At 43.1% G+C, this 144,179-nt stretch overlaps 1 long non-coding RNA gene across 5 annotated transcripts; it reads right to left on the bottom strand.

Moving 5' to 3' along the window:
* Positions 1 to 12,561: 12,561 nt before the first annotated feature.
* Positions 12,562 to 72,280, bottom strand: LOC109280329 (uncharacterized). 5 transcript variants are annotated; one of them, XR_009459025.1, is made up of 5 exons: positions 72,179 to 72,280; positions 58,682 to 58,809; positions 56,142 to 56,215; positions 14,435 to 14,516; positions 12,562 to 12,916 (listed from the first exon to the last, which is right to left on the bottom strand). It is a non-coding gene; the product is annotated as an uncharacterized LOC109280329 (long non-coding RNA). The 5 variants fall into 5 exon arrangements; XR_009459022.1 differs by lacking the exon at positions 12,562 to 12,916 and adding an exon at positions 14,141 to 14,286; XR_009459023.1 differs by lacking the exon at positions 12,562 to 12,916 and adding an exon at positions 14,141 to 14,286 and having other exon boundaries at positions 58,682 to 58,829.
* Between the last annotated feature and the right edge of the window lie 71,899 nt (positions 72,281 to 144,179).

A 144,179-nucleotide genomic window follows, 5' to 3' on the forward strand; every position in this document is an offset into this window, starting at 1 on the left:
AAAAGAATATAGAGAGTGAGAAAAACACCTACCAAGAATACAAAGAGACTAGGATCAGCAATGAAAGGCACATGTTGGGGTACTGCTATTCTGTAAAGACACTGTGCTCTGGCTGGAACACTCCTGAGACCACCATACCCTTGTTGTATCTTGTGGCTCCACAGTGGTAGGGAGATTAGATTAGGAGAGAATACCACACAGTTTACATGGCTGTTAACTTTATTGTTCTGAACAGAAACCAAAACTGAAAGTAAAACATGATACCTAAAGAGGCGCACAGCCTAATCGCTTTTAAAGAAACAGTACCATATGAAATGGCTAATGCACAATATGTCACATTCGTCCACTCCACCTTAACAACACTGAATTTTTAAATAACAACACACACAAAATAAGAGCAGCAACAACAACAAAAGGAAATATTCAGCTACTTCTTGCTACACACCAATTAGACAATTTAGAGGTTCCAGCACACCATAGATTTTTATACCATCTTAGGATAACATGGCAAGAATAAAGTAGTGTTGCCCTATGCCACAGGATCAGCTGGTGGTAAAGAATTAGTGTCTGGAACTTCAATCTCCTCCAATACATCAGTATAATCAAAACTCTAGGAGGTTTAAGTTCAGAATTGGACAACTAAATGGGGCTTCCTCATACTTCTATATATATCATGCTTGTAGTTCTCTATGTCTTTTCCAAAAAGTACCATCAGAGAGTTGCACCATAAATGAAACAGGTCCCATACATTTAGTGAGTTCCCCAGGTACCATTTTTCTCTACCAAAGTAATTACAAGCCCAGGTAAAGTCCCCTGGTTAGAATGAGCAATTGTGGGAAACGTGCCCTTGATCAATTTGTTTACCTTGGTATCTGTGTGCCTGAGAGGCAACATCAGGACGTAAAAGGTCAAAACAAGTACGCAATGGTCTTTTCAATAAAAGAGTAGCAAGTGACTCCTGTGTCGTAACATGGGATGTATTGCAATAAATGAGTAAGAAATTGTCCATTTTATGTTGAAGACTTATGAAAGACTGATTGGCTCATAACATGCTTGAGAGCTTGTACAAAACATTCAGTTAGTCCATCTGTAGCAGGATGATAAGGAGCTGAACATATATGTTGAACTCCATTGAAAACAAGAAACTTCCGAATTCCTCCAAACAGAACTGAGGTCCTTTATCATTTGCCAATTGCAATGATAGTCCAAAGTGACTAATCAAGGCACAAAGGTGCTCAATAATCTGAGTAGCTTTAAAAGATGACATTTTGGACATTTTTACACATGCTCTGGGGGGGGCGCTTTATTTAGAAAGACTCTGAGAACTACTCTAATTAAAGCACCTACAGTGTGTCATGTATCAGTGTCTCCACACTTCAAAATGGCAGCTGGGGTTCTTTCACTGAAGCTTGTTGAACATCAGCACAACAGAGCATCCACCTGGCACATGTACAGGCACTCTTTGAAAACTTAGAGCCACTTAGAGTGTGCATCAACCACTACTAAAACTTCCAATGGGCCAGCATAATCCACATGAATATGTACCTATGGAGTCGGAAGCCGTGACCAAGGATTCAAATAAACTGTGACAGGATTTTGTTGAATGTGTTGATAGGCAGTAAAGCATCTTGCTGTCCTCTCAATATCCTGATCAATGCCTGGCCACCACACAACTCCAGGCTAAGGCTTTCATCCTCACAACACCAAAATCTCCTTCATGAAGAGATGACAAACCAATTATTTAGAATGATCTTAGTATGATTGTGGCAAAGTGAGGCTCCCCAACTAGCCACAGTGCTAGTTTCCCCACCTGCCTTTGGGCATGCCACCCACCTGTCTCACCTGCCATGCCTTGTTGTTAATTAATTAAGCTGTTAATTAAGGCGGGAGGCTGCCCATTTTTGCCCCAATGCCAGGGGGCGCTATCTGCGGCTCTGTTCCTCCCCTACACTGCAACCCAAGCCTCACAGATGGCATCCAGGTGACAATGCTCCTGGCCTACAGCCGGACCAAGTCTAGCCCTCATTGCCAGGCCACAGACACACACACATTCATACCGTCCTCCTCTCACTAGGGCATCACACACTCCACCCCTCGCACAGGGTCTTTGTCATGCATTGACAACCTGTACTGCCTTGCTCCCTCTTGGAGTGGGCCCCTTTGGCCCATAGGCTTTAACTAGCTCATACCTTGGGTGGCAGATGTACCATCTTTTGGACCTCTCCCATGACCTTTACCAGGGTAATGGCCAGCCAATTACCCGACCGGGTCTAAACTTGCCCTGGCCCCTTCCAGGGCAACTCTAAACACTAATACATACTGGGCTTCCAGGCCTCTGGTTTTCCCCCCTTGCTGGGGCTCCTCATCTCCACACCCTCACTGGGGCTCCACATCTCCCCCTTGCTGGAGCCACCTCCTCACTGGGGCCACGAGGCTTCCCTCCCTGGTGGGCTCAGATGGCTGCAGCCATGCCTGACCCCACTACCTCCAAAGGTGAGGGCTAGGGTTAAGGCGCCCCTACCCACCTTTCACCAGGGTGATAACTGGCCTGGCATTTCCTGGGGGCTCCCACGTCACTGAGAGCCCCACCAGGCCACCCACTCCCGGCAGGTTCCAGTTTTAGGTCATGCCCAGGACAAGGAGCCTCCAATCCATGCCCTACAGCTCCTGTCCTTACCTCTGGGATGTTGCATGCAGCCTTGTAGACAGGTGATGTTACTGCCTGGCCTGCCTGCCAACAGTGAACTGCTCTAGTTATATAGGCAGCCAGAGATCTAAAATGGCCACCGCAATCAATCACCTCCTGGCTGCCTGGCTCAGCTCTTAAAGTGGCAGGAACCAACAGTGCCCTGCCACAATGATCACTCACATTTCCCACAAGAGACAACCTTGGTATATACCAATGATTCTGACTGACATGACATGAAAGGTATCAGCTGAGAGTTGTTGTAGCTTAATATTGTACATTGTAGAACTATACCTTTCACAAGAAAACGCACAGTATCCTTAGCAGTTTCCTTCTTGATGTTTGTGGATAACTGGTAAATGGTCCATCAAATTCAAATAGAATATATTGTGGTATCTTCCTTTTGGTGGCTACTTGGACAAGGAAGCAAAAGTAATTGGCATCTCTGTGCCATCAGGAAACATATGGGAAAGCATTGCCCCTACTCCATATGGTGAAGCATCACATGTTTCATTTCATTGGAAGTGAAGCACCCAAGTGTATAAGAACATCAGTCATTGTCAACATTTTTTTTCTTTAAAAGAATATTCACATTCTCTAGTCCACTTCCATTTCTTTTGTGCATGCAGCTGTTTATGTAGCACTACCAATACTGTTGCCAGATTATGCAAAAATGTACCATAGTAGTTAAGTAATCCCAAGAAGGAATGTAACAGTGAAACATACCCTGCTGGTGGGTCTTGAAGGATTGCCTTCTCTTTCACTAGTAATTCCTTTAAACCTGTGACATAAATGACACACACAAGGTATTCAGCAGAGGGTTTGAAAAACTTCATATTTGTTGCAAATATTGCACACTTGCAATCCATAGTCTTTCAGATGTTGCAGGACACTATTAAGCTTCTGACAATGATCTTCCTTATCTTTTTTTGTAACCAGTAAGTTATCCAAATAGCACTATACTCCTTGCAGGCCTTTTAAGATGTCATCCACGGCTTTCTTGAAGATAACAGGAGCAGACATAATTCCAAAAGGCAATTGATTATAGCAATATAATCCCTTTTTAGTGTTTATTATGAAGTATTTGTGAGATGCATGGTCCACTTCTAGTTGGAAGTAGGCATTATTCGAATTCAATTTACTAAAACATTGTCCTCCACTAAGAGCAGCAAACAAATCTTCAGTAAGGCAAAGCACACTGGACAATGATGACTAGAAAATGGTAATTAGAGGTTTGCTTTTGGGAACTGGCTTGTAAGTAAAGTATATATGTATTAGAATAATGGCTATGGGAACAGCAAGGGTTAACTGATTTCTAAAAGCCTGTTTGTGACAAAGTTTCATTCAAGGTCCACTGTGTCTGAAGCCAGCAGACACACAGGCTAGGAAATTGAGCACATGTACCACACTGTTCCATTACATGAGATATGGTGGCAGTAGGTCACAGTTTCCAACAGCAGAGCCCTTGGGATTTCCAGTTTTGATGGCAAATTAAGTGACCAGTAAATGCACTTATTAAGATGTGTGCACTCATGGGTTTGTTGGAGCAAAGAAATATGATGATGGGACAGAACATCAACAGTGTGATGACCACAGGGAAACCAATCAATGATGTCCAGAGATGAAGAGTCATCAGAGAGGACAAAGGATATAAAAGGAGAGATTTCAGAGCAACAAACAGTCCCCTGGAGGGGGAATCCGAGACCACCATAGATAGGGGGCACACCACCTACCTGTCTCACCTATCCCACTGGTGGGGGGGAGGGGGAGAGTGGGCCTTGGTTCTCTACCTCCAGGCTGCTGATATCTGACATTCAATAAAGAACCTCAGGGGAAGCTCACATACTGGGCAAACATACCTTCTCTCTGTGACAGCCCTAGGACTGGTAGATACAGAATCAGTGCGGGTCATTTTGTTTGCCTTTCCTGCATTAATCTTATCTGCTATCACTGTGTATAAATAAAAACTGCCTATTAATAAATAAAGAAGCCCTCCCAGAACAAGGCACCTGTGTCATAATCCAGTTCCAACAGACAGCACATAAAACCATATTCAGTGTCACTTTGAAGTCACCACAAATTCAAACTGAGCCATTTTTCTTGATCACTGGAACAATGTGTGTAGCCCATTTACTCTCTACAAATGGCCACAACACTTTACTGCTTACCAAATGATCCAATTAAGCTTCCAGCAGGGGTCTCTGTGAGGGTTCGGCTGGGACACAGGATAGGTCCGGGGGAGGTGGGGGCAACTAGGAAGTCAGTAGGATGGCAACACATGTTACTGGAGCATCAGGTTGAGGTCTGGGTTGGCAGAGTGGAGAGTTTGGGACCAAGTCCAGTGGAACTAAAAGGAGAGATCCAAAAGGCATAGTCCAAGCCATAAGCCAAAGTCAAGAACCAGGGGTCAGAGAATTAGTGCCAAGCTCCAGGGAGAATCAGCGATCAGGGTCAAGGAAGCCAAGGCAAGTCAGGATGTGAGGAAAACCAGAGGGAGCAGAGCCAACAATGAGTTTGTTGGGGAGATCCAAGATCAGGATCAAGAAAAGCCAAAGCCAAGGTCAAAAGTCAAAAGAACCAGGAAGAGCTGTAAATGCGAGGCTTTCCAGAACAAACTGAGGCTATGTCAAGTCATGCCAGCAGACTGAGGCTGCATGTGTGCTTAAAAAGGATGAATGGTGCTTTTAGCAACCAATCTGGTTGCAGAGAATTGTGTCAGTCACATTAGCCAGGGATCTTGTGTGGTAACTCACATGCTTGGCCTAGCCAGCCCTGCTTAATCAGAGTCCCTGACAGTCACAGTGTTTAAGGTAATTACAATGCCTCGGGGAAGACACAACTAATTGAGTATGTTGGAGAGTGGCAATTACCGCACCCCACCAGCCTCCCGCATCTTGTGTATCAAAACATCAAAATGGCAGCTCTCACCAATGGCAGCCCCTGCTAAGTGCACCCGCCACAATTTTTAAGTGCAGGAACGCTGATACACAAGATGCTATGGCACTAATTAAAGCACTGCCCTCCCACCCTACCCCTGAAACATGTGTAAAAGTGCCCACAATATTTTGGCTGGTTCCCAGGCATGATTTTGAGCTGCACTGGGATGTTACTCATCTGCCCAAGTTGCATTAAAAAAAAACCCTGGAATGCTTCTTCTGTATTTCTTGAAGCCCTTGAGGTGCCTTTCTGATTGACCTGATCTCATTCCAATTCACTCTCAGCTTCTATAGCCAATATCTGCCAAACAACGGTGGATAATTTCCTTCAATCATGTAGAAGGATAAATGGACTGACTGCCTAGCTAGTTGACCAGTCACACAAAATACCCCTTTTAGGACTACCTTTTCTTCAGTGTAAGTTTTCAGAAGCATGGTGGTTTTCACCAAAGATACCTGCAACAAACCCTGATTATACAGAGATGCATGTCTCCAGGGACCAAGACCTTGTAGTGGTAGAAAGTCTTATATATCCTAATGATCCTCAGAGCTATAATCACTTGGATTCTCACACTCATGGCAGGGTCACCCATGGCAAGCAGGCCTGAGGGGAAGTACCAAACAAGCCATGGTCCAAACCCCAAGCCCTCAACAGCAGATCAGGCAGAAGATGTCAGGAAATCAGTGGCTGTGAAGAGGGAAGAAGTCTTCAGCAAGATGGAGGTCTCCTGTCATCTAGGATTCTCTCTTGCCACTCAGTTCAGATCTGCACCTTGTCAAAAGCATGTGGTTGCTGTTTCTGCATACCAGTTTCCTCATGTTAAACAGTGACGTGCAAGTTTCTACCACAGGAAACAACATCCAAAAGCCCTGCAGTGATGGATGAGTGGTGACGGAGGTAGGATTAGTGAATCCTGCAGTTTCCAGCCATGAATCTGGAAGTAGACAGTAGTAGGTCATCTTGCACCTCAGTTGAGACAACAGTACAATACAGCAGCTGCTACTGCTGTATCCTGAGCAGTTCTATTCAGGATTCCCTGTGCTTATCCCACATGGAGAAAGGTTAGAAAAGGTGCCACAAACCTAAGCTGTCTTACATGCTCCTGGCTAAATAACTGTGTCCAGTGGGATCATTTTCTGTAGTCAAAAATGAGTACAGAGATGCAAGTATTAGAGAAACAGCAGCCCCTGTATGTGGATCCATTCTTCCAGGGATGCCTTCAATTAAGGGTGTGACCCAGATACCATCTCTTATAGTTGCTTCTGAGAGTACATGCAAATCCACATCTTGGTCAGTGGCACTAGAACTCCAGTTTTCTTCCATATTATATATTCTGGACTTATGTCCCCTGCTAAATCCCTCCATGATAGATGCTCTCCTGAATGAATGACTCCAAGGCATTACTGTTTGTTGAACTGTGTGAAAAGCCACAGCGTGTCCTTTTTTCTGGCACTTCCTGAAACTGAACTGATGTGCCCAGCAATCCCTTTTAGCGTGTGCTGGTTTGTGTACAATGGCCACAGAAAAAGTTCCCCGGTTCCTGTGCCCCCTGGTCTTGTTGATTCAAGTGATGCACCTTCCAGTCCATACTAAATTCCTGGGAGTCCTTCTCAGCAGTTTCCATGGTAACTGCTATTTCCACAGTGTCTGTGAATATAAGAGTGGACACAGTCAATAATTTTCTCTAAATTGGTTCATTGTGCAACCCTGCAACAAACTGATCTCATAGAGCATCACTCAACTTTTGTCCAAACTGACAGTGCTCTGACAACTTCTTTAAGGTAGCCACAAATTGTGCTGGTGACTCCCCACTCTCCTAGGTTCGTTGGTGGAATGGGTATCTTTCTGCAATCATTGATGGGGCGGATGTAAAACGTTCCTTCATTGCTGCAGTGATCTCTGCATAGGTACAAGGTTGGAATCAAAAGAGCCCATAGGAAGCTGGAGCTCCTGGAACTTATCACTGTCAGCGATGTTGCAACACATTGTCCTCTGGAATTGAATTGCAGGCTATAAACTGTTCAAAACATTCAATATACAATACTCAATGAGGAATCGAATCATTTTCATCAAATTCACCAATATTGCCTATATGAGTGGCCTTTTCAAAAAAAATATGTCCACACTTGAGCTCCCCCTGCTGTCAGTATGCCTTCTTTGCAGGGTGTCTTACTCTAGGCTAGAATACTAAACAACTGCTCTTCTCTCTCGTAGTAGAGATGATAACTTTTATTAGATCAACAAAATTATTGCAAAAACACTTTATTTGTGAGCTTTTGGGCACAAACACCCTTAATCAGGCATTGGAGAAAAGATTGTAAAAGTTCTCCTGGGTAGAAATGAAAGTTCATATTTCATAGGATTTCACAGAGGAGTCAATAGATGGAAAACTCCTCTGGGCAATCAGTTCATAGCTGGTATGGAGCCTCTCACCTCTGTGAGGATTTGTGATGATGGAAATTACCTTGAAAGAAAGGCAGGAACAGGATCTCAGGTTTCAGGTGGTCCCAGTTGCTTCCTGCTTGGGAAAATATGAAGATTTCATTTTTAAACACAGCTAAAATTTGGTATCTTCCATGTGTCAGGTATCCAGGTTGTAGCTGTATTGGTCTAGAGGAAAAGGAAATCGGGACTAAGACTCAAAGGAATCTGTGAAATCCTATGCAATATGAACTTTCATTTCTACCCAGGAGAACTTTTATGATCTTTTCTCCAATGCCTGATGAAGGGTGATTGTGTCTCAAAGCTTGCAATTAAAGACTTTTTTTTTTGCAAAAATCTTGTTGGTCTAATAAAGATATCATCTCTATTATGAGACCTGATTGCTTTTTCCTCTAGACCAATACAGCTACAACCTGGATACCTGCTCTTCTGTCTGGCAACTTGTTTTGCTGTACTTCACAGCGATTGCACTGCATAACTTTTATTTAGGATCAGTTTGCTCCTCTTGTTCCTCTGCTAACCCTTCTGCTGTGACTACATCAGCCATTGTAGATAACTGGGTGCACATGTGAAGTCACTTCAGTGCACGTATTTTCTTGCAAGTGTTATCTTGCTGTTCAGAATTTAGGCTGTAGCTCCAAGCGCCAACACAAAAGAAGAACACAACCTCATTGTCAAAATGGTTATGTCTTGTGGCTCCACAATGGTGGGGAGTTTAGACTAACAGAGAGCACCACATAGCTTACATGGCTGGAAAACATATATAATGATTAAAACACAATACAGCAGAACATACCTGTTCCAACCCAGAAAGACACCAATGAAGCTGCTTGGGGGCATCTTTCTGCAGCTGCCCTCATGACCTTGGTTTCTGCATGCCTGAGAGCAGCTTCTGGGTGTGATGCCAGAGTGGTCTCCCTGGCATGTTTCTAGATTAGGAGTATGCTAGTGAAGGTGGGTGGAAAAGACATATTCAGGATTGTCCTGACCACAGCATGCTGCTGCCAGGGTGCAGATGTACATGTTCTTGGTGGTCAAAAACTGTGGGAAGTAAAGTAAAATTGCCAGACATCAAACTGAGACAAGAAAATTAAGAACTTAAGAAGAAAATCAAAACAAATATTTAAGGTACTTTGGTTACTCAATTAAGAAGAGCTCAGGGAAAGATATGGAGTCATTATGCAATGAAGACAGGTTTAAGTGTAAGGGTACCCTGAGTAGGATTTCACAACTACGTAAAGACTATGCCTCAGTTTTCAAGAAAGAAGATCCAGAACACAGGGAAAAGGTGGAATGGGTAATGGGAATAGGGCTATGAACACAAAAAGAAAGTGGAAGCAAAACTCAAATAAATCCATATGCTCAACACAGAAGGGCTGTATTGTCTCTATCTCAAAACTGAAAAAAATTGGCATAGGAAACAGCAAGACTTCTTAATATGCATCTCATGTCAGCAGCAGTACCAAATGACCAAAGAATAATAAATGTAACATCTGTATTTAAGAAAGAATAAAAAAAATGACTGGGACAACTACAGGCCCAATTATCTGAATTCAGTAGTAGGGAAGGAAAAAAACTGAAGAAAAAATAGTTGAGAGACATGACAATGCAAGAAAAATGGAATAATATGCAATATAGGCTTACCACGTCAAATTAGGCATGCCATATGTAGATCAAATTAACCTAACACCTTTCTGTGGGAAATACCTTATTTTCTAAACAAGGAAAATGTAGTAGATGTAATCTATTTGGACTTCATAAAAACAGTTGATGGAATAACACCTGGGAAATTAATTGTTATGTTGAAGCAGATGGGGACTATTACTGAAACTGTAAAATGGGCAGGCAATGGATAAATGGGAAATGACACTCAGTGGTATTAAAATGGGAATTAACTATTGGGAGGCAGTTAACCACTGGAATTCTTTAAGGATACATCTTGTGGCCGATGTTATTACATATTTCCATTAGTGACTTTGGGACAAGAAGAAGTAAACTAATGAAATTTGCTGCTGATTCAAGGTTTGGGGACAGTATCTGCCCAGAGGAGGGTCAGAATAGCATGCAGGAGGAATTGGATGACCTTAAGGACTGGAGATTTAGAAACAGAATGAAATTTAATAGTACAAAGATCAAGGCCAGGCACTTTGGGAGATACAAGAATTTGGTAGGAGCTCATAGCTGGAAGACACAGATGGGAAAATGATTATGGATAATCACAAGATGATTACAAGTAACCAGTGAGAGATGGCTGAGAAAGAGGCAAATACAAATAGTATCCTAGAATGGACAGAGGGAGGTATTTCCAGGAGAGGAAGGAAAGTATGAATACTGTTGCCCAGCAGATGGCAACGCTTCAGAGCTGCAGGCTGGAACAATCTGGCTTAGGTGCAAGACACGCTGGTGTCTGGACCTCACAATGCCACCACTTTTTTCTACTACTGCTTCTCCCCACCCTGGACTGTTGCATGAGCGAATCCTCCTGCTGCCTGGCCCTGGCACAGCTCTTGATGTCTAGCAAAGCCTCCCACCACTGACATGCCAGATCCAGTGTCTGAGGGCCAGATATGGTCCACTGTCCGTAAAGCCAGCTCCTGCCATTAGCCATTGAGAATGCCTTATCTGGAACACTGTGTACAGTTCTGATCACCCACATTCAAGAATGATTAATTCAATCTTGGAACAAATGCAGAGATATTCTAGCATGCTCAAGGGAATAGAGACCCTATCTTGCAAGAGAGACCAGAGGTATGACTAGGTTTTGCAGTGCTATCAAGAGCACTGCCAAGGAGCACTCCCTGCCTACCTACTCCCACTCCATATACACCAGTCCCATAAATGAGATAGTGAAGCTGCCCTGAGAGCAATCCCTGCTGCAGCTTTCAGATGCCCTCAGGAAAACTTTGCTGTCTCATTTCTAGGTCTGGCACATACAGTCAGAAATGCATGGTCAAAGCTGAGATTCTGGGCAGGGCTCTTGAGCTTACCACAGAAAGAGCGTACAAATATCCTAAGGGAGCCTGATTTGTCTAGACGAGCAAAGTGAAGGCTGAGAGGGGATCTGATTGCTGTCTATAAATACACCAGGGAGGTAAACACCAGGGAGGGAGCTTTATTTAAGCTAAAAGATATCATTGGCACAAGAACAAATGGGGATGAGATGGCCATAAATACATTTAGGCTTTATATTAGAAGGTTTCTAACCACCAGAAGAATGAGGTTCAGGAAAAACTTCCCATGAAAGTAATAAGGACTGATTCAAAAATGGAACTCGATCTGTTTATGCAAGGCACTGATTCTGCGGCATGGTTGCCTGTCATAGCAGGAAACATGACCTGATGACCCAGGGGACCTCTTCCAGTCCCATGTTCCAAAGTTAGACAGGTCTCACTGAAATAATAGGTATGTTTCCTATAAATCAGTAACTATATCATGACAGGAACCCCTTCTACTATACACACAACCTGCATGTAGAACAATGGGACCCCAACCCTAGCTGCGGTTAGGTCACTACCATGATAATAATAGAAGAAAATACCTTAGAAAACTTCTGCAAAGCACCCCACTCAAGTGACTGTCAAGATTCTTGTGTCTTAAAGTGTTTGGAATGCAAGCTTTCCTGCAAAACTGCAACAGCATGCAAATTAAGCTGCTCTCCGTACCACATAATCTGAGAGCATTCACAGTAGTAACTTATTATAAAACTGAATCAACAAAATATATATGCAAATGCAGTGAAAATGCCAGGTGCCTAAACTATTTGCAAATCTCTTTGGGGTAAATCCTGCCATCCTTATTTTGCCACTGATGTCAACAGATATTTTGCCTGAATAAAGGCTGCAAGATATGGGCCTCTTTACCATTCCCGCCTTTGAGGGTACAGATGCTTCCAGTGGAAGTGTGCATAAATAAATATTGTAGCAACTAGATCTGATCAAGGTTTTTTGTTTTGTTTTTTTTTTAAACCAGCATTTGGTATAGTTTTAGAACTGAATCCATTTCCTATGGCCCCTTTAGTCTTTATTTTAAAACTTTTTGCAGAACAGTTTTTCAAACTTTTAATACCAGTTGCTCCCAAAGGTGATGGCCAACTGTCTATTAAGATGCGTCATTTATTAGAAAACTTTTATTTTTAGAAGATAACATTTTCTAAAACTCTTTAGATGAAGTTTAATGAAATATTCTATTGGAATAGCATTAAAATAAGTATAATTAATTTCACACACACGAAAATTGTGATAATATTGATAACTTTTAGCTCTCAAAATATGGGAGGCGGGAGGGTTGGACAAAAATTATGTTCTAGAGGTAACACAACAATGCCTAGCACTTACATTTCTTCATAAGAAAAAGTGCTGAACTATCTACCCCGTCAGACTACAAATAGGGAAAATGAGGCAAAGAGTCGTAAAGTGATTAGCCTAAAGAAAAACACTCTCTTTACAAGAAAGGAAGAAGAAGACCCCAGGCTTCTATATTCTCAGTCTCCACGTGTGACCACCAGGTTCCTTCACTATAGTTTCCCAAACTAGTTCCTTCACTGTTTCCCAAACTTTTGATGCCAGGGGCACACCTTTTTTTCTGGATAAAAATTGGCAGTGCACTTCATTCTTGCATATGGAAAAATATATGTATATACATTTCTCAAAGCATATAAACAGAATCCATTACCCTGACAGAAGAAATCAAACCAGTGCTGAGATGTACTATAAAAAGATACATATATACCTTTCTTGAAGCAAAGGATTACACTGTATACCAGTGGTTCTCAACCTTTTCAGCATCAAAGCAGCCCTCCACAACTTTTTTTTTAATTCTGCAGCACCCCGGTTGAAAATCAGTGAAAGAGATCTACGTTCAGAAAAGATATGAAAAGATAAGGAGCAGGGCCTGGAGGCTAAAATAAAGGCTGAGAATCGTTGATTTAGTTGGTCACACTTAAGGGAAGGACTTCACCTTCTAGGCCCTAATCTGTCCACCCTCCTGCACCTCAAGGGGTAAGGGCAGCCTCCACTGCTGAGGCTCCTCCTGCAGGGTCTCACATGTTGGTGACCATCCCCAAAGCCCAGGAGCATGGGATGAGAAGAGGAGACAAGCCAGGTTGCAAAGTAAGGCTCTGCGCATCTGCCCATCCACCCACCAGCTCATAGTAGAGCATGCTACTGGGAACACGGGATGGGGTCGGCCCAGGAAGAGTGGGGAAAGGCAGCAGCATCAGCAGCAGTCCTGAGAGGAGCAGTTGCAGGAGCTGCTAGAATAGCTGGGGCAAGTATAGAGTGCCAGGCAGGGGTGAAGAGTGTTTGCCTCCTTACACAGAGGGCAACTCTCATGACATATTAGTGTGCCATGCCACACCCTTTGGGAATCATGGTAGTAAATGAACTTACATCAGTAACATAGTTTGCCAACCATTCAGAGCCTCTGTGTCCTAACCTGGAGCCCTTATCACACAATGTTATCTCTTTTGAAAGATTTACCACAGGTACTAACTAAAAAACAAACTTGGTTTTCAGGGTGGTCTTCTAGGCAGCTTTAGGCCTGTGAGAGACTCAGTGGTATTAAGATTCACTTTGTGTCTGGAGCTCAAATAAAGCCAAAAAATGCACAGTGCAATTCACCTATCTCAGAGGATTTATTCAAGGTCTTAAGAATGGTAGAAATCTCACTTAAACCCTGTGGTTAAGGTGAATTTGCTCCTGGCCAGAAAGGCAGCACAAGGTCAATGAGCCACTTGGGCCTTCAAAATGGGGCTGAAGTAGGACGTAAGTGGCAAATAAGCTTTGTTCAAGTATACCTGCCTGGGGTGGATTTTACTCAGAAGCTTACACAAAGTAGTTCATAGACTTTGTACCAGGCACCGTACCCTGGGGTGAACAGAATGTGAAGCTCAGCCAAGTTTTGCCTGGTTTCAGATGAAAGCCAATAGAAACCATCCTGTTTCATAGGGCTTCCAGCATAAATCAACTGAGATATGTTTGAAACTTCCTTCAGGTCTGCCAAAAGGTTCAAAGATATCAGAAAGCCTGGTTTGAATGTTCAGATTATAATAAAACTCCAATCCGGAGGTGATAAAAGTCCTCATATTTATTTAGTACTGTTTCTTTGTTGCTTTTCACATTGAAAAAAAGAATCTTAACAGGCCAGTGACAGGAAAAGGAGAATTAGGTCTTGTAGTACTTTTCACCAATATATTGTTTTTCCATTTTGTCCTTTAACAACTCCTGTAAAAAAAGAAGCAGATTAAACGTACAAATAACTATGCTCATATGCATTGCAGCCATAGCACATGGAAGGAAAACCTCAAGCTGAAAGCACAGAAGCTGGAATCAGGTGATCCAGGTTCTGTTCTTGACTCAAAAACAGGCTCACCTGGGTAGGTTATAACAGAGTGCTCAGTCATGGTACTGGAAATTGGATCCACACTCCCCTCTCAACTCCATCTGCATCCATACTGGAATGGAAGAGGAGGAAAGGGTGCCCTGTAAATGATGCAGTGTAATAATGAAGAAGATAACTTGGATTCATGACACATCTCTTCTGGAGCTTCCAATTAATAAATGTTGGCTTTATTAATGCCAAGTCAGTAGGAATTCCATTTTACATAGTACAGAAAGCAAGGCATGGAGAAGTAAAAGGTATTGGAAAAGATCACAGGGTAGGTCAATATTAGGATTAGAAGTCCGAGCTCTTACCTACCAGTCTACATCAACATCCCCTCCCTCCTGCTCAGTTATCAAAACCCTTCTGAAAGAATGTTTATACCCCATGGTACAGCACCCTGTAGAGATGCACAAATTTCAAGCAAGATAGCTAGCATCGCAGAAGCTATCCTGCCAGAGTAGGAAGCATGAACGACTAATGCCTCCTGACTAATGCCCTCTGGCGGGGCACCAGCAAAAGCCGCCAATGGCAGTGGCCCCATCACGGAGGGCACCAGCCCTGCTGACAGTATCAGGATTGGCCGTCAGGAGGGGCACTGGCCCCATCATGGGGGGACACATGCACACCTGTGCACCCTCTACCAGTCACCTATGGCAGGAAGAAGCATGGTGCAGACAGACCTATTTACCCTGGCTCAACATAAATGAAGCCAATCATATTTGATATAAGCAAACTCTGTCTGAAATGTATAGGATGTCTACACTCACATATAGGTAGCTATTACAGGAGCAGTGGCATGGTCTAAGGCAGAGACAGTCAACCTCTAGCATACGTGCCACAAGTGGCACAGCCAGACTCTATGTGTGACACGCAGCAGATCAGAGAGGGAGTATGGGGCATAGCACAGGGAGCAGAAAGCGGAGCAGTAGGGGCATAGGGCAGGGAGAGGACGCAGGACTTATTTTGCTGCTCACCTGCCAACAAGGTTAGCCCCACTAATTTAGGGAATAAAGTACAGAACTGGAAGGCAGGACATTTGAAGAACAACGCCAGCTCTGGGACATTGGCAGCTGCCAAACTGAACCCTCCTTCTGATTTACCTGCTCTATTTGACCTACCAGTTCTGAAAGTTTGCCAACCCCATCCTAAAATATGCTTGCACAGTGTTCAGCACAGTGGGGCATTGATCCCTTTTTCAGGCTATTTTAACAGAAAGAATGATGTTTATTATCCTCATCCAACAAGAGAACGAAATCAGAACTCAGATGTCTTGCCATGTAGGGAGGCGAGCTTAAAATTCTCCTCCACCTTCCTCAGTTTCTCTACCTTTCAAATGGCAGCAAAAATATTTGCAACGGAGTCCTTGGGGAGTGATTTACATTTGCAAATTAGTACTAGGGACCATTAGGCCATAGATGAGATTAGGGCTTCAGTGTGAATTTCCAGACAAAAAAAATGTGTTTCTATATTTCCAGGTGTTTGGCTTTAAATCATTTTCAGTTCCTAGAAACCAGTGTTGAAAATCAACCTCTGAAGGAAATGCAAGAATCAGATAAAATCCTGATGATTTGTAAAATCCTTGTGTTCTGCCCAGCTCCAGTTGTTGTCATTGTGACTTTAAGGCCTTTCAGAACTGCCTGATAGATGTTTCTGGTGCCTGGGAACAGAGTGCAGTGTTACGTTCTGCCCGTGGAACAGGGATAGGCACAATAGGGCAAAATAAGCAAGTCATTTCAACCTTTGTCAGGATGTCCTTGCTTTGGTGACTTTCAGTCACAGATTTAATGTCGTTTGTAGTTTTTGAGTTGTGTAAGAATTCAAGGGCTCCACTGCTTTACAGCTAGGTCAAACGCACAAAAAAAGTTTCAAATCTAACATTCAACAGAAGAAAGCATCAACACTCCCATAAATCTAAATAATTAAACCTTTCTATACCTCATTCTGGTGTCTTTCTATAAAATCTTGCAACAGATTTATCCATAAATAAAAGTTTATGTGAAGTCCAGTGTAATACATTCACAAAAATAAATCTGTTTAATCAAGTCAATTTTTTTCTGAAGATGTGCACTGATAATCAATATGTTCAACTGATATGTTCTATTGCATATGATTTTCTGTTTCCATGTGATGACTGCTCTTATTCAGATAATTCCTTGAACTGTTCCTTTTATTTAACTACCCACTGGGTGAATCCACATGTGCAGTTAGCATATAGCAGTGTGCACTGGAGTTTATTGCTCTGAGGTGCAGCATTTACACGTGCACCCAGGACCGCAGTACGTTGAGCTGGAGCAGAGCAGCTGGACTCCGAGCCAGCAGGGAGTCCAGGGGGTGAACCTGCCAGCCCAGGCCTGCTCCACCCTGGCTCAGTGTGCTGCAGAGAAGGTGGCTGGGGCATGAGGGTGCTACCATGTGGGGCTAGCTGGCCTGCAGCCCCCACATGGTAACACTGTTATGCCCCAGCCAGCTCCAGTCACCATCTACATGTGCATTTTGGTGCACGTAACTACTCTGCTGTACAATCGTACTTGTACTGGACAGTACTAGCCTACAGCGGAGTTAATTCAGATGTTTTACTGTGGAGCTAATTAGTCAGTTCCATAGTAAGGCGCATGTGTAGATGTACCCTTTAAATAGCAGGTACCAATTAACTAGTAATAAGTAGCTGGCCATGGGGACTGAACTATACCTTGCACTACCTATTTGGTAACACACTGCTTCCCATAAAGAAACCCCTCCCTTTTGATTATTTGGTGGTTGGAAGAGGTCCCCTCTGCCAGCATTCCAAGTGTCCTTTCCAATGTTGTTTTAATGCTTTCTAATTGCTCGTTTTATTTTCAGGGTCTTTATTCTTGTAGTTTGCTTATTTATTGTACTTCTCTGCTCATGTTAGCCTGGGACACATGGAGCACGTGCCTCAAGATCATCTACTGAAGGCTGTGCTCTATGGCCAGCTCAAGAGCTGCCTGCCATGCAAAGGAAGGCCAAAGCTCCAATACAACGATAAGGCCAAGCAAAGTCTCAAGAAATGTAGCATTCCTACTGGCAGCTGGGAGAACCCTGCCCACAACCTCTCAGACTGGAGCAACCATGTCAAAGTTGGTGCAGTCACTGCAGAGAGTCATCAGAGAGCCCAGGCTGAGGCCCTCAGGTAAGCCAGGAAGCAATGTGTGCTTCACCCTCTATCTGAAAAGTGGACCTCTAGCCACTGTGGGAAGGCTTGCTGTTCGCACATCAGGCTCCTCTCCCACACCACTGCCAAGCACCGCTGACTGACTGACTTTGTTGCATTTCCTTTCAGCTGTCAATATGTTGGATGGCCATGTTAGTCTGCAGATTTTCCATAAATTTCCAGGTAGAATTATATAAGCTAATACATGCTTGCTTTCTCTTCAGGGGCCACAATGTAACATACACATTTAGTCTGATTACTGGGTTTGTGTACTGCATTAATATTTATCTTGCCTGACTTCTGCCTGTATTGCATCACTCAGTCTTTTAATGTAAGATAATCTTTCACATTTTATCACGTTTTCTTACCTGGTGTTGTTGTTTTCTTATTTTAGCTTTTCCTGTTCTGCCTCATACTTATGAAACAGTGAAGATGCCTGTCATTATCGATCATTTAAACAAGGTGGGAACTCATTTGTATAATATTCACAATTGAAGTATGTGGAAAAGAGTTTCTACAAAGGCAATTTAAATGGAGTAAGAAGAGCTACCATATGTACACCTATAGATGTGTATATATGCGGGAAGGGAATATTCCTATATGCGTGTGTGCCAATACATGTGTGTGTCTATCACAGACACATACCCATACTGATACACACACACACACACACACACACACACTCAAATGGTATGCATCAGGGGTGGGCAATTATTTGGATCCATGGGCTACATAAGCAGCTCTGGGGAGCGGTCACAGGCCAGTCAGCACCTGCCCCTCTCACCCCCCACAACAGCCCAGAGTCCATGTGCCCTGCAGCTCCTCCCCACCACTACCACCAGTGCCCAGCAGCAGCTGAGCGCACAACCCCAGCCCCAACCCCAACCTGCCTCATGCCTTCTCTAAACTTGCCCTGGCCAGAGCAGACCAGACAGAACCTGTGTGCACAGCCTCAACCCTGGCCCCCTCCTGCCGCATGCCTGCTCTGAACTGCCTGCCCACACTGAGCAGCAGCAGCAGTGGCCAGGCAAAAGCTGCTGCTAGGTGTATGGGAAAAGTGGCCGCCTCCACTTCACCACTGCTAGGGATTTCTGACTGCAGCTGCCTGGAGCCCACGCCCAGGCTGCTGTGTGGCTCCTCTCCACTGCCACTGCTGCCTTGCTGGGTGGCCTGGAGGCGATGGTGACATTGGTGGAGAAGTGCCACAGGGAAGCCCAGATGTGGGCTCCAGGCAGCTGCAGCAAGAAAGGCACAGCAGTGGTGAGGTGGAGGCAGCCCATTTTCCCCTGCCCCTAGCAGCATCTGGTCACTGTTGTTGCTCAGTGTGGGTGAGCAGTCCAGAGCAGGCATGGGGCGGGCCAGGGTTGGGACTGTGCACATAGGTCCCTACCAATACCATGAGCTTGGGGCTGGCACCAGTGGTGGTGGTGCTGCCACCACCTGGGCTGCCTAGAAATGCCATTCCAGCCCCGCTACGCACCCACGGGTGGTGAGACACACCATTAGCCAGATGGTGTCTGGGCCTGGCAGAACTGAGAGACCTGCCACAGGCCAGACAAAGTCCCTCCATGGGCTGGATATGGCCCGCAGGCTGTATTTTGCTCAATCCTAGTATACTTATACAACCCATATATACATGTTTTGCTGCCATATACAAGATCTGAATTCTGGTCCACAACCAACAAGCACAATATGCCAAAAAACATTAAAATGCCAACACAGCCTACTCAATTTACAGAGAGAAGCCACATCTCAGATTGATCTTTTGTGCTCAGACTTGAAGAAAGAGACACAAACTTTCAGAAACTGTGTGAGATATCTGAAAGGAAGCACTATATTCCTGAATATGTACATATATAGATACTGTGTAGGGACTCCTGACCCTTCCCTTTCTTGAGTATGGACCTACAGTCAGACGCCAACACTATAATGACACCTTACCATCCTACAGTCAGAGGCCAACACTGTAATGACACCCTACCACATGATGAAACCCTATAGCAGACATGGGTAGGCCATGGGATGGGATGGGGAGGAATGAGTAAGCCAGTTTTTAAGGGTGAAGTGAGAGTAATGCAGCAAGCCTGCAATAAGGAGACTAGGACCTGATGATTTACACTGCCTTTTCTTTTCCTCTTTGGTTTAGATCTGCCTTCAAACAATTTAGAGCAGTGTAGGTGGAAACTGGATTACAAAAATCTCAAGATATTAAACCTGCCTCTGGTTTTAAGACTATGAAAACAACAAGAACAACAAAAATCGAGTTTGCATTTGCTTAACCTGGAGTAGTTTCTAATCTAAATTATTATAATCATGGAGTTACTCCAGATGTATGGCAAGGTGAATAAGTGGATGAAAGGATCTTTTCCTTTCTTCTTTGAAACCAAAGATTTCAAATGATTTGATTGGTCTGATTCCTTCAAATAAGCACAGGGAACTCTCAGGTGCATCTCTTAAAGTCTTCTAGAGCTGTTGTCACTCATTTAACTTAACACTTACTAAGTGCAGTTAAAACATAAGCAGACATATGTTCAAGCTGTTTAGCACGTGTTAAGTGCCTTCATAACATTGTAAAGTTGTTCCCTTACAGACAGGGACTAACCTTAGTCAGTTACTAGATTCCAATGATTTGTAACTTCTGCAAATGAACTTGTGACACCACTACTGGCTCAAGTAACTCAGAACAAAAAAAAGTTAGTATTTGCATAATTCCCCCTGTGTTGCAAGAGACATTCTGGTTGTAGTGAGAAATTAATTCTCTCAATGCTGTTCCAATGCAATCATCCATTCTCTTACATTAGGTATCAAAGGAATGCAAGGCTAGCCTCAAAAGCAAAATGTGTGTACTTACAGGCATAAACTATGAAAATGCACCACTAGTTGATTAAGACCTGTTGATTAGCTCACTGCTTACAGTAATGCCAGTATCACAGCAGAGAAAATGAACTTGAGCCACAGTTGCCTTGCATGCAGTGATAAAGCATGATAATGACAGAGAATGAAGGAGGGGTTGGATGAAAGGGCTCATCTATTGCTGCCCTGATGGAAAAAGCACAGAATCATAGAGAAAAGTGATTGCTGAGCTCATAAAATGAGAGGAAAAGGAAAAAAGTGCCTACTTTACAGTCATGTGTAGGAGCTTTGATTATTCTCTGCTTTTTACAGGTTCCCTTAACTCTATTCAGGATGCAAAGCAACACAGGCAATAGAGCAGAAGATGGCAGTGCTTTTGCCTGAAGTATACCTAGGGGGTCAAAGTGACCTGTTACAGCTAATGTTCTTCCTGGTGGATTTTCTAAGACACAGAAGGTTTTGCACTGAGTACATTAGCACCTTGCTGTTAGATTGCATTAGCTCCCAACATATTTTTCGTTATCGGCAGCCTTATGCCCTATTTTACTTCACCACTTCCCACACTGACTCCAAACAAAAGTTAAAAAGAAAGGGTAGACGCCTGCAATGAGCAAGAGAATAGCTCCGGATGGGCTGTTGCATGCTACATCCTGTGTGATGTCTCTGAAGCAGAGAAACACAAAACAAGAATCCACAATCAGATGAACAAGATCTCATGGTCATTAGTATCCAAGATTGCTGCTAAATCCAGCATGGCACTAACTAGGGTCCATTAAACACAAACAAACAAACCTGGAGTTTGTGTTCTCATTGCTGGTGTTCACATTACCCTGTATAAATAGTTATAAATTTGAGTTTAAGGCAGATAGGGAAAGCTCTACATGCATTCTCTTGCACTAATTCAGTGGCAAACCATTTTGTACCACAGGACAGTCTAAAGACAAAACTAGATTTGATTTTTTTTCACCTTTGATAAATGGATTAAAAGGTTCACAAAGCTCTTCTATGATCACAGTGTTAGGCATTTTCTAGGTGGACATGTACCACAGTGAATAGATATCTCCAGAAGACTGTACAGAACTGCATTCACAGGCCAAGTCTGGGACCTACAAGTGAACTGATCATATACGGCTCAGTTCCAAAACCAAGGAGCTCCATCTCTTGTGGTAGGTTAGTTGTAGTAGCAGCAGTTGTAACAGCTCATACACATTACTTTCTAAAACTTGCCACAAATATCCAATCACAGACTCAGCTGCCCAGGTAATCAAAAGTCTTGTTTTTCAAGGCTTTAATACTGCCTAAAATGATCTCAGTAATTCACTTCTTTGTCACTCCATAAAAGTCAGCAATAAATTTAGCTATCACCAGTGGCAAAGTGTTTCTGTGAAGCCTGGTATTAATCATTCACAGCTGGGAGTGATTTTTCCCCCCTAAAAACAAAAAACAAACATGCCATGCTAGTCTTCCCCACTAAGCAAGACCATTTTCACTGTATCTAAAAAGCTAATGTTTCATCAGGGTCCCAGAACAAGAACAAAGTGAAATTGCAAAAGAGAAACCCCATAGTAAACCTATATTTTTAATGCAATTTCAGCTGATCATAATCCTGCCATCATTATGACTGCAGCTCTATTACTTTTTTGCTGATGGTGTGTGGAGATGACATGTTCCTTACTTGCATTCCTAGTAGAAGTGTTCCTGTGCTGCTTTTTGGACTTTCACAGCCAACTTCTGGCAAAAACTATATGATAGAAAAAAAATCTAGAGGAAAAATATAAGGAATATTTTACTTACTATATGGTAGGACACATTTCAGAAATCACATTTTCTGGGGAGTTTTGGAAAAACAAATACTGGCAATTTCAACTGCAGAGAACAAACACAACCTCTCTGCTCTTGGAAACTACAGTAACATCCATCTACCAAGATGATTTCTCAGTGTAGTAAATAAGATTGAAGTACCTGGCCAGAAGTGCCTTTTCTTACTCCAGAGCTTGCCATTGCCCATGCTGCTTGCTTATGGTTATCCATGCCATTGTCTTTAATTAGATTGCTGTAATACGCCATGCATGGGGCCACATTTGAAGACTATTCCATGGTCTCAGCAAGTACAGAATATATTAGCTTGCCTTGGAGGCATTAGTTGCAGGGAGCATATTGCACAAGTGCTCCAAAGACTCCATTAGCATTCTTTCCATTTCTGAATGAAATTCCAACGATCTATACTGATCTCTCAAGCCCTCTACCATTTGCCTACAAGCTATCTCAAAAAACCTCTCTCTCTCTCTTGGTGTTCCACCCACAATAGTTCAAGTCAGTTTACAGAGCAGCCAATGTTCAGATTTAAGAGGCTCAAAGGTCCAGGCAGGGATCTGAATCAATGAACTCTACTGAACTTTCTCATCTGAACGTGAAGCTGTTGAACTTCAGCTCTTGAGGTGAAGTTCATTGGTTGAAATGAGCCTTCACCAACCGGGGAGAAAAAGTATGTTTTTGTTTTTTATAAAGGGGTGAGCCTTTAGTTATGCTGGCTGATCTACTCATTTGTGATCCTATCATCTTTTCAGGTTTTTCATCCATGCATCCTGAACGGTGTCATAAATCCAAGTATAATTACAAAAGAGATGCTGTGTGTGTATGGAATAAGAGCATTCCATTTTTTTTTTTTAAGTAGTGCAGACTAAATTAATTTGCTGATAGATCATCAAGGGCCAAAAAGTAGCCTGTATCAAGTACTTCTGAATAATTAAATTAGTAATTAATATGCTTATGTTGCAAACCAGCACCCTGAATGTGCAACATCCTAATTTATCGTTAGATGGTTTGGCACATCTCTGGCTGTTGTAAAATGGAAACATGACACGTTTAGCTTTGTCTTTTATTAATCCTTTAGCAATAAGGCTGTGGATGTGACACACCCTCTGCATAATTTTGGTTGATGTAGCACTTGATATTTCCATAAAGCTAAAAAGTGTAGTAATTACAGATCATCTAAATCTAAACATATTTGAAGATCATTCCCTCAGGGCGTCTAGATAGAAATATTTTCCTTGTCTTTACCAGATAGAAGATGGACAAGACTGGGCAAATAGAAGGATGTCAGAAAGAAAGGATGGTATAATTCTCAAATGAACAGAGACTTCTTAATCGGGCCAAGACCCGTTAAGAAAAGTCCCCTTTTTTCCTCAGTCCCTACATCTATAAAATGGCAATGACAATTCTCTACTCTCAAAGCGGTGAGCAAAGCAAAAATCTATTAATGTTTCTGAGTTGCTCAAATATTGTAGTGAAGTACATATCTTTTGTAGAGTGAAAAAGTCACAATTAAACAATATTTTCCTCGTCACAGTATATATAATTACACAATTCTTTTCTATTTTAAACACAGGAAAATACCCACAGTTGATCACAAGCACCATATGGCTGAAGTTGGAAAATATTTATTTATTAAAGTTTGTAGATGTGTGTGTGAGTGTGTTTGCACCTATGTGTGGAAACTGATATTTTGGGAAGAACTATCACAAAGTATCTATCCACACAGGACAGAATTTGATGAGGAATCTTCTGCCAACACCAAACAGTGTATTTCAACATAGTGTTTCTGCAGAGACCTAATCGCACTTGTATCACATACAAACAACATTATCTAAACAAGCCTTCTATTTGCAGTGGTGATTTAGAGCGCAAATGTAGGTTGATTTTTGTTCTCATTCACTCAAAGCAGCAAAAAACAAACAGCAGATTAAGTCTGATTTGCATGAAACTTGGCATAAGCACAGATCTCAGAAGAAAGTAGGAAAGAGAATTTATTTGAACTCTGTGGCTTCCTATACACTTATTTCTCCCCCTCTACAATGATCTGTTTCTTCTGGAATCAAAAAGCAACAGGAAAGTCCTATGCTATGGTGGGTAACTTAACATTTGTACATTTCCTACAGGTGTAACTATATAAAGCTGCATAGTACATAATCTGCTGAGTATCTTAGCGATAGCAAATTTAAATGCCCTTACCATTTTACATTTATTACATTCTCTATTAATTCCCCCTAGCATTATGGCTGGGGGGGGGGAGCTCATAAATATCCCTCATCCTTCCTTATGAGAAGAAACTAAATAGGTTAAGAGTTTTCAACTTCAAAATACAATTACTAAAAAGGCGTGCCTCTTGTCACTGTTGTAGCATGTTGCATTGTAGGTTTAATTTGTGGCCTTGCTTATGCTTGGGTTCCAAATTAGTTGCATAGATGCAAGTTCTTAGTGAATCATTAAAAAAAGCCATAGAAACTGAGGGTTGGAATGGACCTTAGGAGATCATCTAATCCAACCCACTGCTCAAAGCAGGAGGGTCCCTAACTAGATCATCTCAGCTGGTTTCTGCTAGCAACAGTCCCTCTTTCCTCCCAGCCTTTCATGTTTTCAGAATGGGAGCAGAAAAAGGGAGCAGACTGAGCTCATTCTGCGTGTTCCTCAGCTGGAAGGTGGGGTGGGTGGATCAGAGCTCCCCACCACTACCTTGGAGGGGAAAGAGGTGTGCTCCAGTGAACCCACCTGAGCCTCCAGAGCAGGCTGAAAAAAACCCCAAACCAAACTCCCTCCTCTCCCTTTCCCTGCTCCCATTCTGAAAAAGGTTGGGAGACAGAGCAGACAGAAATTCCTGAAGACACTATGCTTTGAAACATCTTCATGAAATGAGGGTTCAGATTGGGGGGGGAGGATAGAGCCCTTTTAAATTGTTTTGCAGCCATGCACTTCTGTTTGGTCACAGTTGTGGAGTACTTTCAGGGCCAGATTGAGCAAAAACTGTCACTTCTGTCTGCACCCTTTGGGCAACTAGTTCCAGTGCTTTATTACCTTCCAAGTGAGAAAGTTCTTCCTAACGTCTAACCTAAACTTCCCTTGTGGCAACTTGAGATCTTTGCTCCTTGTTCTGTCATCTGCTACCACTGAGAACAGTCTAGCTCCATCCTCTTTTGAACCCCCCTTCAGGTAGTGGAAGGCTACTATTAAATCCCATCTCAGTCTTCTCTTCTCCAGATTAAATAAACCCAGTACATCCTTTCTACAGGGGGAGGGGGAGTAGACACAATACTCCAGAGGTGTCTGGAGCACACAGTGCCATGTAGAGGGGAATTACCATTTCCCTCAATCTGTTGGCAGCACTCCTACTAATGCAGCCCAGTATGCTGTTAGCCTTCTTTGCAACAAGGGCAACAATATGTTGGCTCATATTCAGCTTATTGCCCACTTTTAACTCCCAGGTGTTTTTCTGCACAGCTGCTGCTTAGCCAGTCAGTCCCCAGTCCGTACTGAACTTTATGAGATCTCTTTCGGTCCAATCCTCCAATTCATTGAGGTCTCTCTGAATCCTAGCCCTACCCCGCCAGCATATCTACTACTCTTCTCAGCTTGATGTCGTTTGCAAACTTGCTGAGGGTGAACTCCATCCCAGCTTCTGGGTCACTGATGAAGATGTTGAACAAAACCAGCCCCAGGACCAACACCTGTGGCACTCCAATTGATTCTAGTTTCCAGCTAGAAGATATGCGGAGACATCTTCCATCACTGCAAAAAGGTGACTTGACTAACATGTGCTTGGTCAAAACAGTGTAGGATAATACTGAGGAAAGCTGGAAGTCATAACAGTGCAGTACACTTGCCCTAACAGTTTACAATGATGAACAAGATCAATGCAATTGTACTACTGGCTAAAAAAGCCCCAGTGCAGCCCTGCTTACAAGACTCTTCTTGAAGTTGTCCCTGCTTATGTCTCTGCTTTCCCATGCTGCTCACACTTGTCTTGATACCACTTCCATCTGCTTCTCACTGTCTCCTCTGTGCTTTCTTCCATGCTGCTGCATCTGATTGAACTGACATTCTAAGATTTATTTGCATATCCCCCAATACCTCCTCATTTAAACCATTCCTCAAAGCCAACTTCTGCATCACTGCCTATAGAAAATAAGCACATGAAAAATAAAGATCCCTTCCCCATCAGAAAGCCCCCAAATGGTTTTGCCCTCTTTTCTGCTCATAAAATATCCAGAGGATTGTGCTTTACCTTATTTGTCATACAAAATCATCTTCCAAATATCTATTTGAATTTTTTATCTCTAGAGTGATCACAAATATTTGATATTTAAGTTTGTTTCAGGTTGATAAGGCAAATAGTATTGGCTTTGTTCCCTGACAGGATGACTATGCAAGCAGTTCCAGCATTAATATTATACATGTGAATTTATTGTTAATTTTTTTGTAAATTCATACTTACATAACTTCATAAGTAATGTAAGCTTGACCACAAAAATGCCATTACTGAAATGTCCAAGGAAAATAAATGCAATGAAAAAAATCAATAACAAATCATTTAAAACTATGATGAAAGAGTTTTCTTTGAAAGTTGACAATGGATTTACAAAGTTTTCCCCTGCTTAGTGTATTCATAATTGCAGGTCAAAAATAAAAATATACATTTTCCAATTTTGATTAGCATATAGATAGATAGACAGACAGATAGATATAAAATGTCTACCTTTCTTTTCTTTAGCTGACTTTAAATTTCCAGGTAATCATTTCTAATTCTGGCCATCTGTTAGCTCTCCTGCTTACTGGACTTTTAAATCTATCAATAGTTTCATCCCACGGCCTCAATTTTTCTCCCAGCTTCTTGCAATCTCAAACAGAAATGTTCTGACTTATAGCCCATTAGAGCCATTAACACATGCACTGTGTCTCGCATACACTTATACTTTTGTTGTTAAATCCAGTCAATCCCGAGCCTCCTGGTGATGTGAAAGTAGACAGGTCTATCTTTCACCAGCTGGAAAATGCACTAAAAATAAAGCCTTGTAATATATCCAGATTCATTTTTGCCTAGTTTTCCTCCAGTTTCAAATGTCTTTGAACTCACCTCCTTGAGAAAACTTTTAATACATCCGAGCAAACAGATTGCATTGTCATTCCCAGAGTCACCACTTCTCTCTCAAGACTGTTCTACTGCTCTGCATGCACACCTCACACAGACACTAGTAGAAGCCCAACATATGCATCTGAAGTGAGAATTAGGGGTCTGATCCTAGCCTCAGTGAGAGATGAGGTATCAATTCTTCTCAGAATCAACCCCTTTAGACAATCTCAGTTCAAATGCCTCCATTAAAGGAAGGCAATTTGCAATACTTTATTTTCAAAAGCCATTTCAATGCACTGGTAAGACACAATTGCCTAATAACACCCCATGGTAAAGGCTGGCAGGAGGGAATAGAAACATTTTCTTTGTAGCTGTCTGCAGGAAAACATCTGTCTCTGCTTATTGCAGATGCCAACTCTGAGAATTTTACCAAGTATCTTAGGCACTTTTCTTAAGGCCCCCAACTGCCAGAGGCATGTCATGAAAGGATAATTTCATCTTTGATTAAAAAAGAGAACATTCCTTGCCCTTCAGTGGATTGCTGGAAAAATATAATCCAAGTGCACTCTAAAGATTTTTTTAAAAAGCAAATTTAAAAAACCTACCTATGGAGGCTTATAATTTGGGGGTCCGACTCAGGAGTTAGGTGTAATGATTAGGACTGGCAGTATAGCACTGTGTATTTTTTAAAGAGAGAGAATACACAATAATGCTCCTCTGTTGTCTCAGGGTGGGACATAGTGACAGAGGGGCTAAGGCATCTTGTTACAGCTCCAGAGCCAGTAGCTTGAACTGCATCCCTAAGAAGTGCATCCAGATGAACATGGGTACCTGGTGATTTGGGGAGGTGAGTCACAGGATGGTGTGCTTTCATCCTGCTAGGTATTTGTGAACCTTTGACCTCTTCTGACTGCTTTAGCACAAGTAAGGATATTAGGGACAGAGAGACATATGCCTGGTCAGCTGTGTAAACTGACTTCAATTCCAGTCTTTGGCCAGCTTTGTAATTGCTCATTGGATAGTTCATCTGTGTGTTTTTGTAATGGGAGACGGCATGCTAAGTATGTCACAAGCAGATGTGTGTGCAACTCAGATGCAACTACTCTTCCTGGAGCTCTGAGCTGTCATTTGAAAACTGGAGAAGGGGGAGGAAGGGTGTAGTGAATATATTGATTGAAAAGGAAGGCTGACATGCTGAATTGAAGCCTTTTATCTTTTCCATAGCTATAGATGAGTCACTGAGATTAAGGAAAACCAATAAGAAAAAACAGTGCAAGCATCCCCTCTCTAGGCACTGCAGCAATTCAGGGGAAAAAATGGCTGCTGTCTTTGCACAGTTCTTAGAAAGGCAAAGTTCTTAGAAAGGTTCAGTACATGGGAAACAGAGGCATCTGAGTCTCACAGACACATACTCCACAGCGCCTAAGTCACCCATCTTCCTGAAGCCATGCTTCTCCTCCATATCACATTTGACGAGATAATGTCATACTGTAATATATTCATGATAAGTAGCTGGTATGCATGCTTGTCTATCAATCTCCTTCCAGCTTCTTTCCTGGAACAGAAGTGTACATCACTTTTTTCCCTGTATGCTACCCTAACAGCTATTTTATACATTCTTCACTATGCATTAGACTCCTGCTTTATTTATTAGAAATCAAGGATGCATTTGCAAAATTCCTCCTATGAAACATCCTTTTTAGAGCTTCCATACTAATTAAGTTAAATGTGATAATGACACCAAAGCTAATGATAATGATGCAATACATTAGTGGTGAGGACCTACTCAGTAAAATTAATGGCACTATTGTTTTGAATGGCACTGTGTCCCACATTTTCAAATGCTGCAAATAAAAAATACATTATAACACTGTTGCTTTGCTGGACAATAAAAAGGTTTGAAATGAACTATGCTGGCTAAGATAAATGTGTCCAATCAATTACACTGCCCTAATATATACAGCTTCTTGCTGGTAGAAATACCATAGTTTCCAAAAATGGAAATAACCAAGAACTGATGTATTTTTAATCATGTGAATATACAATTGCTCATTCCAGAATATTTTTATTTGAACTGCTATGGGTATTTGAAAGTTGGTATATCTTCCCGAGAATGCTTTACGATCAATAATTCTCTCAAAACTTTGCTAGTCAGATGTCAGACCTTTTTCAAACTCATAACAAATTCCCAGGATTGACAACAAAACAAACCGAGTGAAATCACAATTTTTCATTTTCTTTTCCTTACTGAAAGTCTTTCCTTGCTATCTACACACACCCTTCTCCACTGTTCCGGTGCTCTCCTACCGAAATACATACCTCCATTGCTTCCAGTCTTTCTGACAGATAATTAGCATGATAATCACCCTTCAAGTAAGCATCTCTACTTGTAGTTAGGGGAAAAAAAGGTAGCAAGAGGCTGTTTGCCCACAATAATGTTGTTCTGAATTCCTAAATTAGTCATTTTTTATATCTACTGATTCAATGTGTGTCACTTTATATATTAAAAAAATTCTACTCTGTTTTTGAATTATTAAAAAAAACATTTAAATGTCCATTTCTCTGATTTTTTTTTAATGGAAGCATATATGCATCATGTGTGAATGAGTCAGAACCTTTTAACCTTAGTTCTCTAAAGAATGATCCTGATATTGTACTACTGAACACAACGCTGCTGATGTTCTAGCAATGCTCAGGATAACTCTATTCCTTTAATGTAAAGCAAAAATAGCAAAAATAGCCTATAAATAAGCCCACGCCCATGCCACTGCCAACAAGTGACCTCAGGGTAGCATTATGCCAACAGTTCTTATTCCTTCCCTTGATTTTTTAAAATACAGAGCCCAGATGCAACTGCTGTAAATCTGGATATTTCCATGCATTAGTTAAAGCTTAGGTGGCCCTACAGGGTTCCCCCACCACTTTCTATCTGTTATCTTCCTTCCATCCCACCTCAGAAACTCTGGCCATATCCAGAGGTGATGGAGGGACCAATAGATCTAGGGCATGCCATTTTCTCTATGCAAACTAACTTAGATCAGGAGCAAATAGTATGCATGGTCACCCTTGGTGGGGGAGGAGGGGGAGGAAGAGGGTCCACAGGCAACCTGTGCTATCCAAGGCCTGCAGATGAGGGTACTATGCTTTCCAGCATGCCTTGCTGGCTCCCCAAGGTGTCAGAGACTGTGGAATGCAGCCAAGCACCTGGCACACCACTAATTGGCTTCTGGGCACATGAAACTATGTCCGTCCCAAATCTCCCATCACCTCATTATGGACCCTCCTTTGTCCCCCACCCAGAGGCTTCCAGAAGAACTGCGGAGTGAGTGCCCTCCCTTGTTAATTGCACGTGCATCCATGTCCCAGCCTGCTCACACCCTGCCATGGCACCCCACCGCCTGCACCCAAGCACAGAGACCCAGGATCTGTGGCATGTCCTGCTTATCACCCTGTGCAACTCTTGCTAGAGGCTGTAGGACATACTGCATAGCTATCTGGATATGACCCAGCAGCTGGTTGCCATGGATTGCAGCTTCCTGCCCCCAAGCCAGAAGCTGGACATCCTGTGCAGTGCCAGCTATTGCACCCTGTGCCTGCCAAGCAACTGGGACACCAACTTCCAAGTGGCCAACAAGGAAGAAGCCACCCAGGATGTCATGGATGTTAGGGTGCTCAGGTACCACCTCCAGACTATTGGCACAGGCCCAAAGCTAGAGCTCACCAGCAGCGACTGGTGGGAGGGGATCATCCTGGACACCTGGAATGACAAACAGTGGGTCCGGGGTTTCTGCATGTGCCAGGCCACCTTTATGGACATCTTTGCCCAGCTGGCCCCCCACATCATGTACCAAGAGAAGCAGGTGGCCATTGCCATCATGAAGCTGGCCACCCCTAGCAATCTCGACTATGCAATTTGGAGTGGGCAAGTCTATGGCTGGAGAGGCCATCTGGGAGGTGTGACTAGTCACCTAAAACATCCGGGCCAAATGCTTCATCTGCCTCATCAACCTGCAGGAGGCAGTCACCACATGGGCTTCCCCAATTGTGTGGAGGCCATAGATGGCACCAAATCCCCATTCTCTGCCCACCCAAGGCACCCAGACATTCAGCAACCAGAAGGGCTTCTTCTCCATCATCCTGCAGGGCATCATCAACCACCCAGGCTGCTTCACCCACACCGTTGCCACATAGGCAGGCAGTGCCCATGGTGCCCATGTCTTCTGCAACTACACCTCCCTGAGATGATGAAAAACAGGCACTACACTCCATAAGTCTCCGGTTTTGTCAATAGCACTGTCTTCATCCCTCCCTTCAACATTGGGAACTTGGCTTACCCTCTCCTGCCCTGGCTCATGAAGCCCTACAGGGGCTGTTGAAAGAGGCACTTTAACTATTGCCTGAGCAGGTGCTGCATGACTGAGTAAGCACAGCACAGGGAGTCTGGGAAGAGGGACCCACTTCCCCCCTGCCACCCAAGTTGGGAGCACCAACCTCACATACCAGCAGAGTCCAGAGCTACAGATCCCTGACAACTGGATGAGTAGCACTCATCTGGGGAGCAGATGAGTGTTACTTGGATAAACAGGGCTAAAGGGCTTCATGTCCAGAGTCCTCAGAAACTACAGCCAGCAACAGATCTTGTGCCCTGTGACTCCTAGGCACCTAGCTGGCCCATCATACCAGAGATTTCCTGCACTTCCTCCTGTGGTGCAGTCCCTGCCAGCAACTCTTCCCCTTCCCCAGTGGTGCTGTACATGTGTACAGCGGTGAGGGCCCTGTATGTGGTGAGGAAGAAAGACAGCTCCTCATAAAAGGGCATGTTCGGCCCCTTGCCCCCGGACTTTTCATTGGCACCATGACCACACTTGTACTGAATCTTCATCCACTTCATCATGGCCCAGCACTGCATCCAGACCCAGCTGTGACCATGTGCTTGCATCTGTTGGGCAACACACTTGAACATGTCCCTGTTGCAGTGCACTTTGTGGACCTGGTCCTGGGTCTCCTGCTCACCCCAGACAGCAAGAGGATCCCTCATCTCCCTGTGGCTCCAGCTGCATGACTGAGGTTGGGTATTGGAGGAGGCCAGTCTTCCTCCTGGTACCTGTAGGGTCTCAGCATTCTCAGGTTCATCAGGGTCTGGCTGCAAGGAGATGAATGGATGGGTGGAACATTGGGTATGCATAGGTATGGGGCTCACCATGTGGCTCTTCCTCTCACTCCTGCTGGGTGCGGACCCTACTGAAGAGTGACTGGGACTCCACTGTCCAGTCCACTCCCACAACCTCAGATTTTCCAGGGGTTTCCAGTAGATGCCCCCCCATGATGCTGGCATTGCCCCACACCCCAGCTTGGAAATTTCCAATGATCTCCACCTGCAACACTGAGGCAGCTGACCATGCCCCTCCTGCTTCTGAAGTTTCCAGGCCTGCTTACCACCCCAGCTTGGATGCTCAGTACTTGCCCCCTGTCCTAGTACTCCAGAGTGCACATGTCCCAGGTCCCAGCCAGCAGTGGCTGAATCGCAGAGATTACACCTCTGTGCAGGCACAGTCCTGATTTTCTGCCCCTCTGAAACCCTGACCCACCAAAGGCAAACTGCCCATATCAGCTCCTGCTTGGAAGGTTTGGGTATCTATACTGGGTGCTGAGTGGCAGGGTGCCTGGCTCTGGCCTCCAAAATGTGTTGTGCGGGTGCCAGGGTCATGGTCTATTGGGCTGTGCCCAAGCACATGAGCATGGGGATCCCAGGCTGGGTGTTCAGTTGCCAAAGCTGGGATCCAAGGGTCTGTTCCTGAGCGTGGGTGTTCTCCTGAGCTTAGTGTTGGGGTTTTTGTGTTCACCATGAGATGCTTCTTAACAGGGGGTTGGTAGTATAGGAGAACAGCCCAAGGTCCTGAGACTTGTGCAGAGGACACAGATCTTTCCTCCATTGCCTGCCTGTAGGTGTCAAGTGGCTGGGGGCTGGAGTTCAGGTTGGGATTCAGGTTGAGGCTGGGGAAAGGGGCTGTGTTTACTTGGCACTGAGACAGCTGGATGCTTGGTCAGAACAGCTGAATAGCAAGCACAGGCTGAGTGCTAGTACAGCTCCCTGTGAGGGTGGTAGGGACACCACAAAGCAGGTTGAGGTGCCAGAGGACAGTGATCTAATTAAGGGAAGAGGGGAACAGTACAGAAGTTTGATATATTAAGCTAACCTGATTCAATCTCAATTGAGAGTACCTTACATGAGGTCTATCTTAGATCAGTCTAAAAATGGTACAAGCAACCTATGTGCACTGAACTTCAGTATGGTTAAGGGTTTAGAATGATCTATGTTCACTATGCAAGTTCAAGATATGAACAAATATGACCTGTGCATGTTAGCAATCCAATTTATTACCAGGAGTGCTTTATGGCCCACTCTGGGACATATACCTAATATTAGCTACATGTACAGACCCATTAAAATCAACAAGACTATTCTATATGCACAAAGTAAGCACAACAATACTTATTTGCAGGATTTTGGCCTGTTTCTAGTGCCATTTCATGACTGCTGAGCTTCTCTGATTTGGCATATTTAGAAAACATCTGTTGCAGTTAACAGAGTCCATGCTTTTTTTTTTTTTTTTTTTAAATGTTCTCACTCAAAGACGTGACAATGTCGTGTGTTAATGGAACCAATATGTTGTACATATTCAGAATCTAATAGATTCCATCTCAAAATGATATATGCATGTGAAACTGAACCAATACATTTTTTTAAACCAATAAGATACATGGATGCTGTTTATAGCCTTGTAAATTACAAACTTTTACTGTCTTATATTTTACAGTTAATGATTATAAAATATAAAGTTGTATATTATTGCTGTGTAATAACACAAGCATTAGAGATACACTTCTGAAAAAGGGAGTGCATATTGAAAGCCACACTATTTAAGGAAGCTTGATAATGTAATTTTAAATTGTACAGCTGACTGTATAATAAAACTATAAAATCAGATATGAACCAATGTTTGCTAATAAGAGGAAAGTGAAAACTGCATTAAATTCCTTGGCTTTGAGAAACGAGCAAGGAAAAGAGAGGACACATAGAGGACATTTAATTAAGAATCAAGACTGTTCAAGTCAAGCTGGGGCATCTGGTCACCCTACATTAAACTGAATGCTATTGCTCGTAATAAAGTACATAAAAATGACATAAAAATAACTTAAAGGTAGTGACAGGCTGACAAGAGCAAAGAAATCCCGAGTTAAGGTTCTCACTCTATCCTTTAAATCACCCTCCTGCGGCCTAATATTGCTGCATACACGTTCTATAAGAGTGAACATTTCTCTCTAATGGTCAAGATGAAAGCTGGGATCCAGGAGGCCAGAAAAGGTTCATAACCTATGCAATTGCACAGGGAATAAACAAGGTTGCAGAGCACTTTTTTAAAGCAACTCAAACACTATGGCACTTCCCAACAGTTCGCTTTGTTTAGTTATTTTTTTTTTTTAAGTTTCCTTACTTAACAGTGTTTCAGACTCTTGGGTGCCACATACCAGAGCTTCTTACAGATTACTGCTGCCATCATGTTTCATTAGCAATAAGCAATGCCATAGGCAGAGCTGCAGGAAGCAGAACTTGATTAATCATGCTGAGAGGCCAGGTGTTGAGACGCTGCCATTTTGTGGCTCAGATTTCTTTCCTCAGCACTAGCTATCACAGTGCAAGTGGGATCCCTCCTGCAATCCAACTCCACTTTCCCCAGTTCCACTCAGCATAGTACACATGGAGTAAAAAAAAAAATAAATTAATAAATAAAAAGTGTAATTTAAATCTGTTTTATGATTGTGTGTGATGGTGGGTGCTAATTTCACAATGGACTCCACTTGGGTGCACCTGTGCACCTGCTTGAAGTTGCTTGCAGGATCAGGACATCATTTACTAGCTGCACCACCCTCCAATCCATATGAACCCCACTGCTGCCCACCCCAAACATTCAGAAGTCACAAGACAGCTCCCACATACTACCCAAATGCATTTCTTTTCAGGAGTACATTTGAGTTCTTCTTCCTTTACGTTTTGATTCCTGTGTCTTTACCTTGCATGTGCACCATATTTGAAAGCCTTACTCTGATAATCATAATGAGTTCCCTCCAAGAATTTGGGTTAACCTTCAATCCTCAAGGGAGCTTCCAAACCCCAGCATGCTCACAAAACAACTCTGTTGCAGACATCTTAGGATCCTAGCAGCTGTAAGCCGCTTAGACACACATCAGCTTCCTCATGGTAATGCTAGCCCCATTGTGCTTTCTTAACTGACTTGACCTTATTGATTAAATACCACATCATAAAATCATAGATTGAGCCAGACCACCAATACATATTTTTTTTAAATCATTATTGATATCAAAGGGTCAAGGGACTTCTTATAAGATCTGTTTAAAATACAAAGCAACTCCCAAGCAAAACAGAAAAAAACCCCAAATTAAGACTGAAATTAGGCACCGTGATTTCAAGGGAGGCAAAAAAACAAGAACCCAACAAAACTTAAGTGAATATTAAAATTGAAGACAAAAACTGGAGCAATCAAAAAAGCCTGCATTAACATTATGATTTTAAATAGCTTGGACCCAAAGCCAGGAAGCATTATCACCACCTAAACAACCTTCACTCTGGGTGCATCTCAGTGAGATGCCTAATTAGTAGGGTTGTGTAAAACACTATCAAAACACCAGTTTCATCAAAACTATTTCGCTGTTTCAATGTTTCGCCTATAGGCCATAACAGGGAATCATGAAAATGCCTGCTTTGTCATTTCTTGCCTGATTCAGATGAAAATTGCTTCAGGGAAGACAAATTAGAAAGAATCCAGCAGTGGTGCCCCAAACTGGACACAGTACTTTAAGTGAGGCCTCACCAGTACTGAGTAGAGAGGCTGAGTCACTGCCTGTGGTTTGCATATGACGCTACTATTAATCCAACACAAGATGCCATTGACTCTTTGCAAGAAGAGCACACTGTTGACTCATTTTTAGTTTATGGCTCAATATGACCCTTCTTCCTTTTCTGCAATACTTCAGACTGGTCAGTTGTTACCCCATTGCTATTTTTTTCATTTGATTGCTCTGTCCTAAATCCTATTCTTTGCATCTTTCTTTACTGAATTTATTCCGATTGATTTCAAACCATTGCTCCAAATTAACAAGGTAATTTTGAATTCTAATCCTGGTCTGTAAAGTGTTTGCTATCCCAGCCAGTTTGGTGACTTCTGCAAATGTACTAAGTATTCAGTCATTTGCTTTCCTCAAGACATTGAACTGTACCAGACCCACTACAGATGCCAACTGACCAAGTTGGCTTCTCCCTGGCTACTCAGCAGGCCAAATGCTGCCCCCAATAATTGAACACTTGTAGAACTTCCAGTGTCTTGTGTGGTTGCATTAAGGTAACTCTGGAGAAATTTGATGCAAGCCCCAAGTCTTCCAGAGCCATCTTACATTGTCAGGGCTATACAGGCTCTGCAGCACTGATGGAAATAAAAAAGTAACTTAAAACTTCTTTCTGTGACTGAAGTCAGCAAATATGATGACTTGGGATGCACAAAAGCAGCAGATCTGTTGAGTAAGAACATTTTTACATAGCAGAATTAGAATGCTGTGAGTAAAGTCACTATCTGTCAGCTGTGAGAGCATCCCTTTAATATTAATTATATAGATTTCAAAGTTGCTCTTCTTTACATTTCCTTTGTTGTGACAAGATAGCAAGAGAGGGCCAATAACTTCCTATAAATATAAAACTTCTTCTTAAATTCCAAGGGATTCCAGTCCAAACAGAGGGATTGATTTAATGGTTTGTCAAAGCGTATTCAACCACATCACAGCCCATCTTTGAAACCTCCCAGCTTGGAATTTTGCTGAGTAATATTATAGAACCAAATACAAGAATATGTAAATTTGTGATCTTATCCAAGGAATTGTTCATGTGAAATACCACTGTGATAGAGGACTGCTGTAATTTTCCATGCCTTTCACCAGTGTGTCGACTCCATGTGGATTTGGCTCCATGTGCATTTGGCTCATCTGGCTTCGCCATTGCTTTAAGGGAAAAACAAGCTTGTTAATGTACTTGGCCATCCCAGGGGGCACTCTTGCCTGCCACATCTTTGCTAGAAAATGTATTTTTGATGGGGAGGAAGATGGATTATCCCATCCCTCCTGGTACCTTCCTTCAGTCAGTCCGTTTGTCCTTCCTGCTCAGGGCTCCGTCTCCCTTACACCCTGCCTAACACCAACCAAAGATGTTGTTGCTTGGGCCACACAAGAGACCATGCTGTAGTCATCTGGGTCTCAGACCTTTAAATTTTACTGCGGCTGAACCAAGACATTATTTGACTCACTTGATCACAGCTGCACCTTGCTTTACACATCTTGTGGGTCAACAATTGTCGTGTTCCCTGGCATTCCACTCTTTACTTGAGTTTTATACTTGTCATGAATCAGTAGTTTCCTAGTATCTGCTCCCTCTGATTCTGGGGAGATCCAGTCTGTACTGTGAATCTGTTTCCCACAGAGTCTCTTCAGGTAGATTATGAACAGATACCTGATGTGGCTCCAGCCTGCCTATGGTATCTAAAGTGACTGGTACCACAGCCTGGTAGATCCTAACAGTTGGATCTGGATGTGGGCCTTTTTGGTGGCCAGCGAGACTTGGCAGTGGCAGCAGCAAATCCAAATCAGAGGACAAGGAAACTGTCACACCTGTCAACAGCTCCAGGCTGGAGAATGTAGAAATGGCTCCAGCCCCTGTTGCATGACCCAGGCCAGATCCAGAGTTGCCATTGCTGTGTGTTCTCTGCTGTGGCTAGAGGTCCAGCAAGGCATCCATGGCAATGGCCTGCAGCTGTGCTGACCAGTGAAGTAGCCAGAAGGTGACCAGGGCTCTCCTATCACCAGTTGCCATTCTGCAGTGGGCCACTCTCCTGTACCATGCCAATTGTCCAGTGGGCTAGATCCAGCCCATGAAGCTGCTCTACTTGGATAGCAGCCATGTTTGATACTTCTGGCCTAGAACATAAACAAAAGTTTGCAGGATTGGGATGTGACACATCATGGGGAATCCATGAGCTTTACACTCAGTATTGAACCTATCTGTGCATATTTCACCAAATGTGAAAATGTTCTCTCTCAGTATGAGTATTGGATACATTTGAGGGTAGGATTAGGATTCAGAAGGCATGTCTACATGTGTATTTGCATGCACCTAAATGTAATGTGCCTTTGCTTAAGGCACATTAAGGTGATTTAGGCGCACATTTACACATGGATATACTAATGCACATTAAGGTGCATTAAATTTAGGTGTCAATACTGAGTGTAAAGCTCAAGGATTCCTCATGATCTGGTCACATCCCAATCCTGAAAACTTTTGTTCATGTTCTAGGCCAGAAGTATCAAACAGCCAAGTTGCATTAGCACATGTGCAGATGCACTAATGCACATTAACGCAGTTTGTGTCCATTGATGCACACTGCATTAATGTGCATTAGCAAGTCTACATGTGCACTAATGCGACTTAGCTATTCATGCCTAAATTTGATATCTGCTTTATGCGGGTATCACATTCAGGATCACATAGCCTTAATTTGCTATTTTTAAGGTGCATTAAGGGCATACCCTTAATGCACCTTAAAATGCCAATTTTAGGCTAAGCCCACTTATAAGAGGCATGTGTAGATGCACCCAGAGAGACCTAAACATATTGGAGGATTGGACCAAAACAAATCTCATGAGATCAATAAGGACAAGTACATAGTCTTGCACTTAGGACCCAACAATCCCATACACCCATGCAGACTGGGGACTGACTGACTAGACAGCAGCTCTGCATAAAAGTACCTGGGGGTTATAGTGGACAATAAACTGAATATGAGGCAACAATATGCCCTCATTGCCAAAGCTAACAGCATTGCTGGGCTGTATTGGTAGGAACATTGCCAATAGAACAAGGGAAGTGATTATTCCCCTCTATTCAGCACTAGTGAGGCCACATCTGGAGTACTGTGTCTAGTTTTGGGTCCCCTCCTACAGAAAGGATGCGGACAAATTGGAGAGAGTCCAGCAGAGGACAACAAAAACAGTTGGGGGGGTGGGGCATGTGACTTCTGAGGAGAGGCTGACAGACCTGGGCTTATTTAGTCTAGAGAAGAGAGAAGACTGAGGCAGGATTTAAGAGCAACCTTCAACTACCTGAAGCGGAGTTCAAAAGAGAATGGAGCTAGACTGTTCTCAGAGGTGGCAGATGACAGAACAAAGAGCAATGGTCTCAAGTTGCAGCAAGGGAAGTTTGTTAGATATTAGGAAAAAACTCTCACTAGGAGGGTAGTAAAACACTGGAGCAGGTTACCCAGCTAGGTTGTAGAATCTCCATCCCTGGAAATTTTTAAGACCTAGCCAGACAAAGCCTTGGTTGGACTGATATAGTTGGGGATGGTCCTGCTTTGAGCAGGTCGTTGGACTAGATGACATCCTGAGGTCCCTTCCAACCCTAATTTTCTATGATTGTATTTTTCTATGATTCTGTTCCTGATTAATTTGCTAAATTTTTGGAAATTTCTTTTTTGCCACTGAAAAAAAATCTAACTCCACAAACTTGAACATTTTCCTTACAAACAAATACCAGTCTGAGCAACTGAATTACACAATGATAATCCAGAAACTAAGAACTGCAAAAAGTACATTTAAGGCCAGATTCTATTCTACCCACTAGGTACCCTGCTCAAGTTACTAAAAAACTGTTAATACAGAAGGTGAGTCTGTCCATCTTCTCACTGTTTCTTTGTGAACGAGCCTTCAGGGTCAGATGATGGTGTGTTACAGAAGTAGATACAACATGCATTTTCAGGGTCTTGAACAGCATGGAATAGAATTACACTTAAATCCTACTAAGCACCTAATAAGTAGAATAAAATCTGGTCTTAAGAAAATAACCAACACTCTATTTTTTTCTTCATTGGGTTGTGGGGGGCAGATATCAAAGACTAGAAGGGTTTGATCATACTGCACTGGATGGAGCATCACTGATAAAATTCATTCCACCTACTTGCTCCCAAGCTGTGCACACCAAATACAAAAAAATTTATCACATAGCCTTTTATTCTCATCTGCCAAGTACTATGCTGAGGCTCAGTCATACTCAAGAAAGTGGAGCTGAGCTCACTCAACCCCACTTTGATAGTGAATACATGACTCCCTTTTTTTTTTTTTTTTTAAAAATATGTGACATGCACTGAGTGGGAGAAGAAATGGATACAGCATGTTTTCAGGGCAATGTTTCTTACCAGCACTGCTCAAAGCACTTATGTGAAAACAAACTTGCATTTGCATTAAAGTATAAGAATTTCATCAAAATAGTTCTGCATCCAAAAAAATAACTCCAGCCAGTCCTACTTTAATATACTGAAGAAAGAAGTAAAACACAGCTGTATGCATTTCATAGGAACAAATAAGCAAGGAGTCTAACTGTGTTAAGTTGTTCAAAATTAGAACACGTTCCATTTAGATAGTAACTTATTCCAGCTATTTGAAGCAGCAAATTGGAAAGACTTACTACCTCATTCTCTCTCCCTCTTCACCTTTGGTATTTCACATCTATATTGGCCTCATGATCTTAAAGCATAAGTGCAATATGACATAGGTGTTATCCTATCAGTCAATCCCACCGCTCTGCTACTATTCCACTTACGTAGTAAAGAGGAATGACAAGCGTGGTTTGTAACTAGGGCCCACCAATTCAACGGACTGAAGTTAATACAACAATCAGTCTACTAAGGGATAGGCAGGTGAGGCAATACTTCCTCAGAGCCTCTATGTGCCTAATCCTTTTCCCACTGACTTCAAAACTAGAAAACTCCAAATGTCGTCAACAAATGGCACCAGGAAAAACAAACAACTCCTCCACCTTCATCTTGGGCCAAAATTTATATCCGAACACCATCCCAACTGAAAAGTCAACCTCTAAACTTCTCCCCAGTCCTTTGAGCTCTGATTCAGCAAAAACCTATCATTTTAACTACAGAAAAAAAATCTGGTAATATTTACCCTTATTTTTCTCATCTTTATTAAGTTAAATAAGAAAAATGAAGAAAAAAAAACTCTAGAATTTCATATTCCAATAATCATGGAATAACAGGGTTGGGAAGGACCTTCAAGGTCATGTAGTCCAACTCCCACAAATGCAGTCCATCTAGTCCATCTCCCACTAGTCCAAAACCAACACTGACCCGCTTTACTATGAACATTTAAAAACGGACAGTTGAGAATTCATGAAGCAAACAGAGCTCTCAGCTGGGATACAGTGGTGTAACCAGTTTCTACACCTATTACTGTGTCCCAACCACTTTGCATATGCTGCATATTAGGCCAAGAACAGTTGGGATGTATTATATGTAAGAGGCTTTTCTAACTTATACTGGCACTGGGGCATCCTGAGAATTAAGTCCTTATAATCAAGTCACTGACTATCCCCCAGCTATTCATCTTTCTGTACTAAGTGGGTCCCAGGTCCAATATATTTAAAGTCATGTTTTCAAGTAATATGGAAGCTGCAGCAACCTACATGGAATTAGAAGTGAGGAGCACAAGTTAAAAGTAAGGTATAATATGGAGTTGGTTTTAAGAGGCCAGTACATGAAAGAGCAGCTTTCATAGCTTCCTCTTGGACTTCTTTATTGGAGCATACTTTTATAAACTCTTACTCATGGACTCTGTAGTCAGTGATCAATAAAAATCTGAACTGAAGGAATCCCAAGATGTTAAGACTACACCAGTACTGTATTCAGATAAAAGATAGCAGCAGCAGTACATGCCTATATCTCATCATCTATGCACCTATACTGCCAGGATCAAAGAAGAAGTGTAGGAATAAGGATATAATCAAAGTCAGTCACATGTTAGCTGACCTCAGAATACAGCTTTGCAATACCCAGTCCCTCATTGTAGAACACTTCCAAATTAATTCACTCAGTAAATAAATGACTTGTTCACAGCAAGACAAAGGCTTCACCTTCAAAAATGTCTGAATGTAAATCATGAGAATACCTTTGCAAGTAAAACATGCCAGGACCCATCAGATCAAAGGTCAGCAGTAAATATCCCCTGCATGCCTATACACACAGCATGTAAAACCTTTATCCAGAATTGCAAATCACTACAGAAGTCATTTGTCACTGTTAATAATGCTACAATTGTAAAATGAAGATAATGAAGGCAAATTACCCTAAAGGTAATAAAATATTTGTAAACTAAACTTGTTCTTTTTGGCCATAAAAAAGGCATTGAAATAATTTAACTGCAGAGAATAAACTTGAAATGGGTCTGTAATTACTTAGATTTTCAGCATCTTCTCCTTTATGAAGAGAACTAACTGCCGATGACTCTCACATCTCCAGTACCTTACACTGCAAAATGAAAGATTAAAAATATGCACCAGATGTACAGAAAAGGGGCCTGCAGCAACATTTCAGAAGTACCGCATACATTTCTCCCAATCACTCTTTCTTATTAACATCATGCCAAATCCTGCATCTCATTAACTAGAGTCAGCCTCTATACAGGTGAAATTTCACCTTCAGAACTAAGATGATATAGGAATATTAATATTACCCTTGGATTCCAAAATCTTCCTCATCACTATCATGAGTTACATGGAAGAAATTTTGGCAACTCCTTCAAATTAATAGAGCAGTGATATGCATATTAAAAATACCTGCCATTCTTTTCTCTTTTTTTAATCCCTAATGACCTGCCCTCCAGTAATGTTCTCAGAATGATCAGGATGGAAAGGAGGAGGCTATCACTTTTGCAGCAATTTCTTAAGTTTCCTTGAATTTTGTATTGAACAGACTTCTAATGATTTTCTGGAACATTTCAAGTTAAACAAGTACACGGCTGTCAGCTGAAAAGTATGCCAGTCCCAGAGGAAAAACTGCAAGAACTACAGAGAGCCAGGGAAGCTTGACTCATCTCATGATTTCTGATTTAATCTTTATTTAAAATAAGAATGGGGTAAGTGTTCCACAGTGGAACCCAGCCTTAAATGGGAACTGTTCTTAAAACGGCCAGTTAACGCTACAAATTTTGCCACAGGGTTTTCATTAATGGTCAGTTCCTGGCCACGCTAAAATCAAGGAGATCAGGATGTCACCCCAAGCAGATCTCCTCAAGACCCACAGAATTCTCTGCATTTGCTGTGAAGTGGATTGAACCATTCCATAGGACAAGGACTCACCATCTTTGTCTTCAGGGGCTTGGTAGTCATGAGTTGAGTAATCCCAAGGAAACTGGAGCAAGTCAAAGTCATGAGACTTTGAGAACAGAATCTATCATAAAGGTTTGCCAGAAGTCATGCCAAAGGTTTCCCATAACTCCCCTTTCAACAGCACTGTACCTAGACTCCTGGCACCCTGGATGAACTTTTAGTATCAGGCCCCCCTTTGCCAGAGATAATGATAATAGCAATAATTATTTTCACCATTTTCAGGCCCCCTTTCTGTCCAGGCCCTGGGCAGCTGCCTAGCTCATCCATGCCTCTGTCTAGCCCAGCCTTTAAATGCTTCTTCTAGCATTTATTTCTGAAAAGACATTTCCACAGTGATTAGCAGTATACTATTGGTACTCCCTCCATTGTGAAGAAAAACCAGAATGCAAGCCACTGATAACCTCCAGGAGACTTCGTGAAGCCCAAGGGCTTGTCATGTTCTTAGAAGAAAAACAGTGTAAGAGGAGCTGTAAATTACCAGGCTGAATTATTAAGGTCTTTATTAAGTTAGACAACAAATGTGCTGATCAGAAAAGGCCACTTGTTCTCCAGTTCCAGCTGTGCAAAAACATCAGATGTCCCAAGTCAAGTACCTTTAGCTTGCATACTCTCCTTACTGAGCATCAGGCTTTACAGCATGTTTCTCTCTCCATAGCAATAATTGTTTAATTTATAGCACAGACTGCAAAGAAAAAGGATGGGCCATGGAATAGAACACAAGTGTGAGATACAAGAGTTCTAAAGTCAGTTCCCTACTCTACCTCAGCCATCTTGTGTGACCCTGTCAAGTCTTCCAGCCCATCTACACTGCACTTATAGATCAAGTGAAGCTAGCTTCAAAACAGTCAGCCCCCCCTGTCCTGTTCACTGATCACTCAGGAGACAAGGATTCTGGCAGAGATCTGCTTAATTCTGTATCTGCATTCTATTCTGACTGTTCAGCAGTGACTAGCATGGGCCTCAGGGTGAGCTTTTTGCTCTTGCAGGATCCTGCTCAACTTCACATTCCCCTTCACAACAGTGGTGTGGACATAATCTCTCTCTCTCTCTGTCAGCTCCCCAATTATAAAATAAGAATACTACCACTTCTTCACAGTACTGTAAAGATCAATACAATTAAATACTATGAAGCAGATCTTATGGGTGTGATGGCACTAAAGTATCTAAAGAGCACTGAGCTCTGCAGGCCCAGCAAGTCAGCTGTGAACTTCCAATTTTAAGAGCAGAGCCAGAGTTGGCTTTAAGGAAAATGTCACCCTAGGCAAACTTGTATTTTGGCCCCTACAAGCTCCCCCCTCCCGCCTCCAAGTCAGTGACACTACTGCAGGAAGGCAGGGACATAGGGTGCAATCCAGCAGGGAAGCAAAGCTGCATGATGAGCCAGGCAGGTGGGTGAGCACTGGACAGACACTGCTGCTGCTACACGCACTCCCAGCCTGGCTCCTTTTGAACAGTGGTTGGGCTGGGCTGGACAGGACACCGCTCTTTCTGCCTGTGATGGGGATTGGCTTGGTGGAGGAAGAGCACTCCTGTGAGCATGGGCTGCTCACACATGTGCGTGCATTCATGTGTGCATGTGCTATGCCTCTGACCAGTGTCCTGGGCATTGGCCCATGTTGTCCGCCCCTAAAGCTGGCTATGATCATAGTTTAACTATGCACAAAGCAAGCATGGCACCCCAATTAAATGTGAACATTAATTTAGCCAAACTGCTCACCAAAACAGCAATGTGTAACACCTCTATAAGAAGTAACTGCACCAGACTACTCTGGAAGACTGAGTTTTTCGCCTAAAACCAATTTTAAACAAATTCAATAGAGTAAAAACTAAATGTGTGTGCTCTGTAGCCAACCAAATTATGATTATAAATTTGCCTCAAACAAATCTCACACCCAGGACCATTCTCACAAGCAAAAACTATATACTTGGGAAAGGAATTTGACTGCATATTCAGTAAGAGAAAGCCAAAAGCATGCACAGTACCATGATCCACAATTATTCAAGGCCAAATAGTAGACAGATATAATTAGACAGTCACAAACATTAGAGAGTCCAGTTAGTTCTCATGCAAAATCTGAGCTCCATTAAATTACTCAAAATTGTCAGAACCCATTAATTGAATGGGTATGGCACAGTGGAATTTCCCGCCACAGTGGAAAAACCCCGGTGCAGTAAGAAGTTCCCGCCATTTTAATGGTCGTGTTAGCCAACCACGAGCGCCACCCATTGGCTGGTTACAAATTATTCCCACTTGGCAACTAGCAATTGGCTTGCTATCCATATAAAAGTAAAAGCAGTTTCCGCCCAAGTTGGAGAACTCCGCATACACCTCGGAGTAAACTTGGTGGACTGAGCACCCTCCAACGACTCCCCGTCACCGACCCTCCCTGACGTACCCCCGACCCCGGTACCACAGTAAGCCGATTACGAAAACTTCGTCTCGTTTCTCTCGCATTTAAGAGAGTCTTTGCTACGTTTGTAACTGCAGCTAAGCCAGTCAACTCTGCCTGTGCCTATACATCAGTGGCGTAAGTAAACAATCTATTTGTTACCAATACACATCCGTGCCTCATTCCACTCCACTCAAAGTACCCACCTGATGTTCCGGGCTCCCAGCCAGGGCCCGGCAGCCGGTCAGCCACCACATGGCGTCACAAACAGGATTTGTGGAAGATGCGATGGAGTTGGAACTAGTTATACACTGCCCATGGCACAGTGGGGAGCGCCTGACGTCCGACTCGGATGAGCTATGGGCGCACATTGCTTATCATCAGGCAGGCAGGAGGAGTTCAAATTTGATCACCAGTTACTTCTCCCTCAGAGGAGAAGAGGGAGTTGGAAAGGAGTGGGCCACCCAACTGGGCCCAAGCTCTTTCGGGTGTGTTATGAGCAGAAAAGTGGTCATGTACAGACCACGGGACAAGCTAGAAACACTGTCCCTGGCGTGGGTAAAAGCGAAGGGCGCAGAGAACCCGACCCCCGCCCAAGAGTTTGCCCGCCGCATTCGACACGTACAAGAGGGCAGGGAAGGGATACCCCCCCAACAAGTTCAACTGTCCGGCCCTGACACCCCAGTCGCACAGCCATGAACTGCTTGCCCAGCTTTGTAAAAGCTTAGAAGCGGAGGGCCACACCACAACTGAGTGGGTAGACTCCGAATGGAACGAAGGGAAAATGATTGGTGTACTGTTCTGCACAGTTTCGCTCCTACTACGTGAAAATGCGAACTTAGAAACCCAGCTGGCCACAGTCAGGAAAGCTGCTGTGGAAGTGGCAGCACGGCACAGCCCCGAGCCACCCACCAGAAAATGGCACCGAGGAAGAGGGGAAGTGCTCAGAAGGCCTGGAAAAGAAGGGGGAAGAAGGCAGGACCACGAAAGGCCGGACAGGAATGCAGCAAATAGTCCCACCCCCTGGGGCAGTACCACCCCCAACGGGCCCGCCCCCTTATTGCAGGGAGGAACGACAGGGCAAAACTGCAGACTCAACCCGCTCTACAGACACGCCGGACCTCTCCTCATCTATAGCCATCTACCGCAGGAAGCAAACCCCGCTACCTACCAGGACATCAGAGGAAAGGGCCATGTTCGGGTTCCTCCTAAACCACTCCACACCTACCAAGCAACAGCTACGCGTCCTAAGAGATGCAGGACAACGACAACTGGCACATAAACTAGGCTTCCAATATAATAAGAAACCTCGACCGATCCCGCCAACCGGTCCGGGCCCCAGAGGCACCCACGGCTGGTGACGCACTCCGGATAACACTGCAAACTGCCCCAACGAGCAACTACTCGAAGGGGGCATCTATGAACTATTCTGACCCCTATGACATTACACCCGTTGATGTACAAAAGACAATTTTATTGTTTTTAGTTTTCTTTGCTTTTAGCAGGCCCAGAACCTGAGACACGCAGCGACAAGGGACCCGGCCCAGAGAGAAAGCGCCACCGCAGACACAGGAGCCCGACATGTGACGTCACCATGACACTTGGCAACACCTTCATACTCGGACTTGTCGTGACTAACCTAATCCCGTTAGCTTTTCCGCTAGATGTAGGAGACCCCTCACACCCTAACACTGTTTTAACTCTCGTCATACTGGGCCGACGCTATAGGTGACCACACAAGTCGGAACGGCCTTACTTGCTTACACCCTCCCTTCTCTGCCACTGATCCGATTCTAACCCCTTACTTTACCCCCTTAAACGTCACCGCCTGGTTCAAAACTAGATCCAGAGAGCCATGCACCTCTATCAATATAACTACACCCTTGCAACAAGGAGGTTCATACATCCTCAAATACGGTTGGCCGGAGAAGTTCACCTTCTCTCACCTTAATACAACTGAAGGGAACTGCACGGGAGGTCAAAGCCCTTACCCATGCTCAGCTATCCCATGGGGAATCAACCCCCAGGGCATAGATCAGTCTAGACCAGATAGCGTTCTAACCTGGGACCCGCAGACCATAAAACCCTCAAGGTACCTTGCACTCCCACCTTGTACCAATTGTAAGCCATCCAACCTCTCCAAACTCACCAGGAACTTTACCCTTTCCCCCCCTTATCAAACCCACACTTCTAACCACCTGGAACACATCCCTGGCTGTTGATGTATCCAACAACCAATCCTGGTATTCGTTCTATTACCCTATTTTGCGTGCAGCTATAATAAGTAGTGCCTGCCACGGTGTTAATTTTGGAGTACAACAATCTGGTCCACCCCCACGAGCTGCACAAGCCTTTCAATTTTCAGGTGATTGCACACAATTATATACCCCCGCTCCCTTAGGAATGTTATGGGCTTGTTCGGACAGCCATTTATATACGACCCTCCCAGCCACGCTTTCGGGAGTACAATGCCTTTTGACCACCGTGTCTTTGTCCCCCTTTGTATGCTAAAACCTCTAAGCCTCCTAGTCCGACATTGCTCCGCTGTCACAAGTGGGAGCCAATTTGGAGTTCCCTCCTTTCGGAGGAAAGAGTTAACCAATTCTTTAAATGGGGACTAGAAGGCTCTTTTTCCTGGGGAATATTAGGTGTAGGCAAAGCCCAAGTAGCTATTGCACAACAAGTAGAATTACTTGCCAACCATACCACCAAAAGCTTCAATTTACTCGATCAGCAGCTACAAGCAATGTCTCGTATGACGATGCAAAATCGCCTTGCCCTAGATGCAATGCTTCTCCAACAGGGAGGCCTACGCCAGTATCTCAACCTATCCCACAATTTCTGTTGTATTATTATTCCAAATGTCTCAATCCCCTTAAATAACCAAATTGAGGCAATTCGAAAAATCGCCACTGATACGAACAAAATCTCAGGTATCGGAGAAGGGTGGCTATCTGGCCTCTTCAATTGGTTTGGTTGGGACATGCCCGCATGGCTTGTATACCTCTTAACGCCCCTTATTACCTTGTTACTCCCCCTTGTTAGTATTTGCATTTGCGTTGGTTGTTGTTTTATGCAATTTATTAAGAACAAACTTATCTCGCTCTCTGCTTTTGTATATACCCGCTTGCCATATGAACCCCCCCGAACAAGACGACGACTTAACCTACTTACATATGCTCTAATTCCAACTGTGCCATCGGCAAGGGGGCATGTCAGAACCCATTAATTGAACGCCTATGGCACAGTGGAATTTCCCACCACAGTGGAAAGACCCCAGTGCAGTAAAAAGTTCCCGCCACTTTAATGGTCGCGTTAGCCAACCACGAGCACCACTCATTGGCCGGTTACAAATTATTCCCACTTGGCAACTAGCAATTGGCTTGCTATCCATATAAAAGCAAAAGCAGTTTCCGCCCAAGTTGGAGAACTCTGCATACACCTTGGAGTAAACTTGGCGGACTGATCACCCACCAATGACTCCCTGTCACCGACCTTCCCCGACGTACCCCCGACCCCAGTACCACAGTAAGCCGATTACGAAAACTTCGTCTCATTTCTCTCGCATTTTTAAGAGAGTCTTTGCTACGTTTCTAACTGCCAGTCAAACGTTGCCAGTCAACGTTTGTTCTAAGCCAGTCAACTCTGCCTGCACCCATACATCAGTGGCGTAAGTAAACAATCTATTTGTTACCAATACGCATCCGTGCCTCATTCCACTCCACTCGTCAAAGTACCCACCTGATGTTCCAGGCTCCAGGCCAGGGCCCGGCAGCCGGTCAGCCACCACAAAAACATCTAAGTGTGATACATTAAATTAATTTGTCCCAAGCAGAATTAAAAAAAAAAAAAAAAAAAAATGGTCACTAATATCTTAAGCATCAGTTACAGGCTCTGAAAAACAATAAGCAAATCCAAGCCCCCCAGCTTCATCAAACATAGTGAATGCCAATGGAATTAATCTGCTTTGGCCATCCAAAGTAGCTGGACAAAAAGGCTGAAATTCAGCCCAGAAGATGACTTTGAGAAAGGAGAAAAAACCCAATAACAAGTTGGCCAGTTCAGAATGAGTGCAAAAAACCATATAATACACTGCAAAACAAAACAACATGATTTAGTCAATGGACTTGACTGACTGAATCACAATGAAGCTCAAATGACTAAGTCCGGTCAATTATCCAATGGACACACTGCAGCTGCTTGCATTAACAATCTCTGTAAGCCCCATCATGCTGCAGGGGCCCAACCAAAAGCCTACTAAGTCAATGGTAGAACTCCTATGGACTTCAGTGGGCTTTGGATTGGTCCCCAAATTTCTCAGTATTGATACTGGAGCCCAGGGGAGGGGGAAATATATAGCCCAAAATTGAATTAGTTGTTTTTGGAGAGTAATTCTGAATATGGTTGAAGCAAATTTTATATATAGAATATTTTAAAAGACACATACCTTAAGCCTGCCATTTGTGATCTTTATTGTTTACCATGATATACAATAAAACTAGACTTGTTTCCATCTTCTGAAGATTTAAGAAGCCTTTTATTCATCTTTAAAGCATCCCCCCCTTTCCAGTTGATACAGTAATTCATATTCAGATGACATGGTTAACAGAAGCTAGTCTACATGTGACATACATATGTTTTGTGTATAGACAGCTTTGCTTTCCATGCATTTAACTTTGTAAGTACTTTGAGAAACTACTTGTAATGTAGAATCTATTTTTTGTTTTGGAGTTTCTTGGGTTTTTTGTTGTTGTTGGTTTGTTTTTGTTTGGTGGGGAAGGGGGGTTGGTCAGCCTGCTTATTCCTGGAACAGGATTGGGCATCTTTCCTACCTTGAGTAACTGAAAAATCTGGGTGAGGGCTGCTGGGATCACTTGCTGTTGTGAAATATTTCAAGTATTTTAGTTCAAACATTTTTTCATATTTCAAGTATTTAAAGTATTTCAAACAAAAGAGATTAAGCATTATAAGATATACGCCCAGGTTTTTTTTCCTCTTCATGCTGGATTTTGTGACTAATTAAAATTATGCTTTAAGTATCAAAGAAACGTGCTCTTTTAAGTCGCATTGTATAGTCATCATAACCATGGTGGCATACTGAGTCCTGTTCCTGATGAGTAATTGCTTGCCAACATTGGTCCTGGACAGTCCGATTGTCCATGACTGTCACAGCGGGGTCCTACAGGAGGGCCATGATCTCCTTAAGGCCCCCCTCTCTGTGCCAAGTTGGCCCAAAGGCACCCTCTATTTCTCACCCGCCACGTCTTAGATGGTTTAAATCAGTTGGGAGGCTGCCTCACATCTTCTTGGACACGGTCCGTTGTACCCTCTGGTCCTGTAGACTCCTGGACCCCTTGTGGGTCTTGTCTTGCAAACGGGTGCTTTGGAGCACCCTAACCTTATGGGCTATGCATGGCACCAACCACCCCTTATACCATGCCCCAAGCCTCGTACTTGGAATGGACGTTGGACTGTCACTATCGCTCTCTACATACATTACCGCCCCCTCCTGGGGCTCTCCTTGCCCCCTCTTGGGGCCTTCTCTGCGCCGTCGCCCTCTCTCAGGGCCTCAACATGCCCGCACTGGGCTTCTCAATAAGGCGCTCCCCTCTCCGGGGCTCACTGTGCCCACACTTGGGCTTCTAAAACATGCTGCCCCCCCATCTGGGGCTCGCCATGCCCACACTTGGGCTTCTCAATATTGCCCCCTTCCTGGGGCTCTCCGCACCCACTTGGGCTTCTCAAAAGTGCGCTCCCCTCTCTGGGGCTCGCCACGCCCATGGTAGGGCTTCTCAGAAGTGCCCCTCTCTAGGGCTGGGGCTTATACACCCCGTATGCTGTGCCCTCCTGGGCACTGGGATCCTCACACTCCGCTGTGGGGCCCCTTTGAGGATACTGCACCCTCGCTGGCACCGGGATCCCCATGCCACTGTGGGATCCCCCCCGAGTACGCTGCGCCCTCACTGGCGCTGGGACCCCCACACCACTGTGGGTCCCGATGAGGATACTGAGCCCTCACTGGTGCTGGGGTCCCCACGCCACTGTGGGTTCCCCCTGAGGCCTCCTCCAACCCCTAATAGCCTCACCCAAACCACTGGTGTAATAAACAACCACAAAACAAACAAGCCTCTTGGCTACAACTTAACTTAAAGCCGCCTGGCTAAACCACGTTGCACAAACACCCTAGAGCTACCATCCATAACTCTACTTAAGCAGTATCTGCGGTTCTCACTGCTTCTCACATCATGGCTGAGGGAGCTCCTGCCTCTTTGGCTGCTGGCAGGGAACTGCCAGCCTGGCCTCAGCCCTGGGCTTTATAAGGGCCAGGCCTTACCCCTTACAGCCAGCTGACCGCTGTCAGGTGTGGGTCATTTGCTGCCTCCAGTTGCCCTGGCAACCTGCAGGTGGGCTCTTATTCCCTGCTAGGGCTCTTTCCCCCAGCAGTTTCCTCTCTTTAGAAGCAGGGCACCCCAGTGCTCTGTGACAATGAGCAATGACAGTTTTTCACCGAGAACTTCAAGAATATTCAGGTTGAGTATTCAACAATGCATTAGGTTCAGATTCAAAAGACAGAAAACTACTCACAGGACCATCATGAGTAAAACCTGAGAAACTCCAATGAAAGCAATCCATATGCACTATTTACATGTTCCCAGATAAAATGACTTCTCATATTTCTCAGTTTCTACTCCTTCTAAAGGACTTTTCCTTATTTTGTCTGTACCTTTACGACCCCAGCAATCAAATTCAGGCTTTAAACATGTTCCTTGTTTCTGTTTGAAATCAAGTTTGTCTACACAAACTTTCTGACTAGGCTTTGCATTTTCCTTTTATTCTCCCCATTTACCCAATTACAATTTTGTTAATTACTCACCTGAAGTGTAACCCGTCATTTATACACACACCCGTATAGTTTTCCCTCACTGGGAATAAATTTGTCCTAGCATTTGGTGTTTCTGGTTTTTAGATATTATTCTGAAGAGATGTTGTTAACATTAGTCTCACTGTCTGCATGGGTTAGGGGGTAGGGGGTAGCTGCCCAACAGTCATTAATTGTTCCTGACTGGATGGGTTCAGATAAATCCAATTTAGGTATTTAAGAAGCACTCATTTAATACAGTTCCTGCCTATCTTTATTCTATTCTACATCAAATGTGAAGTATTGGCAGATTACCATTGATTTATTACAGTTACAGAAAGTCCCCTGCTTAATAATTATCCATTCAGGACTCTGTGTTTTTACTGCAACTGATCAGCACCATTCCTGGTCTTCCCCTAATTTGGGGTGCAGCCATGATTAGTCATTGTTGTTATTATAAAGCATTATAAGAGGATGAGGATTCAATTTCATTGGTAGGACCTAAAAGTACCTGAGAAACAACAATATAGAAATGGCTGTTTTATGTTTTTCCGTTTCTTCATTTGTATTTAATAAAAGTTAAACAGTACCAAATGAACAGTTCTCATGTGTGCATGTGCATACAAATGGCTTCCTCTGTAAATCAAGTGGCCACAATCCCACTGCAACCCTTTATATTAGTAAGTCAGAGGTACATCTCTGACAAACTCGTAAGAATGTGATCATGGAATGTACCATGATCATTCTGTGCTCACACTACTCGCTTATATGTCACAGAAGGTATTAATAACTGACAGCTAATTCTAAGATAAAACTACTATCTTTAAAGTGCTTTAAAAAGCAGCCAGAATCACAGCTGGCCAAAAACTTGCCCAGAATCACTCAGAAAGTAAATGGCAGAGCCAAGAGCTGAAACCTAGACTCTTCAGTCCTACTTCTGTGCCCTACCTGCAGATGATCTACTGAAGAAATAATGCCTGAATAGCCAGGCTCTTTGGGGGAACTGTTTTTGGTGGAAGGTTCTTTATCTGTTTAGCTTTACAATATCCTTATTACACCCTAGGGAATTATGCACAGAAGAATTCAAAATTATGCACTGAGTCCTAGAGGCTACACATGGCAGCACAGAGCTGAGCTGGGTCCGTGCTGCCACGTGCGGCTTCCCACTAGCATACTGGAAGCCCCATGTGGAAGCACAGAGCTGGCCAGCCTGGCCTGATGGCACACAGCTCCCACCTGCAGTGCTGCAAGCCCCACATGCTGGCATGGAGCCAGCCTGCTCTCGGCTGAATGCATACACCAGCAGCTGGCCAGGCCACCATGTGCAGCCCCTGGGACTAAGCCAGAGGCACGTGCCAATGGCGAGGGCTCTGCTTGCTGCAACCATGAGCACCCTGAGTAGCCCCTGCTGCCAGTGGTGGGTGTGTACCATGGCGGGGTCCACAGCCACCCACAAAACCCACACCCATCCACACACAACCCCAAGCTGAAGTGCTAGGAACTCCATGGAGGTGGAGGCATAGAGCCCACCTGAGTTAAATTATGCAAAATTATGTAGTTATGAGCAGTCATTTTATGCACAAAATTGTGTAGGCCCATAATTGCTTAATTCCCCAGGGTGTACCATATGAAGATCAGCTCTCCCCATATTCACACCCTGCTGAAACTGGCACAGCTAAGATGGGTTAACTACTGCTCAGGAATGCCTAACACTTGCCTGCCAAAGCATCTTCTACAGTGAACTGTCAAATGGAGTATGCTTTCACGGTGTACCAAAGAAGCAGTACAAGGACACCATAAAGAGTTTCAGCATTGACCCAGAGTCATGGGAGCAAATTACTCATGACCATCCATCCTGGAGGTCCCAAATCCAGAATGGAGCATTGGCCTTTGAACAGCAATGCATGGTAGCAGCAATGCACAGCCAGGAGAATGAAAACCTCCCAAATCCAGTCCTCATCGCTCTCCTGCTCCTGCTGCAGCCGATTGCTCAAAGCAAAGATCGGACTTATAAGTCACCTATGTACTCACGTGACCTAGCCCACACCTCACTTCATTCTTTTCCCTTTCCCTTTTTTCCCTCCTTCTTTTCTCCTTCCCTTTTTCTTTTCCATTTCTTTTCCCTCTTCTTCCCTTCCCTCCCCACACTGGATACAGTTGTCTTTGCCTACGAAGGATGAACAGCACAACACACTGTATGAAGTAAGGTAGCATGATTATTCCTCTGCAGTTGAAGAGCTGTGGCAGAGACACATCAGGGTCCAGATTAGGCATCTCAGTTATTCGTTTCCTCCCACCCCTATGTACAGCTAAAATTTTTCTGTTGAATGGTGAGCAACAAAATGTCAAAATCCCACAGCTGGTTTGTCTTCAGCCTTCACAAGTCACCAGACTAAGCTTTGCAGGACTCTTCCACTGTAAATTATAGGGGGTACCAAGGAGTGAGGGATGAGCCATTTTAGGGGACAACAGTTGTTATAAGACAGCCCTATTAAAAGGAGGTATTTGCATGCATGTAGATCAGTGATTCTCAGTGAGGGTACTTTGAGATCCTTTTAAAGGGTGTCACACAATTTTAGCACTGTTAAGTGTACAAATAAGATTCACAAGACAAACCCAGGGATTTCAAACAGGAACTCATAATATTAAAAAACATGCTGCCCTGTAGTGGTCTCTGAGTTCTTTGCAGCAGAAGATTTTCTTTGGTATTTTTCTATGGTCAAAAACACAAGTCAAACCTAAGAGCTGGCATCTTCTAATGGGTAAGTGGCATCTAACAGGGGCTCTCTGAATCATTTAATGAGGAGTACTACCTTGAGTCTAAATGGGTTGAGAACTGAAAGCAGCTCCTGACAGCTAAGGGTGTCTCTAGCAGGACATAAGTGCATTCAATAAAGTTGTTACTACACACTGAAAATGGGTTCCTGTGTGCAGTTCATAACAGAACTTGAAGCTATTTGGTAGTCTGTGACCCTATGCACCTATCATCCAACCTTTTGCCCCACCTATCTATCCAATATGCCAGCACAAGGACTACTGACTCACTGAAACTATGAATTATTTAGTCTCTTTCTCCACTAGGGAAGGAGCTTTTACATTACCTTACCACTGCACCACATCTGGTGCTCTGAGTTGGGACCAAAGCTGCTCTCACATTAGCATTATACAGATAATGAAACATACAATCTCCCTGTTTGAAGGAAGGAAGCCTACATTCAAAGATGCTTACCTGCTAGCCATTTAGGATAGACCTGCAGTCCTTGCTTAAGCAAAATGCATGGTAGGATCAGTTCCTTAGTAAAGCTGGTAAAACAATGACAAGATTTATTGATGACAATTTTCCTGAAATACATCTTGTGATTCTTCTATACATCTTTGTCCAATTTCCACAAACACCACTGATTTCACTTTACACAGAGCTTTTCCAAATGCCACTATCCATAAACATACTTGTTTAAACTAGCAAACAAGGACATTTATGCCCAAATAAGAGAAAAATGTATTTAATATTCACAGTTCATTATTCACTGGTATTATAATTCTACTTTCCTGAGGGAGAGGAATCACTCAAAATGAGTGATAGACTACAACTTGATGAGTTCAGCAAAGACTTTAATACTCAGTAGGCATGTCTACACATGCACTTTAATATGTGGTAGCCTATTTTACTGTGCATTAGAACTTCACAGAAAAAAAAACATGCTGATACGCTAATGCACAGTAAAATTAGGCTACCACACATTAAGCATCACTAAAATGTATGTGCTTTCACTACCACACATTAGGCCAACCTAATGTGCATTTAGTTAGTACCTCACATTAGAGGTACTGAATTTAATGAGTAGTAGCAAAAGCGCATTAATGAACATGTAGACGCACCCACTGTGAGTCCATTGATCAAAGCTACTCTGTTCGGACACCTCACTCTTACATTGGCTCTGTATTTAACCAGAATCATCTCTCTTATGTAACTCTTCATACATGCATACATTTGCTATTATACTTTGTAACATGCTTTGTATACAACATATACAAACTTGTATGCAACATAACTTTGTTATGCCTTGTAACATTACTTTTAAAAATAATGTTCATATAGAATGAACACTCATAACCAGTGTAAGAACTGACTATATATTCTTTCCTAACATGCTGGTAATATTCCATTCATTACAAGTTGTCTCACTGACTGGAATGACCTGCTTAAGCCTCCTCAGGTTTCTTTAGCTCTGTGACACTAGATTAAAAAGCCTCTCTTTCCATTATGGAATAGAAAGAGAAAAAAAAAAAAAAAATCACCCTGTGCCAGAAATGGCCAGTCAAAAAGATACAACTGACTTCATGTTTATAGATAATCCAGAGGCTGCAGTTTTAGACAAATGGTAGAAGACACAATTGCAAGTAATGATCAAAGTCATGACTGGCTTCAACAATTCAGCAAAAGGGTTAAATTAATGAAAAACTGTTCACTGTCAGTTGTGTGGCCAGTCCTAAGCATCCATGCACCATCAAGGCAGCAGATCCAGCATTTTTTGTTTGCCATTTGACATCTCCCACATTGGTTTCTACATCTGGCAAACTATTGCTATTTATGTTTCCATTTCATTTGCGATAATCCAGAAGTTACTTTACTATAAGACATTAAAAAAAATAAAAAGTGCAAAATCATTACTTTGTCAATTTACTGTGAAACCCAAAGGAAATATTTCAAATCTATCATTTATTGAAGCAAAAATGGGGGGGAGGGGGGGGAAGCACATTATGCTTTTGGAAATCAATTTTCAGCTCTTTTCTCAGATGGATTCATCAAAGAAATATCAAGGGATTTTGGAGGGAGTTATAGGACTTTTTGCTTTTATACTATTAAAAGTCAATTTTCTGTGTGTTTGCAATTGATTTCACATACCCTTTAGGATTTTTGATGCACAATTTTAACCCTCTGGAGGAAGCATGGCCACTTAAACAATCTAAGTAGGACTAATATGTTTCTTAGTCTTAGCTGATTTTTATTATTCACGGAGAAGGAAATGTCAGAATTAAATGAATGTGTGCAAAAAATGTTAAAATTTTGTGACACTAAATGTTACTAGTATTTAGGGGTGCAACAGTTACAGACTGACCCAAACTAGTGGGTCTATCTAGTCTGGTATCCATTCTCTGACAGCAATCAGGACCACATACATCAAAGGAAATTACAAGATATACACCTATGGGATGACAGCTCCAGAGAAAGTTCTCTCTAATATTTGAGCTTAGCTGTTGGCCTAAAAGCAGGAAGACTCATATCCCCACTCCCAACCTATTCATTTACCACTCTCAACCTGCTTAAAACCCTGAATATTCTTGCTGTCCACAGAAATACATAATCCCCCTTTTGAATCCTAATAAACTTTTTTTGCTCAGCAATGTCTCCTTGACAATTATTTCCACAGACCATTGTGCAATGAGTTTAAAAGTATCAGTTTTAAAGTGGCTACCTTTCAACTTTATCATATGCCCTCTTTTTCTAGTCATGGGGCAAGAGCACCTCTTCTGCAGTTTAAAATTATCTCATAGCACATGCAGAAGTTGTCTTATACTGCTTCAAGTAACTTGGAAGAAGTCAGACATACTAAAGAGAGATAACATTATGATTTCTGTGCATATATCTTTTTTTCTTTCCCTACTGGAAGGATCTAGAAACAATCTCTTTAAGAAGAGAACCAGTAAAAAGAGTCAATGACAAAAGCTTGAGCAAAGAGTCAGTGGCAGGTCTATGGAAATGATTACCTTTTTGAAATCCAGGCAGCAGGGGATTCAATGTGTCAAAGGCTGCACAAACACCTCTGCTGAGCATCTAATCACCAATGGCTCTGATCAGTAGAGAACGAGATGAGGAAACATCAGAGGTCACAAAGCTAGAGACACAAAGAGATCCCTGTGAACCAAAATACTTCTGTCAGGAAGCAAAAACAGCCACAGAAATGGCCAGGAAAAAACCGTGAAAAATATAGAATTAGTAAGTGCCTAGGAGGAAGGGGAAAAAAAAACAAACAAACCACAGACAGATGGGCCAGGTACTAACATTAACCTTTTTTTCTGGTTTTTGGAAACTGGTCCATATCTGTAACAGAACAGAAGTTTGGGGCACATAGACTGCTTTAAAAATAGCAGATCCCAGTCTAAAAGACACCTGGATCAATGTAGTATCAGACTTACTCCATCTAGGTTAGACTAATTAATCAATCATGAGTACCAGGTCTGCTTGCAAATCAAGGTAGTTCACTGTCTGCCAGCATATTGGGGTCATAAGGGGTTGCTGCAGGCTTCCTGCTAACCAACCCCCCACCCCTCCGGGAGCTGCTACTCAGCTGCTCCAGCCAAGCACCTACCCAACCCTGCCCCTGAGCTCCCTAGCTCTGAACCACAGGCAGGACAGAGGGGAGGGGGAGCAGGGCTCATGAGCTGCTGGGAGAATGGAGCATCAGCAGCACGTGCCACATTCTGGGCCCAGGTCAGTGGGGAACGGTGTCCCTCCCCTGTCCCAGTTCAGTCCAAGCCCCAGAATTGTGCACTGGAGTGGCTCTGGGTAGGGCTCCGAGGAACCCTTCCCCACCTCCCCACCCCAAGCCAGTGCTGAGGCTGAGGCCACTTCCCATGCATCTACAGAGCTACAGTCCCAGTTGGGGGGCAGGGAGAGGCAGTCATGCCCTTGCAGCTGCATGGGAAACACCTTCAGCCCTAAAACTCAGAACTGACCCAGGGGAGGGTAGAATCCTGCGAGCCCTTCCTGGAGCCACTCCAAGGCAGGGTCCTAGGGCTTAGATGAAACCAGGACAGGGGAGGGACACTCTGGACCATGTGCTGCAGTAACTCTAGCAAAGGCTCTTAGGATTTCCCTCTCCCCTTCCCTCTCCTCTCCCCCTGAGCCCGTGCTGAGTTTGGGGCTAGAGCTGCTTTCGTCCCTTCTCCAGTGCTCTCCCATAGAAAGAGAATGAAGGACAGAAACAACCCCATCAACAGTGGAACACTTTTCACAAAACTACCACTCTATGTCCAATTTCACAGTGCTTGTTCTCAAAGAAAAGTATACAATATCAGAAGATAGGCCCAGAAACGTATTATCATAGCTTTATTGGTTTTAAGCTGGGTCCAATAAAATTCATTGCCAAACTTCACAAGTTTTGCTTGTTAGAAACCTGGCATTAAGGGCTTTATTTGCTTTGCTGATCCACTCACGCAAGCAGTTCCATTGATTTTAGAGCCACCAGTAAGAATACACAAGTTATAACTGGACGTTAAAACTGAAGAAAATTATAGTAAAGGTATCAATTACAAGTAAAAAAGTCAGTCTTCTAGTCCTTAGCTTATAGACACTTTATAACTAGGAATAATTTTATTGATGTGAGCAGCTAAATGGGATTTGTCATGTAAGGAAAATTATTTCCATTGCTAAGGGTTTGCTAGACTAGGTCTGCTAGCTAATTAATATGTACATTTGTCAGACTGGTGTACCTCATGGTTTCTTTGTCCCTGTTAGCAGATGCCACACAGCAATGACTTAAAAAAATGCAGATAAAAATACAGAGTTGTGCCAGCAGGCTTGCAGTATCATTGCAATAAGTTGGCCTCAGAAAGCTAATAAATTCAAAAGGTAATAAATTAATTAGAATTAATTTCCCAGAATTAAAAAGGAAAAATATTGTGTGCAACTTTAACTATAGTCAGCAATAGTGCACCATGTTTGTACATAAACCTGAGTAAATGCAGTTTTGTTCCTCTTGATGTGTTTTAAGGGTTGTATTTGTCATGATCATGGCAAGTTACAAAATAAATTCTTGTACAAAAAGATGGATACTTACCTCCGTGTTGCACTCCTGAAACCCTTGTCCTCCTGAGTTTTAGCAAATGCATTGATGTGTCAAGGTATGTAGTGGTTAATTGGATGTTTATCTTCATGTTAGTTAGATGGTAGGCTTTTTTTTCCAGCTACAAGGCACACATTTGTCTCGCAACATTTTTCCTGCTTATATAACTGTTAAAACTATGTCCTGGATAATGAGGTTCCTAGTGGGTTTAACAAGTTATTTAAATGCTGATTTCCAATATACTGTTCATAAGGTGCACTGGGATTACAAAAATACATGATTTCCATGGGTTTCTGTTCTTCTAAACCTGTGGTGTTTTGTTATATTTGAAGTAAAAACTTGCTGGTTGTTCACTTAAGTATCCATAAAAACTAACCTAGCTGAACCATTTTGCTGAACCAGATGGGCATCAGATCAAAGATGAACCCCAGCTGGAATCTCAGGTCACCCATCAACACAACCCATGGATTTGAGGACTGGTTCCATTTTCTAAGACCAGTTTGGCTGCAACCAAAGATAGGAAAATCTCACAATACGTGTTAGTTTTCTGCTGTTTTAGTGTGTCAACTGCCTTAGAAGCCTTTGAGTGCTCTCAGGAGCCTTCTTGGGAACCTGGAAAAATAAAGCGTACAGATCTTGCACATGTCAAGATAGCTTTGAAAAGGTGACCAGTTGAATTGATCTCTAGGGCCCACTGTTTGTCCATGATTTTCCCAAAAGGCACCAGTTCTCAGCAGATGCTATTTAATATTTTTATCAATGACTAAGAAAGAAGCTAAATGATCATCACAAATTCTTTTTGCAGAGACACATATTGGGGGCTACCAAAAAATGAAGAAGACCAAGGACTCTATCCTGGGAGGCAGGGATTTTGAGAAGGGTCTGGAATTTATGTTGTAGAACCAGCTCAGCATAAACCCCCTCCCATTCACCAGCAGGGCCAAGAGATTTAATAGGATTCTTGGATGTATAAACAGCAGAACATCATGCAGGAGTAGAAAATTATGTTAGATCTGTATTTCTCATTGGTGAAATGCTGCTGGAATAGTGTCACAATATAGTGCCTACAGTTTGAGAAGGACATTGACTTGAAAGCTTAGAGAAGTGCTACAGGAACAATGATGTGGCTGGATAACATATGCATCATAGTGAAAGAAGCAGTTCAGTCTAGCTGGCTGCTGAAGAGAAGGATAAGGGGCGACTTCATCACATTGTATAGTTACTTACTTGGGGAATAAAGCTTTGATAATGAGTTATTCAGTATAGTGGATTAAGGTATAACAAGATGAAATAAATGGAAGTTAAATATAAACAAATATTGACTAGAAATAAGGCATTTAAAAAAAATAATATTGGTAATTAACCACTGGGGGGGGGGAACAAAAAACAAAAAAACAAAAAACTTACTATGGGTCTTGGTGGGTTCACTGGCAATTTTTACATCAAGATAGGATATTTTTCAAAAAGAGATGCTGCAGTTCAAAGAAGCCCAGTGGCCTGTGTTATAGTGCAGGTCAGATTAGATGACCGAAATGTTCCCTTCAGGCCTTACAGCCTAAAAATATGGGAAATGGTATTTACTGGTGTGATAAATAATCAGTAAATGTTTACAAAGTGCAAAAAAATTCCTAATATCCATCAGCACATTTTCTTGGTTTAGTTTTCCCCTACACCCCAATCTGAAACTCCCCCATAATTTTAAAAATTAATCTTTCCCTATAATAAGTCAGAAACAAAGAACAAAGTGAAGCATGGCAGTGTAAATGATAGCTTAAGATGTCCAACCTAACATACTCATAGATTTGCAAGTCATACGTAATACAACCATTCCAAACTCAGACAGAGAATCCTTATCCCTCCATACATCAAGTGTGATAGATATATTAGACTGTATGGAAAATGTGCCTTTAAAGTAAGATTGTTATGGGATTCTCTATGCTGGCACAATTGCTTAAGAGCAGAAAGGTTTACATTTACTCTGAGGACAAAGGTCTCTTTAGAATTATTTTTCAATATAGCTGGGTGTTGGAATAAATTGACTACTGGAGGTCAAGAATGCTACAGCAATGATATATTTGGTTTCAAGAGGGAGCCTGCCAGATTTATCATACTGAGAGCAACTTATCTGAAATAGCATTGATAATAGGTCTCAAAGGGAGAGGTCCCCTTGAAAGCAAGGTGCTTTGATGCTGGCTGCCTGCAGGGTGGATAAAGCATAATAGAAGGACAGGAGGTGAAGAAATTAGAGGAGGAAAGACAATGCACATCAATTATTTGCAAAATGTTCATGTTGCAGTTTTGTAAGTGGGAAGAATCTCAAAATTGTGATGTAATGAGACTCAAAAGAGATGCCTACTAATGACAATGGCTTGCTTGTACCCACTTCATATAGCATGGGAGGTGCAGAAGAGCTGTAAAGCTCAACTAAACAGGCAGGAGGGGATTTTCCCCATGTTAGGGATCCCCAAGTGGTATCAATCCCTCCCTGTCTCAGCTTCATCTGCTGTAGGCAGCCCTGGGAAATGAAGGAATCCTAAATGTAGCATAGTTCTAGTGCAGTGTGGGCCTTAAGTAGGGTGGCTATATGGGACAATGTGAAATCGGGGATGCTGCCTGTCCCTGTCCCTGCCCCTGCCCCACCCTCCACTGCTGCAGGCTGGAGGGAGTCAATGGACCATTAATGACCCATTGTTCTTTTCTTTGCAGGGGTTAACAATTGAGATAACAATTGGGGCTTCCCATTTCACACTCTGCCTCTGCCCCCTGTGCCTGGGACACTCATTTTAAATTTTCCCCAGGGACCAGCTTCCAAAATCTAGGACTGTCCCAGTCAATCCAGGACATATGGTCACCCTAGGCTTAGGGATACTATAGTGACTTTTAGGGTGCTTGCAAGATTGATCTAATGTTAAGAGAAGATGCTTCTCCCTCCTCTCACCAGTTCAAATGCAGACCAGGCCAGAAAGAGCAAATGTCTGTCCTACCAGTTCAGATCCAGATCAAGTTACTGTCTGTTCCCAGTTTTGTGATTTACACAAGATTGGTTGGTAGAGCTGGTTGTACTTCCTAGTGGCTATCATCTAAACTGGCTCCATTCTGGTGCTCTGAACAGAGAGGTCAAATTAGTTACTTTCTTCCCCTATAAATATTTGTGATTTTTGCACTTCACATTATACATAATGTAAAGGAACCACTAAATGGGATCAAATAACTATTTATGAATTACAGATAACATGCATAAGTATATCCACACTGGTGCTCTGACAGGGCTCCATGGGTTCTGACAGATGCACAGAAAACGTCTTGAAGGCTCACAAACCTTCCAGGGGATATCACCTATTTTCCCTACATTAGGCCAGAACTCACCAGGTATACGAGTGGATGAGTGAACAGAAAGCTTGTGTATTTTTTATTCTCCAAGCTCTACTTATTTCATGTATGAAACAGTAGAGTCCTTCTCTTCTGTATATCCAGGGCCTAGCACGTTGTGGCCTCAGCTCCTGGGTGGGGCCCATGAACACTGCTGTAACATAAGCGTTTAAAAAAAAAACACAAACTAAATTCATCCCTGGCACAAGGAAGACCAACTCACACAGATTTCACCTCACACCAGGGCTAAGTAGGTCCAGTGTGGGTATCACTCAACCATTTTAGCTTGCTTGTTACAGGCAGGTGATTTAAAAATTTATATACAAAGCCAAGAAAAAGAAATGTCCAGACAATACTTTAAACTATGTTTACTTGTCAGCTGAACAAATAGCATTGTTCTGCTGCACACTGACCAATCTATCCTACTCTCTTCACCAGATGCAGTTATTTCTAGGTCCAGAACAGCTTGACACTACCCCAAATGAGCCTGCTTTACCAAGCTAATTAAACCTGCCTAAAATAGAGAAATTTGTAGAAGGTTTAAATAAAGATAGATGAGTAACGTAATTTACCTCAGTGGACAAAACTGAGTCCAAGAAAAGGGAAAAAAATATAATAAGTAGGTGAGTTTTTAAACTTGGAAGAAATGTAGTAATAATTGCTATCCAAGACAACACTTTGAAGCAGCCTGCATGTGTATGAGCTGGAGAATCAAAGAAAAATCAGTCTGCTCTATCCATGATTTAGGAGCCGAGCTGTCCCTAGATGTATTGATGCTTCTTCATCCAGCTAAACCCCATGGCTGTTTACAGACGTTAAATATTTTTTTTTTTAATTTTAAAAAAGAAAATAAAATAAAAAAGAAAACATGCTTTACCGGAAGAAGCAGTGCATTAGTTTTGACCCAGCTCTGCAGTGTCTGTAAAGATCAAGCATTTCAGCTGGACTTTGACACTTATCTCAAGCTGATTCAATCAGCTATTAGATAAAAGTGCCAAAAATACCCCACTAAAGCACCCGATCTATACAGATATTCGGCAAGCTGGGTCCAACTAATGCAATGCCTCTTCTGGGCATGTGCTGGGATTGGCTTGCGGGCACACCAAATTTAAAGTGCTGTTTGTTTGTTTTTTTAACGTCTGTAATATGATCTTTACCTTAAAGGAACCCTTTTCATCCTCTTAAGGATGCCAGTTTCTGGGGAGGCAGGCAACAATGCAAGTTAATTAATAACAGTACTAACAGACTTGTTGAGGAGTGATAAATTATGATTAGGGCCTAAGTCCACTTATTTGCTTTATAAGTAAAATAGAATTTGTACCCGAGAGAAAACAGCATGTAGAGCTCACAAAGCAGTTTTCAGTATCATCGCAGGTATTTCCCTACTTCTTTCAGCCCTAGGGGGTCATTGTGTGCAATAGACCTGAGGATCACTACATTTTTGCCTAAGGAAAAAGAGAACCTACTGACTTGCTCTTAGCATATAAGGTGCTCTGAATTCTCACTGTTATGGTTAGGCTATAGAATTGGCTGATCTATATAGATAACAGCCATAAACATATGATGCTATATATCCACCTTAGCAGTAGAGAGGGAATAGAAAATAAAAAACCACCAAGGAGCCAAATTCTAGCCACTAATACTCAAGCTAACTTCTACTTGAAATGTTGCTTTTCTGAGGACTGAGGGAAGCATTTTTCAAGGTACAAAGGACAATTAGGCAGCCTACTCTTCCATTGACTTTAATGACAGTCAGCTGTCTGGGTGTTATTTGTGCCTTGTGCTTTTAAATTTCCCCTCCTTGAGTAAACTCCACCAGGCCTCTCCCTAAGTTGAGTGTGGCCCCAGTAGAACACAGGAAGTAATTTGTGGCACATATTCCAGCTTGGTACAGACAAATGATGGTTTAAAACAAATCTTTTGAAAGTTTCTCAAACATTCAGGAATAGTAATCTCAAACTGGGCCTTCTTGTTGCTTCTGTGTAGGTGAAAATCCAGCTCAAGCAGGTAACAGCTGCAAGTCAGTACTGTCTGATGCTATTTCAAAGCCTATATGCAATGAGATACTAGTCTTAGTCCATTTCCCAGTGAGCACAGGTGTCAAAAGCCACCATCAGAGCTGGCTCTAATTGGCAGTCTCAGTGGGGAAGCCAGAAAATAGATAGGCATGGAGAGTGGAGACAGCAGTCCCCTGTCACCTGAAGTACTTGTTACTAAACTTTCTGCAAGAGTAGCTCCACCTTTGGGGCACTGAATTTCATTTTCCTACTGCCCATATCTGAAATCCACACTCCATTATGCAGTTAATCAGACTCTGCATGGAAAGTTTCTCTCTTCCCTTTTGTTGAGTGCTCAGCTGCCAGTGTACTACTGCTGCCACTGCCAGAAAAAATAAGTGCCCATCCATTCAGTTCAGAGTCACATTGTAGGCGTCAATTCCTCACTGAATACAAAGGACTTGGATTGCTAAACTGTGTATAAACCTCTTGGGGATTCTGGTCTAAAGTCTACACTGCTGGGGCCAAGAATACTTATTTTAATTTATAATATGCGTTGTAGAGGCACATGATATTCTCTCATTTTATAGGCAGAGATATTTTGTTCAATTCAGTGCAAGCTTTTCAAAGTCTAGAACAGAGAAGATCCCCCATGCACTTGGCAGCAGACCCAGAAGTGGACCAGAATTACTTCTGGTCCACTTCCAGGTCCGCCACCAAGCACACCGGGGGGGGGGGGGGGGGGCCTCCCGCCCTCCTGGGGGATGTTCCATCCACCCCACCATTTCAGCATTCATGAGCCACACGTGGTACCTCAAGTTATGTAGAAAAAACATTTAAAGCTGTGTCTATGGCCAAATTGCTGATTCTCCAAATCAGCATCAAATCTTCAGATTCAGCTGAATCAGTGATTCGAGTCAACCCTGAATCAGCCCTGAATCAGGTCAAATCCAAATCCAAACCAAATACGGCCCACTTTGCACACTCCTACTAAAAATACACAAGTCATTCATATCAAGTCATTATCCCATAGCACACTGTTCCTCAATCCATCCACTACATCAAGATTAAAAAACCCACATCTTTACATAGACAGACAGGCAGACAGACAGGAAACTTATGTAAAAAGTGAGAGAGAGACCTAAACTCCATTCCTTCTGTACCACAGATTTCCTTGGTGTCCTAAGGCAAGTCCCATTGACTTCAGTGCGGTTAGGATTTCTCAGTTCCTCACTTTTAAAGAGTGAACTAAGACCTCTCCCCTTCCTCCTAGAGATGTTTAAAGACATAGTAGAGCTCACTCTGATGGACGGAGGGCATGTAAATGCCACCGCTAGCTAAAGTATTTCTGCATTTAGACTGATTATTTATAGTCCCCTACAAATGGACACAGTGCTGTAGAAGATGACCTATTCTAAAAAGGTAGCAATTCCTTTCCTTGAAGAGATCACAGGCAGGGATGAGTCCTATCTATGCTATAATACAACACTCATCATTGTAGTTTCTCACCGATTCCCAAAGAGGCAACAACAATATCTTACCAGGCTAGCAAACTAATTTTCTTTAACACTTTTCTTTTGGCATTTAGAACTATCCTTAGGTTAAGCTTGTGTCATTATAATTTGTTTTCCTCTGTCTTTCTCCCTCTCTCTCCCTGCCCTCTTATCTTTGTTCCTTCACCTTTCTTCTATCCCAAGTGTGAGACGTAAGAGAGGTCTGAAGAAGGGAACTTTGTGCCAAAAGGTTGTCAAAAACCTCTCTCAACTATACAGATGGTCCAATAAAAGGTATCACCAAAAGAACCCTTGCTTCTCACATATTTCCTGGACCATCATAGCTACAGCAATACTCCAACCCTACTTCTATCCTCTTTAACATGTTTAGCTGCAGCTGAAGAAAAACAATGTGGGTTTTACACTTCAGGCTGAAGAGAATAAGAACATTCTCTTCTCTAGTAGAGAAAGAAGTGGGGGCAAAGAGAATATATAATACAAGACAAAAGAAATCAAAAGAGAATGATGCAGCATTGTTGCAGCCAGAATCCTTCATGAATATATGTTGAGTCCTCCCAGTATCCAGAGCTAAAGTACAGACTCATTGTCACAAGTAGTGCTTATGCTACAGAAATATATTTATAGATAAAATCTGAATATTCTTCAATGATATTTGTGACCTTGTCTTCCACAAAGTTGCACCTAAGAAATAGTTCACTTACAACTTTATTCCCAGAAGTGAAAGTCTTGCACATATTCATATGAGTATTTCAGTCAGTGTTAGCACTGGAGATGTTGAGTGACCATCTTGAGAAAGTCTTGTTAAGTGACATTCTAACCATCCTATCAGAGCAAAAACAATATCAAAACAACTTCATGGACCAGAACCATGCCAAGCCAGTACAGCAAATGTTCTACATGAATAGTACAGGAAAAAAAACTTGGCTAAAATGTATCGTCACAAACTGCTATGCCAAACAATAAATTCAGTATTTTTGTAAAGATAAGTAATAAACTGAAAAATGGTGAAAGCATTGTTTTCTGTAAATACAAGTCTATTGGTAGCACATAAAATAACAAGCCTCTACAATTTTTTCATATCGCACAAAATGGAGAATCGGTCCCCTCCCTTCCCCTTTTCTAATGCGCTTTGTCAAGAAATAATTTGCTTATTTGCTACGTAAGGGCATACAGAGTTTGCATTCCCGTTTCACTGTGTTACTGCGGGCAAGGGAACTTCCCATAAAAGCAATGATTGCCATTGCGCAGTACAGTAGCTTTCTCCAAAAATTTGCTTTGTCTGTTTATATCCCTGGCTTTAAACTTCCATAGCAACAGAAAGGATAATAAAAAAAACCCACCCTAAATTACCTTGCTGAAAATTCTGCATAATCCTATTTATGCAGGAAGGATTTTCTTACAGCATTTTGCAAACTTCCTTTCCGGTTATTAATATTTTAATAAAATAGCTTTATTAGCATGATGTGTACTGGGAATTAGACAAGCAACTTCTCTAACTATTAGTTGGCATTGCATACTGCACAATAAATATACTGTTTTGAATCTGTGCTGCTGATGATCTTTTTTACTATTTCTCTTTCTCCTCTACATATTTTTTTTAATTTTAAGTCTTCTCCCTGCTTTGATTACTCATGTTGCTATTCAGATTAAGTCTCCTTTTTCCTAGCTGTAGTCAAGGCCTGCATTACCTAACTTAGTGATATTTCCATGAAAAATACTTTAAAGAGATGAGCACTTTGCAAAGTAGCAGAGCAAAAAAGCCCAAGTATGTATGGTGTTTCACACATACATAGCAGTGTCAAAAAAAAATGGTGTCACCCAATATTTTATCCAACATCTTCTGAGTCTCATCAAAGGAAATTAAAAAAAGAAATTGGCTTCTTGAGAGGGTAGATCAAACACCTTAAGGAACAGCTGCAATTCATGGTTCTGAGAAATGAAAATTGAAAACCAAGGTAAAGTGGATATTGGGTAATTTATAAACTGCCGTTCTCCATTCATTCTGAGTGCCAGTACATTTGGTAGATCATCAATACAAATCTCTCACATGTACAATTAAAAAAAAAATTAAGCAAGCTATATTGTGTCTATTGTGTTCCCACACTGCACATAGTATAAGGTTTTTTAAAGTATATTTTAATTTCAGGTTTATATCCCAGATGTGATTGTTAATACATTCTATAAATCTGTATTTGTGCAATTGACACAAATTACTGTAGCTATTAGCATTATTTATGCCAAATGTTCTACAACTAGTTGCTTATAAAAAACTCATCTCCAAGTGCACTAGGGTTGTCCATGAACAAAAATATTAAATGATACTCCTTGACATTTTGTTGTTTTAGTAATCTAATCCCTTGGAAACTATATAAAGATCTATAAAGCCATTCAGCTTTTAATCATAGCTGATATAAATCACCATGCCAGTTAACACTGGGTGCATAAATCTCAGAGAATGTGGATTTATGACATGGGGATGTAATTCACCAGTATCCGCTCTTAAAATTTGATTAGAATTATGGGATTTGAGAGCACAGACTTAAATAGCTGGTTGCGGTTCTACTTGTGACCTTACAAAAAGTAGGGAACCAGGGCTTGCAATCTGTTGGTGTATTTAAGTAACAGTTTCACGTTCTCCCTGTTCAGATTAATTGCTTCTTTAATCTGCGAATGCCGACATGTGTGCAACTGTGCAAGTTAATAGGGAGGAAGATTGTAGAGATGCTATCAAGTTTCATTATATTCTGTGCTCTTAATTGTCATCATCACTGGAAACCATCATTTTATTTAATGGTTTAAATAAGCCAGAAATCTAGTCATAACATTTAAATATTAAAGACATTTATAAATAAACATAAATGGTACAAAAGGGGAAAAAAAAAAACACTGAAACTTACTCTGTGGGATAATGAAATAGTTAGACTTGGGTTTCCGGGTACATATAGGATATTTTCCTGTTTGTCTGCTGTGATTGCTATGCAGAGGCAGTATCAGAATCCATGTTAAAAAGTGTGTGTGTGTGTGTGGGGGGGGGGGGAAGTGTTATTCATTCAACCTAGTTTAGTGATGCTTACAAGCTGGGGTCAAGTGCACTGCATCTGACTGTAATTGGAGATATTAATGAAGCTTTTAAGTGGATTCAAAAGTGACTCTAAATGTCCAAGCTGACTAGAAACTAATTTTGTTCAGGTATAAACATGCCAAATCATCCAAAAAATAATTCAAATACTTGGTTCAAAACACCCTGATAACACTTGACTAGTATAGATCCTGGCCATAAAAGAACTCAACTCTCTCTTTGGCTCATAACCTCACTCTCTCCTGCTCATTTGATAGGAGAACCTTTATTATAGCAGTGCATTTGCACGCTGGTGCTGCTAAGGTTGTGTCAGCATTTCTATTACAAAACCCTATTTCCAGGAGCTTATTACGACTGGTATGAAAAAAAAGAACTTGCTCTCAGCTGAAACCTGGCAGGTAAGACATTAGGTCCCAGCCTGGTAAGCAATTTTAAGCATTTCCCTCTCCTTCCTGCTCCTCAGCCAAAAACCTACTGAGGTGGGTGGATCTTTTTAGTTTCAACACATTTATTTCATTAAAATTCAAGATCATCCCAAGAGTGTGCCCCCTAACCAATATTATCATGCTGCCAGAAGTTCTTAGTTCTTGGCCTGGCCAGTGACAGTTTCTACCTAAAAGAGCTTACACTTCAAAGGGAGTAGTATAGAAGAAAAAGTAGTTATTCACATTTCAGAGATAGGTAACTGAGGCAGAAATCCATTGAGTACCTTGCACGAGGTCTCATCCAGGAGTCCATATCACACCCAGAGAATGAACCCCAGTCACCTCAGTTTTAAGCTGGCTATGCCCAACCTTAAGTCAAATAGTTCAAAATAAAATGCATGGTGTCTTCCATTGTCCTCTCCAGTTTTACTAACAATGCTTACAGCTCTGAGAGTAACTGTCATAGCATTAAGTCCCCAGGGATGTCTGTGATACTCTTAGGGATCCTTGACCATGCCAATCCTGCTCAACAGGCACCCTCTGTCTTTCCTGCCACGTCTTGCTGGTAATTATGTATAGGGAGGTGCCCTGATGCTGGGCTCTCTGCAGCCCTGTCTCTGCACCCCCTGGCATAGTGGTCTGTTCACCCCCTTTGTTTCCACACACCTGGTGCTGGGCTCTCCACAGCCCTGTCTCTGCACCCCCTGGCACTAGGGTCTGTTCACTGCCTTTGTCACTGTGCCCCTGGGTGCTGGGCTCTCTGCAGCCCCGTCTCTGTGCCCCTGGGTGCTGGACTCTGCTCACCCCTTTGGTCACCACACCCCCTGGTACTGGGGTCCCCACACTGTAGTGGGCCCCACCCAGTGAGGCCTCCTCCTTCCCCAATAGCCTCAGCCCAATCCACCGGTCTATAAACAGCAACTAAAATATGAGCCCCTGGGCTATAACATAACACAGGCAGTTCAGGGTGTACTCTGTCCCTTTAAACAAGTTCAACTTCCCACCCAGCACTAAGTGCCTTGCAGGCCAGGGTACCTGGTGAGCTCCTGGAGCCCCATTAGCCTTAAGTGCAGCATATCAGGCAGCCGCAGCATCTCTGGGCAATTCCTCCCTGGAGGCTTCTTCCCCTGGCTTCTGTCAGAGAACTAATCCCTCCTGGGCTCAGCCCTAGGGTTTATATATGTCCAGGGCCCTGCCTTCTTCCAGTCAGCTGACCAAGTGCAGGTGCAGGCTAATTCCCTTGTTAGCCTGCTGCCATAGAAACCTGCACCTGTGGGGTTTCTGTCTGACTCTTAGGGCCCTCTGCTTAGGTAGTTTCTGCTCTTAAAGGAGCAAGCACCTTAGTGCCCTGTAACAGTTAACAAAATTTCTGAATGCCAAATACCTAGTTTACAATTTGTTACAAAGCCAATTTTTACATATTAACATGAGGTTGCAACATGGTTATCCCCTGAATACTGTTCAGGAGGGCTTAGCTCTCTCAAAAAAATGCTCTGTTCACTAAAAAGGGGTTCGTCCCTTGATATTAAGGGGGTTTATTAGGCTTTCCTTTTTAAAAAAAACTGGAATGTAAATGCAGATTGAGAAAAGATTCCACAACTATAGGAGGTCCTTTATAAACCTCAATAGAAACCTTATTTATCTGAATCCCTCTTGTATGAAAACGATAGCCCTGCTCACCCTGGACACTAGCCACATTGGCACTGAAAATTCTGGATCCCCTACTCTGTTTGGACAAGCAGGGTCCCTGTTTGTGTGCTCTCCCTGAATGAAGGTTACTTCTTCATTTAGAAATCAGCATCATTGTTTAAATCTTCACTGTAGCAGCTACCTTTGTTTTGTATACATTGAGAAGACTCTTCTTTTTTCTCCTCTTCTGGGAAATGTGATAAAAATTCAATCTCCTGAATGAAAATGCAAGAGTCTAGACACTTACGATGCTTTGTTCAACTGCAATGACATTACCAACAAGCACAACAGTAAATAAAGTAAGCAGATGTTTACATGCAGCTGAGCAAGGCTGGCTTAAAGGTAGCCAGATTACTAGGAACAGCCCATCTCTCTTTCTCTCTCACTTTCTACCCCCATCAGTTGGCCATAATGGCTGTTTTGCTTTTCATCACTCTCTCCCTCTATCAATTTTCATTGCCCTCCATTGCTTCTTTATCACTTTTGTTGTCAAGCATACAACTACTTTTAGATCTGATGTTTACTATAAATTGAGGGAATAGACATCAAAACCATAAAGAATATAAATAAATTGGCTAGTTTTAACAGGCACTAGTAGATAATGTATTTCATATCCACAGATATTGCTAATATCTTCACATCTCTATTGGAAAACTGACACTGCTCTGATATCCTCAGTATGATTGTTTGTCCCTTCTACACTATTTTAATAAGAAGTGCTGTACCTACTGGACAGGATAAGACAAACATGTGAGTTACAACCGTCTCTAGCAAAGAAACACATGTTCACATGTTCCCATAGAGCATGCCCCTGTAGTCCATCCCTAAAGAAAGAGTTGATTTTAAACCCTAAATGTTGCTGGAAACTTCCTTTTTTAATACTTCTATGTCCATATGAATACAGAACATTATTAAATATTCTTCATTTATTTTTAATGTGATGGAGAATTTCAGCTGATTCTCCATGTGAGGACCTGATTCCTCTCTCTCTTACACCCGTATTACATTGCTGTACTTTACTGGACTTCACTGAAATTAGAGCTAGATAAAAAAGATGGATAAGGACCTAACTCCTACTGAGGTTCCTAAGCTCCCATTGAAGTCAGGAGTCACTTTCTGAGTGATTTACACCAGTCTGGATAACAGGAGAATCAGGCTCTTTCAGTAAATGTCTACCCCTTGGCTAAGTACAGACAATCAAAAAGTTCAAGGTGGAATTGATCAAACCTTTGTTGGTTTCTCTAACCTGTGAAAAATACATCGGGAAGGAACAGAACACATGTTCTGCCATTGGGGGGTGTGGAGCACAGGGATGTCTCAACCGGCCCACAGCAGCAGCCTAGAGGTGCTGATGCACAGCTCCTGGCATGCTAAACATTACCAAAGGCAGCCAAGCCCAGTCGATTTTCAGGCCACACCTGACCGGCTGCTGGGCACATGCCCTACCCCCTCCTGTCAGCCACAGGGAGGGGTAGACCAGCAGAAAATCTCTTCCCAGCACCCCCCACCCCACCCTGCAAGATATTGGCAGCAGGCAGATGGGGAGGGAAAGCAAGGCCCTGCTCCTGCCCTGTCCCCCTGACCCAGCTAAAACCACGGTGGGGTGGGGTACATGCAGTGGAGGCTTTTGCTGCTCCTCCACTGACTGGCCTAGCGGGGATATATGCCACAGATCCACCCCTGCCAGCTGTTAGAGGCAGGGGGGAAGGAGGGAATAGGGGGCTCTCTCTTTCCCCCACATCTTCCCCCTTTCTCCTCCTACCTCTAACAGCTGGCAGGGGCAGAGCTGTTAGTGGGGAAGTGGAGAAAGCCCCTGCAATGCACCCCACCCCAGTGGTTCTGGCTGGGGAGGAGGCTCTGTTCCCCTTCGCCTCATACTTCCAGGCTGGTGCTGGTTGGACACAGGGCTGCGGAGCAGCGGCTTTGCTGCCTGGACTCTGTGACAGCCCAGGAGCAGAGGAGCCAGAGTGCACACCAAGGCTAGCCTGCCTGCCCTGTGAAGGGAACTGGCCGGAGAGGTGCAAAGCATCCTGGGACATGGTGAGATGACTTGAGTCAGGACATTACAAGGAACGTTGAGAGTATTAGAGTGAAGTCATGCAATTCTCTGCCAATCAGATCCTTGCCCTTTAGCCAATGGTACAGAATCACCATGTATGGCATTGCCAGCTCTCAATATTGTCTGAGTCCTATGATATCTGGAGCTATTTTTAAAGTGCCATTTTGGAGCAGAATCTCATTTTACATTTAAAAAGCAAGCGTGTAGCCTTCACGATTACAAAGAAAACCTGGAAAACAACTCAACTGGCTCGCCTAAAATCACACAGCAATCCTGAGCTGAAAATACAACCCAACTCTCCTGAATCCCAGCCACTTGCTCTATCTTTTATCTTTCTACCTAGCCTGAACCCAGCTGATGAACAAAGAAGGCTAAGAACAAAGCACTGCTAAAGCCTCACAGGTTTTTTTTCTACAAGTGTGACACTTTCTACTGCTTTTTCTTAAAGCTCTATGTTCCTGATGTTCCGAAGTCCTGTGTGAAAAGTCAGGTTTCACTTTGAAAAGTGGGTTACGAATCATCATTTTTGCAGAGAGAAGCTTAAAAAAATTGAGGTCTAAAAGGTCAAAAAGCAGACAGCCTGTGTCTTAAACAGCTTACAGTAAAAGCAGTCCTTTCCCACAGGTTGAATGCTAGTGAGTTAGGCTGAGTTGTTGTCACTGTTTTCTTATGGAAGAGGAGGAGTTTAAAACACCATAAGTAAACAGACCTGCTAAAAATGCATAGTCTTTGTCCTTGCAAGTCCTGAGGTGAAATGCTGACTCCACCGAGGTCAAGGGCAAACTCCTTTTCACAAACATGGACCTCTTAGCCAGCCTCCTCTGCTCATGAAATATTTGAATGTACAGGTGCCTGAAAGTATTGCTCTATCTTCCCTGATTGAGAAGGCTTGAGAGTTTAAGCAAAGGATGACAAAGCTAGCAGGATGATTTACATATATTCCCTCTCCCTCCTTCCCCTCCCATTTTAAAATATTATTCCATTTTATCTCAGCCATTCAGGCACCTATGTGACAAGAGGGCTGAAAGAAAAGACAGCCAAACAAACCACTTCAAAAGGAGAGAGAGAGGAAGAAAGAAAAAAATAGAAATATTCAGGTATTAGCAGGCCCTAATTAAACAAATGAAAGTATATTCATTATTATGAGGTTATGTTTAGTTTTTGCTCTGCATTTTTAGGTCCATATATGAAACACAGTCAAATGTAAGGCATAGTGTGGTCTTTCCTAGAGGTATTTATTCCTCTTAGGGCAGACTGGCTGAAGATTCATGAGAAAAGAGGCAGCCTCAGGAATACCCTTGTATTATCTCAGGAGAGCAGAAAGCTGCAGTGCTGAGCTCCCCTAGTGCGCTACAAATAGCTTCCCCTCTGTGTCTCTACCCCAGCTTTGCAAGCATCATGGCAGAAAGTGCCTGTGCAAGAGCAGTTGAAATTTCAGGAGTAAGGATTTCTTTTTAAACCCATCAAAGTCATTTTACCTTCACACCCTTCATTTTGCTAAGGCAAACTTTGCAATGTGTTCTATCTGCATTTACCTTCCCATTATGGCTCATTAGTGATTACCAAGCTGTCTATGCTTAAAGAGCAGCTTTCTTCTTTGTTATCAGCCTGCTGCTGCTGTCTGATTTAAAGACAGCCTAGCACTGGTAGCATCTGTAATCCATTCATTGGTGATGAATTGTGATGTCACAAACAGTAGATTGTGGCATCACTGAAGGAATCAGGTTGATAAAGGGGGAAGAAAGCCTGCATTTACACATAAATGTCTTTATAATCAACCAACCTAGGAAAGACAATCCAGGAAAATAGAGCTGAGCTATTAATTATGGAGGTAGCTGAAAAAAATGCAATATGTTCAAAGCCTGCATGAGCGTGGTTTCCTGGAAAAGTGTGCTCTAATGTGATAAAGACAGTCGTGGAGGAAATAAACAAAGATGAGCTGAAATGAGGCTCAGGTTTCGGCAAAAGAGATCTGATCACAGAAAGCACTGATATCAGCACTGGGGACTATTTTCAAGGAGCAAGAGGTATTTTCTGGAGGGAGAGGGGGGGAAACAGAAAGTATCTGAACAGTCATGGGTGGTTGAATTTTTTCATTTATTCCAGAGATGAGCTGGAGCAAACTTCCAGATGCCTCTGGACTTGGCAGAGTTTAGAATCAGAACTCACATCCAAATTCTGCAACTGTTCCCTCACTCACCACATGCAGTCCCTAGCGAGCTTAAAAAAATAGCCAGAGTGTGCAGTTTGGAATTATGGTGCCAGACTGGCACTCCAGAGAGCTGGGTTGTATTCCTGGCTCTGCAAATCACCTCCTATCACCTCCTCTTTACTTCTTCCCTTCCTTTGTCTTCAGTCTCCCTAGGGTGTAAGTTCACTGGCGCAGAGACTGTGTCTGTATGTACAGTGCCTCGTTTGGCTTCTCTAATATAGATAAATATAAAACTTAGATAATATATATAAAAATAAAAACAAGTCCCTAAATGTGGTGTGAAATTGTGAAATATAAATTGCAGGGCTGCAATTCAGGCCTTTGCCCCCACACTCTCCCTACTTATCACTTCTTCTGCTTTGGTTCGGTTGCCACTGCTGTCTCTACACGTTCATCTTGTGGTCAATCAAGGCATTGTCAAAGCACATTCTATGAAGCCCAAGCTGCAGCAGATCAACATCTTTTAGCTGTAACCAAATAAAAAATAACAATGGGATACTTTTACCTGTTTGAACTGGGACTGTTCAGAAGAAACATCATTCCTGACGGTTTCTGCATCAGTGAAGTGCTGTACAATGCCAGTGCCACAGACATGGAAAGAACCTGGCCCCTTCCCGATGCCCATCTGTAATTCATTAATGTTCCTAGCAGCTGCATAAACATTACAGGGAGAAGACAGGCAATACTACCATGAATTTAATGGCATCTCCTGCTTGGAGAGAAGATTTCCAAGGGAGGCATAACACTATCAGACTTAGCTGGCGTTTTCAACCCTCCATCTCCAGGCACTTTACAAAGGTGGCTCATTTCATTACAGAAGGAGAAACAGAGGCACAAAGAATGAGGATGCCTTGCCAAGGGACCACCCAGGAGGCCAGTGGGAAAGCAGGAAACAGAATCCAGCTTTCCAGAATGCTTTTTTGATGCTCTAGTCATTAGACTGTACTGCCTAGAAGGAAACCATCTTCCATCCACCTTTATCTATATAAAGAAGAGAGGTCTGAACAAGATGAGGGAAGAAATCTTCACTAGACCAGATTTGATGGGAGTCCGAAGAGCCAATACTTGTCTTCCTGAAACAAGTACAAAAAATAAGAAACGCTCTCATTGCCATCAGAAATGAAATATGAATGCTCTTTCTTTAACAACTTATCATGAACATTTTGATTGACACACACAGTCTGTCACAGAAATGGCCATCTCTAAGCTGCTTGACATCTCCATGCTAATAAGTATATTTATATGTTGTCCCAGATAGTTGTTTATATACAGAGCAGGGGAGTAGGAGTCAGGGGCTCTGGCTTCTATTCTCCGCTTTGCTATGGATTCACAGTGTTATTCATGCAAGTCACTCCATTAATCAGTTCTCCAGCTTCCTCATTTCTAAAGTACATTACTGGCACCTGTGGGGTGGGGTTGATCTCTGTTGAACCGAGAGCCCTTGCCGAGAGGAGCCCACAAGGAAGTGTCATTGGATTCTTGAGTTCCCCAGGTAATCCTGATCCCCAAGGCAAAGCTAAACTGCCTCTGTGCTGAGGTGTTGCCAGGAAGCACACCCTGCTCTCTCACTCCTGCTTAGCACATGCCCAAGGCAGCAAATTAGGCAGTACAGCCCTGAGTGTGAGCCTTGAGCTGCTCTGCTTTGGATGTGCAGGGGCTCAGGGTTGCACTAAAGTAGCTACACTGCTTAATGTACAGGCTTTGGTACACAATCAATGAGAACAAGTAGGCAGGGTATTCTTCTCAGCTGCCCTCCCAGGCTCACTGCAGAGGCAACATAGACATATCCATAGACTAACTGATTAATTTAAATTTATACAGGGGTTTTAAACAAGGCTCCTCTCCATAAGCTGGCTAAATGGCCAAGCAGACCATCTGAAAATGGATGTCCTTATCTGATGGAAGGGCATCTGGACAATTCAGTACAGCTCATCAAGAGTAAGCCAGGCAACTTAGAAAAGCTCAACAGCCCTTGCTCTTCCAATAACTTCCAGCCTTTACAGTAACCTCTGCCCTGCCATGGTCAAGCGCCTCAACATGGCAGAAGTGGCATCTGAAGGCTATGAGGCTGGAGCTAATTTGGATTTAAAACAGGAAGCAAATTCCAAAACCCAAATGTCCCCAGATAGAATGCCCACCCCCCTCTCATTGTACCAGCAGGGCCTCAGCACAGGCACCTTGGGGACCATTGTGCAGCATCTCTGCAGGCACAGAGCTGGCTCTGCATAGTTGAAACACACATGCACAACTCTGACCATCTCCAGCCTTGCCTATTGATTCCCTGAAGGGTTTTTGGTTTCCTCTTCTTTTGTGAAGCCAGCTTTTACTTCTCCTTTCCAGAGACTACCTATTCCTGCCCACCCCTTCTGCCTCCTCCACTTTTGAGCCCAGCTCTTTAACCCATGTACAGACCTGAGACAATGGAGCCAGTTGGCAGAAGAAGCTGGAGCCCTGATCCTTACTGATAATCCTCTCTCATCTCTTAGGTTTAGAACCTCAGGACCTGCTACTCCACAAAGCCTGTGCAGTTAGCTGCATGACATACCTGAACCAGCTGATTTCCCTGGTATTTAAAATGGAAGGAAAAAAAGAAAAATAAAAAAGGGGGGGTGGGGGGGAAGACAGATGGGAAAGTGGAAAGAAACCTGCAGAGAGAACAAGAAAGAATAGAGCTGATCTATGTACTCTGAGATTTTACTACCATCTAGTGGCTGTAAAATGCATACCAGATGATGAATCAGGAATGGAGAGGGGCAGAGGCTGGCAGAGGTGTCTTCTCCATCTGAGATACTTCAGGAGTAAGTAGTGACTTAATGTGCCTTGGTTTTGTGATGTCTATCAGTATGCTCCTTAAAGGTAACTGATTTCCAGAGAATGGTTAGCTAACCCCACCCTGAAAAAGCAAAGGCATCTCAAAGATTTTGGGCACTCAAGGTCATTCATCTCTGGTCATACTACAGACAACACTAACGCAGGAATGCCATTTCATGAGTGGAAAGACACTAGGAAAGCACTGCATATATTTTCCCCTTCTGTATCCTCTATATCATGACTTCCAGCAAAGCTCCAGTAACTTATTTTTGCTGACTATAGCACACCTACATACTTTCTAAAGGGCTAAAATAAATACTTTCATAGTAGCTTGTCTGGGTTATTTGTTAATCGCCTGAGCATAAATCTGTCTATCTTTTTTTAAGATAGGAAATACTTCACATTTCAAAGAGACAAAGTTAAATAGGTCTCTGCAATAAAGGCAATGTATCAAGTACTGCCCAAGTAATAAATGCTGTATGCTGAATAATCTTATGTAGCAATGACACTATAATCAATTGATGGATGAGTTAAACTCTTTCAGAACTCACTCAAAATACACTATATGTGGTAGCAAAAGTGTGTCCATTTTTTAGATAGGCCCCAGCCATCAATAACAACAAGGGTTGGGAATGGGGAAAGGTCTTCTGAAATAACAAAGGATATTTCAAAAGTGTCAGGCTGTTTTTTTTCCCCCCCTCAGGTCTACTTACTCAGTCTCATCTAGACCAAGTCATCTATTTCCCTTACAGGGACAAGGACAATAGGGCAAAGTCAACCAGCTGGAAGGGAAATAGGAATATAAAAGCTAAGTTGTAGCTGCAACCCAGATTTAGGTGGAACAGGCCATTTTGTTCAGCCAGAAAAGTCTGAAGAACAGGGGAAAACATATTGTTATTTCCATCCTAAGATGCTTCTTTGCCTTCCTGGAATCTCCCCAGAACTGGAAATGGAAGGACTACAATACCAGTGAAAGAAAAGGTTGTCTGGAAACACAAACTATAATTTCTAGCAAGATATTCAGCTATATTTGGCAGGCCTGAGAGCTAAGGAATCAGATAACACAAATTCTGAACACTTTTCCAAACCAAATTAAGATAGGAGATTCACCCATTACTGCCCAATATGGCTGTTTGCTTTATAATTGTCTTTTCCTAATGAGTTGACGTTCTGAGCTGCTTGTCATTTCTGTGGTTTTCTGCTATGGATACAAGGATTATCATGGATTTAGGATTTATAACTCATTTGAAAGATGGATAACTTGCCGCTGTATGCCTCTACCAGAAACAGAGATAAGGGAAGCACTGTGTGTTGTTGTGCCTTGTGAAAATAGATGGGTTTTGCCACATTACATAAACACTACTGAATCCAGGCTCTGGTGAACCAAGGAGAGTAGTGAATTTCAGAGCAAAGAAGCTAAGAATACCCTGCCAGCAACCTGCTCTGGCTTATGCAGGGTCTTCATAAAGTCCTTGTGCACTTTTAAACTTTAATAACTTAGGTTGTGCCCAAGGACTTTATGAAGACCCTGTACAAGCAAGGGATAAAATCACAGAGCCGTGAGGAATGCACCTTCTCCTGACTGGCTAAAAGCAAAGGGAAAATCCCTATTTTCCATCCTGGTTTGGAAAAGCAACAGCCGCAGCATGCTGGCTGAGACTACAAGAGCTCACCATACTACTTCAGTGTAATTTCTTGGTGCAAACACCTCAGACACTCTCAAACTGAAACAAGAACAGGGAGCAAAAGCAGATGTCTCCTATCCACATGAATTTTACTAAGCACCATTCCTCTGCATCCTCCATACCAGAAGCATAACTAGCCAGTATTGCAGATGAGCAATACTGTAACCCTCCCCATATTGTATTGGATACAGTACTGGCCAATACTGTAATCCAACACCCAGACTCCTTTTTTGCTGCCCAAAACTGGTGCTTTTGGCCACTTGATGTACATGCCAGTGACTTGTCTCCCCGTGTCAGCAAACTTCTGACTGTTCCTCCTGTACAACAGACTGCTACAACTTCTGTGCTTTCCCTGCTGCCAGAGTTTCTGGGAAGGTGCAAGGTGTTGGGGGGGATGAGAGAGTGAGGTGCCCCAGCTAGGTCCTGATACCGCTGTCTGAATCAGTGCCCAGCTTACCTCCAATGGGCGCATTGTGATGCTACTGCTGCACACCCTTGAATTCCCATCCCTCCTTTTTCATTGTTCCTTTCCAGGGCCATGATGAGGGAACAATAGGCAGATTAATGCATGGGCCAGCTGGGCATGAGCCCAGGGGCCTCTCCTAATTGCCAGTAGGGAGGCAAAAATGGCACCCAGTTTAAAACCCTGGCTTTCACATTTGTTATCCTGCAGCCAGAAGCGGTGCCCCTCCCCAGTGAGGCTGGGGGTGGGCAGGCTGGGGTTGGGCTGGCCAGGAGTACTACACAGCGCCAAGCCTGGGGGCAGGAGCCAGGCCAGGAGTGCCGCTCCACACCTCTGCAGGTGGGCAGTGGCACCGGGGGGAGGGGGAAGGGGGGCCTTGGCAGCTATAGCTCCCAAAATTCACCTTAGCCCCTGCATAGCCACCCCTCCCAGTGCTGCCACCCACCTGCAGAGGTGCAGTGCAGCACTCCCAGCCTGACCCAGCCTGGCCCCATGTATATGTGCAGCGGCACAGACACAGCCGGACAGCAGACCTGCAGGTCAGTGCAAGGGGGGCCGGGCTGGAGTGAGCCAGAGCCAGGGGTGGGTCATGGGGGGTTGTGTGGAGCGGGGTGGGAATAGAGGGCTGCCTCATAGAAATCAAGAGTGGGGAACGAGGGAGGTCCTGTGGGGGGAGAGTATGTGGCTGAGTGTGCAAGTGTATGTGTGTGCATGTGCATGTGTGCATGCATGTGTGTGTGTGTGTGTGTTCATTCCAGGGAGAGTGTGTTTTGTGTCCATGTGTCCCTGTGCAGAGATTGAGTGAGAGTAGAGCACATGCCTGTCTGTATACATACTTGTATGTGTGTGCTTGTATGTGTGTATGTTTGGCCATAGCAGGGGAGGGGGGGGAAGTAGGGTGTGCCCCTCCCCAGCCCAGCAGGGTCCACCAGCACCAGGAGGGATCCACCAGCACAAACACACAGCCCAGCTCCCAAAATTGGGGGCCTCCAATTTTGTGTTCACCCAGGGCCCCAGTACACCTTAATCTGCCTCTTGCTTTAGTGCTTAAAGAAGCATCCAAGTTCCTTCACAGTATTGAACTGCTGACCTCCCTCCAAGAATCACAACAGCAAACTGCAGTCATCAACTGCTTTGGTGCATCCATTTCCCACAGGCTTCCAACACCCCCATGGAACAGGCAGCTGGATAAACCTCACACTCATTTGAAAGATGAATAACAGTGAAGAAGTGCAACACGGCACCTCGCCAGGTTCCTCACACACCGCTGTCTGTTCTGCCATCTTTATTTGGTACTCTTTCCCCATCACTGGCTATGAATGCTCCAGGAACTGGGGAGCAGCCAAAAGGAGTGTGCTTGATACATGGGGCAAGTACACAACAAAGATCACTGAGGCTATGCAGAATGAGAGTGGAAAGAGAAAGCCAATCCTTCCCAGCTCTTCTCCTTTCTCCTTCTGTCTTTACAATCTTTAATCTTTAACTTTCAGGTGTCAGGGCATCCATCCATAGCTTCTTTGAATTTGTGTTACCCCAGCTGAGAATCACTGTTGTACTAGCTTGGCTTACCAAGTAATTCCTTATTCAATAAAGAGTTTACTGGACTCTTAACATTTTCCTTGTGCCACAGCAGCAGTGCCATTGTTCCACCTGCCCTGGATGCCTCTGTTTCCAAGAGACAATGTGTACAGTTGGACCAGGAAGGGCTGCGTTGAGAGCAGATTTACAGATATGGCTCTGCAGGAAGCACACAACACAGTCCTACCTGACCCAGGTGGTGACAGCAATGCATACACTACAGTAGCCCTGAAAGGGTCTCATGATACCCCAGTTGAAAACCAGTGCCTTCCTGCATCCTTCTAAGTACCAATTTCAAGATATGGAAACTGAGGCACAGAGAGCCAAAAGCCAAAATTTCAACCCTGTTTGCCTAAAGCAGAAGTTCTAAACACACTGGCTCCTTTTGAGGTCGGTGCAGTCAACTGTAGTTTAAACACCACCCTATCTGTTGCTGTAAATGCTGTTGGGTTTTTTTAATTATTTTTTTTTAAAGCATACTCTTGTGGCAAAAGTCCCTGTCCGTTACAGGTTCTGCTTTACTCAGACAGACTTGAGCACTAGGAATCACGCCTCCCAACAGCTTGAAAGGCATAATTCACTTTGTCATCAATAATCTCACAATAGAGCCTTGCAATGGTTGCAATTGTTGCTCAATTAATCGCCAGTTAGTTCCTGCCAAACTACCTGCAGTAGTTCTTCCTTTGGCACGATAGAAAGGAAAATAGCTATTTAAAGTGCTCAAAGGTCACATTAGCCTCATACACTCCATTGCCCCTGACCTTGCAAGTCTTCCCAATACAGCTCGGAATAATACACTGAATATTTGACATGAAAGACAGATCTGCTTAGCTGAGAGTTTAGGAGCACAGATCTCAGGTAGGAAGTTAATCCTATTGGGTGGTTTGGGAAAAGCCAGAGACTGGTGGTATCCTTGAGAGTCCAACCCCATAAGTAACTACAGCAGCCAGCAGTGCAGTGAACATGAGAATTCTGCCCATTAGGATGGGCTTGGGAAAGGGGTGACTCTTAGGAAGTTCAAGAAACAGAAGGAAGGGAAGAAAGGCTTGGTGGAATTATCAGTTTGTGAGTGAGGTGTTAAAATGTGAGGTTATCATTTTTGGCCTCATTTAAATTTCAGTTTCATCTGGGGAGTAGAATTGATAGACCCAGGTATACTTTATAGCCTTCCTTAGCTAGCAGGAAGATTGCCACAGTGGGAGGGATGAGAGTGGCTCTGGATAGCTGTGGTGTGAGGAAACACAGAGGGTTCTCTGCTGGATGTACATGGGAGATCTTCAAACAATGGGCTAAGCATATCATGAATACCAAAGAAACCACTTTCCTATTGATTCAGCCTGAGAGGAATGCAAATGCACTTTCCACCATCGGAGCATGGAATATTCATGGCCCATGCTGATTGAACTAAAAAAAATAAAAAATAAAAAAAAAAACTCACACAGTCCTTTTGCCTTGGAAGAATGGAATTGAATCTCTCTTTTCACAGTATGGTCCTGTATGGCCAGGGATTACATTATTGTTTATGTACATATGTTCAGGTGTATTCATTTTCTTCTGAAATGAATGAGAGAACTATAAAACCATACAAATAGCATGAGTGTAACATGGTCATTTTTTGAAAGGGAGTTCAAAAATAGCAGCAGAAAAGAGAAGGGTGCAATTATAAGACGACTTAAGGCAGCGGTTCCCAATCTGTGGTACGGGTACCACCAGTGGTACACAGACAACCTGTCAGTGGTAAGCGTTAACAGATTTATTATCATTACTTTACATGACAAAAATTTGCTGGTGGTACTTAAGGTTGTGTTCTTTTAAATCGGTGGTGCACAATCTGTCAGAGTCTGGGAACTGCTGACTCAAGGATTTGGAGAGGAAGTTGCTTAGTAAAAGGCTTGGTCTGAGTTTCCACACAAAACCTATGCCTTAACCGAGCACTGCCCACAGGGCATATCCCAACATCATCCCTGAGGATCCAAGCCAAGTGCACCCCATTATCATATTTGAAATTCTACACAATCATCTGCAAATAGCACCTCATTCTGGTGCCACAAAGGAGAAGCTGTTTTATTTGTGGGCAGCACTTGGGATAGCAACACAATTTTTTCCCCCTAACCTGAGTGTCACAGTGCCTACCCATGGAGGGTGCGGATGCTTTGGTGGGTGGGTCCCAGTGCTGCCCCGTACAGGAGGTGAGCATTACTGTATGTTCTTCTGCAAGGAAAGTTTGCTCCTGCCTACTCTCTCACCCACCACAACTTTAATGGAAAATAGGGGAATTGATTCAGTTGGGAAGCAGTCCTGAGTTAGGAGAAGACCACAGCTCATCCAGCCAGCTTCTACTGGCTAGTAGAAGAAAGGCTTGATAGCTCGACCCTCAGGGGGTCTATATTGGGAGCTCCTCTGCACCTACACTCCTGCCTAAAGCCTCCATATGCTATCTCAGTCCAGGGTCCTCTGGGTGTCGAACTGTCAGCAAATGTCAGGTTATCAATCATTGCCTGCATACAGTCCCTACCTGAGGGCCCTGGGTCTCATCCAGAGGATCCCTGACAGTCCATCTGGTATACGTATCAAAAAATGTGGGCTGCCTGGCTGCCTCACCCATTTCTGGTGCGTTTTGTATCGCTGCTTGTCATTCAGCCTCTTCCCTCAGTCCCGGGACCTTCTTTTATTTCCTGCCAGGTCCTCCATCAGATCAGGAACAGTGTCCACTGAACAGCTGTGGTGTAGTGTCCTTGCTGGCAAAAGTCATCTGCTGCCAGCATGTAATTGGCATATTGTCCCTGCCCAGGACCAGAGGTTCCCCCAGGTCCCGCCTCTAGCTGGGGAAATTTCCCTCTCTGGCCAGCATTTCCCCTCCTGTAGGTTGCGCTATCCAGTCCAGCAGACTTCACCTGGCCAGTTAGAAGTGTGGTCCGGGTGCTGCAACAGTCATTGCTCCCCCATCTCAGCAGCAGCCAGGAAAAAATTCTGCTGCCATGCAGGTAAGGGAAAAGATGTTAGCAAAGCTTCCTTTTCTGCTGCCACATCTGCTCTGCTACATTGAGGTTTATGCTTCTATGGTATTTGTGCCAATAAATTTCAAAGGCTCATTTTTAAACATGTCAAAAATTCACATTCACTGAATGTCCTTTGTTCTTGTAGTATGAGAGGATAAATAGCCCTATTTTCATCATTTATTATTTTATGCCTCTGTCATGTCAATTCTTCCCTAAAAACTAAATAGTCCAACCTTTTGAGTTTCTACTTCTTCTGTGCTGTTAAATTATTTTTACTGCCCTTGCAACCCCAGGACTTTTGCTACAAAATACAGGTCTAAGTTGTCACCCAGCAGAAATATAACATGTAGTTGCTATAGAGGCAAGGGAAGACAGAACAGAGAATAAGGATTACATAGAAGTCATTCTACAGTTATACTACTGTTGTTCATTAAGATAGTGAGAACAAGCTGTATAGAAAGATTTCTGAAGGAAGCATATTTGTAGTACTGTTCTGAATGTTGAAAGAGAGGACACCTAGAAAACAAGACGTTAGAGACCTCTCCTATTGTTGAAGGCAGCATGAAGAAAGCAAGCAAGCAAGAAAGCAAGCAAGAAAGAAACAAGACAAACTAGCAGAATGAGGAAATGGGGAGAAATGAAATGCAAATGAGCATGAGATTGAATGAGGCCCTGACAGCAAGGCTGGAATTTGCCGTGGTTGGGGGATAGAAAGGATCCAGGGAGAGCGGCAGGAGAGCTTTGGTGCTCATAAGCACCTCCGTCCTTCTTGCTACAATTGCACTTTGCCCTTTCTCAAACCACTCATTGACAGTATTTTGTTGAAAACAAAACTGGCACTGCTGAGCCTGACTCAGATTGTACCCAAGCAGAGGAGGTCTGACATATGCTGACACTGTGGGAAACTGGTGCCATCCTGTGTATTCCCTTTGAAAGCTTTTCATCAGCCAATTAAACTTGCAGGCAGCTTAGCAGAGTAGCATTCAGTTTTCCAGTGCTTATCTTAATATTCATTTGAACAGGAGGCGTTCCTTCAGCGAGACTGTTGTGCTGATTTCCTCTGGTATCCAAGTGTGTAACATAGATTCACAGATGTCAGCCAGGTCAAAAATGGATGCAATGAATCACCATGCTAGATAGCAAGACTCAACTTTCCTCATGTTACCTTTTCTGTTCCCTGCAGAGAAAGCCCAGCTCTTGCAGAACCTGTTCACACACTCAAAAATGTTCAGGCTAATATTTTATTACCTTTGCTGAGCTGCTGTAAGATATCCAGAACAAAACACATAGGGACAGATTCAACAAAACTACTTAAAGGGGGGATACCTTTTGCCTTCTCTTTCTGTGTCAACCTACAGCCCAGGAGAGGCCTGGTTCAAACCTCTTCTTCAGGATGCATGCATCACCAGGCCAAGGTGCTTCATTATTTGGATAAACCGGTCCCAAAGCCTGGGCACCAAGAATCAGATAAAACAGCAATGCACTGTCACATGACCTGTCACAACAGTGGGTCCACTCATCCTTGCTTCCTACAAAGACAAATGAAGACATACGATTGTTGGGTTCACTGCAGCCTCTGTTCCTCTGGGACTTAACACACCATTAAGGCTAGGTTTGAACCAGAGCCCTTCTGCCTTTGGTTTTAAGAATGTTTGAGGGAAGCCAGATCCAAACTTCATAACTCATCTCCACACGTCACGTTCACTTCCACCTCTGTCAAAACTGTGAGGAGATATACAAAGAATTTGATGTCTTGGATGCAATTCAGCGGCAATGCTCTTTGAATATTCTCAGATTCTTAGCAACTCCCAGGGCAATACAATACTCCTGAAATTTTTCTGGAGATGAAATATTAAAGCAGCCTGTGGCATATTCTTGTGATGTAACCAGCAATGATGACTGGGAGAAGCAGAGCAATGGGTCTAAGGGTGAAGGGAATGAAGAAGAGTTGGTGGGGAGCGGGGCAAGAGAAAAAATGAAAAAAGCAGTATGATTGTTGTTAAGAACAGAAGGGTCAAGTAAACAGAGAAGGAAAGAAAGAAGCAAAGTGGAACAAGTGAAATCCAAAACATCTCAAAGCAAGACAGAAAGACAACAAATAAAAAATAATAGAACAAGATGTAGAATTGCAAGACCAAGTTTAGAAAGAACAGACAGCCAAAAATAAGGCAAAATGCCTGTGGAGGGATAGGAAACAGGAAAGAAAGTGGGGAGCAGCAGCACAGCAAAGCTTCAGAAACATGAGAAAGGGAGAAAGCAGTGTATTTGCTGAACAGCATGATCCTGCCTTGAGCAGGGCAATGGACCAGATGACCTGTTGCGATTTCTTCCAGCCCTAGGATTCTATGACTGTTGTTGTCAGTGTAACAAATATTGTCTTTGCATGGCTTTTTATCCCATCTCATTGCCGAGGAGAATGCTAGTGCCTCTGAAATTGCAAACCTTGGATGGCATCCTGGACCCACTGAAGTCAATGGCAAGTCTTTCAACTGATGCAATAATAGCTCAAGTTTTCAGATATAGCAAGATGACCAAAGAAAGGGCATTGTTCCACTAACAATGGTCAAATGTGAAGGGTCAGTTGAAACTGCAGCTTTGGAACCAGGGAACCAAAGAATCAACGTGGACAAACTACCAGCTGTCCACATTATCATAGAGGAAAACAGATTCTGGAAAACAAAAAGTGATCTGGCTACCCCTTCTTAAAGGAGTAGTATGGAGGAAGTGAGTCACTCGGTCATCCGCCAATGAGCCAAGTGAAAAGTCATGCAGCCCGCAGGCCCGTGAGAATACCAGAAGGTGATAAGGTGCATTGAAAGACTCTAGAAAATAATTAGAGGTAAAAGAGAAGCACTGCCGTTGGAGGAACTTCCAGAGCAGAGGTTGTCAGATACCAAAACATCCATATCCAAGAGCACGATTAATCATGAGAGTAATGTGTTATTTGCCCATCATGAATACCTGATGCAGCAGAAGAAAGAGAAATGTTGTGTAGAAATGCCATTAATCTCCCCTGATAGCCACATTATTTCCACTGTATTCTACTTGACATTTCAAGTTGCTTTCGATATATTTTATTGTATATTTTTTCATATTTTCAGTGCTCTATTGCCAAAGAGTCTGAATCATCAGAATTAATCAGTAGCCTGGAATGGAGCCAAGTGCAACAAATAAGGAGCCAGGAGCTTTTGATATTCTCCCAACCCTAGATGGATTCATAACTCACATTTATTCAGATGGGAAAATCTGGGGCTCTTCAAAGGTAAGAAAGTCACCCCTCTGTGCATTGTTGCTGATGATTCCTTTTAAAAAAACAGGAAATTACCATCTTTGGTTCACAGTCAAGGGTATGCATTCATTTCTTTGGTACACTGCTTGGACAGCAATGGGGCAGGGGTGCTGTCCCCAATTTTCTTCTCATACTACATGAGTCCAGGACCACACAGATCTCAAAGGATTTAGATCAGCATAAGTGAAAGCAAAATCAAGCTCTAAGACAGGGAGAGGAAGGAGACATGGGGAAAGGAGAGGTCACCCCAAATGCCCTATTACAAAATTCAAAAACATTTTCCTGAATGGAGGAAGAAGCATATTTGCTTAGTTCTCCTCAATGGACAGGGCTGATATTATTAAGAAAGAATTTAGTGTCATAAAAACAAACTAGAATCCCTCCCACCACTGCTAGTTCAGAGCACTGTTACTTAGTCCACGGAGGCAGCTGGGACCCAACCTGTTCATGGAGGATTCCACATTAAATACAATTCACTGTGTTAAATCTTCAGAAATGTTTATGAAGCACAACAAAAGGAAAAATACAGCTGAAATGAGAGCTGGAAGCTCTGGACCAAAGGGATGGCAAAGCCTCAGTTCTTTGGATTAGCTATCAATTCATCTGGGCCTCAGGGAACCTTCCACTGTCAACAGGTAATGCGTCCAATGAGGGATTTTAGTTTTACAAGAAGCAACTTCTGGGAAAGCTTCTGCTGACCGGCACCAGATTGGTTACTTTTTTTTTTTTTTAAGAACTGAATGTATCATGAATGGTGTGTCATGGTGAGCTGGCCTGGAGTTTTAGCTGGGTTTCTATGTGCTTAGGCTGTAGGGGGTCTTGTCATTTGCATAGTTCTGTGCTGAACCAAAATTAAAAATTCTGTTAAGTCTGGAAATCTTCCTGCAGGCCAACATCCAGAAGCTTAATGAAATGCTACAACAACAAATGCTCTGTGTGTGTGTGTGGGGGGGGGGGGGGGTGAGTTCCCACTGAGATACAGTACCTAGAGGACACTAACATTCCCATGGTATTTTGAAGTGATGTAAAGATGTCAGCTTCCAGGGGACTTTAAGGGCCCACTATTGAAAAGCTTTCTGACAAATGAAAGATTAAAGTGGTGCTCTTTGTAGAAAGGAAAGTTGGGTGCAGGGAAGGCAAACTATTTTCTTTATAAATTTTGCATGTTTTAAACCTGTCTGAAGGCTGCTGAGCAATTAGCAGCTGCTTAGTTTTATAGGGGTATTTCTGCATAATGCCATTATGTTGCCTAACTGGCAAGTCTTCTCAGCCACGAGGGAATCATAAAATGCATCCTGATACTTATTGCCCCAGGAGCAATTTAAGACAGCTAACAAGAAGTATCATCTCTCTCTCTCTCTCTCTTTCTCTCTCTCCCCCTCACACACACACACACACACACACACATAATTCATATATACTTTTACAGCAAGGAGTGTTACAAAGACTGTAAATATTTGGCATCTCAGAAAAAGCTGTGAAAGAAAATCCTATGTTTTGCTCCGGTATTTACTCTACATATACCACATCAGAAGTGGGAATAAATAAAACTCCCTTTGTTTGCTCTAAAAATAACTGAACACGATACAATTAAATTATTCTAAGAGCTTTGTCTGCTTCTCAAAAACAGTGACTGTCATAATCCTAGACTGAAGTATTAATTCTGTTGTAAAGTTTGAAAGGACAAATTAACAGATTACCAGCATGTTGCTTTCTGTGCAATATTCACCATTATGAGCCCATTTAAATAAAGCACTTCTGACATAAAGTGTTCTTGCAACTAAAACCAGAAACACAGGATCCCATCATTAAAATGATCATAAAATAAAATGTCCTGGAACATCAGCCCCCGATGCTGAAAACTTGTTTGCTGACTTCTTAGAAAGAGTAGACAATTAGCAGCTGCTTTTTGTTTCTAGAAGAAATCCAGAAAGAGTCGTTATACTTATTTTTGGCCTCTGTGGTTTGATATCAGATAAGAATGCAATTTTTTGTGCATTTGAAAGAATATACTGGGGCATTTATCAAAATGCATAATCTTTATCATTAACCAATGTAAGCCAGCTTCATAAAACACAAGATGGAATCTTTTATGCATCGCTCTCTCCACTAGGAGTTTGTGCAAATTTGAATGTGTAGTTTCAGCATTATGAATGAGGAAATAAGAATGTAACTAAGTATACTGAAATAGTATCAACAACTACTATTTTCTAGAATCTTGGCTTGGGTCAAGGACTGGTGGGACCCCTTTCGTTGACCTTATGGGACCTTCCAACAGGCCCTGTTAACTAAATCAAGGAAATCATTTCAGCGCACGTGTTTAAGCATGTAGCTAAATTTCACCAACAAAGTTAAGCTTGTGCTCAAGTACCAACTTAAACAGGACAGTAGGGGGGAAAAAATGAAGTAATTACATCCATAGAATTAGGAACACAAAATAATTTCCAAGTCTACACAATGGCTGTTTTGAAAAGTGTGATATTCTTTCCATTCCAATTGCTCCAATCTTTTCTATACATGTGGTGTCACATTTACCTGGATTCACATTCTGTTTCTTCCTCTGTTCTCTTAATATCTGATTATGAGATTCCAAAATGAGCTGTGGAAAAAAAACCAAAATGCAGCTGTATATTTTAATAAAAGCCACCAGTAATATATTGTTTTTATAAGTCATGCTAAACCTGTATTGAAGCAAATATGCCAATTTATCTTGTGTATAAAACTACAAAAGGAGACTTTCACACTTGAGCAATCTTGGAGAAAGAAAACATTTATGCATAAACACATTTACGCATAAATTTCCTTGGACAACATTGTCCTGTGTCCCCTTCTGCTATTATGGGATATATTCATTTGTAAAAGGGCACTTTTTCCCCTATCTCAAGTTATCCAGGTTGATCCTGCAGGCAAATGATAGGGCTAAATCCTGCTTCCATTCCTCCCATTAGCAAGTGTTGGCTTCCAAAAGACTTGTTGCATGAGTAAGGTGTCCATGATTGGGCTCACAATGCTCTGTTTACAACATCTGTCTGCTTCGGTGGAAATCAATGGGGCACCATGACTCCAACGTTATCGGTTCTATCCTTGGCCCCTGAGCTGGGTATTTCATACGTCTTGTGTGCTGGAAAACAGCTGGGAAGCTATGAGGACTCTCCTGATGTAGTGAATTTTGAGTGATGTGAATGTGGCAGAGCCAGCTCCCTCCCAAGATGGGTCGGAAGCAACAAGATGCAGAGAGAGGCTAGGGGAACATCTGAGGGCAGACATAATAAGTGTTCTTACTAGCCACTCAGCTAGCAGAGCAGTCCCACAGGGACTGCATAACCAGTAGCACAGCAAGGGGAGAGACAGCAGGACACAGCCCTGGGTGCCCACTTAGAGGGGCCTCCAGAATGTCAGCTCCCTGGGGAGTGCATGAGGCTGTAGCAGCAGCAGCTGGGTGCAGGGACACTGCAGTGCTGCTCTAATAGCAGCAGCAGTGGCCAGAAGTGGGCAAAATACTTTGCACCACCAGTAGCTGGGGCTTTTGAGTCCCTGGAGCAGGTAAAACTAACCCTCCCTTTACCAGCCTTCTCTCTGGTGCTTGGCACTGCTCCACACCCTTAGCAGGTTTTTTTCCTACAGCACAAAACCTGTTAGTTATGCCTTTGAGCATGACTAAGAAGCACCTTGAAAGCCCAGGATAGAAGTGTCTTAGAACACCACAGCATGCAGCAAATGCTTGGAATTTGGTCCAGTGAGCTAAATGGAGGACTAGATTATCTCTGAGGGAACATGCTACTGCATAACACACCATTATTTTTAGTAATTAAACTAGGGAAGAACAAGATATGAAACCAATGTATGGTGAGTTACCCATCATCCACCATCTCTCTCCTTTCCCTCCTCCCCTGACAAAAAAAGGTTTTATTCAGACAAAATTAATATGAAAACCCTTCTTGGAAAGAAACCATACAGACCCAGGCAGCTCAGACTTCAGCAGCTTGTCCCAGTAACTGGAAAATTGTTAAAGCCGTCATTTTCTGTCTGCTCTATAATTTTCAGGTGCCTGAAAGCCACTATCAGATGACAACATTTCCCTTTGCACCAACCACCACATAAAAAAAAAAGCTGCCTGCTTGGCTTGACTTTGCATTTAGTATTGATTCTTCAAATGATGGGGAATCCATTATAATCACAGGAGAGTAGACACAAGCTTTCAGATTCATTTGCTGATGGGAGGGAAGGAGGCTGCCTAGAAGTAACTTGAAACTGCTTGAAAATGACAGTGCATTGCATAAGATAGCTGAGAATCCACAATTTATTTGTAAACCCCATTGCTAGCATGAGAGCTATCAGATTGTTGCTGGGAAGTTTTTTTTCTTAGATTTTATAGTTTGTAGAGTAGTCCCACAGGGCTGTTGTTTATTAGTATGTACTCCCATTGAGCCTAGTGGGAACCACATGCTCATGCATCTTACACTGAAGTCAGATGGACAACACATACATGAAGTATGTGAACCTATGAGGGCATCATGTAGAAGGCATCCGATTCTTTACTGCATTGTACAGTGTCATTCAAAAACACATAGACATTTTCTATTAAAATCTATGGTGGCTTTCTATAAGGCACGGAGATTCACTTTATTGAGCAATATAACTGGCCAGGCATTCTTAATGTGCTGTAATATCAGCAAGATATTGTATTATCCAGTCTATTTCAATCTTTAAAACATTTTCAAAGATGGAAATACTTGCAATTTAGTTTTTGTAATGTATTAACACACATACTATAGAGAAAATACATTCATATTAAGTTAGCATTATAATAATTCCTATTATCACAAAGAAATCTATTCTACTGGCATTAAAATGCAGATGAAGATGGACTGTATTCACCACAATTATCATTACCATTAAGCATTTAAAAAGCCTCAGACCATTATGATTTGATGATGGTTAACAAGGAAGAAATTTTGTGATTAAAACTCCAAACATTAAAAGAAAGACTCCAGAGTGGCATTATTTGCAGAGAAATGCGAGGTTCAGGAGCTTTAAAATTGGATTTTAAATAATTTAAAATTTTATATTTCTTTAATGAATTAACAATGTGCGTCTGAATGGAGTTTTCAGTATTCAGTGGAGGATTACCTCGGGAAGGTCAAGTTATGCACAAGAGCTTGTGTATGACAAGGTTGTTCACTTAGCGTTGGAATTGACATTTAATGGGGCTGATGTAATATTTGAATGGATAGCAACACATATTGGTCTGAAAAGAAAGTGCTGAAAATTTAGTAGTAAAAAGCATTAAGCAGCCAAAGGCTGAAATCAATAATGATAGAACAGGCATTTGTGTAAAGGAGGTACGTTAGATTGTATGTTAGAAGAACAGCAAGACTGCATGTGGGTCAGTTGTAATAAATGTGGCATTTGTAGCACCACTGTGACAGCCTTTGCAAAAGGCCATAATACTATGCAAGAAAGGAGATGGGATCTTGTCATGTTAAGGAGACTACAGATTAGTTTTTCTTTGTATTTAAGGTTCAGGCTATTCAAGAAAATAGAAATGAATCTTCAGAATGGAGTGTCAAGTGTTTCTTGTTACCTTACAATAGATGTTATTTGCAACGGCATGATAAATAGCAGGATTAAAAGGAATGTATACCAAAACTATCCACCAAAAAAAAGAGCAGCAAGATTTGTCCAGTTATATAGCACACAAAACAATATCCTTCAGAACAGTGGAAGTCCATGAAAAATAAAGTTTGCTGCAGCACAATAATTCTTTCAAAATGCAGAAAGTCATTCTGACAGGCCAAAAGGCTAAAATGTCCAGTTACCAAACAGTGCTGAGCAAACTGGGGGATTACCAAGCAGAGTTAGAAACATGAAGAGAATAATTGAACAATTTGGTTCCAGCTTGAAAAATAAATCTCAGTTATTGGATACATCTGCAGCCAGCTTAATATGTCCCCAAACTGCAAAACTGTCAACTTCATGCCCATGGCATGGCTGGCTACACAGCTCCTCTCTCTGTGGGCTCCAAAAATGATGACAGTAGTACACTTATTAAAATGATGGCACTAGGTAAATAATCTCTGGAATGAGCATGATACCCACCCATACCAAGTTTGCTAAGCAATAATGTAAAAAATAAAGAAAGGTTTAGGGAATTCTGCTTCTGAAGGTCTGCAAAGTTTCTTCCAAGGGAACTATGATAAAAGGAATATATTATGAGATTGCCCCCAGGAAAGCAAACAATGAGGACAGACACATTTGGATAAACACTTATTAAATACCCACCCATAAACAATGCAACTACAGAATAAAGCAGAAATACAAAATAGGACAACCTAAGCAGTTCCACAAGTATATGCTTCTCACTGTACCCTGAAGTTCAAGGATAACTTTGAAGGTGGTTGATAGAAAATCAAATAGAATACCCCATGCTTCCTGCATTGTCCCACCAACCTGTGGCACAACGGTACCTTCCTTTACAATCCGTCTACCCTAGACCTGAATAATCCTGAGTTATTTTGCCAGATACTGACTTTCACACATCAGTTTTTAATGGTATACAACAGCTCATAAGTTAACTTTGACTATTAGGCAATCCTCATTAACCTCTGAATTACCCAATCGCCATACTGTCTTGCAGATTCATTGTGATAATCATTAGTCTCTTCATCCCATACTGTTCAAAATAACCTGTTTTGCACATGCTTCGGGCTTTTGATCCAATCTATTTTCCATTTATTCAACATTTATTACTAAAAGCTATGCATTAACCAATCAGTTATACCAATTTAGACAAAGCTAAGCCAAATGTATCATTTGGCCTTGACCTAGTCATCTAGTTATGTCAGATTTTCATTAAACCCCCTAAAAGTCCGGTGACCAGCTTATTTTTGCATTACTGCCTTATTTTTGTATGTTTCTATTAAGACTTAAGCCACAGGATAAACACAGTACATTACAAAACATGTGTACAAAACATATGCGACACATATCTTAGTGGGAAAAGAAGAATGGAATAGGTAGTTGAGTGTAAGGGTATCAGTAATTCCATTTATGACCCTGCTCTGATCACTTCTTAGTGGACTGCATAAGAGTCTGTGCAAATTATCTGCAAAATCTTAGTTGTGTACTCATTACTCTGAGCCAGTCCAGCAAAATGCTAAGTGTTTTTCTCAAGGTAAAACATGGCATCACCTTCTATCAAAATCAATAAGAGTTAAAGCCACTCAGTATCAAATAGGAATAGACTATTCATTGCAAGAGTAGACAATCTACCATCCCATGTTTACTTAAAATGTGTATCTACACAATTGCTTTGTCTGCTGCAATATCATACATGGAAATATTCTCCTTGCACTGTGTATGTACATTTCCAAGGTAGAACCATGCCTAAGACCAGGTACAGCATTTCCAGGTTAAATACCAGGTTTATCCTCCTTGATGTCATAGTATATAGCAGATAATTACTCATGAAACACAAGGAGTTAAGAATTTTGAGAAGGTGAAGTTTTATGCACATCTGCAGAATGGATGGCCATGATGTGGAATACTAGCAAGGATTCAACTAGGGGAACTGTAAGAAAATCTATCCTTCCTAGATGTGCTCATGTAAGTCCAGCCATAAAGTTCATAAAGGCTAAGTACAGACATTCAAAAAGCCTGAGGTGGAATTGATCTAAATTATGTGGTTTTCTATAAGTGCCGTAGTTTAGATTGGTAGTGAACACACACGTTCACCCTTTGGGGAGGAGCTGGGGGTGGGGGAGCAAATCTTAGACCAGGTTCTACCATTTTTAAACCAGTCTGTGTTTGCCAAACTCCTGTTATGGGTATAGACTGGTGTCCAATCACTTATACCGCTAAAAGTGTATTGTCTCTATCTGGCCTAGGAGTTCTCTGCATATACTGGTAAGACTATGACTATTAGACACAGAAGTAATGTCTCTGCCCTTGTTGAATGTGGTGGGGTTATTGGGGGTTTTTTTTCCTGCTTGAGGTTTTAGGCAACATGAATAACATCAGAGGCAGAGGTGATACATTTTTATGCCATTCTTCTTCTGTGATGGCACATAAGATATGAGCAGCAATGTGTCACTTTCTGTAGTTCACATTTGCATCCAACCCTCAATGAGTAAAATGAAATCTTGCAGCTGCCAACATTCAATTTCTGAGGCTCTTAGGATTTTCATCACACAGAGCAACACCAGGGACAAACAGTAACCTCCCAGATGCCTTCCATTTTAAATTTACGACATTATACTATTTCTGTGGTGGGGGAGGGAGGGGGGAGGAAATTAGAACCAGGATTACTCCCAGTAAGTCATTTAAAGTGTACATTCTGTGACATTTTATAATTATATCAAATGCCTGTATAATAAAATTTTACGTGTACGCCAAAATGTAAGGTAAACACATTTATTTGCTGTATGACAGAATAAACTTATTTAGGCTAACATGGCCAGGTTTTTTGTTGTTGTTGTTTGTGTTTGTTTTGCTGGAAGCAACTGAAAGCATCTAGAGAGAAGGTTGTAAGTTGCACTGGTAAGTTATCAAGCCTATCCCTGTTTCAAAGCAGAGAAGATCATTGGCCAGAGTCAGGAAGAAACTGTATGTGATGGGCAGACAATGCATTTCAGCATTCCCCTCCAAATTAATTAGAAATATCAAAGGATATTCAACCCTCAGATAAAAATGAATCTTAAAAAAACCCCTGAAAAGCCAGTTTTCAGGCCTTTGCCAGTCTACCCCTAGATTTGAGGTCCTAATACATGTTCTTCGGAGCATGCTAAGGCAGACAAAGCAACGGTACATTCAACGCCTGTTCCGGAGCTCAAGAGTGTCAGAGGGAAAAAATCATATTGGCCTTAGCAGCTTTTTAGAGATCAGAGGAACCATGTCTCAGTTGTAGGGATAGAATGGCTGCTGTCCAAAATAATCACAGTTCAGTTCCAAGGGGTATCACTAAGGCTTGGCCAATATTTTGGTATTTTATTTAACTGGAATTTGCTGAAATGTAGTCATGTGGATTAATGCACTTAACACTATGAAGCAACTATTAACCAATCCCAGAAAAAAAGATACTGAGCTACATAGACCATTGCTGTTGGGATACACCAACGGTCCATTTAGCACATCATCCCACCTTCAGCAGTGGCTGATGCTAAAATGCTTCTAAGGACTGTACAAAATTATCTCGACTGTAATACTTTAATAGGTTGATCCCTATTGTAGACATATATAGTATGACTGTAGGAGTGAATCCTAAGTCACATCCCTGATTTTCTAAGTTTTTTTGTGGGGGAACAGTTGAGTTAGTATTTTCATAGATTTCATAGAAAGGGGCAGGAAGTCAGCTGGAGTCAAAGAATCCCAGCAAGATAAACATCCAAACATCTGTTAAAGGAGTCCAGAGTAGGTGCTTGCTCACTTTACCAGCTGCAACATCACATTGGTGGCTCATATTTATTTTGCGGTCAATCGTGACCCCCAAGTCCCTTTCGGCCATGGTGCTAGCAAGCGTAGCACTGCCGAGCCTATAAGTATGCTGCAGGGCTTTTTTCCTCAAAGTGGAGTATCTTGCATCAACGCCATCAGGTTTTCATCCATTCATTTTCTGAGCCTACCTAAGTTGGCCTGGATCACCATCCCGTCCTCAGGTTGGCTTTACCCCAAAGTTTGGTGTCATCAGCAAATTTGGCCAGTCCACTTCTGATACCAATGTCCACATCATTAATAAAGATGTTCAAGAGTATAGGCCCAAAGACAGAGCCTTGGGGGAACCTATTGGTCATGGCGAACCACAATGATTTACTTCAGTCGACTACCACCCTCTGGGTCTGATCTCGGAGCCAATTCCCCAGCCATCAAACTGTGACGGAGTCGAGGCTGTAGTTGGCCAATTTTTCCATGAGATGATCATGGGACACCAGATCAAAGGCTTTATTAAAATCAAGATATATGACATCAATCTCTTCTCCCTTGTCCAGGTGATATGTCACCTGGTCATAGAAGGAGATGAGATTGGTCAAGCAAGACCTACCCACAACAAAGACATGCTGGCTATCCCTCAGGATGTTGCCATCAGCCAGTTTGTCAAGAATGGTCTCTTTCATATTTTTTCCAAGATCCTCCCCGGGATAGAGGTCAGGCTGATAGGCCTGTAGTTCCCTAGATCTACTTTCCTCTCTTTCTTGAAGAAAGGCACCACATTGGCCTTATTGCAATCTTAGGGCACTTCACCAGAGCACCAGGAGTTCTCAAAGATCCATGCCAGTGGCTGAGCTATGATGCCTGCCAGCTCCTTAAGTACCCTGGGGTATAAGCTGTCTGGGCCACCTGACTTGAAGGTGTTGAGCCTCTCAAGGTGTTCCTTCACATGGTCTATACTGATGAAGGGTAACAATTTTAGCAGAGTACTAAATGCTGCCTTTGTTACCTTAAGTAATGGAAACAAAACAAATCAATTCCCATGACACCTCAAATCCAACTTTGAGGGCTATATCTTTTTTAGCAATGACATTGTGGAAGCTGTGAGGTGTTCAAAAGCATCTTTGGAAGACTGTCTCCTGCTGATATGCTGCTGGTACAGGCTCTCACCACAAAAGAAAACAATTATTAATTTTTCCTAGAACTAATGAGATAATGTTAATCTCCTATGTGGCATGATTTGTTATGTAAAAACAAAAAAGTGAGGTGAGAAAAAGCCACCACTTTAAATTGTGTTATTCTTCTAAACTAAAAAGTGTTTGATGAAGTCTCGAAGTATTTGAAGTGAAATGTATTAAAAAAATTACTTTGGATGTTACACCAGCTGTAATAGTCTTAAATCAGTTTTATGCACAGTACATTCTGTTTAAGTGTGTGGTTTTGGAACTGAGAAGGGCTCCACACTTTTCTAAAGTATGTATTTATCCAAACCCAATGTAAACATTGCTCATTACTTACAGGAACAGCCTAAGCTGACCTTTTCACAACTCATTATGGCTCATTACCTTGTTTCTCAGAGAGCCTTGTTACATCTTATGCTGCAAACCGCAAAAACGTTGATTGACTTAGCTCTAGCTTAGAGTTTGGAGCACTCACCTTAAGGCTAAAAACCTTTTCTGAGTGTGTCCCATCTGCACAGCTGTGACTTGCCACTAGAGGGCTGGTGAGCAGGGGCCTGACTAGGGCTACAGCTGTACTATAGGGCTGGCAAGCCAGGATGGGCCTCTATCCCTGCTCTATGGGCAGGAGTGGCTGGGGGTAGGAATATGTAACTATAAATATCACCTGCATCCCCTGGAGCCTGGTGTGGGGAGAAACAGCATGCTGGTGGTTCACCATGCCTAGACAGTGCCTTCCTCTCCTCCTCCCCTCCCCACCCCCATTCTTCACCCTCCACCTACATTGAGGCTTCAATGCTCCTGGGCCCAGAAGTGATGGAGCTATCAGCATCTCACCAGACCTGGGAGCAGAGCCAGAGCCCCTCCCTGCCCAGCACGCTCCACATCCTTGGCACCATCTCACATGGCTTTCCTCTTTTTCTTGTGCTAGGCCATGCTCTACCCCCAACCCCACCCCCCACAGCAGCATCCATGCCTCACCTTCCCTCCTCTGTTCCCCACTGGCCCTGGCCTACCTCAATCTGTTGCCATTTCTAGCCACACATAAAAACACTGGGGGGGATGGCATTTTGGGATTATGGAAGACTTCAAATTGAGCAACACAACTGTAGGGAGTGACCATACCTTAATGGAACAGGAGCAAGGTTATGTGGATCAGAGATAATCTTGCCCTGGAGTAGCATAACTTTGAGCCACATAATGAGTGCTTTAAACCACTTAAAGGTGTTAATGTACAGTCAATCCAGGTGTTAAGAGCTCCAGGAGCTAACTGAAATTACCATGTAACAAGATCCAGAGAGCCACCAATGGCAGCCTTGAAATTAACAGCTCCTAGTCAATTCAAGGCTAGTTTAGAAATTGATAGCTCCTAGTCAGCTTTACCAATTATAACATAACTGCACTCTGTTTAATGGCATATCGTAGATAAAGGTGCCAAAAATCTCCAGTGCACTTATAGCAAGTATGCACTTAACTGATATGTAGGTAAATGGGGTTGGTAAAATGTGAGTAATAGACAAAAATTGGTGCAAGCATTATTTTATGCAATTAAGCAAAGCATGTTTTTGTCCCCATATGTATATAGTGGAATACTCTATATTATATGCAAATTACACTGGCATTTTCCCACTTCTTAAAGGGAAATGTCAAGACAAGTCACTGGTAGAGAATTTGCATGCACAACATCACTCAGCACGTTGTACAAAAGCTCATTTTCAAAGGGTTGTGAATATTTTAGTGGTGTCTTCTATTGATGTAAAAGAGTCCTTCAGCCAATGTCCTATGTACTGCATTGGAAATACTATTTTTCCATTTAAATGACAGAATCTGCAATACACTTATTACAGAGTTCTTCACCACTTTAAAGACTTTATTTAACTGAGTGGATCTTTTCCAGCTGCCAAAACAAAGACTTTCAGAAGGAAAGTAGTTCATTCAGTAGGTGCAGCAGTTTGTTTTGTGCAACACAGAGCATTTGTGTGTGCCTCATATTCAGATGCTTGTCTACTTCACTTCACTAGTATATAACATGACAGCAAAACAAGCTTTCCCAGAATGGTTCAACCACAACCTAAAAGGACAAGCACTCATGGAAATCTAGTCTTCATTAAAGAAAACCATATACACGTGTTTTACTAACTATTTACCAAAAATAATGTTGTCATTTTGGAAACTAGCTAGGAAACAACTGAGTGGTTTCAGGTAAAAAAAATTATTCTCCATCAAAATTTGCGGTTTTACAAACCCATTCTGTTTTAAATTATCTTGCTGCTGTATTGAAGCTATAGACAAGCTCAGGGAAAACTGACTTTACATAAAGTGCTGTCAGAAGCACAAAAGAAAAAGAATGTTTTCCTCTACATTTAGGTGCTACCTGTCACAATAGTAGGTAAATAAAATTGCAGCCATAAATGTGAATTTAACATTAACAGAGTCTCTTGCCTCACTGTCATTTATTTCACACTCAATGTGGCGTTCTACTGAACTATCAGAGACTGCTGTCAGAAGTGGGTTTTTTGCAGGATCTACTAGAACTCAGCGCTTGGTGATAAATGGTTGTTTGTTTTCTAGACTTTTTGAGCTCTCACACATACTAAAGCCAAGTGTAGAACCCCTGGGGAAAGCTATTTAATGAATGGGCCTCGAGCAGGACTACCCCTTCTGAAAGATGTACAAGATCGAATCCACTCCTAGGGTCTGGAAGTCACCTATTGACTCCTGTGGGATACAGCACCATCCATGCTTTGTCTGGAAATCCAAATATGGGCCTTCAAGCTAGTGGATCTGCATAGTTACAACATGAAGATTAAGTTCCTGAAGTCTCCATTGCACAGGCATCCATTCAGTATTAGCCACTTGGGCAATCAAACATAGTACTTGGGGGAAACAGATAAGCTCCTCACAATGCTAATACAATCATCCCAACATGGTTTTACATTTTCTGGGTCTATACATTTCTTTGCTGAGCATTATCAAGGACAAGCATGTTCATTGACCCCCCCCCCGCCCCCTCCTTGAACCAAACTAAAGGAGATGACAGCAACCACTGACCACTGTAGGAGATTTGTGGTTCAATGGTGTCAACTTAAATACTAGCTTTTCACATGGCAACACAAAGTTGTTTGGTTTTTGGTTTTTTTGGTTGGGGTTGTTTTTTTTTTTTGGTGGGGGGGAGGGTTGGGGGGGAGGTTTGCTTGTTTGTTCTAAAGCAGCAGCTTTGCAGCTGACAGCAACAATTTTACATATTCTCCACATTCTATCCACTATCACAACCTTGCCCTTTGCCTTTTTGAATGGAAATGCTAAATTCTGAAAGCTTATCTGACAATAATTGTCCTAGATTTGAGCCAGTGGTGTTATAAACCATGCAAAACATTATGAAACATTCGGACATTGTTATTGTGGAAACTGCACACTTATCTGCATTAATGGTGACATCTGCTCCAAAGGGGATTAATGTGAGGTGCTAATTGGCATTTCTGGGTAATATTTATGACTTTTGTATATTGAATATGACCTCTGGCTTTTGTTTCTAACAACTTTGTCAGGTTAGTTAGAATGAGTAAATATCTTTTCATCCTTAGCACCACTCAGATGTCTTTGTATTTTAGAGTCATCCTTCCAATCAGTATAGCCCAAGCCTATATATAAATAATTATCCTCTTAGCAAAGTTTCCAGTGTGTTCATGGAAGTCATGTACAGTATGCTTCCTTCCTTTGTGGAAGGAAGTATACAATACCTAAAAACAAACAGGAACACTCTGTAAAGCTCTGTAATTTCTTAGCTTCCTGAGGATCTTGGATTCTTTGAATAAAAAGTTTGCTTTTACCACTAGTTTTTAAAGGTCTAAACAAGCTGTAAAGGTTCATTATGCTTTGGTAATAAGTTTTGACCTTTTATATATTTTCCTCTGTTGGTCCAGTCTGAACACCTGGTCTCAGCTAACTGCATTTTTTTCTGTGATGTACTGTATTGTATTCAGAACACACTCTTAAGTGTTTAGTCCCAGCAGCGAGAGTCATCACACATGATTTTAAAACACTATAAAACAAGTTCTATAGTGTGTAATTCATCTGTACTTTAGTGTATCTAGAGCCAAGGACAGCCAGAGAAAACAGAAGATCTTGTCCATGTCCAATTAAAATTGCCCTTTACATTCTTTCCACCCAATTACTGTCTTAACACTACTGCAAAAATACAACCCAAAAGAAAGATATATCCTAAAAAGTAAGCAAGATATGAACTGCCCACAGCAAGTTAGGAATCATGGCATCACATCTTGGTAAGAACAAGGAGAAATAATGAATTATTATTCCTCCTGAAACTAGGTATTGTGAGCAGCCTCATTGCTATGGTGTTACAGAGGCTGGTTGGAGTCCAGGATATACCCCTAGAAAGTATTTGCTACACATCTCTAGCAAGTTGGTTTGACCTTTTAAGTGAAGCAGCAAGGCCTGGGATAGAAACCCAGCTTTAGGAGATAAAAGGCCATCTGCTGTGCCTGGAGAAGGGCTGAAGGTTTGTTTTACTCATTTGTTTGTTTGGGCCACAAAGGTTATTGTTTTATGTTATGAGGATTGTCTGAGGGACTCCCAAGGGAACGAAGCCAGACAGTGAGGCTTTAGGCACCCCAAGCCTACTTGTGAACTATTGTTTAGACTTTCTGAAGGACTTTTGCCAGTATGGCAGCAGACACATCAACCCACTCACAGGTACTGGAGTGGACAGCCTTCAGCCATGAGCCATTAGAAAGGACCGACCGCAAGGAGGTGCTGAAATAGATGGAGGGGCTGCGTCAGTAGCAGCAATGAGTATTTCAGCAACCCCAGCAAGCGTTTCAACAACTCCAGGTTCAACAGCAGCAGTTTCAGCAAAAGTGACAAGAGAAGCAATAGAACTTTATGCCTAAATTGCTGGAACAAGTGAAGCACAGCGCACAGGTGCGTATGGTTTCCCTAACCCAGGCAGAACCAGGTGGAACACTTACATGAGCCTAGAGTGTTTTTAGAGCCCTTCAAGCAGGTGTCTGGCATGTGGGCCAAGAGCAGTAGGCTACCAAGATGGCACCCTACCTAAAAGGGGAAGTTCAAGGAGCATACTGGGCCCTGAGGGCTGTTGCCACTCACAGTTATGACACCAAGTCCACCATTTTAGATTGAGTAGGGCACACAGAGGACACAAACAGACAGTGGTTCTGGGCAAAGACTCTCGAACCCAAGAAGTGGTGCGACACCTTAAAAATCTATGCACCTGCAGCCAAAATCAGGATCCACCTCACCACAAAAATTGTGGAATTGGTGACAGTCAAACAGGTCTAGCAAATATTGCCTGTAAGAGCACAGGAGTGGGTCTGTAGACACTGTGTTGTGAACCTTAAGCAAGCAGTCTGCCTCGCTGAGGACATCTTAGAGGCAGAATCAGAATGTGGGAAGTCTCTGGCCAGGCAAAGGGGACAGGCCCACACAAGCCTAAATGTAAATTTAAAAAAACCAGGCATGGCTTACAAACCATCAGGGGGATGTTGCACAGTCAGCCCAGGAGTCCTGTCTCACTCCCTGAAATGACAAGTATGAGCTCAACAACCTCAACCCACAGTTAGGGCCAGAAGAGGATTATATTCAGAAGACAGGACTATTCCCTGGAAAAGGGAGCCCTAGGTCTGTTTCTTCTGTGGTTAGCCCAGGCACTGACACCAGAATTGCCCACTCATAGACTGCAGTTATATCCAGCTAGGGTCCCCAAAACCCCAACAGAGAGCCTATGTACTCCTTGTGATGGTAGGGGATATCCAGGTCCTAGGCCTTGTGGACCAGAGACCACTCAAACCAGAGTCCACTCAGGCGAGACATTTGTGCATGGGTGACTTGTAGATCCTCCCTAGCTCTCAACTGCAGAGTGCACATATGTAACCTGTATACTCAGTAGGGCTGTGTGAAATTTCGCCGCCAGTTTTATTTTGACCCTGTTTCAAGTCGTTTTGAGGTCATAACAGCAAAATCAAAATGAAACAGATATAGTTGAAACAGCCTCAAAACAAAACGAGGCAAGTCAAAACGTTTCGTTGTTTCGACACTGTTTCGACGTTTTGCCCATAGGCTGTAATGGGGAAGGTTGAAACAGCCTATAACTTTGTCATTTCTGACCTGACTTGGATGAAACTTGCAGGAATGGTAGCCCCCTCTGAGGGCTTGAAGTCTGCCATGTTTCAAGGAGATAGGTGCAGAGGGGTTGGGGAAACTGCACCCCAAATCTTGAAAGCAAAACTCATGTCACGTGTATGTGTTAAGCCACAGTGGGGTCAAAACTGCAGAGATGGTAACCCCTGTGGAGGCCACAAAGCCTACCAAGTTTCAAGGAGATAGGTGCAGGGGTTTGGGGGAAACCATACCTCAAGCTTCAGACAAGCAAAACTCATGACATGGGCGACAGTGTGTGTGTTAATGCACAGCAGGGTGAAAGCTGCAGGCATGCTAGCCCCTAATGAGGCCACAAAGCTTGTCAGCTGTCAAGGAGATAGGTTCAGGGGCTTCTGGGTTCTGGGACCCTGTACCTCTGGCTACTGATGGGCAAAACTCGTGACATGGGTGCTTGTGCAACTGACTGTCTGTCTTAGGGCACAGAGAGGTGAAAATTGCAGGCCTCCTAGGCCCTGCTGCAGCCACGAAGCCTACCAGCAGGGGGGTTCTGGGGCCCTGCACCCCTAGCTGCTGACAGGCAAAACTCATGACATGGGTGCTTGTGCAACTGCTGCCTCTCATCAGGCAGCAGAACTGAAGATCCCCCATTACTTGCTGTGACAGACCTCAGGGTAATAATTGACCACAGTATGAACATGAGCCAGCAGCGTGATGCTGTATCCAGCTGGGCCAACAATACCCTGGCATAGAGCAGCTGTTTCAAATCAAAACAAAATTCTAAATGAAATGCTGTTCTGTTGAAACGTCGAAACGCCAGTTGAAACAGAATGCTGCTGTTTCGCACAGCCCTAATACTCAGTCCTATCCCACTATGAAGGTATGACTCTTAATTGGGGGCCAGATGGCTGAACAGGTTGCAGCAGTTGCCAGCCTGCTGCAGTTCTTACCTGCTGTTCTTGGACTAGGATTGGAGCCCAAGGTACTATGCCTGGCTGCATGACAGAAGGGAAATCCTGAGCCATTGGAGTAGTGCAGGGATCAACTAGAGGACATATTCCTTTTGACCCCAAGGTCTTTGGACACCAAGCTTTGCCACACCAGCAACATTAACAGAGCAGAAAATCAGCCTTTTCAGCAGACAATAAACTGGGTAAGAGACAAAGGAAAGCAGTTGGGGTCCAGTGTGAGATGGGTGCATCCAGGCAATATTTCTCAGAACCTGGCTCCATGGGAAGTGCACCTGAAGGCAGGATGGGTCCCCGAGCTGAAAGGCCTGATTGGACAAAGAGTCTTTGCATGCCCTATGGCCAACAGGCACAGGTGAACAATAAAATATGAACCTCACTCCCAGAACCCCCACTTCAAACTGCAAGGAAATGTCCTGAGGGAGGTCTTATGAGACTGAATAATGGGGCCTGGAGGACACAGCTGCTGGTTCTGAATCAGATTTTGAAACTTGTATTGACATACCCTGGGCAGGACATTTTGGGATTGAGAAGACCCAGGAAAGGATGTTTACTAAGTGTTTCTGGCTGGGAATTCACTAGGACACTAAAAACTATTGTGCCTCACTTCCCAAAAGCCAGCTGATGGCTTCATGTCAATGGCATTGGACAATGCCCTTGGTGAGTACCCTATTTGAATAGGTCATGATAGATATTGTAAAACCCTTGGAACTTGGTACCAGCAGGTGCTGCTTTATCCTGGGACTCATGGATTACACCACCTGGTACCCAGAGGCAGTGGTGATTTGCAATGCCTCAACTCAAACACTGGCATTGGAACTGCTAAAGATCTTCCTAAGGGTGAACCTCCTACAAGAAATATTAACAGACCAAGGCACCATCTTCATAGGTTCTGCAATAGGTTTGGACACCTCTGAAAATCCTCTCATTGGAACCTCTGTTAACCACCCCCAGAGAGATGGTGTGGTAGAGAGGTTCAACTGGAGCTTAAATGGGATTTTAAATAAAATTGTTACAGGGAAGCCCAGGGAGTGGAACATACTCTTGCCCTATCTACTGTTTGCAGCCTGAGAGGTGCCCCAATCATTTACAGGGTTCTCTGTCTTTAAGCCTATAACAGGTAGCCTAGGGCTTCTGTTACTTTAAGGAGAGAAGCTGCAGCAGATAGAGCCTATGCAGCTGTACAGATGCCATCTGCCAAGGAGACCGACTGTCAGGCCCTAATGAGAAGCTGGTGCAAGTAGCTGGGAGGAAGCCACCTAACCAGAAAGGGGGAAGGCTTAAGAGGCATTTAAGCCCAGGACCTGTGCCAGAGTAGTCAGTCTGGCCCTGGAGGTAAGTGCGGAAAGACCTCTGCAGCAGGTTGATACGACAGAGGATAATGCCCGATACCCGGGAACTGGAAGCAAAGGCTGAGGGCTTGTAGGAGCTGTAACCCAAGAGAAAGAGACCATCATGCAGCAGGTAGGCTTAGAGCTTTAGTTCAGCCAGTGGGCTTGTATTTTCTGTTTACTGTTAGACGGGTGAGCTCTGTGTGTGGCTGTAGGGGAGTGGAAAGAGGCTACAGTGGGGTACCTAATGGGCACATTGCAGTTAACCTACAGCGGGGCACCTGAGGGGTGCGTGGTGGTTAACCACAACAGGGTGCCAGGGGCACACCAGTGTTTTGGAGCCCTACTGGGGACAGGGGCTCTGCTTACAGACTATGTTTAAGTTAAAGGGGAAGGGAGCAGAGTGGAAGGAATGGGGAGTGAACTGCTGGCTGGGGCTTGCCCAGTCTGAGCTGGAGTGGTGGTGGATGAACTAGAGCCCCCCTCCCCTCCCCCCAATCTCAAGGAGTCCCCCAGGTCCCCCTCCAGTTCAGGCTGGGCAAACTCCAGCCAGCAGCTCGCTCACTCCCCCTCCTCCTCCCTTCCTGTCCACAGCCTGAGAGCTGGAGGGGTGGGTGAAGTGGCTGGGGGGAAGAGGTGGCTCCTCAAATGCAGGCAGGCTCCTTGGGCTCCTGAAGGCAGGCTCAATTTCCCACTCCCCCCTACCCAACCCAACTGGTGAACATCTGTTGGGTCAGGGGGAGGAGGAAGGTGTTGCAGGTGCACTAATTAACAGCGCTGTATGTAAAGCATCATAAGTTAGAGAGTGGGCCTGCACATCTGTCAGTGCCCTTAGTTATCAGGTCTAGTTGAAAATTAGCCAGGTTTGCCTTTAAAAAAGGCAGGGGAAAAAGCAGAGAAGAAAGAAGTCTGTAGGGGACCTAAAAGAGCGGCAAGCTAGTGTTTTTTCACAGGACCCAAATAACGTGCCTACTTGCCCAGGCATCTGTAAGTATAGATCCTTTGCATTCTTGGTGACTGTCTACAGGTTTTCAGCTATTTATGGAAGTTATCCCTCTCAGGACCCACCTACTGGTACGCATGCAACACTGGAATAGCATCCTCTGCATCAAGAGTTTATCTGGGAGACACTCTTACTCACAGCTGTGAAAGGCTGAAAGGACACATTTATTTTACTGTGGTCTGATTTTTCTCATCTTATGTCGGGGGAAGAACTGCAGATGGCAAATGCAAGTTCAAACACCAATCTAGCGGAGCCCAACACAAAGCTTTGTCTATGTTAATTCTGCATATTAGCAGATGTCAGTGTTGGTACAAGTGAAATCCCAGAATGAATCCAAGTTCTGAAGTGTTTCACAAAACTTTCCAAAGTGTACTTGTATGTTTTTGACCTTCATTTCTGGCAAAAGATGTACGGAGGACCAGAAGAACGTTGTCCATTCACCATTACATTTGATGAACTTTATGGGAGGTAAGTTCAAACACAAAAAAGCGGCCAATAATTGGAGAGCCGACTGGGGGAGAAGGACCTTGGCATCCCAACAGTTTGGAAGAGCCACTTGCTGCAGGGCTTATTTTTGGCTAGAAAACAGAAGGTCTAAAAAGTAACAGCTGCTAAGAGAATTTGCTACCTGGGATTTTGAGAAGCTGTCGCCTGCAATGCTGAAAGGAGCTTGGCTGGGCAGAAGCAGCACAGTTAGCACCATTTCTATTAGGAATTCCTCACCGCTTTGGAAAGCAGTGATCATAACCCCCACTTTGATACCCATGATCTGAGGCAATGGCAAGAGTCCACTGAAATACCAGCTGTTTCTTATCATTCTGCAATTAGATGCACTACCAGAGCAACTTTCTGAACCCATCAGAATGATTTATATAAGTCTATTGAGCTGACGCTTGCTGAATCAGGATGTTGGAAGCGCTGGTACAGTAGTGTATGTGCTTATCTATAAGAGAACATTACCTGGCTGAAGTTCCAGCTTATTTGAAGAACTTGCACACTAGTTCCTCATAAGTTTATCGCTTAAAGTTCTGACACAATCTCAAAGAAAGTTGTTCTCAGGTTTTTTGCTGGCTTTGCCAGATGCCATTTTGTTTGAACTCTTCTGTGACAGCAGAAACTGGGACATAAAAGGATAGGAAACTGACAACCTTTAAGTTTCTACTTGTAGATTCAATCACTCACTGACTGCTGCTCACAGCTTCATTTTTTTGTGATAAACTTTCCCTGTTATTGGAAGTTTGATGATTTAACTCCCTCAGTGAAGTGTGTGGTTTTCCCCCCGCCCCTCCTTTGTGATAATAATGCATTTGGGACCTCACTTCAGCTGTCGAGAACTATTTACATCAGTAAAATAAAAATGCAGTGCCTACTTCATCTCCATTGTCAGGACTGCCTAGAAACATAGGACTAGAAAAGACCTCTTGGGCCATTGACCTCTTGAGTCAGCCCCCTGCTATTGTAACAACTATATCACAATCCTGTTCCTGAGCTTATTCATTTCCATCTGAAAAGCAGCTAGGTGGTTTTGCCTTCGCTACTTCAATTAGAAGTGTGTGGTGTTCCAAAATCTCACTCCAAAAACTCCATCCTCTGATGGCTAGACATTTAATCATGGTTATTTAATACCCACTGGTTCTTGTGCCAACATTGCCCTTTAGTTTATAGAGTTATTTTCCTTCCTTGGTGTTTTCTTCTCTTGATTAATTTACAAGGGACAAACGTATGTTCTCTCAGCCTCAGTTTTGCTAGACTAAATAAGTGAAATTCTTTAAAAAAAAAGAAGTGCACATGTTTCCTGTTCTCTATTTAGATTCTAAGCTTCTGTCTGGGTCAGCCTGACTTCTTATTTAGGCTCTGCTGTTAATAGTCTATCAGCAGGGATCAAAGACAGAAAGTCTTCCTCGTACCTTCAACAAGAGGAGTTTGGTTCTATGCACAACATAGCCTCCAGATGGACCCTACAAACCACACATGCCAGCCAACCACAGACCCTATAGACCAAAAAAAAAATTAACTTACCCTCATGGAACAAGAATTTGTTACTTTCTCACCTAGGACTTATCCCATGCTGACATGATGGCTTTCTGTTTGCTGGATTTCCCCTCAAGTATTTATGGCTTGATTGTTGTTTAGGCCAGTCTTTTCCTTTCATTTAGGTATGATCATTAAGTGTCTGCCATTGGTAAACAAAGGCAGGAAGCTATAGGCAGGTGTTTCTTGGGAAAGTGAAAGAAACTGTGGTTGTCTTCACTGTAGTTACCTCAAATCACCATGCTAGCCTTGCCCCATCACTCAAGCCCCATCTACATAAAACTATATTTGAACATGTAAGCACTTTCAACTTGTATTAGGTTGGCTTGCTTTATGAGGGAATGCAGGGTAGAACTCTACTGCAACTCTACCATTATGGTGCAAGGCTGTCTTGTTGCTTGTTCCAGAATGGGTAGCTATGGTCTGCCAGTCATGCAAAGCATCAGCTATGACCATACAACAGAACATAACCTGCTGGGCACCATGTAGGCTATCTAAGCAGACTCTCTCTCTGCTTTCTGACTACACAGACAGCAGTGATGGTGTCTTGTCTTTCATTCCATTTCACCTCTTAGAGAAACTGGCCAATTGTCGCCTTGGGTCCTCCACGATCCACTGGCTGGAAAACTGGCTCCGGGGTCGGACCCAGAGGGTAGTAATTGATGGAAGTCACTCATCGTGGTGTCCTGTGACCAGTGGGGTCCCCCAAGGCTCTGTCCTTGGACCCATACTGTTCAACATCTTCATTAATGATGTGGACACTGGAGTCAGAAGCAGACTGGCCAAGTTCGCTGATGACACCAAACTTTGGGGAAAAGCATCCATACCAGAAGACAGGCAGGTGATCCAGGCTGACCTGGACAGGCTCAGCAAGTGGGCGGACAAGAATCTGATGGTGTTCAACGCCGATAAATGCAAGGTTCTCCACCTTGGGAAGAAAAACCCGCAGCATCCTTATAGGCTCGGCAGTGCTATGTTGGCTAGCACTACACAAGAAAGAGACTTGGGGGTCATCATTGACCACAAGATGAACATGAGCCTGCAGTGTGGTGTTGCGGCTAGTAAAGCGACCAAAACGCTGGCTTGCATCCATAGATGCTTCTCAAGCAAATCCCAGGACATCATTCTCCCCTTGTACTTGGCCTTAGTGAGGCCGCAGCTGGAGTACTGCGTCCAGTTTTGGGCTCCACAATTCAAAAAGGATGTGGAGAAGCTTGAGAGAGTCCAGAGAAGAGCCATGCGCATGATCAGAGGTCAGGGAAGCAGACCCTACGATGACAGGCTGAACGCCCTGGGGCTCTTTAGCCTGGAAAAGCGCAGGCTCAGGGGTGATCTGATGGCCACCTATACGTTTATCAGGGGTGACCACCAGTATCTGGGGGAACGTTTGTTCACCAGAGCGCCCCAAGGGATGACGACTAGGTCGAATGGTCATAAACTACTACAAGACCGTTTCAGGCTGGACATAAGGAAGAATTTCTTTACTGTCCGAGCCCCCAAGGTCTGGAACAGCCTGCCACCGGAGGTGGTTCAAGCACCTACATTGAACACCTTCAAGAGCAAACTGGATGCTCATCTTGCTGGGATCCTATGAACCCAGCTGACTTCCTGCCCTTTGGGCAGGGGGCTAGACTCGATGATCTTCCGAGGTCCCTTCCAGCCCTAATGTCTATGAAATCTATGAAAATTGTAACAATTGCCTGAAAATACAACTACTAATGCAGCTTCTTCATGCCGCCAGCCTGGCCTTCACCCACATGTCTCTGGATACTCTGCTACTAGCCCAACATTGTGATATGAAAACTAAGAACATGTTGCCAGACCCTCCAGACTGAAAGACCAACAAGAGTAGCCACTCAAGCACTCTTAGGCCTCTGGAAGATGTTCAGTTAAAGGTGCAATGGGACCTGATCTGCAATCCCAACAATCGCACCTCCTGCCATGCTACATAATTGTACAATTGTGTACAATTGTACAATTACAGGATCAGGGATTAGATCTCAATTGCACCATACTGCTGTGCAGGGGAATCCCAGGGTAATAACTGGAATCCTCCTGAGCTGGCAAGTAGCAAGCCAGGGGCCCAATGCTCCCATGATTTGGAGTGTCAGTCAGCTGCCCAGCGCTTGAAGCCACTAGAGCTCACCAAAGCCCTAAATCACATTTTAAATAGTAACCCAGTCATATGTTCAAGCAATTAATGGCACAATAAAACAGGAAATAAGCCACAAAATTATTAGAGTACAAAGAAAATGTTTATAGCATTAGGGTTCCAAGGCCTATGGGAATTAAGGTAGAAAATGACTTACCATCCCAAGCCCAAACCCAGCTGTAAGGGGACATTCAGTCTGAGGAAGAAAAACATTCTGTGCAATAGAAACCAAAACCAGAACAATAACTCCTCGTTACTTTTACTGCTTTCAACAAGGAACTGCACTTGAGTGTGCTACTTCTGTAGACCCAGTTATTATCAAATACTCAATTTCTTAAAACATCGGAAGGGGAAAGTGAGAAAAAAAAGAGAAGAAACTCTTAAAAGCCTCAGAAAAGTGAGCAGCTAGCAATGTCAGGCCTCATTTTGCTCTGGGAACTGGCTGAGCAGGGCCTCATAATGACCCAGTCAGAAACAGCTTATGGAGATAATAAATAGGCAAACAGCTTGAAGAAAACTATGTTCCCCGCAACCTACCTGGGACAGGCCCTTGCCCTGCCACCTGGGGGGGAGGGGGTGGACCACCCCCCAAGCCTACTTGCCTGCCATGACTTCAGGTGTTAGCCATACCTCTGTGATGTTGTCCAGGTGTTCTTACTATCTCTGAGACACCCCCTTGGTGCATCTTCTGTGGGGCTCCTCCTCCCCTACACCCCAAACCTTTCCACTTAGGTGTTATTGTAGATCTCAGGCTGCACCTTGATGTCATTGCAGGTGGCTTGATGCACATATGGGATGATGCTCTAACATCACAGTTGCTTGCCATGACCTGTTATACTTAGAGAAAAAAAAATACCAATATATAAGGAAACAACATAACATGGTATGGCTCAGGCTGAGTGGTGGGCAGGGCACCATTGCCCCTGTGCTGAGCTGCTCACTTCCAAGCATCGGGGCTTAGGGTTTGCTTCCTCGACCTCTCATTCCCTTCTTCTATCTGGCCCCTTTTTCCATGGGGCTTTTCCCTAACCCACTACCAGGTGCCCCAGTGGCTCCATGTGTTCCCTGCTCGGCCTGCTTGTGGCCAGATGCAGTGGGGTCCCCCAACAGCACACCCAGCCTGCTTGGGGCCAGATGCAGTGCGGTTCCCCAACAGCACACTCCAGGCATGCGATTGGGCTGCCGGGAGGCTAGAGTGTTGAAGGCCATCCCCGCAGGGTTCACACTTGTCAGGTGCCCTCCAGGCCCACTGGTCTGCCCTCACCTAGCCCCATCTGACCTTTGACTCAGCAGGCTCTGGTCTGGCACAGGCTGGTTGGCTCCACTGTTCCAGTGCAGATTACCTGGTCCCAGCAAGTGGGTCAGGCCCTGGACAGGCCACTGGAGCTGTGCCCAGGTTTCTCTGGGCAGTCTTTTGTCTGGGGCCTGGATGCCCCCCTGGTCCAGCCAGGGTCTAGACTGGTTCCCCTAGCTCACTGGCTGGCAAAGGCAGCAGCAGGGTGTTCCCAGTGCTGGGAAGTACATCTGGGTCCAGTTTCAGTGCCCAGCCTGCCCCACCACATTCCCGGCCTCCGGGCCACTTTTCAGTGTGTGGCTGCCAGACCATGCTCCAATCAGAGCCCAGCCCTTCTGGCCGCAGAGCAGCAGCTGTGCCAATCATGGCCTGGCCACCACGACTATGGTGATGAGGTAAGCCAGGTGGGGACATGCCATATTACCTTTCTCTTTCTTTGGCACACCACAAAAGCCTCAAGCATTTCCATATTCAGCCCTAAAGGCTCTAAAGTATTCCTTGTACTGAAAACAACATTTTGCCACAAGATTTTCTTAACACAGATCCTTCCCAAAGATCCTCAAACTATGGGCCCACTCCTTTGAGCCCACAAATCCCAAAAGGAGCTGCTGCTGTGATATTCTGTCTTTCAAGATTTCAGAAGGGTAACTGGCTGAATAACTCATAGCAACGTACACCTTACTGCCATTTAAAGCCAGGCAATACCAAGACAACAAAAACACCTCTCCCAACCTCTGTATATTTACCATGATCAGCACTGTGGTGAAGAGCTCTATTTTACCTATGCTGCCCTCTGACAGGTTATGAATGGTGCCACTTAGTCAAAGATTGCTTCTGGACATGTTTTTTTATGCATCTCACAGTGCATGCGATTCAGCAGCAGAATGAAGAACATGGAACATCTGCCCATAATGCTGGGCACTTACTATGCAAAAAGTCCACACCGTGTGAAAGAAACCATTCATAATGTACCTTGAGCCAGCTGGCTGCATGCAGCTACAGCAATTTAGTACACGTTAGCTCAGTGTGAACTATACTTCTCCCTGTGTAGATAAGCCTTAGGAGAGGCTATCATCCTAAGGAAATATGTTGCTAAATATCTTTTCTGCCTATGAAGTGAAAGTTTTGTGTCCTGCATCTTATTCAGCAGGTGTGAGAAGAGGGAAGGAAGAGTAGTCTGCTGCAAATCCAAAGCATGGTTCTGATGAAAATATTTCGGGCTGCTCATCACACTGGTATGTGGGTGGCCAGTTGTGGATCAAGATACCACCTAGAATTACTATGGATGAGTGGAATCTGAGGACAAGCCAGGTTAGGAAACCTGGTCAGTCCAAGAGCAGTATCTAGGGGCAACCCAGATCAAGGAGCAGGGAGATCAAGCAAAGAGCAGAGTCAAGGAGCAAACCAGAGTGACCAGACAAGCAGTCTTGGGTCAAGTTGAACCTTGTTGCCCAGACACTTCCTGTCTCTATGCAGAGCTTTATAAGTGGAGTGGCGAGTGTGGGGTCAGCTGATCCTAGATAGCTATTCCCATGACAAGGAGTGGGTGGGGGATTAGGCCCTGCTGGAGGACTGCCTAGATTGATTCAGGTTGGGGTGAAATCAGCTGTAAGGTGGCAAGCCAGAATGAGTGGCTGTGATGGCCAGGCTGAGACCCCCAGGTTCAATGCTACAGCCTGACACTGATATGCCAAGCCTTATTTTAGAAATGACATAGCTAATAACCATTAAGCAAAAGTCACAAAGTGCAAGTTTATTTTTTTCTTAATGCCATGCTTGTCAAATTTCAAATCTATTAAACATAGATATTCAAATTAAGAAAAAAAATGGTCTGAATATTATTCTTGAAAAATATAGACAAAATAGTATTATGTTTTCTGCAACACAAAGAACTAACCATATACTTTTAGACTAAAGGGGCACAAAAGAACAAAGTAGAGTCCCCATCAAAGTAGGTTAAAGTCTTCTCTGTCAACATCTGACTAGGGCACAAAAATGGCAGCTGACTCTGTTTTAGACTCCCAAAAATCTGCAGAGCACAGAGTACAGAGAATAAAACCATGACAGCTAGACTGCCACAGAAGGCACAGAGCAGTTTAGTTTTGATTTAAAAGGGAGTTGGGAACAAAAATATCCATCTCAAGAGAAAGCCAGTCACATTCTTATCCTTCCATAATACTTAAGAAATGTATGTAAGATAATATTCTGCATTCTACATTTTTAAATTGATAAATTGGAAGTAAAAACAATAATAATTATAGATGCCTGACTCAGAACACCGCATTAATGCTGTCCTGCAGTAAATTAATAGAGACCAAGCACAGATAGACTCTATTATTGTTTTAGCATCATGTATAAAATGCTCTGCAAATGCAGACATTTTCTACATTTCAGGTAAATAATGTAGGAAAACAAAAGAAAATAGAAACGCTGCTAAAAATAAGCATATGCATACTGCAATAAAAGAAAAGTCCAGGATAGACGGAGACAGATGTGTCCAATCAAAATGGTAAAGGTAAGTTTCACTCAGAAATATTTCTCCAACATATCATCTAGCTAGAATAAGATGTTTGGACACAACAGTCTAAGAGGTTCGTTTCAATCTTGTCACCTATAATTTTATGGCCCAATTCTTCCATTATAAGATAAAAAAATCCATCATTCATACACCCACATGCATGTACACATCACAAAAACCAGCAGTTTAGAAAGAATATAAACCATCATGTTTCAGAGCAAAAAAAAAAAAGAAAAGAAGAAAGAAAAAGAAAATCACTATGCAGGAGTAGGAGGGGTGGACAGACGTACTTTTCAACATCTTTTAAGGGAATAGAGGATAAGCCGTCGCTGCTGCTTGCAAGCTCACTTCAGCAGTTACAGATTATTATGTATGCATAATCCTATAGCAATACAAATTAGCTGTCAACCTGACTTTGGCCCTGAATGAAGCATGACTAAAGTAGCAAGGTTGGTTTTTTTTACTTGTATTACTAGAGAATCCTACAGATGCAACAGTTGCCAAATAAATTATATTACTATCCTTCGATATCAATATAATTGTTATGCCAGTTTATACTCTAACTGATGGTTCAAGAAGAAACTTCAGTTACAGGCAAGCCACTCTATAGCCATCCAGACCTTGCACCTATTCTGAACGATCTGGTGTTAGCAGCAGCTAGAGATGATTAGCAGAACTATCATCTGAACCAGGAAGGCAGTGATTCCTATGTTGCTACATTCTCAAGTCACTGCCTAGGTATCTGAGGGCAGAATTGGGCACTGAGTGCCCATTATACATGACTTGTTCAACTTACAAGGATGTCCATTTTAAAATGTAGCTTTTCTTTTATTATTATGAATTCCCATCCTAAAAAGAATTCTAGGGTAGCAACTTAAATATGAATCTTGATCCAGGAGTAATCCTGACTCCATCTGAAGCAGGTTATGAAAACTAGTTATGAAGGCTCCTATTGATTTCAATGGGGCCAGAATTTCAACCAGTTTAGAAAGGCTTTTGGCAGTGGGAACTCTCTTGGTTGAACCTCCATTGAAATCACTGGGGCTATCCATGGACCTATTCAGAGCACACTGTAGGACTGTAGCCTAAGGCATTGCAAAAGTACAAATTTATTTAAAATAGACATCTTTTATTGCTTATACATTTCCCTTACTGTAGCATTTCCTTTTCCCTAGAACAATTTTTTTCTGCTTTAGGCCACACCATAAAAATAATATTTCCTACTTATAAGTGCGTCAAATATCCTTTGATATTGCTCCTTTAATCTCCATTTACATATAATGTATAATCAGGTTTTGAGCTGAAAGGGATAACTTTAGCTATCATTACACCAAAGGACCTTAGCGATGTGGAGATGGATTTTTAAAACAAATACTGAAGTAATAAAAAAACTTTAGTGCTAAGGCATTTCCAGGGAAAAGATGCATTTTAAATCTCATGTCCTTGTGGCAAAATATTTTTATATCACATTGCATCAAGTGACTCTAGCAGAGACCAGGGTGATGTGTCACATTGGCTGTTATATAAACATAGATTAATACTTTTCCCCTGTCCTACATAACTTACAATATAAGTGAATTGCTATGGGATATGTATTGTGGCCAAATAATAAAATTTTGAAAGTAAGGAAGAATAATATAAAACAACATTATTTTATACTGAACAGATTTGAATACAAGATATTGGATCAACTGTATAGTTGCAATAGAGTTAGACAAACTTTGAAATACAAGACATTCAGGTCAGACCTGATGAAAAACGTCTTGCTTTCAAATGCTTCTCTAACTCTATCCCAGCTGGTCCAATAAAAGATACTGTCCTAAGAAATCCTCACCTCTCACATATTTTCTGCACCATCACAGCTACAACATCACTTTTACATCACAATCACACTCAGGTTACACAGACATTTTCAGGAAAAAAAAGCCAATGTTACTCAAAATGCCTCTGATTTTTTGTTATTGATCTTTTTGTATAGTAAGGATTAACCATTCAATGGATAAGCCTATCAATCACATTAATTTTAAACACCTGGCATAAAATATAAATGACAATACAGATAATAAAAATAATGGAGAGACAGAAGAAAATAAATAACCAAAAAATAAGGAGTGCAAGAGGGCATCAGACAAAAAGTGCCACAAACCATTTGGAAGTTATCCCAGTCATTTGTAAAACGCCCATATGCCAGTGAACTTTTTTATTATGGAAGGAAATCTTTTCTATTGGTGCCAGTGGCAAGATCAGTGTACCTGACTTCAGTTACTGGAGTAGATCCTGACTTCCAAGACCTGAAGAACAGGTCTTTTGTACACCATCAGGGTTCTGTACAACTATAGCCTCTTGGAATTATTAAGATTCCATGCAGTATCCAATAAACCCCAAATAGCACATTCGTCTTTAAGCACAACATCAGATGACATGAAAGTTAATTTTGCTATTGACTTCCTTCTCAAAATCAATATTAGAGCAACTCCATGGCATACCAACCTGTTTCCTAACAATGTCAACATTTATCCTTACCAGTATCACATGAATACACACACACACACACAGATGCACGCGCACACACATGCACACTGCTCCATCAAAATATATTTTCATGGAACACTGGTATATCTATCTATCTATCTATCTATCTATCTATCTATCTATCATAAATGTTGGCATTCTTTGGAAACATGTTCATATGCTATGGAGTATATATACGCTCAAATATGTGTATGTGTGTATTATGTGTGTGTGTGTGTGTGCACGTGTGTGTGTAATTATATATAGGTATTTGAATAAATATGCATGCATGTGTGTGTAGACACACACACATACATATACTAGACTTAGTTAAAAAACTATACATGCACTTCAAATTATTTATTGTCGAATTCACTGGAGACATACTATAATTAAAAAGAAGTGTATCTTAAATGGGATAATATTAAGTAACAATGCTTGGTGGTTATATCAGTAGCTAGATCTTTGTGACCAGCAGACTCTTTTTGAGGTAGACTCTACTTCAAATTCCTAGAACAAAAATGCATATGGCATTGTTAATACTCCTGAAAAGCTTAGCGGTGTTCTGATATAGATATATATCCACGTATACATATATACATATACATACACACACACATATATAGAAACACAGTTGTGAAAGAATCAAAGTAACAATATTGATCTGTACTTGCATGTTTAAATTATAAATATTGCAATTCTTTGCTCTGAACCATACTTCTCCTTCAGAGTTACAAAATGCATAAATTCATCATTTTCCACAAGATTTCCTAGGATTAAAATACCCTTGTTAGAGCCTTGTTAAGCGTTAATTTTAGTTGGCTCCTGGAGCTTTTAACCCCTGGATTCTCCATACATTAACTCCTGAAACTGGGGCCTTGTGACACCTTATGCTGTCAGCCACACAAATGTTGATCAGTTTTAGTGCTAGCTTGGAGTTTGGTGCAGTCACACTCTCAGCTAGAAACCTTCTCTGACTGAAACCTTCCCCAGCTGCATAGCCATGACTTGCCATTGGTGAGCAGGGGCAGGACTAGAAGCTGGAGCTCTGAGTTGCCTCCTCAGGGCTAGTGAGCCAGGATAGGCTTCTATCCCTGCTCTACAGGCAGGGGTGTGAGAGATCCTGGGATACTGGAGGACTTCGACTTGGGTGGTACATCTGCAGAGAATGACTATATCTTAATGGAACAGGAGCTGGGTAGGCCAGATCAGAGATAATCCTGGCTTGGACTGATGTAACTTTGAGCTGCATGATGAGTGCTTAAAACCACTTAAAGTTGTTAATGTGTGGACAATCCAGGGGTTAAGAGCTCCAGGAGACACGCAAAATGTCTCTGTAACATGGCCCTAGGTTTAAGCATACTTTAGATGGCTTGGGGGTCTCCTCTGTTCCCTGGGGCTCAGGGAATCCTATGGTGAGAAAAGAGACCTTTGTAACTAGCAGTGCAAATGGTGCCACATGGCCTCAGTTCTGGCTCAGAGGATGTCCCATAACCAAAGCTGCAGGAGGGAACACCATGATCAATTCCTTGATGACACTGCAGACTCATATGCATGCCAAGCAGAGGTCGCTGAGAGCTGGCTATCTTCCTATGGCCTCAGGCAGGAGGAGACAGCATCCGTTCTAAAAGCTCACCAGCAATCCTTTGTGGCTGGGGAGGACCAGGTGACATCCTAGGTGTCTGATGCTATGAATGCATGGAAGTCTTTCCTGAGCAATGCAGCTACTGCCACCAACAGGATTGCTGAGAATGCAGAAAAGGCAACTACTGCTGCAGGCATGGCTATAGAGGAGAGCAGTTAGTGCCACAGCCGCAGTGGCTACTGCCACGGTCATGGCTATAGAGAAGGCAGCCTCTGACGCAGAGGAGTACTTCTGTACACCTGCAATAAGGCCAGCTTATCCCCCCATCTTGCCCTGGCCTGACCACAGGCATTGGCCCTAGTCTCCAGCTGACCTGAGCTACCATGGAAACTGGCCACCTGCCTCCCTTTTCCCCCACTTCCATCCTTGGCTGGCAATTGCCACAAGGTGGTCAGTGGGACTATAGGGAGGCCCCACAGGTGTGCTGTGTGCATGCCTCCCCACGTTACAGCCATCATGACCCCCATGAGGCTCCTACCAGGGTGACAGGATGGCAAGCGGAAAGCGTGAGTTTGAGCAGCACATCTGGAAAGGGCAACCCTTTTCCTCCCAGAGTGGGTAGGGAACATCCCAGATACAGCACCCCAGCGAGGGAGGGGTGGGTCATCAAACAATGGCTGCTAAGCTTTGATGATGACCTGGCCCTGCTCCCCAACAATGTGGAGTCAGAACACCCAGCCATGCTTATGCACCTCTCAAGCTCCAAGGAGCCTCCGATATCAGGCCAGTGTCAAGCCACAGCGTTTCAAGGCGTCATGGGAAATGGTAGTCTGCCCACCGTCTGTGCCATGGTTTTGTTTGGCCATTTGCAGGGCTTTGCTGTTCGCACTATAGTGTGCAGCTTGCACACAGGCAGGTTTATTTGGAAACAAAGTTTGCACTTTTTGTATGTGTTGGCACTGAAATGCCCACCTACATCAACATCATTTCCCGACCTGCCTCCTCCAGCTTGAAGCCTTAAATGTGCCTCAGTTTCCCCACACACACCCATGCCAAACTCACCTAAACTCTCACTCGGCTTCAGCTGGGGGGGGGGGGGGGGGGGCAATTACCATGATCTTCCAATTGTGTGCCTCTAAATGTACTTCAGTTTCCCCAAGTGTGCCTGTGCCAAGGTCACCTAAACTTTCCCACTCCTCAATGTATACCTCTCCCTCCCTGGCAGCTTGAGAGCTTCAGTCCCACCCATGGAAGCTTCAGTGCCAAGCTGTCTTTTTTCCCAGTATGCACATTGAACACACACCCCCTCCCGCTCCACACTATGGTGGTAACTAGGGTCGGGGGCAGTTGCTATGGGGGTTTGAACGTCAAAGCACAATGCCATCAATTTGCAAGTCTTCCATGATGTGTCCAGAGAAACAGCCCTCCCTGAAGCCCAGGAAAGGAATGCATCAATGAGCACGCTAGCCTGTTACCAGCCAGTGTCCCCTACCAGTCACGTCCCATGTCCCCTGCCTGTGCCAGACCAGGCCAGACCCCAAGCCCTGTGGAGGATGGTGCCTCAGTCCCCTCCATGGATTCCCCACAAACCCTACTCCCTACACTCCCCTGAGTCACCCAAAACAGGGAACATCAAGCCCAACTGCTGAAATGAAAGGCATTTATTGAGAACAAAAGTTTTAATGCTCAGTTCAGTCGACCCTCCAACTAAGCCTGCCCTCCCTGCAAAGCAACACAGTCCTGACCCAAGAAGTGGTCTGTTATGGTCTCTCTGATAAGAGCGGCCTCATGGTAGGTCTACCTATGACATTCAGCCAGGGGCTCCCTTCACCAGAGTCAAGCACACTTTGTTCAGAAGGCTGCTTGGAGGAGCCTGCACCTAACACCCTGATGTCCAGAAAGCCTTCTCCTTTCAACTCACACACACGATGCAGGATGTAAGCTGTAGCCACAAAAGCAGGAGCACTTCACACCTGGATCTCAAGGCAAACCACCAACAGACCTTCAACTTGCCTTCAATTGCCCAAATGCACACTCAACAACTAGCCAGCAGCTAAGTTGGTAATTAAAGATCTCCTTCCTGGAGTTCAGTTGGCTGGTGTGTGGCTTCCTGAACCATGGAAGGAACAGGTAGACTGGATCCCTGATGATAATAGGCCAGCCAACTCCATGGTGGGAGCACCAGGGGTGAATTCTTCCTGCTTCATCATCTCTGGGAACCCAGAGTGCCTAAACACAGATGCATTCAGGCCACCTGACATTTATATTTGTGAACCAGCTCCAGTGGTCCACAACTACCTGAAGGATGATGGAAAAGAGGCCCTTCCTGTTAAAGTAATCTGAGGCATGGTGAGGAAGGCACAGAATGGTGATGTGGGTCTCATCAATGGCCACCACACAGTTCAGGAACCCCAGCTACTTCAAGCCAGTAATCGCTTCTAATGGATCCCCAAACTGGGACATCCGAGGCCCCAGCTGCTGCAGAATTGCTTTGCATGCTTTGTGAACGGCAAGCATCGCTGTTGTCTGTGCCATGCCAAACTGGTTGGCCACATGCTGGAGGCTGTCAGGATTTGCCAGTTTCCAGATTTCCATCACGACCCATCTCTTTATGGATATGAGACAGCAAAGGCCAGTATCCTGGTGCTGGAGCAGTGAGGTGAGCTCAGAACAGAGGTCCATGAACACTTCATGGGAAATTCTGTCTCTATTGCTCATCGTCCCAGGTCCCAAGCACAAGCTACTCCTACCAGTTCAAGACCGCACCTCAACGGGATTTAAAATTGAGTACAAAGAGCTGCGGTTTCAATGCAGTCATCCTGTGCCTTGTGCAGCGTGGCCAGCAGGATGCCCAAAACAACATGACTGTCCTCAATGTAGTGAGCCACTCAGACCAGCAGCAGACAATGCCAGTGCTGCTTCTGTCTGAGCAGTTTAGCCAGGGCAATGATTGATGTGACTCTGTTAACCACCATCTTAACAATCCAAAGCTAGCTGGAACAGTCAGCTTGGTCTGCGACTAGCCTGTGGGAGCACATTTTCCTGCCAGCCCCTGGCCCATCCCAGTAACCTCTCAGTACCCAGCCACCCCCACCCAGCCTGTTCTGAGTCCCAGGGAGCGGAGGCAGGGGGCTAAATCTGGTTCCCATAAGCTGGGGCTTTCTTTCCCTGGCAGAGGCAGTAGCTCCCCCAAAATCACCTTCGCTTACCACTCCCAGGTCCCAGCCACCCTGGGAAGCATAACCAACACTTCCCACACCCCAATCCCAGTTCATTAAAACATGAGACCTTCTTTTATTTACTTCCTCTTGATTTTTTTTCTTTTCTTTTTTTTTAACTTATTTTTATTTTATCCTTCATTGCCTAGCTGATTTCATTTCACCACCCTCCCTCAACTCCCATTTCCTTTCCACCTCCTATTTCATTACCTGCCTCCATCTCATTAACTCTCCACCACTCTACCTTGAGCTGTCACCACCCCCTCACCCATCTCTCACACACCCACACATAGAGCAGAGATAAAAGCCTGATCTGACTCACCAGTCCTGTAGTCAGGCCCCTGACTCCTCAGCAGGTCCTGGTCAGGCCCCTGCTCATCAGCTGTCTAGTGGCGAGTCACAGCTGTGCAGGTGGGGGACAGTCAGAGAAGGTTTCTAGTCTTAAGGTGCAACTGCTCCAAACTCAAGGTAGCACTAGCTCTGGTCAACCTTTGAGCAGCTCAAAGTGTAACATGTAACAAGACCTTTGCTTCAATTCTTTCTTTGGACAGGTTAAGTAATCTGAATTTGGGAATTTCCCCAAGTTAGCAGTGGCGAGGCATAGGGGATGCATGGGGGTGAACCTGAGAGTGCCCCAAGCACCTGCTGGGGAGTGGGAGCAATCAGCCACAGGGGACCACCCCGCACCCTGTTGGTAAGATTGGCCACAGAGGGACGCCCTCTGGTCAGTGAGATTGGTCGTGAGGGGACCCCCCCCCTCCCAGTCGCTGACTGGTCACTGGGGGGGGGGGGGCACCAGTCACCCATGACTTGAAGGTTTAATGTACAGAGGAGGCTTCTTAAATGTAGTGATTGATGCTGCCTCTCATACTGCTGAGCATTCCTTAGGAAATGAGTTATTCAAAAAACTGTATGCAAAGGCAGGGGAGGCATCAGTTCCTTTCCAGTACTATCTGAGGAGCATAAAGATAATGGTTTAAAATACCAAGGAACCATTCCCAAGTGTTTTAGTGATAGCAGAGATATGATACATAAAGTATTCGGCATCTGAACCCCCTTATACTTAACAGTACTGGCATGCTCTTCAAAAAAATGCTTGGTTTCATTTCTGCTCTGTAGAGAAGAGTTAAACATATTATTTTTCAAATGTAAAAAGAGGGGACACAAACTAGTAATGAACTTGGTATGGAAAATAGACTGGGTAATATATTCATTTTAATTGTCTTAACCTTCTCCCACAATGAGAGGGGAATGGCCTGCCATCTGTTTAAGCCATTAGCCAGTTTCATAATTAAAGGATTAAGATTAGCTCTAATAATTTCATTAATTTTCTGAAAACATTTCTGAAACACCAAAATACTTCAAGTCAGTCTACTGCTAATGAAAGGAGCTATTGATCAATTTTATCTCCCTTACTTCTTGGGAGATTGCCATCACCTCAGATTTAGTGCAATTGATTTTATAGCCCAAATATTTCCCAAAGTTGCTACCATGTCCAATATATTAAGGATAGATTTTTGTGAGTTTGATTAAATAAAAATATACCATCAGCATTAAGTAATATTTTAGTCTCTCCTATTTCTGTTTTTATAGCTCATGTTTATGATTAGCTCATAATTTGTATCACCACCAGTTGGATGGCTATGGGTGAAACAAGATGCCCATGTCTTAATCTTCTGTACAATTGAGATATTAGCCTTCATTTAAGTACACATGACCATGGGTCATTACAAACCAACTGAATTCACATGCAGAAATCCTCACAGAAGCAAAATCTTCCTAAAACACTAAACAAGCCGTGTTATCCAATCTTGTCAAATGCCTTTTCTGCATTAATGGATAATATTTTCAACAATTTATTTGGATGCAGATGAAAAGCCATTAATTCTATCAACAATTTTGCATCATCAGTGCCCTGACATTTCCTTTTGAACCCTACCACATAAGGATGAATATCATAAGCTGTTATTTATTTTGTTTCATCTGGTAGCCAAAACATTTTACAAGTTCTTTCATCTCAGCATTAATCACAGTATGTCTGTGGATCTTTCCCTGGCCTCCCTCATGGACCAAAGTAAAGTCACTTCATTACATTTAAGTTCTTTATGCTACCAAGAGTCCAGAAACCAAAATTTCCAGAAAATGCTAAAAAAAAGTCTTTTAGGAAAGTGATGTAGCTACAACAGCAGACAATTCAGTGAATGCTGCATCGTTACCAGAAAGTCCTGCTAATGTAGCTATGCCTGAGTAGGTTCTGTAGTGAAGATGCTCCCTCAATAGCCAACTTTTCAATGTGTTCCATCATATCTGCAAATAGGCTTGACTGATTTTTTAAGATTAGAGATAAATGCTATAATCATACCCCTTACATACTGTTTTATTGCATCCCAGAGTGTATCGTGAGAAGTTTTAGGTACAACACTCCATAAAAGAATTTAATTTCTCTTACAAAATATCTCTGAAAATTCTCACGTAGCAACAGTGAACAGTTTTAAGTTCTGTTGTTAACAGGTTGTGTCACCTCCACAACAGCCAAGTGCAAAGAAACAGGTACCTGATCTAAGATCATGATTTCATGGCTAGTCCGATTAGTCAGATGAGTTAATAAAGTTATTAGATATTAGAAAACAATCAGTTCTGGAAAATGTAGAATGGAAGTGGGTGGAAAACTGAAACATTTAGCCTCAGTATTTTGGAGTCACCAAATATCTCACGATCAAAGCTCTGTTTTATGAGTGTGAATAGTATTTCTTGCCTTAGAGGTAGCAAAAATAAGAACTACAGCCTCCCTGTTTAGCAGCAGGTCAAAGATCTCACTAGAGTCACCCATCGCTACTATCTTAGCCAGAATATATCTATTAACTTTGCTGCAGCATCATTATATTGCAAAACCCACAATAACTCAGACGATCTGCACTACTGGCCTCAACAGCCCCTCAGAGCCAAGAGTCCTTGACTCTGAGTCTCAGTGGATGGGGCCAGGAGCTCATCAGGCCTCCCAGCCTCAGGAGCACTTTGGAGTCAAGGGCTCCAGAGTGTCCCTTGACCTGGAAGTCTTCTGAGTGGCACTCCCAGACTAAGGGGAGCATGGGAGCCTTTGACTGGCTGGGAACATGGATTAGATTGGCAGGGAGCATGTGGCTTGCTATTTGCTGGTGCAGGGGGAGCCCAGGATCATGATCCTGGGCTCCACCTGCACTAGCCACATGGTGGACCTGAGACCTGATCCTCTGATCCCACAATCATGCCTACTGCTATGCATGTGCAGCAGGGCAGAAGGGGCAATTCTCAGGATCATGCATCATCTCTTATTGTACCTTTAAGCAAACATCTGCCAGGGGCCTGAGTGTGCCACATTGCAAAGAGAAGTGAATTTATAAGGTGTGTTGTTAAAATCTGTTTAGTTTATCCTATTCCACATAGATCTCCATTTCTGGGGGCAATCTAAATACAGACTAGGCAGATAAGGTTCTTTGGGTGAATCTGATCTCTTTATTAGACCAACTTAAATAGTTGGAGGAAAAAGTTTTAAGCACGCTGTCAGGCTAAGGAAGTTTCAGCAGTTGGTGTGTGCTCTTCCTGGATGGAATGAAAAGAAAGAAGCCAGAGGCTGGGCTGGTATGCATACAAGACAGGTAGTCAGTGAACATGTAAATTGAGGAGTCAGTGGGTGAGAGACAGGCTGGGAAGGGGAGGAAAGGGGGATGCATGTAGCAGTCAAAGGGACTATGAAAAATGTTCTACAACATTTATCCAACATTAAAAGACAAAATGGAACAAATTACTGAAAGAACAACTTTCCCAGCCACAAAACAACCATCAGAGGAACAACACCAACAACTTACAACATTCCACCCTCAGACTTGATGAGACTGAAAGCAGCAACGAACCCTCAAATATCATCAATCTCTCCACACACACACACACTTACCAAAACTGAAAAATCTGTCCTTTCTACAGGCCTAAATTTCTGTGCAGAAAAATACCCTAATAAAATACTTCAATGTGGAGAACTAAAAGAATTCTTCCGACGCCTCCGCCTCAAGGAATATTTCCACAACCAAAATGAATCCACTTCCAACAACAACTCATCCTCTGACAACATTGAGGAAAAAGATCAACCCCAAAAAACATCAGATTGGACACCTCACAGTGGATGAAACCCTAACCTTGACCACTACATTGACTACTTCAGGAAGAGAATGAACAATGAAATACTCAGCAACACACGCCACCATAACAACCTCTCTCTACCAGAGAGAAAGGCCATAGAATCTCCAAGATCTAACCAGCAAATAGTAATAAAACCAGCAGATAAAGGAGGAGCCATAGTCATCCTAAACCAAAAAGACTACATAAAGGAAGCCAACAGACAACTCTCCAACACCACCTACTACAAAGAACAACAAGAAAATCCTACTCCCCTTTTCATCATGAAACTCAGTAATTCCATCAAATCATTTCCATCAGGACTACAAGAAAACTACAGATCTTGATCCCCACCCTACCCAACCCAGGGACTTTTTACAGGCTCCCTAAAATCCACAAACAAGGGAACCCCGGCAGACGTATCATATCCAACCATGGGACCCTAACAGAGGAAATACCAGGTTTTGTCGAATCAATCCTAAAATTGCTTGTCACCCAAAGAGCAAATGTTGTCCAGGACACTACAGACTTTCTATGGAAACTTAAAAACATAGACCACCTTCCCAGCAACACCCTCCTAGCCACCATGGACAGTACCAGCTTATATACCAACATCCCACACCAGGATGGCATCTAAGCCTGCCTTACATATCTACAAGAGCAAGATTACAACTCAGAGTACAGACCCAAAGATATTGTTGACCTTATACACTTCATCCTCACACACAATAATTTCACTTTTAATAATCAACTCTTCCTCCAGATGATGGGAACAGCTATGGGCACCAAAATGGCCCCACAATATGCCAACCTTTTTATGAGCCACCTGAAAGAAGAATTCCTCAAGGACTGCACCATCAAAGCCTTGCTATACTTAAGATATATCAATGACATCTTCATCATTTGGACTGAAAACCTACAATCTCTGATTGAATTCCATCAGAAATTCAACAATCATCATCCTTCCATCCAACTAGCTCTTGAATACTCCAGCACCAACATCTCCTTTTTAGACAAAAAGATCAGTATCCATAATGGCAAAATACAGACCTCATTATACAAGAAACCCACAGACCAACATACATATCTGCACAGATCCAGCAATCACCCTAAACAAACCAAAAAAGTTGATATACAGCCAAGCCCTCAGATACCACCGAATTTGCACTGAGAGAACACTCAGGATTGCCACCTCACCAATCTTAAAAAGGCTTTCACCCAACAAGGATACTCCTCCAGAGAGATAGATCACATGTTTGAAACAGCCACCCGGATACCACGTGAAGAATTGCTGCAGTACAGAAGAACCCACCCCACCCCCACCGAATCGCACACCACTGGTTACGACATATCACCCTGCCCTCAAACCCATATGGAAAATCCTCAAACAATTGCAACCCTTACTAGAAAGAGACCCTGTTCTTAAAGAGATCTTCCCAGAACCACTCATCCTAGCCTTCAAACATGCACCAAACCTCACTAACCTCATCACCAGAAGCAAACTTCCTACAGCCCAGAACACACTGAATGGATCCAGACCAGGTCATGACACGAAATGCAAAACTTGCCAACACATCTCCACCACCCCCACTATTACTACACCCCACAACAGAGCCATCAGCATCCCTGGATCTTACAGCTGCACCTCCAGAAATGTAATATATCTCATCCAATGCACCAAATGCCCTGATGGAAAATATGTAGGAGAGACCAAACAACAACTGCGCACCAGAATGAATGCACACCAGAAATCTATCAAAGACAGGAATACCCAATTACCGGTGGGGGCACATTTTTCACAAGAAAACCACTCTCTCTCCAATCTCTCAGTTCTAATCCTCAAAGGGAACTTACAAAACACTTCTCAGAGACGAGCCCACGAACTTCACTTCATCAACCTCCTGGATACTAAAAACCATGGACTAAATATAGACATTGGATTTATGACACACTATAACCTGCCTGACATCTGACTTCCCAGGCATCTCTCCACTATTTAACTGCTACATTCATCCCCCTTCTCCCCTCCCAGCCTGTCTCTCACCCACTAACTCCTCAATTTACATCTTCACTGACTGCCTATTTTGTATCCATACCACCCCAGCCTCTGGCTTCTTTACTTTTCATTACATCCAGGAAGAGCACACACTAACTACAGATACTTCCTCAGCCTGATGAAGTTTTAAACCCAAAAGCTTGCTTAAAGAAAAATAAAATTTCCAGCTATTTAAGTTGGTCTAAAAAAATAAATCAGATTCACCCAAAGAACCTTGTTTGCCTATGTCCTTACACCAACCCAGTTACAACCTACACCCCTAACTACAGACTATACATCTATCACTGAATTCAGAATGGAAGATTAGCTTTTTATAAACTGGATGGCTACCACAGGCAGTTTTGTTAGCTAAACATGGAATGACAGACAATACAATACAACTTTGGACACAGGCAGTATGGTTTTACCTCGGAAAGAACAAAAAGACTAGACAGGCTCCTTATACTACTGGCTGGTGAAATCCATCACACATTTACTTACACTAAATAAGGATGATTTTTCCAGGTGTGACACAGTAAGCAAAGATTAACTCACCATCAGCTTTCTATTAATACTGGGATATGTTTGTACTGTGTGCAATGAAGGAAGCTAACAGCTTTTCTAACCACATTATTATCTTATTAAAGAGTTACTATAGTCAGTGTCCAATTCCTTCTTACCATAGTCCATATAAGTAATTCTGTACTTAGCCTGTTGTATTGCATCTTGCAAAGACTCTCAACATACTTTGCTGTATTATTAGTCATTGAAGTAAAGTTATACACATGCAGTACCAGATCCTATATAAAAAATGTGCGGGAATTCCTTCACAGATGAAACACAACCAGTTCTTGGGTAGAGGATATATACCAGGCAAACTATGGGTGCACAGTGCCTTAGAAGAAATGCATTATAAACAAACATAGCGATGCGGAAATTGAATGGTAAGTTACTTAGCTGAAGTACACATTTGAGGATTCTTAGAATATTGTGTGTTATTAATCACAATAGAATGTAAAATATTATAAATATTATAAGACTGTACGTAGCCTGCTTTTAACAATAGTCTCTACAAATGTTTGCATCCAAGTGTCAGGGACTCTGAGCAGGCAGGCCAGCCTGAACCAAGCAGCCATACCTGCAGCAACCCCCCCCTACTAAGCTCTGCCCCAGTTTAGGAGCAACAAGCACCCTGATTGGCTGCAGGAGCACCATTTATCCATTTCATAGATTGATTCATAGATTGCAAGGGGATGAAAGGGACCCCACAAGATCATTGGGTCCAGCCCCACTGCACTAGGCAGAAAAGATAACTGGGGGTCAGGGGACCCCAGCGACGTGACTGTCTAGTCTCCTCTTGAAGATTTCCAGGCTAGGTGATTGTACCACCCCTGGAGGGAGCTTATTCCAGTCTGGTTGCCCTAGCTATGAAGAGGTTTTTCCTAGTGTTAAGCCTGAAACTGTCTTCCAGGAGTTTGTGGCCATTACTCCTGGTTTTCCCCTCGGGTGCCCTGATGAACAGTTGTCCACTGAGCCCTTGATGTACTCCCCTAGTGTAGCGGTAAGCTGCTACCAAGTCCCCTCTCAGGCTTCTCTTTTTCAGGCTGAAGAGACCCAGGTCCCTCAGGCTTTCTTTGTGTGGCTTGCCTTGCAAGTCTCTAATCATACGAATGGCTCTTCTCTGGACTCTATCAAGCTTTTCCACATCCTTTAGCAACAGCTAAATCAGGGAAGGGCAATTTTTCGGGCCCCTTACCAAGTTTTGGCAAGCTATCAAGGGCTGCATAAGTAGCTCCGCCCTTCACAGGTGCCCCGCCCCCTGGTCACAATCTTGTGACTGAAAGTCCCACCTGCTAACCCCTGGCTTTTGCAACCAGAAGTCCCTCCTCTTGCCCCCAGAAGTACTCCTTTCAGCAAGGAGTTTTGCCATCTCAAAACCAGAAAAATACCAAATTATATTCTAAAACATGAACGTCTACATCATTCATTATTTGATTTCAAAAAATATTTTTGTCCTGGTTTACATGCGTTTGTGTAGTCTACATAAAGGTGATCACACAATAGCTTAAAATGAAGTCTTATTCCTGTATATTGTGGGGGGTGGGTACAGGTTTGTGGGGGGCTGTGCGTGTCTGTGGGGAGTGGATAGGTGTGGGGCGAGGAAGCACATGGGTGTTTATGTAGATATTTGGGGTGTGGGTGGATATGGGGTTTCTGGGAGGTTGTGTATGAGGAGTGGGTGGCTGGGGTATGTGAGGGGGTGTGGGTGTGAGGGATAGTATGTATGACAGAGCAAGGAGGGTGTGGGTGCATATGTATGGTGGAGTGTGCATGTGGGACTCACCCTATGAATACACACACACCATCCCTCCTCCCACACACACGTGCACATGCGCGCGCACACACACACATAAACACACCCCCCTGCGGTACCAGTGCAGGCCCCATGCTTCATAGTCTGGCAACGCAGCGGGGAGCCACATGGTGCTTAAACAGTGCAGGTGGAGGAAGGCAGGGAAATGGCTGGGCGTGGAGCAGAGCTGGGCTGCAGCATCCTGCTGACAGCTTCTGCTGGATCCTACTGGCCCTGGCTTCTGTCATCTTTGACAGGCAGCCAGGAACCGATAAATATTTAACATTCTCTGTTGTCGTAAGGGACTGGGGCATAGGCGGTCTTTATAAGTTATAATGCTATATGCTAATGTTATAAAGTTTAACATTATATAACTTTATAAACATTATATAACTTTATAAAAAGTAAACAAAACAAAAGCAAATACTAACAAAATAAGAAGCTTAATCAAAAATTGCAATTTAAACTAAGACCTACGCTATTTTGACTTGGCACTACATGGAAGTATGACTAAATAATGTAGGTCACTGTCAGTCTGACAACAGATTTTTACACTGCTCGACATGATAAGAACATAGAACAAAGGACAAGAAGGACCATCAGCAGGTGACTGGACTCAGTTATGCAATCACAAGCAGCCATGTTATACAAATGCCTTCATATGCTCAAGGCAGACAAGGTTCCTTGGGCGAATTTGATATCTTTTATTAGACCACCCCAAATGCTCAACATGCTCCAACATGAATCTCATTAGGTTTGTGTGCCCATACTCAGACTGGAAGGCTGTTTCAGAACCTCCTTCCTCTGATAACTAGAAACTTTCTAATGTCTGGTCTAGTTTCATTCATAACTAGTTTATACCTATTTATTCTTGCACCAATTTCATCCTTCAATTTAAAGAGCTTTTCTCTCTTCCTAGAATTTCTAGTTCTCCCTCCACTGATATATTTACAGAGATCAGTCCAATCACCTCTTACCCTTAGTTTTTCAAGGGAAAAGAGCCAAGCTCTTTAATCTCTCCTTGGTTGGCATTGGGGAGGGAGGACTTCAACTCTTTTGATTACTCTATAAGTCCTTCTCTGCTCTACTTTGAATTATGGAACTGTTAATGACAGTTCAACCATAAGTAATTTAGACAATTAATGAAATGGCAGTTCAATTCAAAATTTCCTTAATATGCATATCAAAGCCTACACACACACACACACACACAAGCTATGCAGTTAACACTCCTTCCTTTTTACTTCAGCATTTGACAGAAACACAAAATACTAAGCATAATCTTCACTAATTTCAAGCTCTTGTCATTTTAACTAAATGGTAAAATCATTTAAAACAGTTAGTTTGGAAGTGAAGCAGTGTTTACTACAAAGCTTCCTTTTCAGTCTGAAAAATAATTCATTTTGCGTTATGCATCCATTCATTATGACCATGCTACAGCAGTGTTTTCACTATGAAAGCTCTTAATGATCAGGTCATTGCATGTAAACTGATTTTGGTTACAATACAGAAAAACTGTAATGAATTTATTGGTTTACTCTTTCCTATCCTTTCATTAAAAATTACTTCTAGTTACCAATGGCAACAGATATATTAATGTAACACATTGTAAAGTTTGTACAGCTAAGTCATTTGCAGATTTGAACTGAGATATGTACTTTCTGGGGAGTATTTAACTTGGAATAACCTAGTTGTCACTTGGGTAAAAGGAAATGCAAGTGAAACCAGCACATAGATAAGTCCACCAGCTCGTTTGAGATATCTGGTCTCCTGAGATAGGAAACAGAAGCTTCAATTTAGTTCGTGGCATTACAGTTGGTAATATAGGACAATGGTCTTTTATTCTACTACTGCTGCAGATTTCCCTAAGAGGCTGAAAAGAGAGGGAGAGTTAATAAGGTGCTTATCTGAGATAAGTCTTAGAAGCTACCAATAGCATTCATCACTGGCTGGCAGGGGAGGGATTCATGCTTTCAGCCATTTGTCCAAGAGTTATCAGCTTCTCCATTCCTCAGTGGCAGGGTGGCCTGAGAAGCACAGGCTGAGCCCATCACCCCAGTCTGCTGATGCACTCCAGACTTCAAAGTTTGCCATCAAGGCTGCTCCAGCACCCACGCTTGTGCCCTTGGACTGCAGGCTGCCCAAGGGAATAGAGTGCTCATTCCAGCACCACTGCTGCAGCATAAACAAGCCTGAGATGTTTTTTCTTAAGGAGTCAGGAGCCTCCAGCATTGTCAAGAAAATCATGGAAATCATTCTAGACTTCTTTTTTTTTTAAATAATTTAGATCTTGTCTTAGGTTGTCCTCTGAGATAGGAATTTTGACAGATCAGTAAGGAAACCCTGCTTCTGATGTCAGATTGTATAAAGGGACACCACTTCATCTCCATTCTGAATCTTCTTCTTAGACAGCCCTATCCTTGGCCACCTACTGGCCCTTTCCATCTGCTATTCACACTTATCTTTAAAGTTGTACAATGTTGCAGCTCCTTCTGAGGTCCCATTCCCTTTGAACAGCAGAAATGTATCTTTGTTCGCAATCTTATTTTGGGTCTGTAGGAACAAATTTTTCAAAAGCATAGGTCTCCTTTCTCCAGCTGTTTAAAAGAAGGGATGATACCTTCAGGCTCTCTCACCACCTGCTTGTTCATTTTTTTCAGCTGCAGGAGAATTTCAGGGTTACTGCACTGTTGCCATTCCAATCTGGGTTTCTCTTTTTTCTGCTATATGACAGATTTGATTAAAGTGTGTTCTTGTTTAATATTGCTTTATGTAACTCACGCAGTGTTCCTCATTGAATATGAACTCACAAGTATATAACATTGCATCTTGCCATATCTTAGATGCTTGTTCTAATATGTTTTCTTAAATCAGCAAAATGGTAGAGTTTTAACTTTAAAAATACATGCAAATTCTCTGAATAATATTATAAGTACTCCTATTTTTGAGCCGTCTGCTTCACAACAGCATATATTCAGAGCCAAAAAACAAATTTCTTCCCTTACTACCCTAAATTGTATTGTTTTTTCCATTAGGATAAACAAATAAAAAGGCAAACTGTCTCTAGAAACCTTTGCTTTCTAACCAATATAGCTGAATATTAACTCCACCATTCTTTGGTATTGTGTTTTTATGATCTAATTTAGGTCTGTCTCTCTTGTTGGAGTACACAGTCTTTGCTATAGGTGATCCATCACAAGTACAGTATCTTCATTTATTTTAGCACTTATTCTGAAGTTTGTCTCTCTCTGTTTTACACAGCTGAATTTTTCTCCTCCTTCATGAACAGGACAATGAAAAAAAGAAAATCAGGGCCCAGAATCACCATGAATAAGGAAGTTTTTGCTGAGGCCCAGGCCTGTATGCTTTTTCATTATATGATATACAGAGTTGGAATATGCCTTTGCCTCTTGCTTTCAACATTCTGGGGAAGGGATCAAGCCAGAGGCTCGCATATTCTAATGGCTGTCAAATCCGTAGTGCTCATTGGCAGGATAACTTAACTCCAGAAAGAATCATCAGGTTAACTGGCATTAAATCAAGAGGTAAAATATCTTGATTTTAGGAAACTTTATGTTCATCAGTTCATAGATGTAGGGTCAGAAGGGACCTTGCAGATCTTCTAGTCCGACCCCCTGCCATGAGCAGGAGAGAAAACTGGGCTCAAATGACCCCAGCTAGGTAATCGTGAAGCCTTCTCTTAAAGATCCCCAAGGTAGGAGACAGCACCACTTCCCTTGGAAGTTGGTTCCAGATCCTAGCTGCCCTGACAGTGAAATGGTGTCTTCTAATGTCTAGTCTAAAACTACTCTCTAACAACTTATGGCCGTTATTCCTTGTTACTACGGGAGGTGCTCGGGGGAACAAGGTCTCTCCCATCCCCCTCTGGTCCCCCTTAGTAAGTTTATAGACGGTCACCAGGTCCCCTCTCAGCCTCTCTTGTGGAGGCTGAACAGGTTAAGGTCCCATAGCCTCTCCTCATAGGGTCTGCCTTGCTGTCCCCGGATCATGCGGGTGGCCCTCCTCTGGACTCTCTCGATGCTGGCCACATCCCTCCTGAAGTGCGGCACCCAGAACTGGACACAGTACTCCAACTGTGGCCTGACCAATGTCGCATAGAGGGGGAGGATCACCTCCTTGGCCCTGCTTGTGATGCATCTGTGGATGCATGACAAGGTACAGTTAGCCCTACTGACTGTGTCCTTGCATTGGCAGCCCATGTTCATCTTGGAATCGATAATGACTCCAAGATCCCTTTCTGCCACTGTGCTTTTGAGAAGAGAGTTCCCCAGCCTGTAGGTGTGCTGCTGGTTCCTACTGCCCAAGTGCAGCACCCTGCACTTATCAGTATTGAATCCCATCCTATTCTCATTTGCCCACCCCTGTAACCCATCCAGGTCCAGCTGTATCCTGTCCCTCCCTTCTAGCGTGCCCACCTCACCTCAAATCTTGGTGTTGTCCATGAATTTAAACAGGGTACTTTTCACCCCCTCATCCAAGTCACTAATAAAGAAATTTAACAGTGCAGGGCCCAAAAACCGAGCCCTGGGGAACCCCACTGCCCACTTCCCTCCAGGTCAAATATGACCCGTCCACCACCACTCTCTGACTGCGGCCCCTCAGCCAATTTGCAATCCATCTGACTGTGTAGGCATCAATGCCACAGTCGCCTAGCTTTTTAATGAGAATGGGGTGGGAGACAGTGTCAAAGGCCTTCTTGAAGTCCATAAGACTACATCCACCGCAACACCTGCGTCCAATGATTTTGTGACCTGATCGTAGAAGGCAATCAGGTTGGTCTGACAGGACCTGCCCCTAATGAACACATGCTAGTTGCCCCTGAGCATCATCTCCCCTGCTGGTCCTTCACAGATGTGCTCCTTGATAATCTTCTCAAAGAGCTTCCCCAGGATCAAAGTAAGACTAACAGGCCTATAGTTGCCTAGGTCCTCCCTCCTCCCTTTTTTAAAGATGGGGACCACATTGGCCCCCTTCCAGTTGTCTGGCACCTGGCCAGAGCACCACGAGTGCTCGTAAAGCCATGCCAGGGGCCCCACGATAACCCCTGCCAATTCCCTCAACACCCCAGGGTGGAGAGCATCTGGACCTGCTGATTTGAACATGACCAGCCCCTCCAGAAGTTATCTAACTCAGTCCTCCCTGGCCCTAAGCCTGGCGGAGTCTCTTCTGAGTCCATCCCGAATCTCGGTGGGGGAGTCCCAGTCCCTGCACAAAAAAATGGAGGCAAAGAAATTGTTAAAAAAGTCTGCTTTTTCCTCTGGTGCAATCACCAGATTGCCTAGCATATCCTGCAAGGGCCCCACATTACCTGGTGCCTTCTTCATACCCCCTAAACCAGTTCTAATTAGGATTCTCCACCACGCCTCACTGTCATGTGTATTCAGCACTTATTCTGAAGTTTGTGTGTCTCTGTTTTACACAGCTGAATTTTTCTCCTTCTTCATGAACAGGACAATGAAAAAAAGAAAATCAGGGCCCAGAATCACCATGTTAAAAAAAACATGTGCTGAAACTGTTCCAGAGGATGTAGTCACAGGCTTGGGTTGATTTGCTGTACCGTAAATCAATGTTATTCAGATACTAATTAAACAAAAGCTGCATATAAATCACAAGAACAGGATTTCATAACAGAACAGTCACACTTGAGACTAGAATATAATAGACAGACTTTACACTGCACAATGAATGCAGTGAAGTTTTTTAAAAATTAATTTATTTATAATAGTTAATGCCCTAATGCCCTTCAGTATGTATTACTGTCTTGGAGGCTTTGTTTAAAATGTACTTCCCTAAAACTAATACATTTAAAAGAAGAAGACATCTGAAAAGATGTGATGTATTCCATGGCAGTTCAATCTGATTCAAACTTAGGTGGCTGGATTGCTCACCTTAGGAAGTTTGCAGGGATAGAATTACATATATGCTGCCTTCACTGTGTGAGGGAATATGCTACTTAGACATTTTGCATTATAATAAAGGCATGACACAACTCTGTACCAAGAAGAGGCAGACCACAGTTGCTACGAGGTGGGGAGAAAAAGATCCAAGCTTGTTGAGCTAAGGAAATTGGAGCAAAAATGGAAACTAGTGGAGGTTATTAAGAGAGATCTTCATAACAGTTCCTCTCCTAAGCTAGGAAAGTGAACACCAAATGCTAAAACAGGGGAAAGTGCTAAGATTTTCTACCAAGGAATGGCAGAATTCCATTTTAAGTTAAGTCTATTTAAGTCAAGGAGTCCTGTGTTTTGCTGTTCAAAGTAGTTGATCAATGATTCTATCTTTCATACAGCAGATATTATAGTGTAGCCACCTATGTATAGGTTTGAACCTGAATTGATTTTGGCAATTGTATTGACCTCTGTGCATCTTTTCACTGGATAGTGTGAACATTGGGAGGGTGTGGGATTGATTCCCTTTCCCCCTACACTGTGCTTTTGCCAGTCCTTTGCTCCATCATTTAATGGAAAGAAGAACTGTGATTACATAAATGTGAACCTGCATCTTTAGGAAAAGCAAACAGAGATCATCAGATACAGTGTCCCTCTGCTACTCACAGCTGCTGAGTACCCCTACAAAGCAGGATATTTTCACTGATTTCTCCTCATAAAGCATGATGGAAAATAAAAAGAAGTGGGAGCAGTTCAGGTTAGACTTTGCAACTAGTTTGACTCCAATAATAAAAGATCCTCCTCAGATACCATTCCTAGTGCAGGCCTTGTCCCACTACGCTACACATAGCACCAGATGGGGAACAGGAAAAGAAAAACCAGCTGGCCCCAGCCTGAGCAGCATAGTTCTATGCAGTGGTTTAATATGAGAAAGAGGAGCCCAACTTTCAGTGCCTGGACTGGTAACGGAAGAAGCTGTTGTGGAAGCTCTGCATCACGAATGCTTGCAAGAAGACATTTAAAAAGGAGGATTTAAAGGGCCAAGAGAAGAAGTTGAATGAAGCATGTACCTGATGAGACAGCCTCTCTGGAGAGAACTATTTCTATGGGCATAACAAACAAGTCAGGCTGCAGAAGATGGTGATAATGGCAAGCTGGAGGCTACAAAAAGTCTAGTTATTTCAGAATGCCAGTTAGCCCAGTTTCATCACCCCTCTGCCTAAATACAAAAGATAAAAATTTCATTGGAACATGTTGATTTTCCACTGATTTTTTCAACATTTTCAACTGGAGAATTTCTAAACACAACTATAGGTTGAACTGCTATCAAAGATATGTCTATACACATGCTCTGAAACCTTCTAACTAGAACACGTCAGAGCAGACTTGATTGACTTCTAATTAGAATGCTCCAGAGTGCCTCACTGTCATGTGTATTCAGCATCCCGCATTTCAAAATGGCAGCAGAGACACTTTAACTAAAACTTACTGAATGAGCTTTAATTAAAGCACTGCTGCAGCCATTTTGAAACACAGGACACTTGGTACACATGACGCTGTGGTGTCTTAATTAGAGTGGCTGTCCAGGACCCACCCTACTTAAAACACCCCCTCCTTCTCCAAGAGCATGTGTATAAACACCTTTTAATTCTGCTTGGGTTTCATTTGGACCTGCTGTTACCTTTTGATATGATATGGTGAAAAAAAGGGGGGGACAGGAAAAGATGAGGAGTTGATGAAAATTTAGAAAAAAAAATGTTTCTTTCCTTAAGGCAGAGACTGCCTTCAATTCAGATTCACCACAGGCTTTACTAGTAGATCACAGCACAATTAAGGGGGAGGGCAATTTATCCAGGGGAAGAAGGGATACAAAAATAGATGTTACCACTTTGTTGGCCGAGCTGCCACCACTACCACAAGCAGCCCAGCTGCAGTGCCTGCCCCACGTGTCACAGCCACTCAGGGTGCAGAACTGCCCAGCTACATTGCTGGTAGTGAATTTCTGCAACTCTGCTGCAGAAGATTGATTAGTTATTTGCAGGAATTCCTCCTTGGACAACATGGTAAAAACCTCTGAGTTGGTGCAAAAATCCTTTGTTTCTTCTCTTCTGACAAAACATAGCACTACACACCATGTGCCTCCTGAATCTGAGGGGGGCACCCGCAGAAGCCACCACTGGTGGTGGCCCTGTCAGGGGGGGCACCAGCCCTGCCGAAAGCATCAGTGTCAGCTGTCAGGGGGGGCACCGGCCCCATCAGGGGGTGCACATGCACCCCTGTGCACCCCTTACCATTTACCTATGCTACACTTTTTAGTGGTCTCCAGGGAGAACTGAACTCCTTTAGAATTCAGGTGTTCAAAATGAGACTTCCCTGAGAAGAAAGAGTTTATAAACAAGGTGGCTCTGTGTTTATCCCATTTGGTAGGACATTTGTATGTAGATAACATACTACTGATACCAGCTGAAAGTATTCTTATAAATTATAGTACCTAAAAATAATCTGATTCATCCCTGCTCATGATTGTCCTTTTTGGAGTGAAAAAGATGAGGGATGCATTTGGAAGTGGTGCAGAGCAATTCCATACCACTGGAAGAAGATTCTCTGTCTTTTCCATGCTTTTTCAGGCATGAGTCATTATAGAGTGGTGATAGATTGTCTCAAGAACCTTGGAAGTGAGAAGTCTAGATTGGTGTGTCAAAGCCTACTGGGGAGGAAATTTAAGAAAGATGATTGTATTTACTTTCATGCTCTGAATAAATGCACCCAGAGAGAATTGGATTAAGAGTTGATTTTCTTCTGCTTAAATGCAGCTCCTACCTGTGGGTTCACAAAGCTCTGATAAGTATTCGCAAATGTTTTACCTGGATTCTAGTTAGTTGGTAATGTACAGTCCAACCTGTAGTACTTATCTTTAAACTTCTGCCATCATGAGTAGGGTGACTGCTAGGTATGATCACATTTGTGTAGATGTCCATTCCCCTTGAAATCTGATCCACTACTGTCATCCAAGTAATCATCAGAAGGAGAACTTTGGTCATAACAGCATTATATCAGCAAATACTCTTGCTGGCTATAATCTAATATCCCCCTCAGGAATGAGACAAGACATATATAATTAAGGTATTATCAGGAACCACTTTCAGTGGTCAAAATATATTCATTTCTCTAGTTACATCATAGTAGTTCCTTAATCATGTCTCTTCTTGCTTGCACAGTTTTTGCCAGATATACTGAATTCACTCAAATTATGTTCATAAAAAGCCCTAAAATATTAGGTATTGATTGAATTTCTATTGGCCAGTGAGTAAAACTAAAGGAAATATTTGCAGTTATTAATTTACCTCTTTTTTCTCTTCATAAATTATCCACAATGGACTTTGATTTTTACTAATTTGTTCATTATTCAGAGTTGTTCAGCAAAAAGTTAGTGTAAATGTATTTCAGCATATCAGTGACACCAGTATATCATTCACTTTGGCTATTTGTTTTTTGTCACAGGTGATGACATTTCCTGTGACAAATGTCTTGGTAAGTAAATTAAGGCCCTTTGCTCAACTTCATCTGTTGGTTTATCCATCTGTCTGTCTATAATCCAGTAATTCTGAAATGCCACATCTAATCAGTTCCAAAATTTCAGGAAAGTTTATAGATATCCATAGGTATAATCAATCAATTGGGGGAAAATTTAAAGACTTAGGAGGGGTTGGGAGGACACTGTCATGGATATGACCCAGATGAAGGGGGGGGGCGGGGAGTCAGGGTTCAGAAGCCGGAGGTCAACAATACCATAAACCCAGGTGCCAATGCAACGGGACACAATAAACAATGTTAATCCAAGTCCAATGTATCACACTCAGGGTCAAATGGATCTATGGTCAAGACCAGGCCACAGGTCCGGAACTGGAGGATCCAATACACAGGACAGGGTAAGCAGGAATAAGGTACTACTGCCCAAGGTAAAAACAAGGCTAGAGCAAGGTTGGAGACATTTCAGGACAGTGTAAGGCAGAGGCAAGATAGGAGTGAGGTAGGGGTTCAGAGGCAGGAGGTCTAAGACAGGAGCAAGGATACAGGATTCAGACCCAGACATCCACCACAAGGATACTGGGAATATTGTTGTAAGGACAAAGCTCTGCAGGAAGTGAGAGGATTTTATAGTTCTTCCATGAGGACCTTGTAGCTCCCATTGTCCTCCTAGGTCAGCTGATCTCCTGTTTGGAACCTCATTGGAGGGCTAAGGCTGAACTGGAGCAGGTACATGGTTAGCCTCCTAATGTTGCCACAGCCTGGTTCACTGCCTGAAGGCATCATGGATCAGTGTTTGAAACCCAGGGACCCTGACAGACATACAAAACATCTTGTATCTATCTGGCTCACATATTAAGTTTAACTTATTTACAGATCAAAGAACAAATAAAACAATATGCCTCACCTCAGCTCAGTCATTGGCCCAAT

Source organism: Alligator mississippiensis, chromosome 1, assembly GCF_030867095.1.
Source record: "Alligator mississippiensis isolate rAllMis1 chromosome 1, rAllMis1, whole genome shotgun sequence".
Classification (NCBI taxonomy): Eukaryota; Metazoa; Chordata; order Crocodylia; family Alligatoridae; genus Alligator; species Alligator mississippiensis.